Here is a 144,179-nt window from a genome sequence, read left to right as displayed (position 1 = left end):
TGTGCCACATAATTGTAATGGAATATTATTATGCTATAAGAAAATCAGGGGGTTGGTTTCAGAAAAATATGTCAAAACTCATATGAACTGATACAAAATGAAGTAAGAAAAATCAAAAGATCATTGAGCACAGAAGCAGCAATGTTGTAACTGTGAAAGACTTGACTGCTCTGATCAATAAAATGATCCAAGATGATTCCAAAGAACTCATGGTAAAAAGAAAATGCAATCCACCTCTAAAGAGAACTGATGGGGGCAGATAGATGGCTCAGTAGATAGAGCACCAGTCCTGGAGTCAGGAGGACCTGAGTTCAAATTTAACCTCAAACACTTAATAATTACCTAGCTGTATGACCTTGGGCAAGTCACTTAACCCCATTGTCTTATAAAAATCAAGAGAGAGAGAGAGAGAACTGAGTACAAATCAAAGTATAATTTCCTAGCTTTTATTTTTGCTCTATATTATTATAAGATGAAAATGTTTTGCATGATTTCATTATATAATTGATGTCATATAGTTTGCCTTCTCAGTGAATGTAGGATGGGTGGGAGGGAGAGAGAGAATCTGGAAGTCAAAATTTAAAAAGAAAAGAATATTATAAATAAATAAGGGAAATTGATCACATCTCATCCCTTCTCTATACCTTAGTTCTTGTCTGAGACCAGATGCTCTTTATTTCAATTCAATGATCACATTTAGCTATTCCCAAAAGATTCTATGTGTCCTCTTGCATCTTACACTAGACAGCTTGCCTTCTTCTAGTTATTTTTTTTAAGGTTTGGGGTTTTTTTTTTGCAAGGCAGTGGGGTTAGGTGGCTTGCCCAAGACCACACAGCTAGGTAATTATTATGTGTCTGAGGCCGGATTTGAACTCAGGTACTCCTGACTCCAGGGCCAGTGCTCTATCCACTGCGTCACCTAGCCACCCCTAGTGCACTAATTTAATAAGAAAGAAGGGAGTTTTCCAGCCCTCTCTCTGCTCCCCCATGCTGCTTCTGAACAAACAGATTGACACCTCTCAACTTCTCTTCATTTATTTACATCATGCTCTTCAGATCCTGCTGATGTTGTTTTAACAACCCCATAGACCTATTTTCACCTTCTAGTGAATCCCATTTTTAGGATCATAGATTTAAAGCTGAAAGAGACTTGGGAGGTCATCAAGACCAATATTTAACAGATGAACAAGCAACTTAGACACAGAAAGATTAGTGACTTTCCCAGGGTCACACAGAAGTATGTTTTGAACCTAGGTTCTCCTGACTTCAAATCCAGTGCCCTATGTACCACACCATGCTGTCTCTCATTGTTCCTTTTCCCTTGATCCCTGATATTATCTGCTGGCATCTTTAGATTCCTAAATCATGACTGCATAGACTTCCATTTTGGTTCTACATCAGTTTCCCACAGTCATGGTCACAACCAAAAAGGTTCTCAATAGTACTAGCAGTTGCTCTAAGACCTTGAGACATCTCATTCCTCTTCTCTGGCCATATCCTTTTTATCAGGCATTTCTCCCTGCATGATACCATGTGATGCATTTTTTTTCTCTTTAAGCTCATTGGGATGTCCAGTCATTCAACTTCTTTCACCTTTCAACTTGGCTATGGAATAGTAATTCTTACTTATTATTTATATGGAGTTTTACTTATATTTTTATTTCATATCACTTATATGGAGGCTTATTACTGTAGCAGGCATCATAGCTCCTGGAATTCAATGTTATAATTGGGAATCACATTGAAATGGGAATTATCATCAGCCATCAACAGACACTGTCATCTTAAATTTCTTAAGAAGGAATTCTGAAGAAGACTTTTCTAGTCCAGCTCCCTAATATAACAAAGAAGAAAATTAAAGTATAGAAAGAAGAAAGAATTTGTTCCAGGTCAGACAACCTATAAGAGGAAGAATATGGTAAGACTTTCCAATAAAGTGTACTTTTCACTCTAACATGATGCTTGTCTTTAGACCTTAGATCAGCTATTCTTAACCTGGAATCCATTCTCAACCATTAAAAAAGGTATGCAAAGATCCCTAGGGGCCCCAGAAAGATGGAAATGGCCCCCACTTATCTATTTCCATTGGACAGTGAATGTCCCACTGCCCTCATTCCCTCACATTCCACTCCCCCTATCCAACCCCATGTACATACAATCACTTAGGCCTCCTAAAGGCTGGTGTGATAAAGTTACCAGATGTAAACTGGGCCATTCTTCCCTGCCAAGGGAGAATTGCTGTGGCCTTTCCTTCCTATCCTCCTGCTTGCGGGGCTCTTTCTAATTGAGGGGATCTCAAAGAGCAGGCAGTCCATTGCAGATCTCTCTCAGCATCCCTGTCTCATTGCCCGTCTGTGTGTTAACCACGTTGTGTAACCAGAGATTAATATTCTGTGAAGCCACAATTTATGATAGCCCCAGATCGCACAAGTATCAGCTGACGGCACTGTGTCCCGTTGTATTTCAGCAAGGGAGTGGTAACAATGGCTGATAGTCCTCCCAGAAATACTCCTTCCCCCTCGGGGAGAGGCCCAGAATGCTATCTGGCCACATGATCTCATTTCTTTCAAACTTTGCACTAACCGCTGACATATCGCATAAATGCGCCCTTCATTACCTGCCAGAGATTGAGATTGTCTGCTGCCCTGGGAATAGACTCCGGAACCCGTGCCCACCAGCCAAGGGCCTCATTCCCCAACTCGTTCTCTCTCACTCCTTCCATCCATCCATGTGAATTTGCTTCTGTCTGGTGTTTTCTGAGCCCCCTTTCTGCACCTGACCATTCTTCCCCAGGTGGCCTCGATTACACTGTCCATGAAAGCCCTTTGTTCAGCAGCTCCAAATGAAACCAGGGCTGGGAGCTGGCACTGACCTGGACTGGGGTGTGGCTTTTGCCAAGTAAATGATTGGCTGGTATTTAGAGACGTCCAACAAGCAGCCACTCCCGCAGCTTAGCCCTAACCCCCAAATTTATGTAATTCCAAGATTAAGTGAAATGAGACCCTAGATCAGGTATTCTTAACTTTCTCGTATCATAGACTCCTTCAGCAATCTGGTGATTGGGAATCCTAGGAATCCATTCTCAGAATACTATTTCTAAATGTATTCAAATAAAATACATAGGATTGTAAAGGAAACTCATTGTTCTGGTCATCAAAATCTGCAATTACTGAAAAATATATATATTTATATTTTTTAAGTTCATTTGACCCCAGGTCAAGAAACTGCACTAAAAACAAAGTAGATGCTCATGGATTGGGAAACAGCTAAACAAATCATGGTACCTGAATGTAGCAGAATAAGACTGTTCTATAAGAAGTGATGAATATGATGAATACAGAGAAGCATGTAAAGATTTATATGAACTGATCCAGAATGAAGTAAGCAGTGAAAAAAAAACCACATGCACAATCTATATAGAAAGAATAACAACTATAAATGTTGCAAAATTATATAAAAAGCCTTACCCTGAAGAAATAGTCTTCTATCCTCCCACACAAACCCACTTTTTGCAGAGGTTGGGAGAGGTTCACAGGTGAGGATATTTTCGACATAGGAGTGCACAGGTTTGCATATTTTCAAAACATTTTCCACTGATTGATTTTTTTTCTGTGGACTGTTTCTGCTCCCCCAGTACACACACACAAACACACACACACACACACACACACACACACACACACACACACACACACTTACTTTTTTTTCTTTCAAAAAAATAATTCCTTCTTATATAGGATTTCTCTCAGGAAGAGATGGGGGAGGGGAAGGATAACAAAGGAAATTTGGGAAATGTAAAAACAAAAGCTTTCAAAATTCATTTTTAAAATATTTTAAAAGGACATTTGCCTTGGAACTATCTTATCATTAATCCCTTTATTTCATAGAGATGGAAACTGAGGTGATGACCCCAACTAGAACTTAGCTCCTCATTTTCCTAGACCCATGCTCTTTCTATTTCACCTTTGTGTATCTCTTCTACTTCCCCTCTTCTTTGAGGGCAAGGACAAACATTAGCAGCAGCAGCAGCTTCTACAAACACTTTGTTCCCCACTCCACTTTCTAGGCCTGAGAGCATAACAGACTACTATTTAGTAATTTCCTTCTTCTGGTTCCCCCTGCTTCTTCCATTTGGTGAGCCCTTAGGAACTTCCCTAAGAATTCACTGCTTCTGTGAAATCCCACAGCTTTTACTAGCTACTCCAGAGAATTATACCCATTTAATACTTACAGCAAAATACTTTGGCTAGTTTAACTTGACAATAATAATGAAACAATAATAGTATTCATGTCACTGATAACTTCAATAGATCTAACACTTTGTAGAGTTGGGAGCTTTGGCTCAATTCTCCCAGGAATTGCCACCAAAGTTCTTGGCATCATCAATATCAGGAGATGATATGGCTTTATCAGTGGAAAAGACTAAAGAAAATGTACCCCAAACCTCTTTACCTTTGCACCCTAAGGACCAGGGAAACTTTCCACCTGACTTGCAACTGAAAAATATGTGTTGTCCCATTAAAATGTGAGTATCAATGAAAACAGAGACAATATTACTTTTCTAATTGTATTTTCAGAATTAAGTTAATGTTTTGTATGTAGTAAATACTAAATACTTTTTCATTCATTCATTCATTCATTCAAGGCCAATGAAAGACGAGTCACTATCATTATCCTTCTCATCACCATCATCCCAATTAAAAATTCACAGCCCTTGATGGTCAGCAAATTTGAGTAAGGTCAGGGAAATAGATCTCAAGGTCTTTTTTCTGGGAACTCTCAGTCAAATGTTACAGATATAAAATTTTAATAGATTTTATTCATGATTTCATTTTTATGCTACTGTCATTGTCCAATAAGCAACCACCATACCAGAACCCTGCCTTGCAACAAAGAAAAATAACACATTTGACAGTGTATGCAGTATTCTGTATCTATTGTTTCCTATCTTTCTTTAGAGAAATGTTTCATCAAAACTCTAATCCCATAATTGTTATCATATTTAATACAAATGTCAATGTCTTTTACTTTACATTTCATTCATATAATTTGGTCATTGTCTGTATTATTCATTTGATTACTCTTTCTTCACTCTGTAAAATGTTCTACAAGTCTTCCTATGATTCCCTCTATTCTTGTAGTACAATAATATTCCATTACATTTATTACATACATAGTTTGTTCATTTATTCCCCAGGAAGTCAGTTCATCAGCAATCGTTGTGTCTACTATGTGAGAGACACTGTGCTAAGTCCTGGGGGTGCAAAGAAGGACAAAAGACAGTCCCTACTCTCAATGGAATCAGGGAGACAGTCTGCAAATAACTATATATAAACAAGATACAGTCTCCCTCCCACTTGATACCTACTTTGTTTAAAAGTTTTGCTGCCTCAAAGGGTTGTTATAAATATTTTGTGATATATAGGATCTTTCTTTCTTTCTTTTCCTCCTTCTTGTGATATATACTCAGTAATGGAATTTCTGAGATGAGGTTTATAAACTGTAACACAACCTTTCTTGTACAATTCCAAATTGCTCAACAGAATGTTGATATCATGCAATACTCTATCACTGCAGGTTAGGATTGGATATTTCTGTCACATATAAATATCTTCTCTATTATACTCTGAGGCCAGGCCTGATGGGATATACAGAAGGAAGACATTTATCAAGATAGTTTAGGAACAAACAGAAGGGTGAATCAAGAAGTTTCATTCTTCTCTGTAAAGGAAAGTCAGGGGTTAATTGATGAGAATTAGCGTGGAAATGACCATATTTCAATTCAATTCTTAAGTGTTTGTTGAGTCCTGAATTATAAGAAGTATTCTGAAGGTGTATCTACAAGATATATAGATAGATAGATAGATAGATAGATAGATATAGATATAGATATAGATATAGATATAGATATAGATATAGATATAGATATAGATATAGATATAGATATAGATATAGATATAGATATAGATATAGATATAGATATAGATATAGATATAGATATAGATATAGATATAGATATAGATATAGAAGACAGGTCTGCCAATATCATCTAACAAACTAAGTAGAGAAACAAGGGACCATTAGTACATAGAGAATCAATGTTTGTTGGCATTGAAACACCCTTCATGGACACTAGTGGCCCAAACCCTCAATCCTCAGAGTAGATGCCATTCATATATTGGTTATGGCTGAAAAAGTCTTCACCCTATGGCTAAACCAGTGTTTTCATCTAACAGCTAAACTGATGCTTAATGGTTTTGCTTATTTGTTTGTTCAGTAATTTTCCAGTCATGTTCTACCTTCTGTGACATGTTTTGGGGTTATAGTCTTCATTTGCTTCTCCAGCTCAGGATTAAACAGGATTAAGTGACTTGATCAGAGTTCCACAGTTAGCAAATGTTTGAGACCAGATGTAAACTCAGGAAGATGAGTGATCCTGACTCCAGACCTGGAACTCTATCCACCATGCCACCTAGCTGCTCTGATGTTCAAGTAGGAAAATGTGCCATCATTGAACCCTTGTTCAAGGCACTGCCAGCATGGTAGAACCCACTAGAGATTTATTCTAGTAGTAGAGCCTTCAAGAGCCCAGGAACCATTCCATGCTTCCATCACAGGAGGATTTTGGTGCTAGCAATAAGACATAAATCATAAGAACCTAGATTTGGAATTGGAAGAGACCTCAAGGGTCATTTCATCCAATTGCCTCATTTGGCAAATGAAGAAACTTAGAGCCCAATTGAGGTCATGTGACATGCTCAAGGTTACATAGGCAGCAAAACATTAAGCATTAGCAACAAGAGCTATCACAAAGTGTCTGCTGAGTGCCAGACTTTAAGTGATGGAGGAAGAGATCAATATGAGCTGGAGGGATCAGTAAAGGCTTCATGGAAGAAATAGGGCTTGAGCTCATCCTTATTGAATTCTCAGCTGCATCTGACATTGTTGACCATCTTCTTTTCCTGGTACTTTCTCCCCTTTGGATTTTCAAAACACTTCTTTCTCTTGGTTCTCCTGTTAAATGTCCAGTCACTCCTCTGCCTCCTTTTTTTGGATCTTCATCCAATAAACATCCAAGGGCATTGTTTAACAATCAGCTCTCCAAGAGACATTCTTTTAAATTTATCATCATTATCATTATTTTCTCTCTTACTTTCTTAAGTCTAAGCAATCAATAGGATAATAAATCAAGCCCTGATTTTTAGTGTTTGCTGATCTCCAAGATATAAATACTCACACTGAAAAATCTGACAATCATTTCTCATAATCAAATTTAGCTGATTCCAGCAATTCCCAGATGTTCCTCCTATTTTTTTGTCCTCATCAGTTCTCATGGATTCAGTCATCTTCTCTATGCAAGTGATTTCCAGATCCCTATATTTAGCTCCAACCTTTTGTCTGAATTCCACTTATGTCATTAATTGTTTTTTGAATAGCTCGAATTGTGAGGCAGACATCTTAAGATATCTCAGACTCAACATGCCCAAAACACAAATTGTTATCTTTCCCTCCAAACCAACATATCTTTTGAGTTTCCCTATTTTTGTCAAGGGCACTCTGCCCCTAAGAGGTACCCTAGGTCAATCTTGACTCCTCCCTCTCATTTGCCTTATATGGTCAATCAGCTGCCAAATCTTTTTCATTTCTATTTCCACAACATTTCTTCCACTGACTCAACCAACGACCTGGATTATGTCCTAATCATGTCTTGCCTGGGCTATTACAACAACTTCCTGATTAGTCTCCCTGATTTAACTCTCTCCCTTATCCATTCATACTCCCTACAGCTGCCCAAGTGATTTTCCTAAAGTGCAGGTTTGCCTATGTTATCCTTCCTTCACTCAATAAAATCCAATGGTTTCCTATTACATCTAAAATTTAAAAAAAAAATAAGCTTCTCTGGTATTTAAATACTTTCACATTCTTGCCTCAACTTAACCTCCATAAACTCTATGGTCAAGCCTTACTGACCTTCTTAATATACCTCCCACATAATATTCCATATCTCAGTCTTTTCACTGGCTATCTCCCATATCTCAAGTGGGCTCCTTCATATTTATTCTCAGAAACTCTGATTTTCTTCAAGATTCAGTTGAAGTTTGAGGCATCTCTTGGTTACCCCCCATCACTAGTGGTCTCCATATAGTTACTGAGTATTTTCTTTGTATGTGTTTTGTTTTCCCAATTAGAATATAAAATTCTTAAAGGGACAAGTTACTTTTCTTTTTTCTTTTGTAATACCATCCTCCAGCACACACAGTGGTTGCTTAATAAATTTTTGTTAAATATAATTGGAATGACACAAAAAAGTGTCTTGTAGGAAGATAATAGTGGCAATGCTATGCCAAATGGATTAGAGGAAAGATACCAGCTCCTAGAAGTTATTACAATAAATCAGACAAGAAGAAATGAAAGCTAAGATTTAGACAGTGGCAATGGTATAGAGAATGTGCCCACAGAAGATGAGATGTGAAACATATTGTAGAAGATGAATTTCCAAGAAATTTAATCCAAATGGTAAAGGAGAGAGGGCTTTCAGAGCTGTTTATGAGGATTTAGCTTAGATGATTGGAAAAAGGATGGTTCTGGCAAAATAATTATGAAAGATATAGAGATGAAGTGCTTGTTGAAGGGAAATGATGAGGTCAGATTTGAAGGAATTTGAACCAGAAGATATCCAAATGGGGGTGTCCTGCAAGCAAATGGAGAAGGACTAGAAACTGGAAATTAGGCAAGATTGAAGATTGAAATTTGGAAATTATTGACATAGAAGTTATTTTTAGAAAGTGTGGGAGTAGATGACATCTCCAAGGGAAAATAAAGTGGAAGAAGAGAACTGGCCCAAGGAGAGAATCCTGAGCATCATTCACAGGGGGATAGAAGGAATGAGAATAGCCAGGGGATATGAAGATGAACTGAAGTAAGTGAAGATGTGTAGCCTGAAGTGGAGAAGACCTAGAGAGAAATAATTGGACTTCTTCCAGAAATTAAAGGATTGTTGAATAAAAAAGGTTTTTTTTCTAAAAAGGAGATTGGAGACAACTACATTGGTCTCTACATTCACCACAGGGAAGAAACTTCTACCAAGTGAGTCCACTTAACAGCCCTGATTGGGTATCTAGAAAAAACTCTATTTTTTTTTCATTTTTGAGATAGGGGCAGGGATTGAGACCACAAAAATCTAGGAAATTTTCACTTGACAAGTAAAATGACATAGTCAGGATTACAAACTAGATCTATTGCCTTTTAATCCCAAGCTTTTTGAGTTATTTACCTCAGAGTGATGGGATCACTATGAGGGAATCTTATGTAGAAAGGTGGCCTATTAACTTGGTTCATAAGTCAGTCAGTCAACAAATATTTATTAACAACCTACTTATAAGGAAACCTACTTAAAGGGGAAAAAATGAAAGATCCCAGTTTTCAAGGAGGTCACAGTCTAACAAGGGATACAGAATGCAAATATCTCTATAAAAACAAGATCTTAACAGGATAAATTGCAGAAAATCTTAGAGGGAAGGCACCAGGATTAAGAACTGGGAAAGCATTCTTGCATATGGGATTTTATTTGAGACTTGTAGGAAGCCAGGGGAACTAGGAGGTGAAGATGAGGAGGGAGAGTTCTAGGCTTGGAGGACAGCCAGTGGAAGTGCTGAGTTGGGAAGTGTCATATATAGGTAATAATGAGATCAATGTCACTGGAACACAGAATATGTAGGAATGGGATGTAAGAAAACTGAAAAGGTAGGAAAGGGCCAGGTTATGAAAGACTTTAAAAACCAAAGAGGAGTTTATATTTGATCCTGGAGGTAACAGGGAGTCATTAGAGTTGATTGACTAGGAGACTGACATAGTCAAATCCAAGCTTAGGGAGGATCTCTGACAACTGAATAGTGGATGGACTGGAATCAGAGAGACTTGAAATCAGTTAGTAGATTATTGCAATAGGCAAGAGTAATGTGATGAGAGCCTGTACCAGAGGAAATAAAGTGAAACAAAAGAGAAACTATGAAGATCAAAATGACAGATTCGATAAATGGTTGGATATGGGTTATGAGAGACAGTGAGAAAAGGACAATGACACCTAGTTGTGAGCTTAGGTGATTGGGAAGATGATGGCACCTTCAATAGTATTAGGGAAGTTCAGAAAAGGGAAAAATTTTTTTAGAGGGGGAAGAAAATGAATTCATTTTGGATAAATTCAGTTGAGTTTAAGACACCCAGTTAGAGCTATCCAGTATAGTTGGAAATGAGACAGTGGAGGTCAGAAGAGAGGTCCAGCTGAATAAATAGATCTGAGAATCATCTATATAAAGGTGATAAATGAATCCATAGGAGCTGATGAGATCACCAAGAGAAATAGCATGCAGGAAGACAAGAGGAGGATCCAGGAGAGAGCCCTAATGGACACTCACATAATTGTGGGAGTGACCTGGATGAAGATCCAGCAAAGAAAACTTAGAAGGAACAGTCATACTGATATAGAGAATCAGGAGAGATCAGGGTCATGAAAAGCTAAAGGAAAGAGAGCATCAGTGATAAAGTTATAGATGCTAACAAAGGCTACAGAATGATCAAGAAAGATGAGAACTCAGAAAAGATTGTGAGCTTTGGCAATTAAAGGACCTTATAGATCTGCCAAGAGTTAAAAAGTAAGTGAGATATAAGGAAGCTGAGGCAGCTATTGTAGATGGCCTCCATGAGTTTAGTCAAGAAATAAATAAAAACTGTAAAAGATAATCAAAAGGGATGAACTGATCAAATTCAGGTCCAATCAAGTGAGGTCTTTTTTAAAAATGTATTTATTTACATACATTTGTACATGCATATTTCCAGGTTACCAAATTTCCCTCCATCCTGCCTTCCCATCCCCTTTTCCTCAGCAGAGAACAGTCGGGTTAACATTTTACATGCATATTTTGTTAAACATGTTTACAAATTAGTAATTTTGGGCATGAGGAATTAGAATGAAGGGAAATAGATAAATAAGAGATAATTTTTTAAAGTATTCATCAGATTCAGAAGGGTTGTTTTTTTCTGTGTGTTTTATTTTGTTTTTCTTCCTCTGGTTGGGGATAATATAGTCCATAACCAGTCAAATACATTTGTCCTAGTTCTCTGGACAGCTGAGACATTCCATCAAGGTTGTTCATCTCATAATGTTGTTGCTGATGTGTACATTATTCTCTTGGTTCTACTCCCTTCACTCAGCATCAGATCCTGTAAGTCATGTCATTCTTCTCTAGAGTCCAACCATTTATGCTTTCTTATAGAACAATAATATTCCATAGTATTCATGTTTAGCCATTCCCCAACTGATGGGCATCCCCCTCAATTTCTAATTCTTTGCCACTACAAAAAAGAGCTGCTATGAATATTTTGGAACAAGTAGGACTTTTTCCATTTTTTTTATAATTTTTTTCTGGATATAGACCTAAAATTGGAATTGCTGGGTCAAAGGTATAAACAGTTTTATTGTCCTTTGGGCATAGCTCCATATTGCTCTCCAGAAAGGTTGAATCTGTTCACAACTCTGCTAGCAATGTATCAATTTCCCAATCCTCTCACATTTCTCCAACATTGATCATCTTTCCTTTTTCTCATCTTGGCTAATCTAATAGGTGTGAGATGATAGCTCATTGTTGTTTTAATTTGCATTTCTCTAATCAATAGTGATTTGTAGCATTTTTCATATGAATATATAAAGTTTTTATTTCTTCATTTGAAAACTGTCTGTTCATATCCTTTGATCATTTATCAACTGGGGAATGATTTGTGATCTTATAAATTTGATGCAATTCTCTATATATTTTAGAAATAAGAACTTTATCAGAACTCCTGATTGTAAAGATTGTTTTGTTTTCCAGCTTTCTGCTTTCCTTCTAATTTGGGCAACATTGATTTTATTAGTGCAAAAACTTCTTAATTTAATATAGTCAAAATCATTCATTCTGAAGTTTATAACGTGCTCTAATTCTTGTTTGATCTCAAGTGAGGTCTTTTGTGAATAGGGGAGACATGGACATATTATGGATGCAGCCAGTGGAAAGGAAGACATTGAAGATAAGTGATAGAGTAGGAGTGTTAGAAGGGACAGTCTACTGGAGAAGACAAGATGGGATGGGATCACTTGTTAAGGGACCATCCTAAATGTTTAGATGAGAAGGGGAAATGTCCTACAGCTGAACCAAGCACTTTACACATTATCTCATAGATATTTGGAGGTCACCAAGTCTAGTCCTCTTATATTACAGATGAGGAAATTGATATCCAGAAAGATAACCTTACATAGCCCCATTTACAGTCAAAAGAGTGCACATTTAAAGTTGGACTGGATGTCAAAGACTGTCATCCTTCATATTTTTTGGAGATACACTGACATCAGAAATGAATGTATAAGATTTGAAAACTGACAAAAATCATGGCAGGAAGTTGCCTATAAGTTTAGAAATATATTGTTTTATTTGGTTAGTTTTATTAAAACTTAAAAAAACCTTTGAAGTATTAGTGGAATATGAAAAGATTTTAATGTAGTATGGACAGTCACCCCTTTGGTGCTGGCCCTCATCACCTCTCACCTAGGCAACCTCTCGCCTGGGCTATTTCTCAGTCTTCTAAATGGTCTCCATATCTCAGTTCTCTCCCCTCTCCAATCCATATAAGCATCAAAATGATTTTTCCTAAAGCACAGTTATTATACCAAGCCCCTTGTTCCATCTGGTCAAAGCTGATTGGCAGTGAAGACTTTTTACATTTTTTTCCCCTTCCTATTTTTTCAGCCTAAGTATATAAGAATCTGTTCTACATTCTCTATCATACAGTTAAACTGATCTTCTTTCTGTTCCTCACATATACAACATTTCATTTCCCTTTTGTACCTTTTCCCTGGTTGTTCTCAATTCTCTGAATACATCAACCCCACCTCCCTTCATCTCTGCCTTGTAGAATCCCAGTTTTCTTTTTATGACTTAGTTCAAGCATCACTCCCTATATTCTGCCTTTTCCTAAGCCTCCCAGGGGCTAGTGCTTCCTCTCCCAAAGTTACCTTGCTTTTTCTTTGTTTTATCTATGCCTATATATGTGTGTGTGTGGAGTGAATGCCCCATTAGAAAGGAAACACTAGAAAGTTAGAAATGTCAAAGAATTGCTTTGGATCCTCAGTATCTGATATAGTGATAAATGCTGGTTGATTGATTGATCTCATCATAGGATTAGTCATAGATTTAGAGCTGATGGGACTTTAGAAGCTATCTGATCCAAACCTTTTATTTTACATATTAGGAAACAGGCCTAGAGAAGTTAAATGACTTGCCCAAGGTGGCACAGGTTGTAAGTGGCAAAGTTTGGATTCAAAATCATTGATAGAGTCTTAGGCCTGGAGTCAGGAAGACCTGAGATCAAATCTAGCCTCAGACACTTACAGCTAGTAAGTAGTAAGTAACTGGGCAAGCTACTTAACCTTATATGCCTCAGTTTCCTCTTCTGTAAAATGAGCTGGAAAAGGAAACAACAGATCACTCCAGTAGTTTTGCCAAAAAAACCCTCAAATAAAGTCACAAAGAGTCAGACACAATTGAAATTACAACACAACACCAAATCCAATGGTTTTTCCAATGTATCTTATTGCTATTCATGAGGTTCCTAACTACTCACCTGTTAGACTGATTGCCCTTCCAGTGCTAGGTTCAGGGCCAGGAAAGTCCTTGGTTTTCTATAGCAAAGCCCCAGGTTTCCTCCAGTAGGAGAATCCTTGCTGTGAAGACCAGACCCGAGTAGAGCTTGGGGCTATGGCTGCTGACATCCAGGGCCAGGGCCGACATCCAGGGCAGGGGCTGACATCTCTGCTTCATCTCCTTGGCCACGGCTCAAGCTGTCCAAACACTGGCGGGGGAGCCCAAGAAGAATTCACAAGGAACAACCCTGGGAAAGCTTGCCGCCACCTTGGGATGTAGAGTGGAAGGAAGTGGCCTTGTTTTCTTTGCCTGGGCCACGGGAACATCCTTTCCTACACTCTGTTTGCTTTGGTTTGTAGGGGTTGCCAGCTGTAGAGAAAGTTGCTGTATCTCTAGGGCTCCAGATAGTTGTTGGAGCAAAATTCCCCCCACACCCACACTTTCTTCTCTCCATAGAAGCCACTCAGCACCCCACTTCCGCTCATCTGCATAAATTAGCACATCAGCCTCCCAACATCTGGGAACAAATAACAACACTAATTGGAAATGCATCTCATTCTCCCTAGCCAGATTTCACAAACCTTGATCCCAGGAGACTATAGAAAAACCACTGCTTTTTCCTACATAAAGAGGTCAATCTAGTTGTCCCTAACATTACCCACACACTGTCCATGAAGCTGTCCCACTCATCATTGAAGTCCCAACACGATTGGTCCCCAAAAGGAAAAAATGGGGCCATTTTTGAGCTTTCCGTTGAGTATTCCATCCACTGGGATATTTCCTGTTAGGTTAGAACTCTCCCTGGAGAATTTTTCTTGACCTCTTATTGAGGAATTTGTACAACTATGGGGTTTCCCACTATCAAAACCTTTTCTAATATAATAATCTCTCTCTAAGGATCCTAGAACATCACAGCACCTAGATTTAGAATTAAGAGGAACCTCATATACTCTATAGTTCCATCCCCTTGTTTTACAAATGAGAAAACTAAAGTCTAAAGGGATAAACAGCTTGCCCAAGTCATCTGAGTCCAAAATATATTTTTGGCTGCAATAAGACCAATTTCTTCCCTATAATTTTGCATGCTGTGCTTATTATGGATTCCATTCTTTTGCTCATACTGTTTCTCCCACCCAAGATGACTAGCACTATCATCTCAGTCAATCCAAATCTTAGTTATCCTTCAAGATATAGCTAAAATTTGCCTTCTTCCATGAAGCCTTCCCTGACTTTCCTTTCAAACTGAAGCATGCCCTGTTTCCACCTATGACTGAACTGTGAGAATGACTAGTTAAGGAAATACATCCACCATGTTTTTGTGTTCCCTGCCCTGATGATCCATCCAGCTGACTCCATCATTTTGTGTTAATTATTTGGCTTCTCCCCATTTCTCACTTTGAAATAAATCAGATGCTCTTCTACCTGCTGAGTATGTTGTGAGGATTAAGCCAACCACATTATTACAGGTCCCTAAAAGAAGTAAAGCTGGGTTTTCAAACACATCAGACTGAAGGGAAGTCTAAATGGAAAGAACTAGGGTTATTTAGCCTGGAGAGGAGAAGATTTAAAACAAGAGCTCTTAAAATTTTTTAGTGTCATGGTGCCCTTTGGCAGTCTGGTGAAGTCCTACTCAGAAAAATGTTTTTAAATACATAAAAATGCATAGGATTACAAAGGAAACAAATTATTTTGAAATGCAGGGGGTTTTGTATTACAGATTTTATTTTATTTTCAATTCAAAGAACTAAATAAGCATTTTCCTAATGGTAAAATAAAAAAGATGATTGCACATGAAACTGCACATCTATCACATCCAATTTGCTATTCATCTAAGTATACAACAAAGTTACCATGTAAATTTCTTTTTTTTTCCTTTTTTATCTCTCCCCCATACTTCTATTTATCAGAAATCCATTTATCATTTTTAAAGTAAGTCTATAGAACTCAGGTTAAGAACCCCAACCCAGTCAATAATTATCTTCAAGACTTGCTCTTCATGGTTCCAGGAACAAGAAGTAGGAGCAATGGATAGACCTTACAAACCTTGTCAGAAAGGAAAACTTCCTAACAGATCTATCCAAAAGTAGAATGGGTTGATGCAAATAATGATGGGCATCACTCTCTGTCAACTCTCTGGAGGTCTTCAGATAAAAGTCATCTAACCAATTGTCAACTACGGTTGAAGGGGAGCCATGTTCTCCATGGGCTGGATTAGATGGCCTGTTTCTGAGCTCCCTTCCAACTCTAGAATTCTAGGGTTATACATTTTAATTCATAATCACAAAGAGGTAGTACTGTGCAGTGGATAGAGTAAAGCATACTGAACTTCTTGTCTTATTTTTAATACTTACTACTTCACTTCTCGATGATCTAAACAACTCTCTAAGAAGCCCCCAAGTTGTAGAGAAGGTTCTGACCTGCCTTGGTGGGGGTAGTTTCCTCACTGGAGAGTTCCTAATATCAATGGACCTAATTGCTGGTCCAGTTCCTAGCCTTTTGTAGCACTGGCACTAGACTTTGAAACTCCTGAGGCCAGGAAGTTATTTCATAGTTGATTGAATCAATTAAATTCTGGAGCCAGAAGAGACCATAAAATTCATCTAATCTAACTTACATCTTTCCGTTTTATCAATGAGGAAACAGTTTCAGAAAAGGGAAGTGATTAAACCAAGGTCCACACTTTTAGAGTCAGGATGATCACCCAGGGCTCCTGGATTTCTACTATATAACAGCTGTCTCCCAGATGTGAAACCAACTAAGGAACAGTTTATGGTCCACACATGTTTTCAGTTTCTCTAGCAGAGGCTGGTTCATAGCTTCATCTACATTGGACTGATGCAGTTGATCACATCAATCAACCAACTGGTTGACTGAGTTGACCATGTTTCAGCCTAGACTTTGTCTACACAATACCAACTCAAAGATCAAAAATGAAGACATCATTTCAAACAACCTTTTCCTTGTCTACCTCTGACCAGCTTGGTTACTATAAGACCAAAATACAACAATGGAAGAAAAGTCACATTCAGGGGAAATAGGTATCATCCAAGGGGTTTGGGGGTGGGTGGTGATAGGAATAGTGCCTAAGGTTCAAAAGGTAGGAAAAGGATAAGAGGAACCAGGAAAGTAGAGACATTCCTCTCAGGAGTGACTCATTTATCCAGAGGCTCCTGGACATTGCAAGCAAGAGATCTAATTCACAGGGAACATTGAATTTTGAAGAGTTTGAAATTCATGGCTGTGAACCTGCTGGCCCACACATGTTCCTGAATGAGGGGTTAGAAAAACAGATGTCAGAATAGACAAATAACTGGACAGCCAAAAAGCACAAAGACAATCATGACTGCAATAAATGCACAGAAATGTTGGCTTCTGTCCTTGGATTCTTCTTTGAGAGGTAACATGGGATGGAGGGGAGAGTACTGAAGTCAGGAAGACCTGGGTTCAAATCCCAGTCCAGTGACTTAATAACTCTCCCTTTCATTGGCACTTGCTCTCTCTCTCTCTCTCTCTCTCTCTCTCTCTCTCTCTCTCTCTGTCTCTCTGTAAGATTGTGTCTCCTTTTATTTGCAATTCTAGTTTGGTATACTATACTATGAACTCCACCATACTACCAATGTGAGAAGCTATTGTTTCAGAGCTCCCAAAAAGTATTTGTGTTTAGAAGGTGCTGGAAGCCCAGGAAAGGTATCACCTACCAAAGATCCAGTAATGGACAGGAAGAAGAGGGTTGAGGTGTTCAATCCAAATTTGTGGAGAAGGGGTCAGAAGGCATTGCATTGCATTGGCATGTTCTATATTGGGAAAATTGATCTATTCAAGATGAGGGGGTGAAATGAGCCATATGACCCAGAGAAGATGAGCAGAGGGTTTGGGAATTAGTTGAGGTTTACATGGGGCTGTCCCTGATACATTTCCACATTTATGTCAGGAAGGGAGTTGCTGGAAAATGGTGATTTCAAGAAAGTCTGGTTTTTGCATGAGTAATGAATAACCTGGAAAATATTTGATTTCAACATCCATTGTTCAGAGATGTACAGTGAGAAAAGCAATAGGCATTTCAGGACTATGGAGGGACCATCGTGTCCTGCTGATCTCATCTGCTGAAATCAGTCAGTTCTGGAAATCAATATTAATGTCATATTTGAAGGTTAGAAAGTACCTTAGAAACACAGCATGAAGGGAAAGACTGATGGGGTTAGAGTTAGGAGGACTTGGATTCAAATTCTGCCCTAATAGTTATGTGACCAAAGTCAAGTCACTAAACCTCCATAAGCTTCATTTGCCTCATTGATAAAATTGGGATAATAGAACCTATCTCACAATATTGTTCTGGGGACCAAATAAGATGTAAAGGTCTTTGTAAACTCTTGAGCTAATGAGATCTTGATCGGCTTTAAATGAGGCATGATTGCCAGGAATAGGGAAGTGATGTTTTGACTTAAAAATGAAGTGTTATATTCAGTTCTAGATTCCACAGATACCACAGGACATTGATAAAGTGACTATCCAGGGGAGGGCAACTGAGATGATGAAAAAAGAGTTCATGCCCCACCTACAAGATTGGGTTGAAAGGATTGAGGATGTTTATCCTGAGGAAGACAAGACTCTGAAAAGGACAGAGAAATGTCTTCAAGTATTTGCACAGCTCTTGGGGGAAGTAGGGAATAGACCTATCTTGTTTGACCTCAGAAAACAGAATTTGGAATAATGGGTCAATATTTCAAAGAAGCTGGTTTAGGCTTGATGTTAGAAAAAGCTTCCTAACTCTTAAAGTTGTTCAAAGCTCCAAGAGATGAGGGGTTCCCCCCAAAAAAAGTCTTTGTTCAAGGGACTAACTGATATTCTAGTGGGATTCCTTTTCACATCTGGTAGGCCATTAAACTCTCAGATGCTATGATTTAGTTATTCTGTGATTTAGACATTAGCTATCAGATACTTAAATATTACTGGGGATTTTTTGCTTTTGTGTTTACTGTATTTTACTTTTCTTTGTATCCCCATTATTTAGCATAGGACCACATAATATTTAATAAATGCTTTTTGACTGATTAATTAGCCCTGTCCAACCCTTACCCTTCACTTTAAAGAGGAAAAAATTGAAAATCAAAGAAGAGAAGGAATTTTATATCCTGGATGTCTTTCAAGGATACTTCTAGAATTTCTGATTTCAGAGTCTGAGCCTTGGGTTCTGATCTCACTCCTACCCATTTAATCCCAGCAACCTGGTCTTGGGTCATTTGGGTGCCCCTTTGGGAGGGTAACAGGTTTCCCAACTAGACAGATATACAAATGGAGGAGCCACCAATCCTCAAGCCACATACCTTCAGAGTTTAAAAGTCAGGAAAAACTGGGAAATGAACAGGAAGAGAAGGCACTCAATAGCTGGGTCATAGATGATGGATGTTTAAACTGAATGTTTAAACTTCAATTAAACTCAAGTTAGAGAAAAAAGAGGTCATTGTTTCCAGTATGCTAGTCATCTCCCTCCTAGACTATGAGCTCCCCAAAATAAGGAGCATATCTTATCTCTGCTCTTATCTCCACCTTACCCCCAAACATAGGTAAGCAAAGGTCTGGTACTCAAGGAGGTTCAACAAAGACTTGATTTGAATCTTTCAATCATCTTTCCAGACCAAATTTATCGCACAATTATGCCTTCCACATCGCAACTTTCCCCATTGTGATTTAGATATGTTTCAAGATTAACAAAATAAATTAAATGGGAAACTTTTGTGACTTTTGAAAAAGCTACAGACAACACATGAAGACCAGCAGGCAACATAGAAAAAATTTAGAAACTCAGAAATGCACAAGTTTTACACAAATTTTCCATATCATTGGGCATCATACACAATGTGGAAGGGATAATTGCAGTTACTCCTATTCATTCCACATTCCTTCCAAACTGGTTTATTTGATGTTCCACATATTGGATACCCCATTTCTTATCCCTTTCCAATTCCATAAGTCTAGAATACTGTTTTCTTACCTCTACATATGAATATCCCTGACCCCCCCCAAAGTTCAGTCCACAGGCCAATACCAGCAAAAAAGTTTTTTTGAGGGGTTCTACCCATGTTAGTGCTCCCATTTCCCTTCTCAAAATGACTGTTTATTTGAATTTAATTGTCCACCTGCTTATTGTTCCCCTAACTCACTCCCACTCCAGTTGAATGTAAACTCCTTGAGGTCAGGGGCTTTTTCATTTTTATCTTTGTATTACCAGTGTCTTTGTTCATGGATCAGAAAAGTGCGGGGGCAGAGATGTGGAATTCTATCAGGGAATTGTGTAATCAAAAAAAGAAGTTAGCTTTGTCACATATCAAGATCAAGTGATATACAGCAGACAGCCCATGTACTCTACTGGTATCCTTGCAAAATCAGGAGGAAATAAAGGAAGATGCTTAGCTAGGATTGTGCTAGAGACACAGCAGTGTCTCCAACTAAATAAATGCATGAATCACACACTTTTAAGCATAATTTACATCATTAACACTTTCTCACATCTAGACGATCAACAAAACAATAAATCAAGCCCTGATTTGTAGCCATTGCCTATTTCCAAGGGATAAATGCTCACACTTAAAATTTAACAAACAGCTCTCCACCCCTGCCCTCAGCATATTGTGTGGCCAGACCCTGAAGCAAATTTATAGGCAAGAGGCATGAACCAGCGACTCCCTAGATGGGTCCATGGATGAGTTGGAATCTGTATTGCTGGAAGGAATCTGTATCTATGAGATGACAGATTCATTTGATATTTCTGAGTTCTCCAAGCATTAACACAATAGTTGGGAGAGAAGAGGTTCTTATTAAATGTTATTGGTGTCGTTGTTGTGTGGTCCCTTTGCTCTGTACTTTTCTGGGTACAGTTACACCTCCAAGGGCAAAGCCACAATTGTCTATAAATGCATATCCCACAGAGCTAGTTTCTTTGAACTCACTACTCTAATTCAAACCCTTATCACCTTTCCCCTAAATTATTTTATCCTTGTTTACCAACTCTCTCCTCTCTAATCCATCTTCCACACAGGTGCCAAAATAATATTTCTAAAAGACAGGTGTGAACATGTTATACCTCTGCTCAAAAATTATCAGTGGCTCCCTATCACCTCTAGAATGAAAGAGAAGTTCTTTGAACTGACATGTATTATTCCCCCCACTCTGGTTCTTAACCTGCTTCTTCAACCTTATTTCATATATTTTTCCTTCACAAACCCTGCATTCCAACCAAACTGACTTACTAACTGCTTCATGAACTTGACCTTGCTTCCCTCCAACAACTTAAAAAAGTAGTAGTAGTAGTAGTAGTAGTAGTAGTAGTAGTAGTTGTGTTGTTGTTGTAGTAGCAGTGTTGATGATGGTGGTAGTAATAGTGGTTCTAGAAGTAGTAGCAGTAGTAGTTGAAGTAACAGGGGTGAGTGGTGGTGGTGGTAGTAATGGTGAGAGTAGCAGTAGTTGTAGCTGTAGTGATGGGTGATGGTGGTGGTAATGATAGGAGGAGGAGGAGGAGGAGTAATAGCCATAGTGATAGATAATAGTAATAGTGGTAGTGGTGATGGTAGTAATAGTAGTAGTCAATGTTTTAAGGCTTAAGAAGTAGTATAAAAATATGATCTCATCCTAGCCTTACAACAATCCTGGAAGAGAGGTAATATTATCTCCATTTTACAGGTAAGGAAATTGAGTTTTCACTGGATCAGGGTCCCATACCTACAAAGTATCTTAGGCTAGATTTGAACTCAGGTCTTCCTCACTCAAGGTCCATTGTTGTCTCCCCTGTTCCATCTAGCTACCAACATAATAGAGGGTCTTCAAGAACAAATATGGCTGAAATTTTTATTTATCTGTGACCAACTTGATTATTCGACTTGCCAGACTTCCTTGGAGTGGACATCACAACAACCTTTCCAGCTTGGTTCACTGCATTGATAAAGGCCTCCAGACACCAAAGTCATCTCTAGGTTATGAATCACTGGAGAAGGACAGAGAAGATTGGTGCTGGAAGGGACCTTTGACCCAGTCCAACCTACTTGTCTTATACTTTAGGATACTGAGATGCAGAGAGGTCATAGGACATGGAGTGAGAAAGAATTGAGTTCAAGTCCTGCTTCTGACCTTTGTTAGTATTCTAGACCTTCGATAACAAATTATCGAAAAGATTCTGACCCGCTTTCTAGAAGGAATTTCCATGTGTAGGGATTTCCACTATCAATGAAATAACAGACCTAGTCCCAATGCCTGGAACTAAATAAAAACTGAGCTTGAGGTCAGTTTGGTCTAGAAGCGGGGTGTCTCCTGAGCCCTACCCAGGTCAGTAATCTCTCCATTTCCCCACCATTCTGCCACAAAGTTCCCCCCCCTTCCTTCAAATTCAGGCCCTTTGGGCAAATCCATCTTGCCCTGCTTCAAAGCTGCCTCAAATCCTTCCCATTGAGACAGGGGGCTTTCAGCCTGCTTGTGGTAGTCCGGAAATTACAGGCTTGGAGGCAAAGTGGGAGCCGAGGCCAAGTCTACCCGATAATGACCTTTGGCTGAGCCTGTTCAAAGAGCCGCTCCACTGATGAGCCAGGCCTCGGGGCTCCTGTTCGAACTTGTGAGCCACTCACTCAACTTGGCGTTGAACTGTGGGAGACTGGAGGCGAAGGGCACTCATCTAGCACCTTGGGGTTTCCCAGTCCTTCAGCATCTCTCATGCCATGGGGTCTAAGAGGATGGTTTTGGGGACAGAAATTGAAAAGGAATTTGAGGAATGTGAATCTTGTGTCAGCAATTGCCTCCCCCCAGTCCACACCCAGAGTCTGTCTAACCATTCCCTGCTTGGCTTATCTCTCAGCCTCTACATCAGGGATCTCCAAATTGCAGACCTATCTTTGCCTTCCTGTTGGCTCTCTCAGGTCCAATAATCTGAGAGTGCTAAGAGGTGGAACACACTCTAGTCCATATCTTCATTTTATAAAGGAGGATATTGAGTCTCAGAGAAAGGAGGTAACTCTCTCATACTCACATAGCAAGTCAGGGGTATTGTTAGGAATAGCAGAAAGACATTCTGAAGTCCCAAGAAGTAAGATGAAGTATAAGAATTGGAGCCAGAGGATCTGGGTTCAATCCCAGTTCTGTCATCTGTGTGAACTCAAATAAATCACAAAACTCCTCTTGGTCTCAGTTTCCTCTTTTGTAAATTAAAGGGGTTGAACTAGATGGTCTCTTAAGTCCCTTCCAGCTCTAAATCAAAATTAAATATTTTCAAATTTCTGCTTCTTCCTCGCCACCTCATCCTACAATCTGTCAGATTCTTATTAATTTGTAAACTAAACATTTAAATATACTAGAAATATTTTCAGAAAATCCATTTGTACAGGAAAAAAATCATTCCTGTCAATGATCACCACCAAAATACATGAGCATATAGATCAAATTATTACATATAGGAGGAGCCTTGCTCTCATTTTGAACCAACCTCTTCATTTTACACCTGGGGAAACTAAGACACAAAGATAGGAAATCACTTGTCTATTGACTCAACAGACTCAATGAAAAACTTGTGACTCAGACCATGCTAATTAAGAAGATAATGCCTTTCTGGACTGCATGGAAGAAATAATACAGGAAAGAAAAATTTCAAGAATGAAGAAATGAAACCATGTCAAGGAGAGTATAAGAGTAAAGAAAGAAGAAAAATTATTCTTTCTAGAGAATAGGAAACACAAGTTTCTTAAAAAGACAACAACATCCAGCACAATAGAAAATAAAAGAGTGCCCTATTGTCTTTTACCACTTAGGAGTCAAATCTGTTATCAACCCTAGAGAAAATTTTAAAAAAGAATTCTAATTTTTTTAGCATTTTAGTGTTTAGATTTACAAGCACTTTTCTCACAACAACCTTAAACCATACAGAATGATATTTTGCCTGAAAAGAACAGAATGACAACAGTTCATTGGAAATTGAAACTCAATCTATGAGACATCAGCTTAGCTGACCTCCTGAGTTCAAGTCACCAGGTCCAGATGAAAAACATTCTGTGAATACTAAAAAGAATTTATAACTGTGATTTCTGAGTTGTTAGCTGTGACTTTTGAAAGATCATAAAGAGGAGAGGCATCATAGAATTGGAGAAGGGCAAGAGTTGTCCACAGTTTTTAAAAAAAAGGACTATAATGAAAACTGCGTACTATAGATCAATGAATTTGACTTCAGTTCAGCACAATATTCTAGAATGTCTATTAGAGGAATAGCTAGTGATTATCAGGGGGAGAGGGGGAAGACTACCAAGAGTCAGCTAGTCATCAAGTCTTCATCAAGAGCTAGTCATATTGGGTTGGTGGTGCAGTGAATAAAACACCAGCTCTGGAGTCAGGAGAAGCTGAGTTCAAATGTGACCTCAGACACTTAATAATTGCCTAGCTGTGTGATCTTGGACAAGTCAAATTAATCCCATTACCTTATGTAAATAATTGTTTTTAAAAAAAGAGTTAGTCATATAGGAGGCATTAATAACCAAAAGACAATACAGACGTACTTGATCATATAAAAAAATTTAACTAAGAAGAAAGGACAAGGGTGGCTAGGTGGCACAGTGGATAAAGCACTGGCCCTGAAGTCAGGAGTACCTGAGTTCAAATCTGGTCTCAGACACTTAATAATTACCTGGCTGTGTGGCCTTGGGCAAGTCACTTAACCCCATTGCCTTGCAAAAAAAAAAACCCTAAAAAAAAACAAAAGAAGAAGAAGAAAGGACAAGGGACATATAAATTGATAATAACCATGGGAGAAAATGACAATGATATCTTAGAGTTAACAATAGACACAGGGAATGATAGAAACACAGTCATACCCTAAACATCAGGAAATCAGATTATGATAGGATGGATTGAAATTCTGAAAGGAAAATGACTTTAGAGGAATTAGAGGGTCTTAAACGAAAAATTCTATCAAAGCATTTGCAGGTGATCACAGGCAGGAAGAAAAGAGAATCAGCTTAATTTTGCAGACCACAGTGGGGCAGCTAGGTGGCTCAGTGGATAGAGCACCAACCCTGGAGTCAGGAATACCTGAGTTCAAATCTGACCTCAGACACTTAATAATTACCTAGCTGTGTGGCTTTGGGCAGCCACTTAACCCCATTTGCCTTGCAAAAGCCTAAGGAAAAAAATTACATATCACAATGTGACTGCAAAGGGAACTCTCTAATGAGCTCAAATTTGAAAGGCAACAAAAGAAAGAAGGAGCACGTAACAAATTACAAATACAAAATAATGGTATAGAACCAAAATAATAATGTCAAGCTGAGTGAAGTCATAGAGGTAGGAAATTCTAGGACATTACTTTTAATATAATACTTTTGTACTGTTTTAGCCATATTTAAAGCAAGACAGAGCTCAATTGGAAAAAACTATGAATTCAGAGTGAAGACACCTTGCCTTTGGTTTCAATTCCTGTTTTTACTAATTACAAGACCTTGACCAAATCATAGCCTTACTGAGTTTCAGTTTCCTCACTGTAAAATATGGTTGATAAACTTCTACAATCTATCTCATAGGTTAGAAATAGATGGGATAATATAGGTAAAGTGCCATATAAATGTGAGCCTTCATTAATTTAAGAAGGAAAATACCTTTCTTGGAGCAGAGAGAAAGCAAAACTCTTCAAATACCATTTTATTTTAACTTTGTCCATCAAGGAGAATGATCTTCAAGTGAGAAAGGGTATAACGAATAACGTAGATTCCTAGACAGATATTAAGAAATTTGTTTTTTAGGGGTTTTTTTTTGGTAAGGCAAATGGGGTTAAGTGGCTTGCCTAAGGCCACACAGCTAGGTAATTATTAAAAGTCTGAGGTCAGATTTGAACTCAGGTACTCCTGACTCCAGAGCTGGTGTTCTATCCATTGTGCCACCTAGCCACCCCCAGATATTAAGAAATTAAGAAACTTTTAAGTTAGTCTCCTTGATCAAACAAATTATACCTCAGATAAAATAGTTCCACAGATATAATATATATGCATAATATATAAAATTATATCTATATAGATAGATAATACATATAATAGTTCCTCAGATGAGTTACTTTTAATGAATTCCAAGGTATCAAAAAGAACAGGAGAGGTGTTAGGAATATTTAGTTGAACACATATTGTCTTGGTTTTCAGAAAATGAAGAAGATAAATACTCATAACTATGGAACAGTAAGTCTGACATTCAGTTATGGCAAAATTCAATAGTGAACACTCAAACAAATCATTTAAACGCATGGCAAAAAGAAAGTTGTGATCACTAGGAATTAGCATGGGTTCACTAAGATTAAATTCTATTTCTTTTTTTTTATAAAGGGTTACAAAGCTACCTGCTACCAGGGGTCAGTGAGTAATGTCAAGGTTGATATATGTCTTTGAGTTCCATAAATCTGAGTTAATCTGAGCTAAATTCAACCGAGTTTCTGCTCTGAGTGTGAGGTTTACTAAGCTGGTGCATCAAGAGAAATCAAAAAATGACAATCGTGTCAAGTACCTGAGGATCCATATAGAGCACTGTACTAAGTGCTGAGGAAGAATTGAATTTTTGATAAGTTATAATTGTTTACTTCATTTAAGTTAGCAGGCTAATAGCAAAATTTGACATATGGATTAGAAACTACAATACAAAATGGTCCATGATAGAACTTATGTAAGACCCCAGGTAAGGTATGGGAGTAAGATCTCTACCATCAGAAATGATCATAGAGATTATGGAGAAAAGGATTTTTTAAAATTTGTCTTTAAAGAATAGAAAAGATAGAAATTGACTTTTAAACAACAGACAAGATTGCAATTGATCAAAAGAGAGAATTCTCTAGATATTGTATACTTGGGTACCAGCAAGGTGTTTAATAAAATTTCCCACTCTATCCTTGTGGGAAAAGGTAGGGAATTATGGTTTGAATGGTAATGTAGTTAGTTTAAGCAATTTTGTATGCTCAAAGAATATGTTGCTTAATAGGAGACTAGGAATAGAAACGGCAGAGGCTATCATTGGCATGGTTCTATCCAATATTTTTATCAATGATTTGGCATCAGATTTGCAAACAGTATGAAGGGCAGGAGAACTAATGCATTGGGTGACTAAATCAAAATTGACCTAATTAGCTTTCAGTCTCTAGGTTCAGTCCCAACTTCTCTATATCTCATTTTTTGATACACTCACTGTCAATCTCTCCATCAACACCTGCTGGCAGCCTGAGCCTAGAGGAATCCATTTGTAACACTCACTTCTCCCAACAAAGGCAGGGAAGAAAGCTCTTCTCAGAGCTTACAATTAAACCCTTCATCTGTGCTTGTCTGGATCCTGGGGTTTTTGATCATAATCAACATCTTGAAATAACCTGAGCTTTCAGTACAAACCAATCAGTCACAGAGGGTGTCAAGCACTCACATTCACTCAACAGAATCACTTCTGTTTATATATAAAAAGCTCAACTTGGGAAGTAGATAAATTAATAATAATAGCTGCATTTAAATAGAGCTAAGCAGTTTGCCAAGTGCTTCGTAGACATTGTAACAGCCCACATTTCTGCCCTGTGAGATTGGTTGTATTAGAATGATCACCCCCATTTTATAGATGGGGAACTTGAGATTCAGAGGGGGTTAAATGTTTCCTAGGCTCAAGGATTCTCAGATCATTGGAGCCTGGAGAGAATGGAGAGGTCATCTGGTCCAACCAGCTCATCCTTCTAATGAGGTGGCCAAGGTCCAGAGAAGGGAGGGAGTTATCCAGCTATTACAAGGGGTTACCTGGTTATTAAGTGGCAGAAAAGGATAAGAACTCAGGTCTCCTGAGTTCCAGAGTCTATCTTCTAAATGTCACTAACTCATTATTATGGTTAATCCTCAGAGCTGTTCCTCTCATGTGAATAAATTAAAAGAATTGGACATGTTTAGCCTGGAAAATAGAAGACTTGGGTTTCATGCTATTCATGGAAGAAGGGTAAGATTCTTCTGTTTTTGACCCCAGAGGACAGAACAAGAGCAGAAGGGAGAAGGTTAACAGAGGCAAATTCCACTTTGATTCCAAAATGATTGGAACAACCTGGGGACTTAGGTTTCTTTCCCCTTTGTTCCAGTAAAAGTTGAATGTAGACCTATTGAGTCTCTTTTCAGGTATGGGTTAGACTAGATGGAAGGAGCCTTCTAACTCTGAAATTCACTGATTCTGCAATTCAGTAGGTAATTGGAAGGCATTTCAAGATTTCCGAACAATGCAATGGCATAACAACAGCCAGAATTTCTATTTGGTTTTAAGGTTTTGCAAAGTGCCTTGCAGTCATCACCTCATTTTATTCTCATATCAACCTTGGGATATTGGTATCATTATTATTCCCAAATTACAGATGAGAAAGCAGATAGACAAAAGGGCCTTACAGTCATCATCTCATTTTATTCTCATAACAATCATGGGACATTGGTACCATTATTATTCTCAGTTTACAGATGAGGAAACAGATAAACAGAGTTTATAGAACTTGCCTAGTTCACATAGTTAGGAAGAGTCTGAGACTGGATTTGGTCTTAGGTCTTGACTCTGGGCCCTGTTCATAATATTAACATCAATTTGAAGAAGAGATTGAAGGAGGAAAAAGAGAGGAGCTGGGAAGGACTATAAGAAGGATATTGTTAACTGCTTATTTAGTAGCTGTGGAAATTAAGTGGGGGGGGAAGGATGAAGATTGGGGAAGATAGAAGGACTAAGGAAGAAGGGAGAGAAAGATATCAGGATCGATATTGGTGCTGTGGAAAGAAAAAGAACAAGGTTATGGGTAAAGACATTGAAGTCCTCATTTGACAGAAGAGGAACCTGAGGTTAAGACTGGTTAAATGATTCTCAAGTAGTCAAATTAGGACATGAATGCAGATTTCTTGACTCCAAATTCATTGCTCTTTCCGCTACCTTACAGGTGCCAAACTATCATAGAATTATTGGATTATAGATTTTGATCTGGAAAGGGTTTGGAGTGGGAGGTGGGGGGTGTGAGTCTTCCAATTTAACTCCCTAATTTTACAGTTGGGGAAACCAAGGACCAGAAAGATTAAATGAATTACCCAAAGTCTCACAGGTAGTAAGTCACAGAAACAGGATATGATCCCAGGTCCTCTTTGCCCTCCTGTGATAGTTTAAAGCTTAAGTAACTTTTCCCCCATGTACCAAAACTCTGAAATGTCCTGACCCTCTGCCCTCAAACCAAAGGAGACCACTTTGGCCCTAACAGTAAACAAAGGGCCATTGGCTTCAAATTCTTTTTGGACCCACCAGAAACTTTCATAAATGACAGCCTCATTGAAGACAGATGGATGTCTGATCCAACCCCCAGAGCCCCTTCTCCCTTTGATCTGGGGAAACTCCGTCCTCTTGAAATTAGAGCTGAGGTCAGACCCAGGACATGGGGAAGGTGTTCCATGCAGCTGTCTTAAGGTGCCCTGAAGCTACTGTGTCATTTTTCCGGCACCCCTGGCCTTTGAAATTGAGCAATGCCCCCCCCAAAAGCCCCAAAGGTTAAGGAAGGAAAAACTTGTTGCTCCACTCTGCTAAGTTATAGAGAAAGAACCCTAGACTGGAGACCATAAGGTGTGGTTCTGGTCTTGGTTCTGTCACTTACAACTGTCAGATGGATATTCAACAAGTCATGGGCTTGTAAAATCTTAGATTTAAAGGTAAATGCAATATTTAAATGCTTTTTAGTCTATTTGATAGTTGGGGACACTGAAGCATAGAAAAGTGACATGATATTTCTGGATATCTGGATTCTGATATCTAGAAAATGTTAAGTGGTAGAAGCAGAATCTGGACTTGTACATGCTGACTCCCTAAGTCTTCCCACAGTACCAAGCAACCATCTTCTGAATCCTTTCATTTCTCTAGGTCTTGATTTCTTCTTCTGCTAAATAGATAGGATACCTATTGGGCCTATCTTCCAGGGCTAATATGAACATAATCAGACAATGCTTGTGAGAGTGTTTTGTTATAGTTACAGAGCATCATGTAAGTAGGCTATTTTTTTTGTTTTGTTTTGTTTTTAGGTTTTTGCAAGGCAAACGGGGTTTAAGTGGCTTGCCCAAGGCCACACAGCTAGGTAATTACTAAGTGTCTGAGACCGGATTTGAACCCAGGTACTCCTGACTCCAGGGCTAGTGCTTTATCCACTATGCCACCTAGCCGCCCCTGTAAGTAGGCTATTATTAAAGCTTTAACTTAGCCCCTCTTCAAATTTTCACAAGTTTTGAGGTAATGGATTTTGAATTCATGGTTTCATTCAATTCCTCTCTGAAACTGGGGAACCTGGTTCTTTGTAACCTTCTATTTTCATTGGGCCTGAGGTTCTAGAGATGTGGGAATCTGAGGAAGAAAAAAAGGCAGTTCTCAGAATTATAGTCTCAGCAAAAGAACCTTGGAACATAGAATTAACAGAGCTGGGGAAAAAAACTTGGAACATAGAATGGTAGAGTTGGAAAGGGAATGAGAACTTAGAAAGTAAAGAGCTGGAAAGAACCTTAGAACATGGATTGTCAGAACTAAAAAAAAGTCCAAAAGCAAGAAAGAGACCTGGAGAACAGAGTAAAGTGTACACCCAGTTCTGTGCCCTCATCACTTTAGAGCTGGCAGAGAATCTCAAGAAATCATTTACCCGGGGCGGCTAGGTGGCGCAGTGGATAAAGCATCATCCCTGGAGTCAAGAGTACCTGGGTTCAAATCCGGTCTCAGACACTTAATAATTACCTAGCTGTGTGGCCTTGGGCAAGCCACTTAACCCCATTTGCCTTGCAAAAACCTAAAAAAAATCATTTACCCCCAAGGTTCTTAACCTGATGGTCTATAGGTGAGATTTCAGAGGGCCTGGAACTTACATAGAAAAAAATAAAGTATATGTTTATTTTCACTATACTCTTAGCCTTCATTGACCAGACTATAAAAGGGGTCCATGACAAAATAATTTAATTTAGTCCAAATTCCTCATTTTGCAGGACACTGAGTCCCAGAGAGGGAAATGACTTGCCTCAAATCACAAGTGGATGAGAATGGAATCCTGGCCTCCTGATTCCCCTAATAGTGTCTTCTCTTTTTGTATCACACTCCTTCCACAGAAAGTTCAGAATTTCATCATCAGTGTCCCTCCATACCTATACCCTCCCACTTCCAAAGGCCAGGGGACTGACTCACTGATCTAAGTTCTTCCTTCTGCATGGGGTGGAAGGAAAAGAACTCAGATAAGTACATGTTGGAAAAGCAGTCCCAAACAAAGAGAGGAGCTAGAGGGGAAAACCCATTGAAGGATTTTAAAAGACCTGGGGAGGCTTCCCTCACAAAGTTGACTTGCATATTTTGTATTGATGAGAGTTCCTGAGGGAGGAAGGAAGGAAGGAAGGAAGGAAGGAAGGAAGGAAGGAAGGAAGGAAGGAAGGAAGGAAGGAAAGAAGAGAGGGAAGGAGGGAGGAAAGGGAAGGAGGGAGGAAAGGGAAGGAGGGAGGAAAGAGCCCTTCGATAGTAACAAATCCAGTCTTCTACCTAGTACAAGAATTTCTTGAATGGCATCCTACTCAGCCTTTCAATCAGTATTGGATGCAAAGTTGTTCAAAGGAAACGCTCTACGAAAGGGGTGATGTCACTTAACATGATGTCACACATGATGTCACAACTTAACATCTGTTAAGTGAAAGAATTTTGCCTTGAACCCAGTTCTTCTGACTGTAAGCGCAATAAACTTAAGCTTGCAATAACCTATTTATGAATAACCTTCTTATTTCCTTATGAAAATGGCCACTCTCTACAGTCTCAAGAGAAGATATCAAGGATACCAGCAACCTAGTTAACAAGTTAGTTCCTGGGGCAGCTAGGTGGCGCAGTGGATAGAGCACTGGCCTTGGAGTCAGGAGTACCTGAGTTCAAATGTGGCCTCAGTCACTTACAGACATTTTATAATTGCCTAGTTGTGTGACCTTGGGCAAGCCACTTAACCCCATTGCCTTTCAAAAAAAAACCTAAAAAAAAGTTAGTTCCTGATTCTTAGACATTCCTAAAAAAATGGAAGATGTCTTTGTCCTTAAATTCATATATCCTACCCAAGATCTTCCCTGGAACTTTTATTAAGAGTTTAGCATGTTCTAGCAATAATTTTCAGACACTAGTAACTCCTGCTAACACTGAATAGAAGCAAAGGAAGCAGATCAGAAGAGGTGACAATCAGTTTACACATAATGTGCCCTAATCCAGAGAGTATCTCCCACCCCTGAGGATCTTTTCTTGATTCTTTTCTTGGACTTAGAAAGAATCATATTCCACAATCAGGTCTCAACCTCTATCTCCATTCTGATCTTCTATTTCCTCCTTACAGGCACAATAATTCTAGATTAAACTGGATCAGTCACCATTCTATGCTTTCCCACCTCTGAGATTTTGCCTACACTAATTCCAATGTTTTCCCTGTTGTTGAAACCCTACTCATCCTTCAATGTCCAGTTCAAATGCCTCACCTTCATGAAACCTTCCCTGATCCCTTTTTTGCCCCAATAGAAAATGATCTTACAGAACATTAAAGCTGGAAGAGTTTATCTAGTCCAACACCCTCTCCCCATTTTATAGAAGAGGTCACTGAGGCTCGGAGGGTAGGATTATTATACTTCACCTATACCTTGTTTAAAACTGTTGTGTCCACAGCTTGCTACTAAACTATAAATTCCTTGGGGACAATAGCTACTCAAAAAAATATCTGATGAATGAATTCACTGTTCCCTCAGCCACACTCCCAGATTCTTGAGTGAAGTACCCAGTGATACCACTGGGGAGCCTATCTCTGGAGATGGAGGATTGAGTAGAACAGCTGAAAGTCAGAAATGCTGTTCTAGGCTGAATATGGAAGACTCTTTATCATCATCATCACCATTGCTCAGATGCCCCTTTTGGTGCATTCAGTGCCCATACTCTGGAGCAATACAGGACCCAATCCCAGATTCACATAAATAGACTAAAACAAATTCCTCATCACATCACATCTCCTGGAAGGTAAACACTACACGAGATGAGTCAGTGGGAAATTCAATGGAACCTCAAGACCACTGAAATACAAGTTAGATCAGCATTCCTCTGAATCTTCCTTGGCTCTTCATCTACACAAACTCTCAAAAACTGCACAATGACTCAACCCAAAGATTGGCCAATGGGATTTCCATCCTCCAGCACCATTCCACCTGCATGAGAGAAGGGACTTGGAAGGCTGTGTTAAGACTGCAGCTGTCCCTGGATTTGCGACATAGACATCCTCACACAAACCCATCGATACCCTCTGTAGGGCCACTGGTAGCAGCTGTTGCCCTTCAGTAGCTTACAGCTCAGCTTCCCTAAAATCCTGATTGTGCTTGTGTCCTAAATACCTTGGCTAACAACCACCTCAGGGAACTTCAACTGAACCCAGCAGTTCTCTGAAGTCCCAACATAGTAGAACAATCCCAAGAGCAGCTCTGGTATGTACTGTGCCTAATACTGCCGCCCAATCACCACCATGTTTTCTTATGTCATAAAGTTATACTAACACAGCTTTCCAATAGAACCATGAATTCCTTTACTGTATTCCTAAGGACCTATACACACTCCCTGTTTTCCCCTCTTTATTTCTTCCTTTTGATGCTTCTTTATCAAAATAATCAATATGTATTCATTGCCCTTCTAGGCATTTTGAGAAATTAAGAAAAATAAGGTGTGGACCCTACCAAGAATGAGTTATAATCAAGAATGAGTTATAATCTAAATGGGCTGTTAAGGCATAGAGGAAATAACTAAGGAACATCAACAAATCCACAACTTTTTTTTTGTTTCCCTTACAATGACAACAAAGTCTCTCTGGGACCCTAGTCCTGGCAATACAAGATGAACCTGGATTGAACCCAGGATGAACTTCAACAGATGACTTGAGATCTTAGACATGGGTGGTCACTGAAGAATTCTATAGCTTGGCCTGCCCGAAAAATGACCATCAGGAAAGAGCAGTTGAAATCCTGATAGTGTTTTCTTGTTACAAAGTCTTTATTTCCACCAGCTTGTTTACTCCTCACAACAACTCTATGAAATAATAGGACCATAGTTCTTCCCATTTTACAGAGGAGGAATACTAAGACTTAGAGAAAGGAAATGATTTATCCAAAACTATACTAGGTGGCATAGTGGATGAAGTGTGGGATCTAGAATTCAGGAAGACCTGAATTCAAATCTAGTCTCAGATTCTGACTAGCTGTTTGACTTTGGGCAAGTCACTTAACCTCTGTCTGCCTCAGTATCCCCAACTCAAATGTAAATAATAATAGCATTTGTCTCCCAGGCCTGTAGTGAGGATCAAATTTGAGATCTGTAAAATATATAGCACTGACACATAGTAGGTAATTCATAAATGTTTGTTTTCTGTCTTTCTCATGGAGAATTCTTTCCACTCCCCACAACTGGAAAAGATCAGTGGATTCTGAAGGGCCTATGTCCAATTCCCGGACCTAGTTCTCCTCCTCACCCCCTTTCTTTTTCACCCCATGGGACTCACTCACTCATACCTAGTCAATACGACCTCTTCGATAGGAACAACAGCATCCTGGGCCGGTGATGTCAGGGAAAGTATTTTGCTCAAGGAAGTAATTACATATTAAGTGAAAAAGTCAATTTAAGTGCTCAATAATTTACTTAAGTGGCTTCCTTGACTGATATGTTACCGTGACCCAGTGGGGCCAAGCAGCAGACACTCGGTGATGGCACAATTCCAACAAAAACAGACGTCGTCAAGACGTCCGCCATAAATCATCAGCCACTGTCGCATTCCAGGTGTTTGGAAGGGCTGAGAGAAGGAGGTGATAAAATTTATGTTGGTAAACATAACTCTGTCAGAACTAATCCTGCCGCTGGCAGATGAAGATGTTATCCACTTCACTCTGGGTAAGTGGATACCCATATTTTCAGGAAATAATGCCCTGGCTACAGTATATAATTAGCTCTAAATGACAAGCCCAGGGAGCCCATGGTGGGTTTGGAAATTGTTTTCGTAAGTCTCCAGTTGTCAATCCTGGGTATTCCATTGGTGTGCTGGTACAGATTTTTAAGCACCAGAACAATGTTTCCTGAAAGGTAGTCTGCCTCTGGAAAACCTGGGTTCAAATGCTGCTTCTGATGCTTACTGTTTGGCCATGGGTAAGTCATCCCTAAGTCTCAATTTTTCTCATCTATGAAAAATGGAGACAATGGTACCATTAGTATCCATCTCATAAGGTTGCTGGAAGGTTCAAATGAAATAATTTAAAATATTTTATAAACTTTAAATTACAAAAATGGCAACAGTTATTATTCCTATCAGTAGAAGCAGTAGGAACAGAAGTTCACTTATCCACAGCAGAGTTAGAGGTCCTGATGGAAAAAACAATTCTTCCACACTTGAAAGAGCTAAAATACCATTGATATTATATTGGTATATTACTAACACCATTGGTGTTAGTACTTCTCTCCTCCTACCATAAGTGATGAAGGAAGTCAGTCAACAAGTATTTATTAAAAACCTATTATGGGGGGCACCTAGGTGGTGCAGTGGATAGAGCACTGGCCCTGGAGTCAGGAGTACCTGAGTTCAAATCCGGCCTCAGATGCTTAATAATTGCCTAGTTGTGTGGCCTTGGGCAAGTCACTTAACTCCATCGCCTTAAATTAAAAACAAATTTTAAACTTATTATGAGCACTGCACTACACTAAATGATAAAGGATATAAAGAAAGGCAAAAGGCAGTCCCTATCATAGAGGAGCTTGCAGTCTAATGGTCTTCCATTATGGTTTTCCTACTGATGAACCTCTCTCCAAATGTAATGAGTCTGATCATCAAATGACAGACACAGACAGATTCCTTTTTCAACCCAGATGGACCTACTATCCTTGTGTTCTACTTGCAACTCTTTAAGAATTCAAATAAGTGTGGCATTGTAGCAACAGTGACCTAATAGGTATTAGAAGACCTCCAAGACCCAGTAAGGAAGGGGAGCCTACCTTCCCTCACAGTGACCTGATAAACTGAGAATGCAAAAGAGTCTTAAAGGCCATTGAGTCCAAATTTTTCCTTAACAGATGAGGAAACTGAGGCCCCAAAAGGAAGAATAATTCCCCCAAAGGGGAATAAGTTGCACAGGGAGTGATAGTCTGTCAATAAACATTTATTAAGTCTTACTATCTGCCAGACACTACTAAGCTCTAGAGATACAAAAAGAAGCAAAAGTTAGACTTTGTCTTCAAGGAGCTTATAATCTAATGGGGGAGAAAATATGCAAACAAATATGTACAAACAAGCTATATTCAAGAAAATAGCAATTAATTCAGAAAGAGAAGGTACTAGAATGAAGAAGAATTGGAAAAGTCTTTCTGTAAAAGGTGGTATGTTAGTATAGCAAGACTAGTTTCTCTGGCTCCAAATTCAACCTTCTTCTCATTGTGCCATATGATCATAGAAGGCATGGATCTTTGAAGTTTGCAAGAAATAATGAATTCCAAATTACTTACAGTTTTCTAAATTGAAAAAAAATATATGTACCTTAACAAAATAATAACTATAATGACATTTTTCTCCTCTCCATCTTCTAACCTCTTTTATGTCTGTAATCATCTTGTAACTCACAAGTCAATTAACTTTACAAGTCCTGGTTAGCAAGCCAAGCCCTAACTATTACCTAGTAAAGAGGTGCCTCGGGAGTGGTCACAAGTGAAAAGACCTCTCAGTGAGAGTTATTCTTGACATAATTTCTTTGTTTCTACGAATATGAGTAAAGAACTCTACACAGTTCAACTCTACTATGGTGGCCGAACAAAAGACAGATCAAAGAGGATAGGCAGAGTTTTCCAGTTGATAGGGGCTGAGCCAATAGAATAATTTCGATACCAAAATAAATCATACTCTTAGACTAAGGAAGTAAGCATTCCCAATCACAAAAGGTACAGAGTTAAGAGAAGAGATAGTTAACTCTCTGATAGAACTATAGAGCTTGATTTTTCCTTTGAGTGTATACTTTGCTGAGCAGAGATTGTTAGAAGAGTCAAGTACTGAGTCTTTATTATTGACTACGATAGCAAATGTCCTGCAGTGTCCTCTGGTGACTAAAAGTGCAAAATGAGAACAATAACCCTTGCACTACCTACCCATTAGGGCTGTCATGAGGAAAGTGCTTTGAAAAATAGTGCTTAATGCTTTGTGAAGAATTTTATTTACATTTTCTTCTTAGATCCTCACAACCCTGAACGGTAGGCATTGTCATCTACATTTTTCAGATGACCAAACGGGAGCATATAAAAGTTAAAGTGATTTGCCTGGTGTCACTTTGCTAGTTAGTGTCAAAGGTAGGACAAACATGGGTCTTCCTCATACCAATTCCAAAACTCCATACTAACTCACCTAAGGCTTTCCCTCTGACTTGGAGAACCCAGGTTCAAATGTATATCAAAGTCAGAGTAAGAATTTGATGGAAGAATAACAATGTGGGAATCTCCTGGGTTTTCAGAGTACTTTCCTAACAACAATCCTGTGAGGTCAGTAGTACTGATCTTTATTAGTAGTAGTACCAATCTTTATTTTATAGTTGGGAAAACTTCAGCCTGAGAAAAGGGAATTGGCCTGCCATGTCATATACCAAGACATCTAGTTTCTCTGTCCCTGGATCACAAGATCAACCCCATATCCCAAGAACCCCCCATCCCCCTGTCTTCATGTCTAAGTCCTCCATGTTGCTTTCTTCCCAGGTCCCTGCATAATGGTCCATTGTCTTAGGGTTGGAAATATTGTGACTGATGTTGCTACCAGAACAACAAATATTTATAAAGGGCCAGGCATGGTGTTAGGCTTTAGGATTTCTAAGACAAATATGAAAGTCAATGTTCTTAAGGCATTTATATGTGGAGAACATATATCTAATAGGTAGATAATATATACATGCATATACATATTTATATAGGAGAATATATAGAGAGACATGTGTGTGCATATGTGATGGATATATAAACCCATACATACCTATGTGGGCATATATGCATATGTGCATATGTGTTAATATATGTATTGGATAGAGTTTTAGATTCAGACTGAGGAAGTCCTGGGTTTGGATCCTGCCTTGAGTACTTTCTAACCAGGTGACCCTAAGCAAGTTGCTTAATCTTCATGGGCCCCAGTTTTCTCATCTGTAAAATGGAGAGGTTGTACTCAATTACTTCCAGGGTCTCTGTCATCTCAGAAACAATGATCTTATGCTGTTACATATATATATATATATATATATATACACACATATATAAGTGTGTGTGTGTATACATACATATATATATATATATATATATATATATACAAAATATAAAAAAATAAATGCTGAGTAATTAGAGGTGGAGAGGACATTAGAGGAGATGGTTGTTTGGTCAAAGCCTTTGGGGACTCCTTTAGAGAAAATGGTCTCCCTGCCCCCATCACTGATCCTAAGTGAGGTTCAATCATTATGGGTACAGGCAGTTCCCAACATAGTAACACCTGACATAGGAACAATCACATACTAACCTCACCTGTTTCCTGCCCCCTCCCCTCCCCTCCTCTGTTCCCCTCCCTTCCCACTGCAGGAGCTGCTACCTAGCCCCCAACTACATCTCCAGAGAGACAGTGGAACCTTTCATGCCCCTTGTGCCAAGTTTCAGGAGGTTCAGGACTTATGGCCTCATATTAATAAGAATCAATGAATCAGAACTCAGAGGACTTTGATCTGGAAGGAAATTTTGTTGTTGTTTAGTCATTTTTTCAGTCATATCCAACTCTCCTTGACCCTATTTGGGGTTTTCTTGACAAAGATACTGAAAGAGTGCACCATTTCTTTCTCCAACTCATTTTACAGATGAGGAAACTGAGGCAAAGAAGGTGGAGCGACTTGTCCAGGGTCACACAGTTAATATGAGTCTGAGGTCATATTTGAACTCAAGTCATCTTGACTACAGTTCCGGTAGCAGCACTTACAATTAATCTAATCCAACATCTTCATTTTACAAATGAGGAATTGAGGTCTAGAGATGTGAAAGGGTCTAGAGAAGTGAGAAAGCAGAGCAGGGATTTGAACCCAGATGCTCTGATTTCCAAATTCAGTGTTCTCTACAGCATCCTGACTCCAGGATGTACAAGTCTGAGGAGCTAAGAATTGGATTCAGAGGGATTCAAACCTAGGGGTACATGGAGTTTTCAGGTCCATTGAGTCAAATTAGTCTTTGTGGAATGGTCTTGGAATCTAAGCAAGGCTCCAAACACTATTGTTAGGAGAAAGTGGTCTGTGAGCTGATTTACCAACGAGTTTCTAGAAACCAGCCCCAGGTGTGTCCTCAAGGCTCCCAAGATATGCTGGGTAGGTGGATGCCTGACCCCGGATACAATCATACATGGCTAGACATGTGTGGACATGGAGGGGGATGCTTGTGAAGTGATAATGACATAGGGACTCAGGTCTGTTTCTAGGGGCTTGCAGATCTTATGCTTGCTCGGAAGTTGGTTTTCACATATGGCAATTTCTGTATTAAGTCCAGTAAATGGAGTGAAACACAGATCTAAACTGTTTAAGCAAAGAGACCTCAGTTTGAGTCCAACACTGTGGCTTACCACCTTGGGATATTTGCTCTTTCACCTCTGTGGGGTTCAGTTTCTTGATCTTAAAAATGGGGATAATAGTTTTACTATCTATTTTTTTGATCATTGTGGATCCTCCCACATGTTGTGGGGAGTGGGTGGGGGAGAAGGAGAGACAGAGAAACACATTCAGAGAGTTCATTAGATATTTGGTGAGGGAGACCTGAATTAATCTTGCCCCGAAGCTTTGCAGATTTTGTAACCTGGGGAAAAGTCATTCAACCTTTCCTTATTGGCAAAATGGGAATAATGATAATAATATTTCCCTCCTTGGACTGTGACAGAGGATTAAATGTTTTTTGGATGTGTTTGTATTTCTGAGATGGGTCTCCTTATCTTGCCTGGGCAGGAAGTACATCTGCCACTCACAGCCCAACTTCACTGCTGATCATCATGGAAGTTTTGGGATCCACATGTCCTCAGGCACATTGGTGCCAGACTTAGGAGACAGTCCTACTGAACTCAGAACTTTCAAGCCAAGTAATCCGCCAGCCTCAACCTCCCTGGGGCAGGGGTTATAGACATGTACCATCACGCCAAGCAGGAAAATTCATGTAAAGTGCTTTGCAAACCTTAAAATGATATATATGAATGTCAGCTATTACATGCACACATACAGATATGTGTATATAAGTATACATGCATTATATAGATTGTGAATATTCACATATGTACATATATGCATATGTGTACATAAATACATTATATATATACAGAGAAATGAGAAAGGTAGTATTAGCAGAGTAGACAGTCTGGAGTTAAGAAGACCTGGGTTTCAGTCCTGCCTATGACAAGTTACTGGCCAAATCACTTAAATCTCTCAATGCTCCCAGACAAATGTCTAAGAATTTAAGGTGCATTAATAGAAGCTGTTCCAAATGGTGGAAACCCCAAGATTTTCTATAGCTGTTGAAGGACAGTGATGGTCAATGGCTAAAATGACCAGCTTCAGAGTCAGGACAATTTAGATTTAAGTCATGCCTCTGATATCCCTAGCCATGTAAACTGTGCCCAAAACCACTCTCTAAGACCAAAAGGCAAAGACAAGATATCAATCTGTCTTAACAGAGTTTCTTCATGGGGGGGAGGGGTTCCCTAGGAAAATAAAATCAGAGATCTAGACTATTTTCTATGTGTGTGATATCTATGTTGCTCAATTGGCATCCAGAAAGGTATGGATTTATGTTTTTTAAATAGCATTTTATTTTTCCCCCAATTACAAATCAAGAAATTTTTTAGCCTTTATTTTTAAAAGATTTTGAATTACACCTTTTTCTCCGTCCCTCCTCTCCTCCTCCTCTCCATTCTTCTGAAAATGGTAGACATTTTGATATAGTATATACATATACTATCTTGTAAAATACATTTCCATATTAGTCTCAGCTGTGGAAAAAAGAAAATCAAAAGAAAAAAATGAGTAAGAATAAAGTATGAAGAAAGTATGCTTCAATCTGTATTCAGAGTCTACCAGTTCTCTATCTGGATATAGTTAGCATTTTCTCTCATGAGTCCACTTGTCTTGGATCACTGTCTTGCTGAAAAGGGCTGAGTTGAACATTCACAGCTGATTGTCACACAATGTTCCTGATACTGGTTCTGCTTATTTCACTTTGGATGAGTTCTTTCTGAGTTTTTTCTAAAATCTGCTTATTATTCATTTCTCATTGCACAAATAGAATTTACTATGCAGTTCATTAATGACTTATTCAATTTCTTTTTCTGAGATGGGGTTATTGCTAATTAATTAATATTAATTTATAATATTATATGATACTATAATATATAATAAATAATAGGTAATAATAAACATTACCCATTAAGCTAGGTAATTTATAGTTTCATAAATATTCATTGATTTTACTCAGATCATCATATTTATTGGCATACAATTTGGCAAAATATTTCCTAATGATCACTTTAATTTCTTGTTCATTGGTGGTGGTTTCACACTTTTCATTTTTGATTCTGAGTATTTAGCTTTCTTGTTTCTTTTTTATAGATCAATCAATGGATTATCTATCTTGTGGGGTTTTTAAAAAAGAAATCAGCTCCTAGATTTATTTATTAGTACAAGAGTATTTTTTTCTTTCAATTTTATTCTCACCCTTGAATTTTAGAATTTCCAAATTGGTGTTCAATTGGGGATTTTTAATTTGTTTTTTTAAGTTTTTTTTAGTTTCATGCCCAATTAATTCATTTATTTGATCTTTTTCCATCTTGTTGATATAAGAGTTTGGAGAAATAAAATTTCCTCTAAATACTACTTTGAAAATATCGCATAAATTTTGATATATTATCTCATTATTGTCATTTTCTTTAATGAGATTATTGATAGTTTCTATGATTTGTTCTTTGTCCCACTTATTCTTTAGGATTAGATTGTCCACTTTCCAATTAATTTTGATCCATCTTCATTGAATGTAATTTTTATTGCATTATGATCTAAAAAGAAGACATTTAACATTTGTTTTTTGAAATTTTATGCCCTAATACATGTTTTTTTGTGTGTGTGTAGGTGCAATGTGTTGCTGAGGAAAATTTAGTCTTCTACCATTTAGTTTTCTCCAAAGGTCTGTCATATCTAACTTTTCTAATATTCTATTTACCTCTTTAGTTTCTTTCTTGTGTATTGTTGGTTGGGTTTACTGAGTTCTGAGAGGGGACATTGAGGTCCCCTCTAGTACTTTCCATTTCTTCATGTAACTCACTTAATCCTTTAAGAATTTGGAAGCTGTACCACTTGATACATTTATATTTAATATGATATTGCTTCATTGTCTATGGTATCTTTTAGCAAGATGCAAATTCTTTCCTATAATAGATTCTACTCTGACCCCTTGCCTTTACTCTATGTATCTCTCTCTACACTTCAGGTGTATTTCTTGCAAATAGCATATTGTAGAATTCTGGTTTTTGATTCACTCTGCTATATACTTCCTTTTATGAGTGAGTTCATCCCATTCACATGAAGTTATAATTACTAATTATGCATTTCCCTTCATCCTATTCTTTCTCCCATTTGTCCTCTCTCCTTTTCATCCTTTCACTCCTTCCCAGTGTTTTGATTCTATCACCTCCCCTTCTGATTTGATCTGCCTTCTTTTCAATCAGTCCCCACCTCCTTTATTTAATCTCCTCCCCTCCTTTTCCTCTGATAGGAAAAATATATTTTTATATTCAAATGATTATGTATATTGTTCCCTTTTTGAGTCAGTACTGATGAGGGTGAGTTTTAAGCAATGTTTAGCACTCACCAGCACATCTTCCACTCCACTGTAATAGATTTTCATGCCTCTTCATGTGAAATCATTTACCCTATTCTACCTTTCCCTTCCTTCATTGTACTCCTCTTTCTCATCTCTTAATTTTTATAACATTTCTTCAAATTCTCCTTATTCCTATAGTCTCTGACTATAGCTATATTATTAATGATACCATTTTTAAGAATTACAAGTATCATCTTCCCATGTAGAGAGATAAACACTTTAGCTCTACTGAATACCTTATATTTTCTTTTCCCCCTTTAACCTGCTTCTCTTGAATCTTGATATTGGAGCTCAAATTTTTGGTTTGGCTCTGGTTCAAGCTTCGCCACCCACACTTAGCTATATGAACATAGGCAGCATACTTCCACACCTCTCCTCACTTTTATAGATGAGTTGTGATCTGGAATGGTGGGGAGAGCTTTTGTATCCACAACTTCATAGAACCTGATGAGTTGGCAGATGTCAAGAAGGGTTGTGTGTACATGTGCCTATGAGTGAGCACAGGAGCACATGCATCTACCACCCTGAGGAGGTATTAAGGGGATGCCTCATTTCTCCCCTCCTTCTGAGATCTGAAGTTCTTTGACTAAGCTTCATCAAGAAACTATAGCCTGACTGAGAACTCCCTAGCCTTATTTAATATTTCTTTTTCACAAATTCTTATATTCCAAAGTGGTTTACTAGCAATTCCATGAGCTTGACATTTCATTTCTATTCTCCATTCATTCACATAAACTATCCTCCATGACTAAAATGCCAAATGTCTCCCTATCAGAATCTTTTCATCCTTCTTCCTCTAATGCATAACTCAAACATCACCTCCTCTGGGAAGCCTTCCCTGATATTCCCCCACAATTTATTCCTCTTTCCTTCCTCAAATTACTTTGTTTTTATTTAGTATTCCTCAAGTAGAATGTAAGCTCTTTGAGGGCAGAGACTATTTTATTTTTGTCTTTGTACCAATAAATACACAACTCATCTATAAAAGTGAAGGCATGATTAGTTCATTTAGCTAAGTATGGTTGGTAATACCTGAAACCAGGATTCTACTTCTGGGAACCAAGATAGTGGAGTAAATAGTAAGTCACAGTAACTCTCCCATATTCACCTCCAAACAATCATAAGACACCAAGCATTGTATATGGAGCATATCCTTAAGCTCAGTAAAGTCCCTGGAAAATACAAAATGCTTAATCAATATTTGTTAAATTGGAAATCAGTGGTGACAGTGGTGACACTGATGCTCATTGTACTGGCAAATCAATTGAACAAACTTTTATCAAGCTTCCACTATGTATTGTGTCCTGGGTAAAGCACTAGAGATTTAAAAAATGGCCTGGTTCTTTATCTCAAGGAACTTATGGTTTCAAGGTAGATGTGGAGAGAGGGTGGGGAAAAGGAGGGGTATAGGGCAGGTACATAAATAATGAATGATGCAAAGCAGACAGCGGATATAGTAGAAATAGACTGCTGAACTCAAGAGTCAAAAGACCCTTGGATTCAAGTCCTAGGCTAATATCACCTGGCTGTGTGACCCTGGGTGATGGTGACAAAAGAGAAAGGAAATAGGGGGAAGGTGTGGCTGTTCTCAGTTGGGAGGATTAGGGAAGGTGGGTGAAAATGATGTTGATGACAATCCCCAAGATTCCTCCCAGCTCCAACATTCCATGAATGGAGACTGGGATCGGGTTAGAAGGAAAGTTTCCTATTGGCATTTCCATTGGGGTCTTCAATGGGAATCCTTTTCAGCATTTTCCCTTGGAGTGTGTGTGTGTGTGTGTGTGTGTGTGTGTGTGTGTGTGTGTGTGTGTGTGTGGTGTGTACACTCACGTACTCTGCATAAATAGCAGAAACAAACCAAGCCCTGTTGAGTTTCATGATGATTTTTTCTAAGGGAGGAGGAAGGTTCTGGGAGCAGTTTGACAGCATTCTCTACAGGCTGTCGACGTTGTCGTAGCAACTGGTGGCCACTGTGTCAATGGAAGGGATGTCATTGTGGCTGGAGAAGGGGAGAACAATGGATCAGGCCCAGTCTCTGTAAGGCAACATCCCTGATAGTTTGGGGGGTTGGGTCCCTACCAGTGACAGTGGCACTGTCAGCAGCCAGAGATCCAAGGAGAACCTTGCAAAGGTTTCCTGTTTGCCTTGGAGTGAATTTGGTTCCAACCCCTGTCTCCTGTAGGCCTGGGGTTCTGCTCTTCCAATTTCCAGATTGCCATCTCAGGGCTGTTTGCTGGCTGGAATTTTAACTCTCATAGGCACCCATCTGAATCCAATCCATTGAGTAGATTAGAAAAGGGCAAGTATTGTATAGTATTGGGATCAAGTCTGAGCTCCAATATTTGCAAACTCTGTGACCCCTGGGTAAAATCACTAAACCATTTTAAGGCTCAAGTTCCTCATATGCAAAATGGAACTGGATTTAATCTTGCTCTGTATGCTCCTGAGAAAGTCTCTTTAACCTCTTAATGGTCCTAGGCAATTTTTTAACACTGAAAGCTGCAGAAGATACTGCCCATGAAATCCCAGATCTAGTAATATTAGTAGTGTATAAATGGAGGTGAGGGGGCAGGTTAGTGAGATTGCACTTTGGAGAAAACTATGTTCAAATTTTAATTAGCTAAGTGTTGTTGGACAATTCAAGACCTTTCTTAGAACCTCACTTTCCTCTTCTTTAAATTGGGGACAATCACACTTATTCAGAGCTATTGTGTGGAAGGTGTTTCATCTGTCAAAAGCCCTACTACAAACATGTCACTTGTTGCTATAAGATATTTTCTAATGATCTCCAAGCATAGAATAGCTGGGGTGTGTGAGTGGTGGGTGGTAGGACTTAGTCATTGTATTGTCATTCATTTCCATCAGTCCTCCTTAGATAGGAACAATCTCCTGTGGTTGTTAGCAGGGAGGGAGAGGGAGGGAGGGAGGAAGGAAGAAAGGAAGGAAGGAAGGAAGGAAGGAAGGAAGGAAGGAAGGAAGGAAGGAAGGAAGGAAGGAAGGAAGGAAGGAAGGAAGGAAAAAAGGGAGGGAGGAAGGGAGGAAGGGAGGAAGGGAGGGAGGAAGGGAGGAAGGGAGGGAGGAAAGAAGGAAGGGAGGATGGGGAGGGAGGGAGGGAGGGAGGAATATATTAAGCATTTTGTCCATACTAAGCACTTTACAAATATTATCTCTGGTAGCTTGGGGGAACAATGAATAGTGATAGACTTCCAGTCAGGAAAACCTGCATTCAAATATAGCATCAGACACTTAGCTGTCTGACCCTGAGCAAGTCACAGAGTTGTTGAGAGGATCAAATGAGATAATATGTAAAGTACTTTGCAAACCTTAAGATGCTCTGTATATGCTGCTGTTATTATTCTATGCCATTAGCATCTGGGAGCCCTAAAACCAAGATCCCTCTACTGGGGACCTCATTTGTAAATGTTTCCTCATTTGATAAAGATAATCATAGAATTTAAAGCCAGAAGGGATCTTAAAGAGTATCTCAATCAGCCAAAAAGACTGACTTGTCCAAGGTCTAAGGAACAGAGGCAAAATTCAGACCCTTAGCTTTCTGGTCATGGATCTAGGACCAGAATAGACTATCTGGTGCAAATCCCTCATTTTTTACAGATGGGGAAACTGAGGGCAAGGAACTTGTCCAAAGTTACATGAGTAGTAAATATCAGAATTTGAATCTAGAACCTCTAACTCCAGAGTCATGCCTCTTTCCACTGTATTAATCCACCTCCCAAGTCATCTGCTTCCTGGATCTAATATACTAGATTTCCCTGATTCCTCTGAGGGTCTACCAATGGGTGTCAAGAATAGAATGGGGCTCTTGAATTCTGTTATGGAGATGACAGGCTCCTGCCTCTACTCAATCATGACTTCCTAAAGTAGAATGTGAATCTGGAATCTTGGGTTTATCTAACCCGGGAATGAAACCAAAGTTCATGAGAGGAGTTGTTGTCAATGGAGTGGTCCCACTACTTCATGTACCATTTCCCTATTGGAATTGACTTGGCAGTTTTGCCACCAAAAAGATAGGGCCTTTAACCAAGAAGGAAATGGCTTAAATAAGTCCTGCCATGGGAAAGCCTATATCAAGATTCTATTTGTCTCTTCTCATGAATGATTAGTACCTTCTCCCAAGCCCACAAAAGTACAGCAATATATCCTTCCCCCAGCACCCTTAGTCAGCTTTGATTACCCAAAGGCAGCATAATGACATGGCCATAGCAGTATGTTGCAAACTCTAGAACTGGAGGCATCATCAAAAGTCATCTAGGTCAGCCCTCTGAGTTTACAGATGAAGAAACTAGGGTCCAAGAAGAGTTAGTGGATTACCCTGTATCACACAAGTAGTGTTGGAGATGGATTAAAGGATGTGAATTTAAATTACAGCACTTTAGAGATCTTAGATACATTATTTTATTTATCTGGATCTCATTTTCTTCATCTATAAAATGATGAAGTCAGATGACTTGGTCTTCCAGCTCTCCGACTTCATTCACCAGAACTAGGCCTAATCCAAAGAAGGAGATGGCTTTCTTAGCATTTCTCCAGCTTGAATCTATACACACTCCCACAACTCTAACAAGACCTCTTTTCTCTCTTTTCAAGCTTAGAGTAGACCCAGGAGAAGGAGCCTTTCAGATTTTTTCCTTGGTTCATAGCTTGCTCATACCACCATCTTTATCTTTTATTGACATTTTCTAAATTCAACTTGGTCTGTTGAATGGAATAGGAACCACTCACATTCTAAAGTACTTTTAAAATTTGTAAAATTTTAAACAATCCTTCAAAGGAGGTTACTTTAAGTGCTCAGAATGCACATCCTCCTGGCACATGGTAAGAGCCTTTCCTTAAAATCATTCCATCTTTAATCTTTATTTTTCTAGGGTTTAGAGTTAAGTCAAATCTGGGCAGTTGAGGTATATCTAAAAGGTCATGTGAATAATTTCCTAATAAAAATTTCATAAAATGTTCAAGGTGGATGAAATCAAATTCTAATCCAACAATTTCATTTTTAAAGAAGGCGGCATAATGGAGAGAGACCCACAGATGGGAATCATCGATCAAAGTAACTCCAAAGGAGGGACAAATTAAGACTAGAACCCAGATCTTTGTATTCTTGCATTTCCCACCATACTGTGTCCTTTCAGAGGACCTTTTTGAAACCACTTCCAAATATTTATTGATGACCTTTTCAATTTTTTGTTTCGTGTTTTTGTTCTACGGTGGGGAGTCAGGGAGAAAAGAAGTCACTTTTTCAGGTAACAAAAGGAAATCGAAAACTCACTGTACAGAGATCCAAATGTTTATTACTGTGAGTAAAAGTGGTTGAAGAAGGGTGTTTTTAAGGAGCTTATAATAATACTTAGCGCCCATCATCATTTTGCAGCTTAAAAGTGCCATACAAATACTAATGAAGGAATCCTCACAACAGCCCTGTGAGGTAGGTAACTATTATTACCCCCATTTTACAGATGGGGAAACTGAAGCCCCAGGCACAAACAAGGGCCAGGATCCAAGATGACAGTCATCATCTGTGCAGAGATGGAACATCTATCTCCCTAATCCTAACTCCAAAGGAAGAAGAGATGAGCTCATTCAGGATGGGGGAGGCCATATGTGTGTTGGAGGAAGGGGAGTGTGGTGTTAGGAGGAAGGGAAGAGGCTCAAGGCTCCACTCCAAGGAGACATGCTCTGCATTTAGGGGCACAGGATGAAGCAGTCTTCCTCCTTGATGTGCTTATAGCTTCTGAGGGCAGTGTCTGCCATGTGTCTCCAAAGCCAAACCCAAAGCAAGAGCTGCCTGTGATGTTTTCCCATGAAAATAACCAAGTTGACAAGATAACAACTTTCCTATTACCAAAAATACTTTCATTCTTTTAATTATATGCTCAGCTGAGGCCCTGAGACTCCCTACTGTGAAAGTAAATGACAATTTGATAGGGGTCACCTGGGGCTGAATAGTAGGGAAGCAGGCCTACTAGGTGGGCGGAGGTGGCAGGTGTGCAGAGGAACGCCAGACTTCGGGGCTAATTACACTCTATGTGAGTGTAATTCTTGTTTCTCAAGAAGAGGTTTACCTAGAAATCCCACCTAATCATATGATCAGACCTGGAAAAGGCATGTTGTTTGGGGACCCCATGCCTCGTTCCTATTATGACCCTTCTCTAGCACCAAGAGGTACCTTGGATCAATAGGTAGTCCCAAGGAGTGAATTCGAAAGATCCCTGCAACTCCAACCACCCAATTACTCCTCCCTCCCAGAGCTTTTTTCACTCTAAGGGCAGTTCCTTCCCCATTAGGGCTTTGAAAGAGTCCCCAAATTCCAAGAGGAAAAGTCCAGTAGACAAAAAGAACAGGACACCAATGATCTCCATCAACTTGTTCATCACTAGGTAGAAAAAAAATAAGTGACAAACATACAAAAACATATGGAACACATGGACAACGGATGCAGAAAGAAACAAGATAAAATGACTATGGAGACAAATGGTTACATCAACACATACACAAACACAGATAGGGTGGGTGCTGGAAGGAGCAATGGATTTGGAATCAGTAGACTTGGTTGAAATCCTTTATCATCCTGGGCAATCATTTCTCTCTGGACTTCCATGTATCATCTTTCAAACAATGGGGTTGGGTTAGACAAAACAGAAAGAGGTAAGAGGTGAAAGTGGGGACTAAATTCTACATAAGGATACTTGTGGGAGTATATTGACTTAGAAAACCACATAACATTATCTATGTTCTACTGTATTTTTATTGATTTTGTTAAATGTCTCCCAATTACATTTGTATCTGGTTCAGGCCACTCTAGGTCCCAATCAGCTCTAAATCATATGTTCCTATACACAAACAATAAATAGAGCCATATATAGTAGTAGACCCACCTATAGAGACACATCAGTTATTTGGCACCCAATCCTCTAGGAAACACAAGATTTAAGCTATAAATAAGGGAGATGAGAGATCATCTAATCTGGGCATTCTTAACCTGGGGGTCCATGAACTTACATTTTTAAATATAGCTTGTAAAGTTTTTGAATATACTTTTCATTCTTGGTAATCTTATATTTTACTGTATGTATTTAAAAACTTTATTCTATGAAGGGGTCCAATTTTTTATCAGCTCACCAAAGGGGGCCATGATACAAAAATAGTTAAGAACAACCCCAGATGAAGAAACTGAGAACTAGTTAGGTGATTGGTTCAAGGAAGGTAACTTACACAAGAATTAAGCAGCAGAATCAGGATTCAAATCTATATCAACAAATTCAAGGTTCTTTTCATGGTACTATGTATACACTCTCCCAAATGAGAGAGGGGAGTGAGAAGCTGGAGATCTAGGCCAGGTTAGGAAGAGAAGAGTTTCCATGATTTAAAAATATTCCCTTGCTAGCTCCTGAGTGCCTCTCTCTCTGTCTGTCCCCCAAGAGTAGGAAAGGCAAAAGGGGGACAGGAGAGAATGAGAGAAGACAGAACCTACTTTTTCTCACTTTGCTCTGGGTGTTTTGCACTTGCAGTCTTGGACAGTGCATTCTACAAACCACCAGTTCACTGATCACTTTGGGGCTGCAGTTGCTTGGTAATAAATAGCCTAAGAAATGCAAAGGTGAATTGGTTGAATGTTTTATTTTTTTTGATGGGATTTTGGTGTCTTCTGGAAAAGTCCTCAAAAAAAGTGTTGGTAGAAGATGGAGGATTCAGAGGCATCTCTGCAAACCCATTTCATCATTAAAACAGGATTCTATCTGTGGGAGGCAATTGTGTGTGTGTGTGTGTGTGTGTGTGTGTGTGTGTGTGTTTCATCTGGTTGACAATGTCCAAGCCTAATAATCTTGGCTGATCCAATCTATTGTGACAGTCCCACAATGTGGGGATTTCAGGGCCAATACACCCACTGCCTTTGCTAATCACAGGACCACAGTTGACTGATCCAGGCCACAAGGGGAAGGGAGCTTAAATTTGTTGGGGTTGGCTTTTTTTCTTCCTCCAAATGGGTTCAGAGAGTATCCCGTTAATACCGATCACGCCTTTGAACCATGTGACTGAAGGATCTTTTGCATGCTTGGCAAATTGGATCCCAAGAGAAGGTTTGTGTGAAATGAGGGGAAGAGACCCAGTTGGGCCCTGAGCCCCATCTTCCTCCATTCCAAGATCTCACCAACCTTCCTCTGATAAACAGAATGTGATGGCTGCCTGGTTTGAGAAGTAGAACAGGTTATAGCATGATACAGGCAAACATAGTATAAATAAAATATTCATATAAAAATAGTCTCTTACAAAATATACTCTCTTATCCTATGGGTCATTTTCCAAAACATGGAAATTGTCTGGAATTAATTTCTGATTCTTTGTATAGGCATCTCAAACTTGATTTTCAGGATGGTGAGTCTTACCTAGCAGGTGATCGGGGGAAAGAGGGCATAGGTATGTACTGGGATCGATCTCAAGATCAATGCCAACTTGAGTTTCCAGACAATTAGCAGCAAACAGCAAAAAATATATATAATATATATGTAAAAAGATGCCTGCTTTTATACTTAAACATCTAGGACTGCAAGGAATAACTTGTGAAATCAACTAGTAGAAATATCTGCATAAAGAATAACTATATACAATTCCAATCGTTTCTTGCCCAGTTGACAAAATTATTCCACAAAGAAAGCAAGATGCCCACTTTGATTGCAGAATCTTTTCCAGTGGTGGTAGAGTTCTTTTAATTAAATAAATTAATATTATTTTTTATCTGAATAAATTGTTAAATATTGCTATTAGTAAGCCCAGGCGCCTAACGTCCCTGCTTAAAAAAAAAAAATGGCAGCTCAAAGGAAGGCCATCATTTCTAGCCAAAGTACAGCAGCAGGAGCGATAGCAAGGTTCGCTGAAGAGACTAGAGTGAGATGAAAACCAGCGGAAAGTTTCTGGAAGCATTTCCATGAGTGCTGAGGCAAAAATGGACCTGATGGATAGCACTCTGTAGGAATAATCACACTGGGGTACTGATCACCTGTGCAAAGATTTTCTCATAGTTCCAGTGCTTCTTGCCATGTTTGATTCCTGGTGAACAAACAGTCCACTGTGCAGATCGAACCATTTGTTCCCAGGGGGAGGTTGACCCCTTGAGTCATGGCAGCCTGGCCTGACCTGGTTTGGTGGTCTGCCTAAGGCCACCTGGGCCCAAAGTGATTCCAGTGACTTAGAGGCCAGAGTATACTTATGGAGAGGGTAGAATTGGCTGCTCTCTGCTCTTCTCTTGGGTCCAACAGGGAATGTCCCAGCTTCTCCAAGAGAAGCCAGGAAAATCCTCCAAGACCCAAGGTTGGTTTGTTGGAAGAGGCCCGGTAGATCATGGTGCTAGCCTGGAGAAGGTCAGGCTTGATCATGTGCAAACATCTTCCTGGGTTTTTTTTCCATCCTTTCCCTTTCTCCAAAAGGCAATGGGATGGTAAGGGGGAGAATGGAAGGATGGCCCAGTGGTTACTAATTCCCTCCCCCATTTCCATCCACATCCCTCTCACCCACCCAGTTCCCCAGCATCTCCCCAAGCCTCTCCACTCACTTACAGGTGTACACTTCTGTTCGTTCGCTACATGTGTTACACTTCACATAACAACACCAGTGAAATTTGCAGTTACACTGCCACACGCGCGCGTATTGGTGGGTGTTGTAGCCTCGGCCACAGCACATGAGGTCACAGCCACTGGCCTGGGGGGCCGTCTTGTTGCACATGCGCCCTTGGGTCCCCACGCTGCCCGTCGCTGGGTCTTCCTCACAGTAGTTGGGTGACTTCTCGATGTACACCAGGTCGGTGTCCATGGGCTTGCGGTAGGACAAGGGCTTCTTGATCTTGAGGAAGGTAGGCCTCTTGTTGCGGCTGGCCCGCACCGGCTCCACATGGACCGCCTCATTGTACTTGTCCTTCAGGATGTAGCCCAGCTCCCGGAACTTGGGCAGTGTGGTCCAGCAGGTTTTGGTGGTGCAGGAACCTGACACGCCGTGGCATTTACACTCCAGTTTCATGTTCTCTTCAAGGATCTGCAGGAAGAGAAAGGGAAAGGGGGCAGCGGGGTAAGAGAACAGGAGAGAGAGAGGAGAGAGGGAGGAAAGAAGGAAGGGAGAGAGGGAGAGAGAAAGAGGAAAGGGAGGGAGAAAGGGAGAGAGACAAGAAGAAGGGGGAAGAGAGAAGAGGATAGGGGAGAGGGGAGAGGGAGAAGAGGATAGAGAGACAGAAAGAGAGAGACAGAGAGACAAAGAAAGGGAAGACAAACAGGAGAGAGAGGAAAGAAGGGGAGAGAGGGAGAGAGAAATGAGAAAAAGGGAGAGAGAGAGATAAAGGAAAAAGGGAAGATGAAGGGAAAGAGAGAGGGGAAGAGGAAAGAAGATGATGAGGAAAGAGACAAAGAGGGAGGATAGGAAGGGAGAAGGAGGGAGAAGAGGAAGGAGGAAGGGGAAGGAAGAGTGAGAGGGGGAAAGAAGGGGAGAGAGTAGGAAGGGAAAGAAGAGAGAGACAGGAGAGAGAAAGAGGAGCAAGGAAGGAAGGTTGGAGGGAGAGAGAAAGAGAGAAAGAAGGGGGAGGTAGAGACAGAGAAAGAAACAACACAGAATCGTTCACATGAAGTGATGAGACTAGATCGTCATCCCACACATGTAATCATTCCCTCCCCTCCCACTTCATAGAGACTTTTCACCCTCTTTGAATTCTGAGTATATTCTAAGAGCACTATTTACAGGTATGAGAACTCAGAGGGATAAAGCATAGTAAACCTTGGAACAGAGACTATCAGAGTAGCAAGTACTCAAGAACTTAGAATGTTAGGGCTAGAAAGGCCCTAGGGGAGTGAGAGGTTAATGATCTATACCAATCCACAAGCAGAGAAACTAAGGCACAGAGATTTTAAAGTGAAAAGTCTGAGTTTCACAGTTAGTTGATAACAAGGTTGTGTGGGTTGGGTCTTAGAACAGATTGGGGCCAGTTGCATTCTGCTTTTGGATACTATCAGAGAAATCTTTGTCTAGAAAGAATCTGTATATGTCAGTTAATCCATTACTCTTCCTCTGGGCAGGGATGAGCTGAAACTTTCCCTTATTTTCAGACCTTTTCTGTGAAACTTTCAAAAGTATGGGATCCATGGCTGAAAAGGGCCACATTCAGTCCAGTCAGTAAATAAATATTAGATATTAAGTGCCTCCTGAATGTGAAGAGCACAAAAAAGAAACAAAGGACAGAACATGCTCTCAACAAGAGTGTAGCATTATAGAACCATAGAATTTCAAACTAAAAGACTTTTCACATCATCTAGTCCAGTTTCTTAACCTGTTTGTTAAGATTTCACCTTAACTTCTTGTTTTTTAAAAAAAAATTGATCACTATTTCAATATAATTGGTTTCCTTTATAATCCTGTATATTTTATTTTATGCATTTAAAATGTTATTCTAAAACTGTCAAAGGAATACACAAGCTGCAAAAATATGAAGACCCTCTGCTCTGGTTCAACCCTTCAACTTTACAGATAAGGAAAATGAAGCCTGGAGGGGTAAAGATATTTAATCAAGGCCACACACATAGTAAGTGGCAGAACTGAGATTTGAATCAATTTCTAAGAGCCAAATCTAGAGTTCTTTCCATTAGACCACTTGACCTTATGCCATATTCATTTTTAAACCCAAATATCTAGCATCAAATCACAGTAGTTGTTGATGAGTTGTTTCAGTCATATCCAACTCTTCATGAACCCATTTGAGGTTTTCCTGGCAAAAATTCTTGAGTTCTTTGCCATTTCCTTCTCCAGTTTATTTTACAGATGAGGAAACTGAGACAAAGATAGTTAAGTGACTGACCCAGAGTCTTATAGTTAGCAAGTGTCTGAGGCCAGATTTGAATTCAGGAAGATGTGTGTTTCTGACTCCAGGCCCAGCCTTCTATCTATTGTGCCACCTAACAGACTCTCAGATAAATGGAATGGTCAGGAAATAGCTCAGGTTAATTTAAAATTCTGATTAATTTGGATAGCCAGAGAACCCTTTTTTAAAGCTCAATCGTTGTTGAAAACTCCAAGTCCAACATCCCTAATTTCATCAGTAAAGTATGTAGATGAATTTGTAGGCTCCTAGTACCATCAATGCAAAGGTGAGTGATATAGAGAGAATATCAAAAGTAGAAAGGACCTCAGCATCCATCAAGTTCTCAACACATAACATTGAGCAATAACAGTGGGGAGCAGGGAAGGAATCCACCTTCTGCATTTCCCCATGTATAAGACATATCCTTTTTCAAAAAGTTGGGGTCTAAAAATTGGGAGCATCTTAGACATTGGTTGTAGATTTTTTTTTACTTGCATTTCTCACTTTTTCAAGCTTATTGTCTTTACAATTGTTGTTTTGCATGGTGCCAGGTTATTCAGTGACAGTTTGCCACGTTCTGCCCAGAAATGGCTCAGAAAAGATTTTCGTCCAATGTTGAATTCAAGTTCAAAGTGATCAAGTTTGCAAAAGTGAATGGAAATCGTGCTGAAGTCTTCTGGGGACAATTTGACACCAGCGGGAAGGGTGAAGAAACCAACTACAGAAGTTAGTACCTGGGTGAAAAGATCCTGGGATACTATCAAGATTGAGATCACTGTCAACTCATTTAAGAAGTATGGCATTTCAAATGCCATAGATGGAACTGAGGACGAGGCAATATATGAAGACAGTGATTCATTATCAATCACAGATGAGGACAAGTCAATGGATGGGAGTTTTGACAGTGATGAGGAGTTGTATGAATTTGATGATGAATAAAACTTGAGTTCAATAACTTTATGAAATATATTTTTTTCAAATTTCAAGCCCCCCAAATAAGGTGTGTCTTATACATAGGGAAATATGGTCATTAAAGATGATGTTACTATGAATTTGGGGGGAGCCCCAGGTCCCAAGAGAGAAACTGGGGAGAGGAAAATTGAGAAACTAGTGGTGTTTCTTCTTTGCTTTTGTTTGTGGATTTTTTTCTTCCATTATCTTTTGTTGGGGAAGGAGAGCATATATTTTTGTTCTGTTTGATATGCTCCCAGTTGTATTGATGTTGCCTGCCTGTAATGCTTAAATCAGAGAGTTTTGAACTTTATAGTTTTGAACTATTTAATGTGTGTGTGTGTGTCTATACACACAGAGGCACATATATATTCCTAACCCAGCAAAAAAGAAGAAAAATTATTGGTGAGGTGGGGAGGGTAAGTCACAATTAGGGGGAAATTGTATCTCTGCCTCAAGATGACTGGATTTTGTCTTGTTTCTCATTTTAAAAAAAGTAATTTTATACAAGTGTCAAAACACTTGGATTCTGGATTATTTGGAATTTTTAAATAATTCTAAATTTTTAAAATAGATTTTGAGAACTGTCTTATATATAATAGTAATGTAGCAATAAATGTGATATTTTATAATAATATCTCTTCCCCTCCTCTCCTCCATATCTGCCCCTCAGATGTTGTATACTTAAGAATGAAAATTATTTAAAAAGTTCTACCTTGCACTTAAAAAAAAAAGATGCTGGTCAGTTGAGTTCTGGTTAATTGGTGTTTCTTTAGTACAACATAGTGGATTTATGATTTATCTTTTACTTGATAAATCTGATCTTTTCTCAGTCCTAATCCTTCTCTATCTATTTACTCCATTTAAACTCGCCTCCCTCCTCCTGGATACTCTCTTCTCTTCTCACTCTACTCTTTCCCATCAGCTCTCATGGCTTTAACTGTTATCTTTATGGAGATGATTCCAAGATCTATACATCCAACCTTAGTTTCACCAACACCAATTAAATACATAGTAGAGTTTCAAGCCAGACATCCAACCTAAATTCAACATGTCCATAACTTTTCCTCCAATCTGGCCTATAGTCTTTTTTTTTTTTTTGCAAGGCAATGGGGTTAAGTGGCTTGCCCAAGGCCACACAGCTAGGTAATTATTAAGTGTCTGGGGTCGGATTTGAACTCAGGTACTCCTGACTCCAGGGCTGGTGCTCTGTCCACTGCGCCACCTAGCCACCCCTAATCTGGCCTATATTCTAAACTTACCTGCTTCCTTCCAGGCTCCCAGGTTCACAGTTTAGGCCTGCTCTTGTCCTCCTGACCCTCTCCCTCACCCTACATATCCAAATCAGTTGCCCAGTTTTGCCATTTTTATATCCACCTGCATCTCTCTATTCACACCTGAGTTCAAGACCTTTCATCTAGATTATTACAACATTCTCCTAATTGGTCTTTCTGCCTTAAATCTCTCCCATTCCAGTTTAGCCTACAAAATACTATGAAAATAATTTTCCATAGGCACAGATCTGACCATGTAATTCCCCTATTCAATTAATTTGAATGACTTCCTCATTGCCTCTAGGCTTAAAATGCCCTACCCAATCTAGCACCAAACTACCTTTCCAGACATTGAACTTTTCTCCCCATTCTGCTTTCTGTGAACTGGGCGAACTGACCCAGTGATCGTTTCTATGATCCATCCTCTCACATAATACTCAACCTTGCATCTTCACACCTTTGCACTAATCATCGCACATGTCTGGAATGGACCTCTTCCTAACCTCTGCTTTATCTCTCTCTTCTTTTAAGACAAACTTCAAGCCAATACCATCGACTATGTGAAACCCTAACTGCATGTACATCATAAACTTCCTTGTATTTAACAACTTTTATATGTTTGTATTTATTAATTTTCATTTGTGCTACACACACAAATATACATGTAGAAACATATAAGATATTGAACATATGATACATGTACAAACATATCTACACATACATACCTATGCATGCATATGTACATTTGCATTTTCATATACCTATGCATATGTGTTACCTCCCCATTTAGAATATAAGTCCCTTGATAGTAAGTATTATTTCATTCCTTGAGCTTGTCCCAGGGCCTGGTATAGTACTTAGTCCATAATACCAACATAGTAAATATTTAATGAATATCTATCTGCTGATTGGCTGATGGCATTATTTCAGGAAAAAAGATCTATAATTTCATCAATATGACTATTCCCTCCACTGATGCTGATCACAACTCCTTTCCCCATCAGACACTTTATGAGTTGCTGTGGCCCAAATAAATCCATCTCTTTGTGACTACCTTTCTTCTGATGATAATGATAGCATTTAGGGATGGGGGGGGCGGTCTTTAGAGATCACCAAACTCATTCATCCCATTTTGTAGATGAGAAATTATGTGAGGCAGAGAAGTAATGACTTACCCATCATCCTACAGGTGGTAAAAAGTCACTATTCCAACCAAGGTTTTCTAACTCCACTTCTTCTTTCTTTTCCACTATCTAATCCTTCCTCTTTCCAGATTTAGCTGGGCTTGATCATAGGATCATAAATTTAAAGCTGGAGGAGGCCTCCAAGGCCATCAGGTTCACCTCCCTATTTTTTACAGATGAGAAAAGTCAGGGTCAAAGTGCTGAGCAGCTGGCCCAAGGTTACAAAGGTCAGAGGCCTCCAAGAGAGGATAATCCAGGTTCTCAGACTCCTGAATCTATGCTTCCCCCCTCCACTGCACTATGGGAGTCAGTTGCTGGGTCCAAAGTCTTCTGCTCTACCTTAACAAGCTTGTATATACTGGCGCAAGAACCCAGATCATCTCCACATAGAGTGGGACTAGATTGGAGGTGTCAGGTATATTAATATTGGCACTGCCTACCTCAAGACACCATTCAACTCAACTACACAGGGAGTTATTATTAATATAATTATTAATTAATATTAATAAAATAATATAATTAATAACTGATTATCTATTATGTGAAAAGTATTGTGCTAGGTCTATCAGAGATACAAAAACACGCACAAACAAAAATCAGTCCTTGCCCTCAAGGGGTGTACATGGTCTTATTCTGGGAATCAAGCTAGATAATATTTCAAAATTACTGTAAAAACGTGAGTACTTCTTTTTACTGAATTAGAGACTTCCACAGGTTAACTTAAGATGATGTTTTCATTTCACAGAGCCCTTGCCTTGGACCCATCTTATGCCTTTATTATTTTTTTTTGGTATATATAACCTCCTTAAGAGTGCTATCTATGGCATGTCTTATCTATTTTTGCATTCCTGTACAAAGGGCTAGTAAAAGGACCTCACTGCTTCTAGGTGCCACATCTGATAAAGTGCCTGACATCAGGAAGACACCCCTTTCTGAGTTCAAATCCAATCTCAGATATTAGATATGTGCCCCTGCACAAGTCATTTAATTCAATTTGCTTCAATTGCCTCATCTATAAAAGGAGCTGGAGAAGAAAATGGCAACCACTCCAGTATCTTTGCCAAAAAAAAAAAAAACAATCTAGTGGACGTGACCAAAAAACAACCAGACAACAACAATAAAATAAATATCTGCTGAATAAGTATCTGCTGGGGGTGGCTAGGTGGCACATCAGATAGAGCACCGGCCCTGGAGTCAGGAGTGCCTGAGTTCAAATCCTACCTCAGACACTTAATAATTACCTAGCTGTGTGGCCTTGGGCAAGCCACTTAACCCCACTGCCTTGCAAAAAAAAGCTAAAGAAAAATAGGTATCTGCTGAATTAAACTGTGTCTTATTTTGTTTTAAATGAAAGATAGCAGAGCACAATCTATAAAGAGCTGACAGACAAAAACAAAAACATGGGTTCAAGTCCTCTCTGAGGCACATATAGGTTGTGGGAAACGCTAAGTGAATCATAAAACTTTCCAGTGCCCCCAGGCAACTCTCCAAGACTCTTAATTACAGAAAATGTGCCTATCTGTACTGGTAGAAGAAGTTCCTCAGGAGAATCACTACACCAAAGAAAGCAGAGGTCTGATTTTTTTAAAAAGTGTTATTATTGTGTTTATGTCATATTTCCTTATTAGATTTTAAGTTCCATGAGGGGAGGAATAATAATTTTATCAAAACTTAGGTTGCTGTTCAACTTAATGGAATCCTCTTAAAGACTGGACTCCTCCATCTTCTGAATAAGTATAAAAGTGCTTTATGTCAATGATTCTACAGACAGGAACAGGGAAGAGAGCTATTAGCTCATGAGGTCTTTAACAAGGGTCGACTCCCTCTTCATCTTCTCTGCCACATACAGTACTAGAGATGCCTGAAGAGCCAAAAGGATAAATTAGCTCCCCAGCATTTCAGAGGAAAGACTTGAACCTCCCTCTTCCTGGCTTCCAGGACATCTCTGCATCCACTGTGTCATGCTGACTCTCCAATGTCATTCTGAGTAAGGTCAGTGATTTTACTGATCCCTGTCAAAAGACAAATTGCCTATTTATTAACTGCTAATCCCTGGATCCTAATCTACTGTCATTGAACTTGGGTGGCGAACTCCATCCCCCCTCCTTTCCCCATGCCCCACTCCAGCAAAGCAGCCTCCTCCCTTTGTTGCCATGATGAACATGTAGAAGGCATTTCAGAGAAAACAGAGTGATGGGCACTATAATCACATCAGCTTCCCCAGCCCTAATCCTGCAAACTATGCTTTGGGGATCTCATTGGGATATAATCTAAGCCAGGACCAGGTCCGGTCACTCAGCAGGCTCCTCCCCAGGACCTCCTGTGGATCAAAGGAGCAGAGGAGGGAAGTGGTCCAAAAACAAATCTCATGCTAAGCCACGTTCTGTCTTCATGATTCCCCCCGCCCAAAAAAAAGCCATTGAATAGGCTCAAAAAAGTAAGTGCAGAGGCCAGCTAGGTGGTGTAGTGAATAGAGCACTGGCCCAGGAGTCAGAAGAACCTGAATTCAAATCCGGACTCAGACCCTTAATAATTGCCTAGCTGTGTGGCCTTGGCCAAGCCACTTAACCCCATTGCCTTAAATAAATAAAAAAAAATGTTTTTAAATGTGTTTCATCCACCTGGGAAATTTCTGGGCTCAGTTGCACTGGTGCCCCCATCATCTGGGACTCCTCTGCTCTGTCCACTCCATCCAAGGTGAAAGTCAGTGATGTATAGCAGAAAATCCCTCACACTTGGGAGTGGGAAGAGCTGAATTTACGTCTTGGTTCTGTGGCCAATTACTAGTGAGGAAGTATGACTTTGGTTAAGTCACTTCTGCCTGAACTCAGTTTCATCCTCCAAACAATGGGGACAATAATTCTTGTAGCTTCCTCCCTTTGAGGATGATTGTGGTCAAGTGAAAGAAAACCCATAAGAACCCTTAGGAATCATAAGCCTGTATCATGATGATGATGAACATGCTCATCCTTATCTTTTTTCACAAGATCCAGGTCAGCTACAAGGGCAACAACTCTCTCCAAAAAAGTACACCCTTTTTCTTTGCAAGGCAATGGGGTTAAGTGGCTTGCCCAAGGCCACACAACTAGGGAATTATTAAATGTCTGAGGGCGGATTTGAACTCAGGGCCTCCTGACTCCAGGGCTGGTGCTCCATCCACGGCACCGCCTAGCCTCCCCAAGTACACCCTATTTGTAAAGAATTTAAAGGAGAGGGATAACCAGGAGATCTGACTTGCTCAATGCTACCCAGAAATAAATCAGCCTTTCTATTGCTCCCCAGTGCTTAGCAAAGCCCCTGGCTCTCAGTGGGCACGGTATGGGAGGCAGGATCTGAACCAAGGCTGTGCCAACTAAAAGTGCATCGCTTCGACTTCCATACCACACTGCTTCTTCCTTTTGTAGAGAATAGTCAGGTGTCTTGGGTTCAGACAAAGGGTTGGCATAACATCAGATTATTTCTTTTTGTTCTTTTCGCACTATGGTTAAGGTAGCCCACACCTGTAGTTCAATCTTCTGGCCTCTCCTAACACTGGGTGAGGAGGAAAGAACGAAGAATTTGAACTTCGAAATCCCGGCTTCAAGTCTCAGCTCCAGTGCTTACTACTTGTAAGACCTTGGTAATAGTAACAACAACCCAAACAACAACAATGATGATGATGAGAATAATAATTAACAGCTAGCATCGATTTAGTGCTTTAAGGTTTGTTTGCAAAGTATTTTAATATAATAATTCATTTGACCCTCACAACAATACTTCATCAATAGATGAAAGAAGGGAGGAACAGAAAGGGTTCTTTGCCCCAGGTCACGTAGCTTCTAAACATCAAGTCATAGCCTCTCTGAGCCTCAGTTTCTTCATCTGTAAAATGAAGAGATTAAAATAAATTACCTCTAGGTTCCCTAGTTGCTCTATTATTCAAGTCCTTGCTCTTCCCCCTTAATTCATGTGTGGATAAGTAACTTCACTTGCTTGAGCTTCTATTGTCTCACCTGTAAATGATTCTTACCTGGGCACCTGATTTCCAACTGCCTTCTTCCCTACCTGGATTTGGGGCAAAATGCCACATTCTGATCTTTAGAAATGGGATGAGCCTCCCCTCCATGCTGACTACCAGCTTCCAGGCCTGGCCCCACAACTGGTTCACTTTTTTGCTTCCCTTCTGCTCACATGGGTCGATGTTTTGCCCCACGTCTACATCTCACCTACTACCTGAGACAAATACAGGTCTTTATCTCCTTTATCTCATCCCCACTCTCAGTTTGGTTCACTTATATGTGGTGAAGAACATACAGAAGTGTTTAGTGGTGGCCTCAGAGTCAGAGGATCAAGGTTCTCATTCCATCTCTGCTATTCACTATTTAACATTAGAAGTGTTATTACCATTCTAAGCCTCAGTTTCACCATCTGTAAAATGAAGGAGTCAGTCTAAAAACTCAAGGTTCCTTCTAGTCCTGAAAAATTCCATGACTAGGGGGCAGCTAGGTGGCATGGTGGATAGAACACTGACCTGAGTTCTAATGTGACCTCAGACACTTTAGACTTAGCTGTGTGACCTTGGGCAAGTCATTTACCCCCATTGCCTTGCAAAAAAAATTTTTTTAATTCCATGACTCTATATTTAATGGTATACCTGAACTCAACTCCCCACCTCCCTATCCACTTCTGCCCAAGCCCAGGAACAGAGGAAGTGGAAGGAGGGAGCTTTCACACCCTTGGAAGGAAGAAGGAAACTGTCCTCCCCTTGACATTTCACCTAGGGAGTACCAACAATATACCGGAGTGAGCCCCAGGCATCCTCTCCACTGAGAACTGAGGAGGGGCCTTGAGAAACACTTGGCTGCAAATTGATTTCCTGGCTCATCCCCAGAATAGATACTATCACACTTGGGTTGGTTTGCTCCTTCTTCTCAGCAGCCAGTCTTTCAGAGTCTAACCAGTGAGTTGGATGTACCAAAGCAGAGAAATAGAAGTGATCCTGAATTGGAAGGAAGGTGGGGGTGGGGGGATGACTCTACCAGTTTGAGGCGCATCCTTGGGTTAGAGTGCCCTTGGAGCCCTCACTTTCCACAATAGCCACAGGGCTATCAAGTTCTGGGGAAATCAGATTCATGCAAATTAAATTCTGCCTTACAGTACACATGCGTTTTCATTTCAGATTCAGTACCCAGGCTGGTTTAGAAATGAGCACACACTTGAGTTTTAAAATTATCTTTGCTGCTCAGCCCACCCCTATACCCAGAACCTTTGGCAAAGAGCCAGACAGTTAACAAGCATTTATTAAACGCCTACCATTTCCAAGCTCCATGTTAAGCTCTGGGGCAAAAAAGAAAGGTTAAAAAAAAAAGCCCCTACTCTCAAGAAGTTCAAAGACTAATGGGGGAGACAATTTGCAAACAACTCTGCAAAAATAAGGTATAAAGAGGATAAACTGGGGGCAGTGTATAGAGAAGGTACAAACATTAAGGAGGACTGGGAGAGGCTTCTGGTCAAAAGAAACGCAAAGATACTTTAAGATTCATAAAGCACTTTTTCTCACAGTGCTATGAATATTCTTAGCATTCTACAATTTAACAGAAGGGGAAACTGAGGCTCTGGGCAGCCAAACAACTTGTCCACACTCAGCTAATATGAGAGCCCAAATACAAACCCAGGTCTCCCAACTTAAACTCCAGTATGCATTCTACACCAGACCACTGTTGGTCCTCAAATATTTTCCCTGATTCCTCTCAGTTGTAGAACTTTCCCCCTCTTACTTCCCATTTGTTTTGTATATAACTTGCTTTGTATATATATTCCTTTGCTTGTTATTAGACTGTAAGTTCCTCAAAGGGCAGGGACTGTGTTTTGGCCCTTTTTGTATTCCCCTGCACTTAGTAGAGAGACATAAGAGGCAATTAAATGTTTACTGAATTAAACTGATTGGAATGCTTAGGAAAACCATTATTTAAAGAGATTTGAAAGAGAGGGAGATATCTGGTCTCAGAGGAACTGGGTTCAAAGTCTTGCTTCTGACACTAATTGTGAGACCTTGGACATGGCACAACCTCTCTGAGCCTCAATTTCTTCAAGATCTATAAAATGAGAGGGGTTCAATCAAACAGTGTAGCCTCTGAGGTCATCTCTAGCTCTAGGATCTCTGAGCTCATCTGGGAGATGAAGAATCATTTTATAAGGTTAATCATCTCCCCCTTAATTTATTGGTTTTGTGCCTCAGATTACATGTCAAATAGTTTTATAATTGAATGTGGTTGTGTTCCTACTTTCTGACATTGTTCACCAAGGGATTTGAGTAAGAACAGCTCAGTTCTTGTAGAGATTTTGAGTTCTTAATGGTGTTCAACCTATTTATCTCACAGATGAGAAAACTGATGCTAAGTGACTTGCCCTGGGATAACACAACTAGTAAATATCTAAGGCAGGATTTGTACTCAAAGATCTCGACTACAGGTCCAGTGATTTACCCACCACATCAGACTTTCCCCTTTGTAGCATTCCAACTTCCACTGGGTCAGGAGCAGAGCTAGGAGAATACATGTCAAATACTTCATAACAGCTCTAGCAAGAGGCTAAAAGGGATATAGTCCCATTGGGTTTGGTAATCAATAACCACAGTTTGGGAAGGTATGGGAATAAGATTCTTAAACACTGCTGAGAGATAACTCCAAACCTCAACTGTAAGCAGGAAAACTCCTCCACCAATATGAATTGACATCTTTCCTGAATCTATAATCCTAGAGAATTGCCTAGAGAACAGAGAGGTTAAGTGTCTCTCCCATAGTCATACAGCCAATTGAGACTTGAACCTAGGACTTCCTGACCCATGATATTTTGCAAATGATGATGCTGGTGATGAAGACAATGATAAATATAATGGATTGCTATTCTTTTTCTCCTAAGAGTCACTGTCTGCTATCTATACTCAGGAACATCAGAATAACATGAGATCAATTGGCTTGGCTTGTGTCACACAGGGCTGAGACTCTGATTTCTTTATTCCAAGTCATTTAATCCAGCCACCAACAATGGGGTAATAAGGAAGATAATGGTCATCACTATCCAACCATTGGACATGTTGATTGTTAGGGGCCTGATGGCAGGTCAGACAGTAAAGAAGAAAGTTGAGGAAAAGGGGAGTGAAGGGAGGAGTCCCAATTGATTGGATGACCAGATGTGGGGAGGGTAGTTCTGAGTGGATTAACTATGACCAGATTTGGCTGTATCTGAGAGAATCAGAGGATCATAGGATTCAGAGGGATCCAAACCCCTCATCTTACAGTTAAAGAAAATGAAGTCCAGAGAAGAAAGGTGGTCATCTTTAAATACTCATCTAGACCAGAACTATGATCTCACAATTTGAGTATTTGCCCCACAAAATTTCTTGAGTCTTGCAGATAACAATCTATCCCCACCTTTCCATTCTATGAAGTTCTTCCAAAAAGTCTACCTTGTGGGATCTGCCCAACTTGCCAGAGACCTGACTTTCTTGAGGGTACCAAGGGACCACTCTGGTTGTCCACTTCTTTTCCTGTTGTACAATCCCTTGATGCCATCCTGTTCTTCTGACTTCCTTGTGGGGCTATGGACCACAACCTGCTCACACCCACCACGCTCCTTGCATTGTCCTCTGTATCAGATACACTTTCATTCTTTGGAAAGTAGTAAGGCTCTAGCAAAATGGTTAAATGTTAGCATAGAAAAAAATGAACCTTTGCTTTTTATGAGAGACTTGGGATCAGTAAAAAGACTTTGTACTTTTGCCAGAAGGAAAAAAAATAACATTGGAAAAAAGACTATAGATGACCAGGCTAAACTGCAAGGATTTGGAGACCTGCAATAATCTAGGAAAGACCTAGATATTACTGCTTTGGACCATGGAAATGTCAGCCTCAAAGATGGATATGGGCCCCAAGGCAAAGTCAAGAATGCACTCAAGTCAAGAATGAACTACCAAGGCTGCAGTGGTTAGGGACCCTTGGGAAAAACCAATAGCTAAACACCTCTGCCACTTAGTTTTGGAAAATGTCCAACTTCTTCATTTTTCAGATAGGAAAACCAAGGCACTAACCCAGGAAATGGTTTGTCCTAGGATCACAGATTTTGATTTGGAAGCAACTTCAGATGATTAAAGTCTTTTGATTTTATGACTGAAGAAACTAAAGCTCTTGCCCCAACTTACAGAAGTAGTAACTAATGCAGACACAACTCAAACTTGGGAGGTTTTGTTGGTCTTTAGTACTTTTTCCACCACCCTTCCCTGCATCTAAGCAGTGATCCCCTGGGCCACAGTCCAGTGGACATGACCTTGCTCAGGTCACAAGCATGTGTCATTGGGCTGCTCTCACTTGCATGTGGGAATTGTGTGACCTTGGTCAAAGTCACTTAACCCTGATTGTCTCACATCCATGGCCATCTCCAATCATCCTGATTCATATCTGGCCACCTAGATGGCTCCTGAGAAGATAGTGAGGCTGGTGTAGTACAGCACCCCCCTCACTCAAATCCAGTTCATGTGCCAGTCATGGCATCACCTCCTGATGTCATGGTCTTCCCTGAAAATGAAGGACAAACATATTCTCAGACTTGGGGCAACCAAGTCCTGGTCAGAAGATCTGAGTGGACATTCCAAGTTTGGACAGATTGCTTTAGACCTCAGTCTTCCCGGCTCTTCCTGCTCTCTGGGGGAAAGAGTTTGTGAAGCTGGAAAATGCCCCAGAAATGGGAGTTGCTCTTATCATTATCCTACCTGTCCCAGGGCTTTGAGTGTCAATCCCTCCCCACACAGAGCTGCATCTCATTCAGATGCAGGTGTATTCCTTCTGGATAATTCAGATGAAAGAAACGTGGGGGGGGCAGAATTCTTCAGTGAATAGTTCAAGTTTTTCTTTCTAGTCACATTCTTCTAGTCGTCTTGTACTTTGTGGCTTCTGTTGAATATTCCTGTTTGGCTGATGTGGGAATGGGCGACTATCCCCAAACATGGTGGTTGGAATGCAAGAGAAATTGCCCCAAGTCACACAGCTTTGCTTCAGGTCTGTCTGTCCGGCGTCTGCAGGGAGGATGACGTTGTTGTCGGTTTCAACACCAACTAGAGAATGAAAACCTCATGGCCCAAATCTGTCCTCTTCGGAAGTTCAAGTTTCATCATGCCAGTCGCCTGCTGGAAAACATCCACTGACTCCCACCCCACCCCCCCACCACCTAGAAAGATCAAATCCTAACTAGTCTGTCTGGCATTCAAGGCCCTCCCAGGCTTGTCTCACCCCACCCATCCAAATGTGGCTCCCACAACTCCCCAGGGTGTACATTTACGGCTCCAGCCAGATCATCCGTCCTCACTAATCCCCAGACTCTCCACACTGATAGTGCCCCCCAACTCTTGCTCATATACTCTCTTCTCTGTTCCTTCTTTTTCCCTTCCTCTTCCGCCATCCAAATTCAACCCACCTCCTAAAGAAAGTCGAATTTCTCTATTCTTTCTCTCCGTCAGTAGCAACAACCACAACAGACACTATAAAAAGTACTTTACAATTATCTCATTGGATCCTCCTAACAATTCTGGGAGGTAAAAACTATTATTATTATTATTATTATTATTATTATTATTATTCCCATTTTACAAAGGTCAACAACCAGTAAACGTCTGAGGCTGAATCTGAACTCAGGTCTTCCTGACTCCAGGACCTACACTATCCACTACACCATCTAGCTGTCTGCATTGCACTTTTGATAGGATACAAGGGTTAGAAACAGAAAGAGCCTTAGACAAGGTGATTTGGGCCAATGAAGTTCTTTTACAAATGGTTCAGAGGAAGGAACTATGGACCGTTCTTTTATGGAAATGTAACTTTCGTTTATGCCCATCTTCTAGCCTCAGTGAGATTTTAAACTTCTTAAGGTCAGAGTATTTGTCTTTCAGGGTTCAAATGGTCTAGTCCAGAGGATAGTAGCTGCTTAGCAAAAATCTTAGTGAAAGGCAGTGAATTAAGTTGAATTTGAGGTAAATCTCTCAGTTATCACAGAAGTCTTAGTTGCTGGTATAGGGAAGCCAGGAAATTGTGAGGTTTTGGGTAGAGCCTCTCCTTGCCCCCAAATGATTTACAGAAGCCCAGACCAGTTCTCTTCGGGCACCAAAGGCCTGGATCATCTCCTGGGGGTACCCTAAGAGAATCCTCCAAAGGAAAATGCCATCTACAGTTGGGGAACTAAGCCATTATCTACTGAATCAATCCACACAGTGACTAGACTGGATCTTTCAGATCATGGGAGTTTGGGGGCTTTTGTCTTAATGACTGGGGATTCCCATCCATCCCCCACCCCGACCCCACTTTTGGCCCCTCAGGTCCTTTCTCTGTTGCCTCTTCTGCCGAGCTAGAGTCTTAACTCTGGTAGCAATCATAGGTTAGGTAGCCTTTTTTAGACACCTTAGTAACTAAGTTCTGGCCTTGAGATCCCATTTAGCCAAATGGCATGTCCAGCCTTAAGAATCCTTATCCCCTTGAGTTTTCACTGATCTTGGCCAATGACTGTTTCTGAAAAGCCCAAAGGAAAATAGTCCAAGAAGCATTTCTCTGTCCTTGACCAAAGTTGAATCATGGTCTATCTTTGTGGTCCCCTCAGCACCTAGCTCAAGGTTTTACATACCAAAGACATTCAATCATTATTTGTCGAATAAATGAATTAATGAATGAGTGGAGGCATTGGTAGAGCTGGCCAGTTGTAAGAGGGGAGTTTTTAATCCTCCCAGTCCTGACCCCTCATTTCTTTTCTCCTACAAAGGCCAAATGGCTCCCAAATCAGAATTCAGCCCCTCCCTCCTTCCCAAAGGATCCAAATCCTCTTTTCTATTACATATCTGGAGAAAAGAAGCTGGTATCCCAGTGACCAGTTTAGCCATCCTGGGAGCTGGGATCAGCTTCCATCCTGCCCCCACCCCCACCCTCAGCCCACCGGAGGCAGGCTCCCAGAGGCCAGTTTCCTAATATCATCTTTCCTGTTTCTGGTGGAGTCCTTTTACTTTCCAGGCCAGCTTTAGGAACCACCCTCAGTTATCTCCCTCCTTCCTCCCCATTTCCAACTAAGAATTGGGTGGGGACTGAGAGGTGGGGTAGAGAGGGGAGAATCTGGATGAACCACTAACCCCTTTACCCTGAGGTAATGATGATGTTGGGGTGGGGGGGGGGTGAGGCTGCTGAATAGTCTGTCCTTCACCCTTCTGGCTCCAAGAGGAGGCTGGAGGTCTGTGGGCCCCTCTCTTTCAGGAGACTAAAAAAAAGATTGAGTCGTGGGGGAGTCTCCATTCAGATGTGACTTTACTTTAGTTGACTACAATGGGACAATCCGAATACAGAGTTAAGTCAGGTTTCCAAACCCAGAAAGAATTGGTTCTAGGAAAGAAATTATGCTGAACAGCCTAGTAAGCCTCTCTGATCAACTAATAAATTAATAGCGGAGCAACTACAGCTAAAAACACAGCCCGAGGGTTGTTTGCAAAGAGCACTTGCAAATAATAATTTGCAAAAATAACTTGCAAAAAAATCTTGCAAATAAACCAATTATGATGAGAGGATGGCACTGCTCCCAGCAAAGGAATAATTAACTAATATAGTATAACAGAGCAAGCTCTGTATCTTGGGGCAGAAGATCTGGATTCCAAATCTTGGGGTCTCCTTTCTGTATGACCCTGAACATAGATCACTAACCTCTGTCTCAGTTTCCTTAGCTGTTCAAAGAGAGAGAGTGAGTTAGATGATTTGTAAAATTCCTTCTAAAATATAGAATCATCTTAAGGTTTTTTTAAACTTTCTGGAGTTCTTAACAAAAAAAGTTATCTCCAAAAAAAATTACTTGAAAATCCGTTCATTCTTAAAAACCCTAAAAATGTCTCTTTTTCTCTGACTCTGAGAAGTTGGCCACTGGGTTTTCAATGGCACCAAATATAGAAATGAGCACAGGAGTAAATCACTCACAGGTGCCAACATTTAGCTCAGGGCACATTTTTACGGTTGAGTTGTAAACCATTGAAAGGAGGGAGCTGTAATTAAAATGCTGACAGACTCACAACTGTGAAAAGGCAGAAAGAGCATGGCTAGAATCCCCAACAGAGGAGCCTGGGAAGAAAGGCCCAACCCCCACTCCATCCTCCTGTCCCAGTCCACCCAGCCCACCCCCCAACCATAGCAGAGTGAGCACCAGGCTGACTGGGAGACTCTGCCAAGGGCCCAGGGGTCAAGGGCAGTCAGCCTTAAGTTGGAGCTCAATCACCTGGCCTGGGACCTGAGGAATCATCTGATCCATTTTACAGATGGAGAACCTGAGGATTAGTAGAGAGAATGCTATTCACCCAAGGTCTAGCATAGCCCGCAAGCAACAAAGTCCAGAGTAGACTCCTACTGTACTGCACTGAGATGTGCAAACTCAAACTGGAAAGACTACATGTGGAGACACTGCCTGGGTGTGTCTGCCATCAAAATACAAATAGCTCAGCTGAGATACACCTGCATCCCCCATATATGCACACATACACACATTCCAACAAGAAGCTCTCCTCCTGTCATGAAAGTAGCCACTGACCATCCATCTCAGGATCATAGATTGTCTATAAACTGGCTAGTCAACTTCTGCCCTTCCCCAGCCTCAATGTTGTTGTGGTAATGAAATTAAATCAAACCCAACTTTCTGAGTCCAGCATTCAAGGTCTTCTATCATCTGGCCCTCCTTTTTTATTTTTCTCCAACCTTCACTCCTCAGTGATAATCATCAACTCTATAAAGGTTTCAGTCTCCACCACCTTCCAACTCTGTGCCTCATCATGAGGGCTCTCTTGACCTCTTTTCATATAGACAAGTTCTCTGCCTCCCCTAAAGTCCCAAAGTCAACCCCTCTTCTTCTAGAGGCAGCTGGTAATATAATTCCCCTCTTATAACTGGCCAGAACCCCCAATGCCTCCACTCTTTCATTCATTCATTCATTTATTCAACAAATAGTAATTTGAGGGCCTTTGGTTTAAAAAACCTTGAGCTAGCTGATGGTATGGATGGATCTGAATTCAAGTCTGGTTTCAGGCACTTGCTAGAGGGGATAACTCTGGGGTGAATCACTTCACTGCTGCCTGCCTCGGTTTCCCCAACTATAAAATGAAAATAATAATGGCATTTACTTCCCAAGGTTGTTGTGAGACAATATTTGTAAAGTGCATGACACATCATTATTGTTGTTCAGTCAAGTCCGACTCTTCACAGCCCCATGGATTTGAGCATGCCAATATTGTCCATGAGGTTTTCTTGGAAAAGACACTGGAGTGCTTTGCCATTTCCTTCTCCAGGTAAACAGAGTAGATATTTAATGAATACTTGTTTCCTCCCCCTTCCCTGAGGCGGCTGACTATTCCAATCCATGCAACTCTTTTCTCCTAATGAACCTCCATTCAGCACCATTCATTTTGGTACTTAATTATACCATTATGGATTGTTCTATAATTACACTGTAATAAAAAGAATAAGGAACTTTGGAGGCAAAAAAAGCTTGGTTTGAATCCTGCCTAGGATGAAGTCCAGTGTAAACTGATTAACAGCTGTCTGCCTCAGTTTCCCCATTTATCCCATAGGTTTGTTGTGAGGACCAAATGAGATGCTGTATGTAAAGAAAACCTTTCAAACATTAAAGCACAATACATCTGTCAGTTATTATTACCATTTCATTTGTACTAATCTTATCTTCCAAGATAGGTTGTATGTAGCTGTGTGATACTAGGCAAGTTGGTCACTTAACCCTGTCTGCCTCAGTAACAACAAAAGATTGTATGCCCAAACAAGGGTTCATGACATCCACATCAAGACAACAGTCTTTCCTTCTTGTGACAGTTATCACTGAGAGGCAGAGAGGGTAGCACCATGGCTAGAGACTGAGTTTTACATCCTGCTTCTGACCCTGGCTGTGTGTGATCATGAGCATGAGGTTCTCTGAGCCTCAATCTCTCCATCTGCAAAATGGACCTAAGTTATGAGTTACTGTAAGGTTCAGATAAAATTGCTTCTGTGGTTCTGTTTTAAAGTGCTACAAAAACATCAACTTTTGTTAAGTCTAGGTCCATGTGTCCAGAAAGACCTCTGGACCTGGAGTGAAACTGAAAGGAAAGCCTGTCCTGAAAAGCCCTAGCTCTAATCTGAATTTGAGAACCAGTTCTTATATTTACTAACTTATGACCCTGGGTATGTCATTGCCTTTCTGTGGGTCTCAGTTTCCACCGGTGGAAATTGGGGATAGTGATTTTTGACTTGCAATGTTAAGTAACAATGCTTTGAGTTATTATAAGCAAAGCACTGCACAAACTATCAGGCACTAAAAATTGTGAGTTGTTATTTTTCCTATAAGCCGAACATCCCAAGGCCAGTGAATTCCCCCAGTGTGGTCTCCTGAAAAGGCACTTTTGACTTGTTAGGGACTCCAAGCATTTTGGGATGATTACAGTTAAGCAGCAGTTCTCTCTCATTTACTCAAAGCAAAGGGGATAAATAGCATCTCCTTGCAGACAATGCTTTCCCTCTCTTCTATATGAAGCTCTTAATGGGAGCCAAAGGGATTCATTCCTCCTTTATCCTTTTCTGGAGCTTTTGCCCCTGAGCAGTGAAATGGTCCAGAGTTAGGTAGAGCCAACAGAAAGGCCCCAATTTGATGGATTCCTTTGGATCAAGAAAAGACTCCAAAAAATTACCTTAAAAATATAATATGGAAAACACTGTTATTTTGGCATGTCAGAAACCACCTCTGAGCCATTTCTTTTTCATTCATTCTTTTACTCCACAAATATTCTCTGGCAAGCGCTGTGCATGAGATTCAGCATTACATTTTATGGGTAACAGCAAAGAAGAAGGCATGGTCCTTCTCTCCCCAGTGCACTGCGTAAATGCTGAATAAATGTGTTTTCATTTATTCATTTATTCAGGGAATTTCATTCAAAGAAGTTAATGGTAAACTTTGCTTTCCACAAAGTTACGTTTCCCCTAAAAACTGTGATAATGAATGAAAACTATATCTTATACAGAATATGAAAGAGAGCAGGATGTCCACTCTGCTGAATTACTCCATCTATGTCTAGTAGAAACACTCAAGAGAACAGTATAGACCTCAGACTGTGTCCATGTTATCCTTCACTTTTGCCAAATAACCAACCAACCAACCAATCCAAGAATTCTTGTAGAAGCTCAGTGAATGGGAAATGGTCCTTGTACAAAGTGTGGCATGGAACGGTACGTCCACTCCATTGAGTTAGCTCATCAGAATCTAGGAGAGGCACTTGACATGAACTGTGTGTTGAATACCAAAAGTTGACTGGGATGAAAAAAGCCAACTAGATTGTATTTTGGAAGTATGTGTGCTCTTTTGAACCAAGTTCCTTTCTAACATAAAAACCCCTTGAAATAAAAGATCATTAATGTACCTCTTGGTTATTATTAAAAGCTTTGGTGGGGAAAAGGTAGAAAGTATGTCTGCATGGCAGTAGTCATGTATCCCCATTGCTTTGAGGAAGTTGAATTTTTGCAAATCAAAGGACCAGCTAATGTTATAAATTATGATATTTCCTAGATGATATCTCAGAAGCCATTTGCTCTATACAGGTCCTTATTTGAAATATTCCCTCATGGCCCACTTATAACCTCAAAGTCTTTAGAGAATGTGGTGTTCCAAGATTCACAACATCACCAGGAGAAAAAAATGATCTTTTGTTTTTAAGGATTTTTTGGTGTATTGGAAATCAGCTTAGGACCAAAAAGAGCATGCAAACTTTCCAAAATACAATCCAGATGGTTTTCTTTCTCCTAGGCAACTACCCATCTTGAGTTCTTCTACCTAGATACTGATGAACTAACTCAACAGAGCAACATTCAGCTCTGGGTCATATTCTGTACAATGGATCTCTTTCATACAAGAATTATTGGATTTTTGGGTTGGTTATTTGGTTCACAAAAGTGAGGTATAACATATGGACCCAGTCTGAGTCCTATACTGGTTCTAACAAAACCTCAAAAAGACCACAAGAAAGGTCTTCAGCATCTTGGGTAGACTCTTGGTGGAGAATCTATGAGAAACCTTAAACAAGAATCACAAAGGAGTAAGTTCTGACCAAGAGTTCTTAACTTTTTTCTTAGTTATATATTTTTCATCTATACTAGCTATATTTCCATTTAGTTGGTTTTACATGTAACCCTATATATTTTATTTTAAGCATTTAAAGTCATATTTGTGAGAAAGGATTTAAATGTTTCACCAGACACTACCCAGGGACAGTCATGAGATATCAAAAACTTAAGATTGGTTTCAATACAGACAATAGAAGTAATACCCAGATTGAGGAGATGCAGAGTTTTAAAGCTTTGAATTTGAGGTGTTTTCCCCCTCCCAGACAGTTGGGGAACTCATGGCTTGGAAGTGAAGATGTAGATTTGCAACTGGTACTGAACATAGAGTCTTAAATGTATCTAGGCAGAATAGATTCCCACATCTTCCAGATTCCAAGACCAGCTCACTGTGTACCACATCTTGCTACCGCTATAAAATACTGTTAATTATATTATTATACCACAAATAATAAAATCATATTTACACAATGCTACAGTTTTCAAGTATTTTTCACGTAATTATTTTGTTTAGTCTTCTCATTAGTTACAAGGAAATAGAAGCCCAGAGAGTTTAATGGATTTGCTCTGGGTTGTGCAAACAGCAAATACTAAGACTGGAGACTCAACCCAGGCCTTCTGACTTTTAAGTCCAAAGTTCTTTCCACTTATTTCAGCCCTGTGATGAATCTTTTTTTCTCAGTTAAATTATTAGCCCCCTAACATTAACTGGAATGTCACATATAGGGCAGAGCTATTGATGTATTCCTACTCCAACCCCTGAGTTCCCACCTCAAATACTACCTTTCTGGAAACCAATTCTTTGCTTCCTTGCCCCCTCCTTGCCCCCACTCCTTGCTCCTTCAGATTTGATAACACTCAGAGCATTGTGGGTCCCCAGCTACTGGAGGGCTCCACCACTAGGAAACAAAGGACTGATTGTCGCCAGTGAGCGGCATTTGACTCAGGGCTCACTGAAATGTAAACTGAGACCCAAGAGTTCATCTCACTTAAGACTGGACCCCTGAAACTAATGACTCTAGTCCCTCCAGGGTGGGCTGGATTTCAAATATGTCCCTGAGTTGAATGGCCATCAGCTAAACTTTCCATATCCTGGGTGAAATCGAGTGGCCAATGGTTGAGGCCTCAAGGGGAAAGGTTTCATGACTAGACACCTGAGCCTTTTGCCAGAATAGAGTCTGATGTTCCCCAGTCCCTTATGGAAATCAAACAGCAGCAGTAGCACACCGCTCCTCCCAACAATACAGCCTAGAGGAAAGGGACCTCTGATTTGCTTGCAGAGATAAGGGATGGGCTTTTCCTTTAAGTTGTGTCCAAAATCTTAATGACAGAAGACAAGTTTAAGTCACAATCTCTTAGAGACAGATAGGTTTAGGGAAGTACATAGCAAGTGATTAGACTAAAGTTGAGGTGCGAGAGTTTTAAAGATAATAAAAACTTAAGAAAATCGACCATCTGAGCTGGAAGAGACCTTAAAGCAGTGAGATCAAACTCAAATAGACATACAGGCCACTAATGCATGCATAAAGAGCCCTAAGGGTTGCATATTGATAGCTTTAAAATGTAATATTAACTATGTTTTATTATATTTTTATTTATTTTGTTAAACTTCTCCTAACTACATTTTTATCTGGTTCAGGTTTATGGGAATGTTATAAGCCACAAGTGGCAGGTCACCTCTTTGCACCTCAGCCTTAAAAAATTAAACCTCAGAGCTGGGAAGGAGCTTGGAACATCAGAGCCAAAAGGGACGTTGGTAAATAGAATTTCAGAATAGACGATCTAGAAGAGACTTTAGAACACAGAATTTTGGAACAGAGAATGTCAGAGCTAGAAGGGACCTTAGAACATGGAATATGAGAACACTGAATGCCAGATGCAAAAGATCTCAGTAAATGGAATTTTAGAACACAGAAAAGTTAGAGCTGGGGGGTGGCAGGCAGGGAGAGAACTTTAAAACAAAAAAGGTCAAAACTGGGAGGGAATTTTGAGATCAGTTCATCCGATCTCTAAGAATTTCTTTCCAGGAGTTGGTGGTTTTTGTTTAATTGAGATTCACAATGATAAATCTCCAAAGAAAAGACCTTTAAAAACACTTCTCCAGATGATTTTCTGAAAGGAAACTTACTAAACAGCAAATTATGATGATCAAACCATGATGAAGAGGAAAAGGAACTTTTTCTCCCCTTGTCACATCTATGGCAGCTTCCTCCATTCCCTTAGTCAATAATCACCTTTATCTTCAACAACCTACATTGATCCGACCATCACTCCCCTCCCCCACAATTTTAGTAAAAAAAAAAAAAGCCTAACCTTCAAGAAGGTTACAAAATACGATGTGATTGAGTATCAAGGAAGGCTTAATGGATTCAATAGGACCTGAAGTGAGACTTGAAAGATTAGCAGGATTTGGACAGGCAAAGAAGGGGGAGAAAGACATTTTTAGCAAGAAATACAAAATAAATATATGAAGGAATGAATAAACCCATGAAAAAGCATGTGATACTTACTATATGCCAACCTGGGCTGAATTTGAAAGGAAGGGGAAGATGGTAGAGATGAACAAAAATATAAAAATAGGACACCCTCTGCCCTCAAGTAGCATGCATTCTAATATAAATCACCCTCTATCCTCAAGGAGCTTAGATTCTAATAGAGGAAGACAACACATATGATAGGGAAGTGGTGAGGTGATCCCATAAGGAAGTCAACTGAGATGTCCTTTCCAAGAACAAGAGTAGTATGGTAGATACAATTCCTGAGGCTCAGAAAAAGAGTAGTAAAAGATCCGGTCTTTTGGAGTTCATTAAATAATACTGCGCTTAAAAAAATAGTTAAATAGTTAAATAAAAAATAGTTTTAAAATAGTTTAAAACTATTTTTTAAAATAGTTCACCCATTCACTAATCAGGGTAGTTCCACCCCGAGTCAGGAGTTCCAAAGCTGCAGAGATTACTGAGCAATTGGGCTGTCGGTGGCAAAGATGGCCCAGTTATCAACCATAGGCAACTCTGAGTTATTCATGTCACTGGCTGAAAGCATTCTTCCCCCCAAGTAGAGGGGCCCTGAATTTCCAATAGTTACAATTAAATCCCCAGGGGGGCGGGGCGTGGGGAGGCTAGGTGGCGAAGTGTATAGAGCACCGGCCTTGGAGTCAGGAGTACCTGAGTTCAAATCTGGCCTCAGACACTTAATAATTACCTGTGTGGCCTTGGGCAAGCCACTTAACCCCATTTGCCTTGCAAAAACCTAAAAAGATAAAATTTTTTAAAATCCCAGAGGGACAAGAAGATGGAAAAGAGGGGAGGGAGAAAGGAAGGAGGAAACGTACTCAGAGGGAATACTGGCTGGGTTTATTTTGTGGTACTGACAGTCAGAGAAGAGATAGGAGCATCATACAGAACTAGAGCAATGCCTCTCCTTGATGCCATTTTCTTTTCTCTGTGGGAAAGGGAATCCTGTGGTTCTCCCTGGCCTCTCTTTCCCTCCCAGATGTCCAGTAGCCCCTCTTATCTCAGTTCCACCCTTCCTGACTACCATCACGCCTCCCCTATCAAGGTCCCCATCACAAGCTTCTTGGACCTTGGCGATGCCTTCTTGTTGTGTCATCTCAGGAAGTTGGAAAACCCCAGTCTCCAGCTGGTGCCCATCTCCACTGCTCCAGTTGTCCCTCACACTGCTGGCTCCTCACCAGTTTCCGTTTCTAGGCGCACGAGCCCTGGGGCGTGACAGGTTTCATGGAGTTGGGCCCAGTCTCCATCTCTGGACCTGCTTTGCCCAGCCTCTCCTCCTATGCTTCCGTTACTTAATGGGAGGTCCTTCCTTCCCACTCATCCCTTCCCCTTGTCTCCCACCCTAATAGTCCCTATGAGCTATTTGGTGCAAGTCCTTGTGCTCATTCTTGGGAGTCCTTAGCTGTCCCCTAACCCATAGGCCAGCCAGTCTGGCTACCTCACCCCAGAAGTAAAGGGAAAAGAGTGACTGCCCCTCCTGGGAAAGAAGGTTTAGCCAAGCAGAGGAGACAAGAGCATGGAGGTCCACCAGAGCAGCACCCTTCTCCAGGTCCCACCCCAGAAATACCTGGGCCAGAGGCCCAGGTCTGTGGACTCACCCCCACCTCTATGGGAGGAGTTGGAAACTGCCTCACCCTCCTAGACCTGAGGGAACTTGGAGCCAACTCATGCCTCAGAGAAGGGAAATGCAGAGATCTTCCTAGTGGGGTGCTAGCTGGCTCCCAGCCTGAGCCCCTGCTGTCATCTCAGGGTGGGCGGAGAATCTTGAAACCTCAGTCACTCTTGCTAGGCCCTTGTCATGCTTCCTGGTCCTTCAGAGGGGGCAAATATGTAAGTGGCCCTTGTAGCTGAAAAGGCCGCATTGTGGGGAGATCTTTATCTCCAGCCACTCCCCTGCCTTGCTCTGTCCTGGTAGTCATGGAGATGGGTCCTTGGAAGACCTCCTGGGTCCCTGACTCACCATACAGTGAAGCAGGGGTGGGAATTCACCTCTCGCTGACGCCATGAGCACCCGGACAGGGGCAGGAAACTACACGACCCAAATCCCTCCGCCAAGGGCCTGCTGGGGTGACTCCCTCACTCTCTTGCTAGGGTGAAATTCCATCCCCCTGAGCTCACCTCCCTGGAGCTGTGCATTCCAATCAGACTGAGCCCCAGCCGCCCCTGCCCCTCCTGTCCCCCACCCTGGGGGCTGCAAGATGGAGCCAGACTTGGTCCAGCCCTCATCCACCTGGTCTAGCCCTAGTCTAGTCTAGGGCAGCACTCTGGAGAATAGGGGCATCTCTGCTTTCTCATTCACCATGGATGGTACCAAATAGAAGAAGAGATAAGCTCAGAGATCGTCTTACCTAATAGTGTTGCGGTTCGGTTTTTGGTTGGTTTTGTTTTGTTTTATTTTGGTGGGGGAAAAGAATCCTAGCAGTAGAAAAGATTTAGTTTGACTCTAAGAAAAGACCCTGATTTATGAACTATTTCACAAGGTTACTCTTAGTTTCTCCATATATGCAGATATCACAAGAGGTCCCATCGAGTTTCACTTGAAGAGATGAATTAGTCCTGAAACTCTAACACTTCATTTTGGACCCAAGATAATAAAAAAGAGTAGAAATATTGACCCAATCCTGTATTGGGGAAAAGATGTACCTAGAAGCTCAGGAAAATTACAGTTAGGAGATAGAAACATCAAAAATTAAGCCCCAGTTGAACAAGCCATCAATGAACTCCTTAAGAAAAAACTCCAGGACCAGATGGATTCACAAGTAAATTGTATCAAACATTTAAAGAACAATTAACACCAAAAATGAAGCCCAAGTCGGGAAATTTCTTGGGAATAAATTGGGTGTTCCCCCCCCCCCAAGTGCTTTGAATTAGTCTGTTGTTTCCAAGAGCTTAAAATAGTCATCTCATGCTGCCTCAGTTTCCCTATGACATCATGAGAGCACTTAGAAGGGAAGGATCCCCAAAGATCACATAATCCTACCTTTTCCTTTTAGAGATAGGGAAACTTCAGGCCATAAGGAAAATGACTTGCCCAGGGTTGAATAGAGACAAGTTTCAAACCCTGATTGCTATCTCTTCTAAATCATAGATTGAGGGTCAGATATCCCCAATACCAGGCACTCCCTAGTGGTGGGAGCAATCAGCCACAAGCACAGTGGGAAACAACCAAACCACAATACTTATGCTTATTCTGGGAGGCAGAGTGGCTCTCCTCACCACCCCCACATCCAAGCTGGGCGTGGGCACCATTCACACTGGGCTCCCAGGTTTCAAGTCTCTGAAGCAGACTGCAGGTGAGCAAGCAAATTCATCATCCCTTAATCTTCAGGATGAATCAGGAAGCCTCTTCCCCACCCCCAGAGATGGAGCAGCCATCTGGGAGTCAAGGTCCCACAGGCAGAAGGGCTAGAAGCTCCCATTTAACTGAGACTGAACCAGCAGGAGGAAGAGAGCTCCTCCTCACCCATTTGGACTCTGGTGTAGCCTGATGCCATCTCGTAATTCAGAACGACATTAATATCCCCTTTATCTCTCACTCTTGCTGCTGACAAGACACAGAGCCTGTCTGTCAGGTCGGGTCTTGCCCAAGGACGACTATCTCCGAGGCAGGAGTGCATGAACGAGTGATAAAAATACATCTTTGATCCTTCCAAATATTGTCCAACCCAAGGGTAGTGAGACAGTCAGACCCCAGGCACATTCTTTTCCTGCTCTCTGTACAAGGTGCCCACATAATTGGACTGTAGGACCAGTCTGGGCAAGAGGTGGGTGCCTACTTGGGGCAGGGGGGCTACCATGCTTTTGGAGAAATGGACAGGGGGTCACCAACACACTGGGATTGAGAGACTCCACTAATCCCTACTGGGCCAAACTCAACCCATTAGTCAGGGGATCATCACACTGAGAATTTGCAGGGTCCTAAGAGACCTGCTAGTTCAAGTGCAACTTGTTTTAAAACTGAGGAAACTGAGTCCCAGAGAAAGCAGTTGAGAATCACAGGCTTAGAGCCAGAAGGGACCTCAATGGTTATCTGCTCTAAACTCCTATCTTACAGAAGAAGAAGCAATTTATCCATGGTCAGGATTTGAACTCTAATGCCAAGTCCTTGTTCAGAGGTTGAGGGTTGGGCTATCCAACCTTCAACTTATTCCAAGGTCACCAGGGAATAAGTAGTTCAGACAGCATCTGAATCCCCTGACTCCAGCTGTGGGCTCTAACCACAATGCCACAGTGCTAGTCTCATCAGCAAAATCAGATCACAGCTATTGGAGCAGTGAAAGTTGAAGGAAGAGAAAGAAAGGAAAAGAGATGACAGAGAGGAATGGAAAGGACATTGAATCTGAAGCCAGGAAGATCCAGGTTCAAATCTACCTTGGATGCTTATGAACTACGAAGTTGTTTAAATTCCTCAATAAATTTCATCTGTAAAAAAAAATAACTGTAATCTAGACCTCATCAGGGTGGGATTTCCCCCAAAATCAAATGAAGAAATAATATTTTGCAAACTCAAGAACACTATAAATAATCATTATTCATTTTTACATAGCACTATGAGGTCTACAAAGATGCTTTGCATGCCATTTCACCTTGTGAATTTAGGTACTAAAAATGTCTGCTATTAGAGTTAAAGAGAGAAGGAGAATGAGCAGAAGCATCTGGTTCCATCAAATTTTTATCTGGAGAGTTAAAAGTCGAGTAAAGTCTGGAATCTCTCTTCCCCCTCCACTAATGTTTCTGTTGATCACCCGGACAAGGCAACTTGCTCTATGTGATCAGCTTTTCCAGGTTAATGTTGGTTTGCTTAGCAAGATACAATGATGGGTATGGCCTAGGTGAGTCAGGGAGTCCTGCCTACTCTGCCCATGGAAGACAAAATAAAAGGCTCACCTCCATAGGATTAAAGAGACATCATGAAGGAAAGAAGACTGGATGTGGGATTCTGGTACCAACCCTTGTCCTTAACCAACTGGGTGATTATGGACAAATATTTGACATCCCTGAGATTCACTCTGCTGCCACAAGTTGTAAAGTGAAGCTCAGATTTCAAGACTATGATCTCCATTCAATCCTCATAATAGGTTTATGGGTATAATTATTATAATACCTATTTTTTTAGTGAGGAGAGGCATACTCATCTGACTCTGGTCATAAAACTCAAAACTTGGGATTAAGTGATTTTTTAAAATTCTATTATATGTTGGATTCCCAAGATTAAACATATCAGAAGACCAGTGGCACCCAATGCAAAGAAAAGCATTGAAGAAATTTGGAGGTGGGAGAGGGAGTCATTGAAGCTTGGGAGAGTATGACCATGGCCCTTGATTTAAAGAGGAAATTGTTCACAAGATTCAGCTCAAACTCTAGTCCTCACTTTCAGCTTCCTTTGGTCTATTAAATGGCACCTAAAGGGCTCGAAGGGAGAGGCAAAGGACTTTTCTCTGTCTGAGCTCAGATTTGTGGTCCTTCTTTCCTCCACTAAACCAATTTAAGGTCTTTTTCTTTAACCATGAGAGTTCAGGCCAGCTCAGTTTAGGACAAGAGCAGTGAATAAGGACTTCCTTCTGTTTTCCATCCCTCCACTAGGGTCCCCCAAACATCCCTCAAGGATAACTTCATCCCTTCCTGGCCCTGCTCCCTTCCTTCTTTCCTTCCTCCTTCTTTGTCTAACTCCCCACCCCTTACTACATGAGTGTCCAAGGTAGTTGCTAAACCATACCTTTTGCATTTCTACCTTCCAAGGAAATTCTCCACCCTTCCAAGCCCTCCCCCCATTCACATAGTCATCTTCCCTGTGGTCATACTCATCTCTCCTCTAGTTATGTAAAGAGAAAGAGAGACTTTCCTCTTCTAGGGAAGAATGATTCATGAACTTTGCTGCTGTTTTCTAATTGAAAGACAGTTACCATAGAAAATAATAAATTGTACTGTAGTTGAACTTAAAGGAAAGGAGAAAACTAGTCATCATTTGAGTATGTGTGTGAGAACATAGTAGCACAAGCCTCACCAGCTGGTCATTTATGACTGATGGATCTTTTATTTATTTATTTTTTTAGATTTTGCAAGGCAATAGAGTTAAGTGGCTTGCCCAAGGCCACATGGCTAGGTGATTATTAAGTGTCTGAAGTCGGATTTGAACCCAGGTACTCCTGACTCCAAGGCCAGTGCTCTATCCACCGCACCACCTAGCCGCCCCTTTGATGGACCTTTTAAATGGAGCAATAGACTGACCTTCCTATTAAATCCTGATGCTGTGGTATAAGGATTATCTTTGGTTCTTTGGAAGAAGAATGCAAGCTTTACTAAAGCCAACCAAGCTGGAAAGACTTTGAGTAGGAACACTGTCAGGCCCTGGGTATCCTTCATATGAGAACCAGGTTATTAGCAAGTTTAGAAAAGTTCATCACTAGATCATGGGCCTACTCTGTTCTAAGGAAACCATATGGATCTGTGAATATAGGTCAGAATTCTTTGTTTGACTCAACATTGGTTCTTTTTCATTTTTAGTGAATATCAGAGCATCCCACTATCTGGTTTTGATGAGAGTTCAAGATTAATGCTACCAAGGAACAAAGAATGGCCTTTTGGGGAACCTAGGTCAACAGTAGGTTAGAGGGTTTTTCTTTATTTTTTTTTAATTTATTTAAGGCAATGGAGTTTTTTTTAGGTTTTTGCAAGGCAAATGGGATTAAGTGACTTGCCCAAGACCACACAGCTAGGCAATTATTAAGTGTCTAAGGCCAGATTTGAACTCAGGTACACCTGACTGCAGGGCTGGTGCTGTATCCACTGCGCCACTTAGCCACCCCAACTAGACAAGGGTTTTTCTAATAGTAATGACTATATTTGGATGTGAACTTGATGAAACCAAAGCTATGTAAAAACTGAGCTAAGTTTGAACCCACTCTTCCCAGAGACTAAATTGGAAGAGGGGAAGCATATTCCCCAAAGTATTGGGAAAAAATATTAATACATTTCTTGTTGTCATGTCTTTGAAATAAATATCCCTTTATAAAAACTAATTGATGCTTAGTGATTAAATGGAAGTAGAGGACCACTTGTCATTGGTACCTAACAGAGGGAGAAACATTACTGATGGAGGCCCAAGCTGATGGCATTAGAAAAAAGACATCTCCGCCCTTCATGATGTCCATAACCTTGAGAAATAGTTAGTCAGAGAGTATGCACTATTCCTCTCCCTCTCTCTTGTGTGTATGTACATTATGTGTGTGTGCATGTATACACAAATTTATGTATATTTATTTATATAGAAATATGGGAGAAGCATGTAAATGAAGAGATGCATAAAAATGCAAGTTACCTTTATAAATAAATGCACATGTCCTAAATGTTATGTGTCTCATGTCAATTATACACATTACATAACACATATAATATATTAAATTATAATGAATATGTAAATTAGATATTCTACTCCTATATGTAATACATTATATCATATAAATATACATACATGGCCTTCTTTAAATGGATCCCATCATTTACATGTTTTTCCCATTAGAAGGGGAACTCCTTGAGGAGAGAGACTTCTTTGTGTTAGGTTTGTTTTTGTTAATGTTGTTTTTTTCCTTTGTATCCTCAACACTTTGCACAGCACCTAGCTCTTGGTAAATACTGCTTACTGACTAACCAACTGGTAGGTTAGCCATGGGCAATAAATGCTTTGGCACAGCATCTCTTGAAGACCATCTACTATGTCATGAACGAATGTCCATCTATATTTAAGGGGGAGCCTCCACCAAGAAGAATTACAGAGTCATGAAGAGCTGGAGCCTGGAAAAGCAGGTGGAGAGTGGGGCCAGAGGAATTCAGAGGGTGTCAGAAGGGACCATATCAATGAAGAAGGAGTTCAAGACTAAGTTCTTGGCTTAGAGGTGATGATGATGATGATGATGATGATGATGATGATGATGATGATGATGATGATGATGATGATGATGATGGACCCAATGGACCAAGGTTGCTGACAGAGTCTGAGTCATTTTCACTTGCCAGGCAGTCATAGGAGGATGCTAGCATAAGCTAGGGGAACAATCAGGCACCAAGAGACCCAATTTCAAATCCCAACATTATGACTTACAATCTCTGTGATGTTGAGCAAGTTATTTCTTCCCTCTGAACCTCAGTAAAAAAGGAACTGGACCAAATGATTTTAAAGGCTCCATCCCACTCTCAAATTTCATGATCTTTGCATTATTTATTTGATTATTTATGAATTTAGTCTTCCCTTTTAAATACTATAAACTTTTAAAACAGATATAATTCCAAGAGATTACATGCAAAGGAGACAGGAAAGAGGGATGGGTACTAAATGAAAAACCAGAGAAATTGGCCCCAACCAACCTCTCTAGGTTAACTCTCCATAGCTATCCTGACATAGGGAAATTGCTTTTCCTTCCTCCCCCCCCACCATTTTGTTTACTCTTAAACAAGAATATTTTATTAATGTATAAAAAAACAGTTTGTACAAAATGAGAATAAATATTAAATTAAAAAATAATAATAAAAACCCTGATCCAGCCTGCCTGAATTCATCCATCAAGGACCAGCTTAAGCTCTGCCTCATTGAAGCCCTCCCTAAGCCCACCTACCCACAGGGACTTCACTCTTCTACGAGCCCCTGGAGCAGGGGTAGTCTGATACATTCTTTTCTAGTTGCTTATTTTTACTTTGAAAAGTGCTGAATTCTCTGGTCAATTTTTCACAATTTTCCTGCATGACTCTCACTTCTTTTTTCTATTTTTCATCTTCTTCTCTTCTTTGGTTTTTAACTTCTTTTTAAGCTCATCTGTGAATTTTTGGATTTTAGTCCAATTCATAGACTTTTTTTTTTAGGTTTTTGCAAGGCAATGGGGTTAAGTGATTTGCCCAAGGCCACACAGCTAGGTAATTATTAAGTGTCTGAGGCCGCATTTGAACTCAGGTCCTCCTGACTCCAGAGCCGGTGCTTTACCCATTGTGCCACCTAGCCACCCCCAGTTCATAGACTTTTTTGAGACTTCCCCTGTAGATAATTTTTCACTGTTTTCTTCTAAGGTGGCATTGTTAGCATCTTTATCAATATAGTAGCCTTCTATAGTGAGCACTCTTTTAGCTTTTTTGTCCATCTTGAAATGTCTGAGCTCTAATCCTAGAATATAAGGAGTATAGATCCAAGTTTGTTTATGCTGGGCCTGGAGTCTAATCCCTGGCTTGCTGTTGGTCAAGACGTTGCCTATGAAGTCTGGGCCTTGCCTTTGCAGAGATTTATTTCCTCCTTTAATGTCCAGGTTCTGCCTATGCAGGGGTTTGTTCCCAATTCAGTCCTGTCTTTTTCCCCAATGTTCCCATTCAGACTTTGTTTGGAGTTGGGACCCTCCCTCCTGGCTTGCTATCTAACTGCCAGGACCTATGCTGTTGACAAGTTGTCAGGACCTGGACTACACTGTGCTCCCCCTGGCTTTCCCACTCTCCCACTTCCCTGGGCTTTACTTCCCCTTTTCCCCGCCAGAGACAGATCTTCCCTGAAGATCCTCCACGATGTCTACCATTGACAACTTCTTTGTATCTTGTCTTTGGTGAGATCTGTAGCTTTAATTTCTGTGCAGAGGTTTCATTTAGCTTTGTGTAGGCTCGATCAGTCTTTTAACATATATGGAGTCCGGCCTTATATAGTTAGGAAATTTTTTGTGGGTTTGAATTTTCAATATAGTAAATGCTTACTAGCATTCCTTAAATGCCTGCTATGTAGGACTCAGGTACTGGTGAAACCAAAAAAACAAATCCCTTCCCTCAAGTAGCAGAAGCTACAATGGAAATTGTACAAGAAGGAAATAGGAAGAAAACCAAGACACACACACACACACACACACACACACACACACACACACACACACACAGACAACCTTGAGATGGAAGAAAAAACTGACCACTAGCCTTATCTCCCCAGTTAGGCTTTCAGCCGCTTTTGGCCAAACATGGGGTCTTAGGACTTCTCCACTACACCTCAGTACAGTGCTTGGTATTCATTCAGGACACAATACCTATTTACCAATTGCTTATTAGCCATAGAATTACAGACTTTCAAGCTGAAAGGCATTGATCCTAATTTACTTATTTTACAGACAAGGAAACCCAAGTCCAGAGAATGACTCACACAGTCCGAGATCACACAGGTAAAAAGGCTCAGAGTGGAATCTGAAAACAGATGTTCCTGACTCCAGGCCCAGAGCTCCAGTCACTACAACACATGCCTTCGTAGCAGTGGATTACTGTTATGTCTGGCACGCTGATTCCTTTCCTCAGCAGACTTCTTCCTAGATTGTTTTCCTACTGTTGAATCATCCTTGCATCCTTGGTAAAAATCCCACTTGGTCGCAGTGATGAATTTGAGGCTAAAGTCTTTTTTTGCAAGAGTAACAGGACTTTGATTGAGGCTGAATACTAGAAACCACTTCCTCACCTGGCCTCAGGGCAATTCTCAGCCCCATACAAGAGATTCCTGGGAGGGAAAGCATGTCTCATCCTCACACTTCCCCAGAGCTCTCCTCATTCCAGACAGTCCCAGACAAGACCCCACAGCTTAAGAAAGTATCACCCTGAGTCCTTTCTTTCCCACAAATGACTGGAACTGCTCTGTCCGTGGTCTGGGAAGTGACTGCCAATCAGAAGCCACCTTGAGGTACCCTTTCTCTCTGGTCATAGCCTCCCAGGTAATGATGGATCATGGTGACTCAGGAGACGGTATGAGGTAGCCCTAACACACAGGCTTGCTGTTCAAGGAAGGGGGATGGGGAGAGAGAGAGAGAGAGAGAGAGAGAGAGAGAGAGAGAGAGAGAGAGAGAGAGAGAGAGAGCTGCCCGAAGGGAAAAAAAAACAATTTGATCTTGTCCTCACCACCCACACAGAGCAAGCAAGTGACACAGCATGACAGGACCTAAGAACAATAGAAGTGTCCCACACTCCTTTCCCCTTCATCTCAATCCCTGACAGCCACTGATAGAGACATAGTTCTCTGAAGTGGCTCTCTTCCTCTCCTTTGAAGACTTGAAGGACACAGGCACACACTCTCACTTCTCAAACACATCCATCCCCTTGATCCTTAGAAGAACAGCAACTCTAACTCCTTGGGGATTAGGGGCTGCTGAGAGCAGTCAGAGGCAGGAGGCCAGTCAGACTGGGGTCAGTCCCCAAAGGGCTAGCCCACAGTCTTGTTCTGGTCCAGCCTGGAACAAAGAGGTCTTGAAGTACCTTAGTCCTGTTTTGGGAGCTTCTGATAAACTTATCCTCTTCCCCTTTCCGGGATACCCATAGAAAAGAAAGTAATAGTTGTATCTGTCTCTCAAACAGGTCCCCTCCCCACCACATGCACACACTCATAAATATACTCAAACTAACACAATAGACTCAAAGTCTCTGGTAGGAATTAGCAGAGAGACAAAACTCAAGGATTCTAACCTCTCTCTCTCTCTCTAAGCCTTTACTTCCTTATTTGTAAAGCGGGGACCATGATATCTGATGTGTGTAAAGGAGTGTGCATCTCTGAAGTGTGCAAATATGTAGTACATGTGCTTGTAATGGGTATAATATATATATACTTCCTCTATATAATAATATTAATCATGTTAAAAATCAGTGATAATTATTCCATAGAATTGTTGAGGCTCCAAAAAAAGCCTGTAAAGGCATCTATATAATATAATGAATATGCACATATGTATGTCTATATAATATATAAACATAAATATACACATGTGTGTATTTATATAATGTATAAACATGAGTGTACACGTATGTATGCATACATGTGTACATGTATGAATGTGATGCATATATAAATATCAGATATTATTATTGATGGAAGAAACTTAAATGTAAAGGATATGGGTTTGAATTCCTACTGCTTTTTAAATACCTGTTTAACTACAATAAGACCCTTATCCTCTATTAAAGGAGTTCTGAGCCTTAATTTCCTCATCTGTAAAATGAGAGGCACCCCAAGGTGCCTTCCAAGCTCATGACCTATGATCTTACAAGCCCAGGAAGTGGAGCTGGAGAAGCAGTAGCCAACTGGGGTTAGATCTTAAGATCATAGATTTAAATCCAGCAGGGTCCTGGAAGGTCATTGAGGCCAGATGGTGCCAAGAGGCAGGGACCCAGAAGAAAAAAAATGCACAGTTCTCTTGTGGTTGGCTTGTCAGTCTGAGGATGAACTATGGAAGAGAGAATAGAGAAATGTGGAAAAGGATGAAAGAGGGCTTGCCTTCTCACAGCTGCCCAGTTATCCCAGCAGATGGTGATATTCAGACCTCCAGCTCATCTTCCTTCCAGTTCCCTTCCAGGAAACAGAAGGACTGAATAGGATCAGTCCTACAGTGTGTAATCACATGGTATGATAGTGAGAGTCAATGTGAAAGTCTTCCCCGCCCCAGTTCCAAAATATTACCACCAGGTTCTTAAATCTACAGTTAAAAATGCATTCCTTTAGACTAAAGTATTTAAGTCTTCCAAACACTACCATTAAATGAAAATAACCCCTCAACAGAGTAACACAGTGATTAATCATTTTATTCCCTACTTCAAATAGACTCCTCAGGTGAATAAAGAGGGAAGAAGAAAGGAGAAGGCACAGGACTAATCAGTTTCTGTAGTAGGAAGAAGAAGAGAAGGTCTTAAACATGAGATACTCTAGGGAAGGTCAGTCTTGGGAGGCCCACAAATCAGGGACCATTTGGGAGAGAGTCAAGGGGATACAGGGAAGAAATGTAGAAAGACACAAAAGATAAGCTGCTCAGGTTTCACCATCTGACCAAATATTACCCCTTATTATACCCTATCATGTATGTACTTTCCCTAAAATGCACTTAGCATGTCTTAATATGGTTGGGCTCATCTTTAATATCAGTATATCTACACTGCACTCTAATTTGCCTCCTACCAGAATCGGCAAGGTGTCACAGTAGATAGAACATTGGACCTATAGTCACAAAGACCTGAATTCATATCCAGCCTCAGATATTTATTGGAGGTGGAGCACTGATCAAATCACTTAACCTATAAGCCTCTGTTTCTTCATCTGCAAAATGAAGGAAGGGTGGATTCAGTGCCCTCCAAAACCTCCTTTGAACTCTAAATCCTATGATCTTGTCTAAAGGAAATGACTTTGAGCTAGAGCTAGAAGTCTAGATTCTGAACTTTAAATTTCTTAAGCCTCAGTTTCCTCTATGGTAAAATGACTTCAAGGATTCCTTCCAGAGGTGGCATTTTGTAACTCTACTCAACAAGAGTTACTGAGTACCAATTACACCCAAGGCTCTATGCAAGTCAATAGAGGAAGATGCCAAGATGGCCAGGACCCAGTCCCTGCTCAGAAGAAGCTTACTAACATTCTAGTGTGACTGATAAGCTATATGCACAGAGAATTCTAGTAGGAGACAGAATAGGAGAAGTACCACAAGTGAAATACTAACAAAGTGGCTGTGAAGAGGGGCAATATTTGAGTTGGGCTTTGAAGGATGGTCAAAAATTAGAGCTCAAAGGGGCATTCCAAAGGGGAAGGAATAACATTAATAAGAGAATGGATGTGAGAAATATTAATATACGATGATCAGAGAGTGAAGGAAAAAAAGTAGTCCAATTGGGTGACAACACTGGATAAATGAAAGACAAATCTGGAAAGATCAGGTAGGAACTTAAATAGCTGGCAAGGGAAGGTTTTTGATCAGAATCAATCCTTTAGGAAGATTCTGTCATTCTATAATATTGCCCTGCCCCCCAATATGACTACACCCCACTCACACATATTTCCAGCCTGCTTTCACATCAGATAACCCTGGTCAGTATGTTTTCCATTCCATCAGAGGAGGGAAAGAGAAAGAGAGAGGGAGGCACTCTGGGATCTCCTGCCAACCCACTACTTCTGGATGTGTCGGGGAGCCAGCCAGCCGGGTGGAAAGTGATCCCTATAGCAATTATTGTGCTGATGAGGAGGCATGTCGGAGCCTGAAGAGAATCCAAGTCAGCTACACAGTAGCAGAGGCTGCTATCACCAGCTCCCAAGACCTCAGACAGAGGGGCCTTGCAGTCTCTTTTTCTTGAAGCTGTATAGTCTTTTCCATTTTTTCCCATTTTTTTTCATTGTTTAGGACTTTTACACACTTTTAAACATTGGATCTAGTCAACAATCTGCTTATGGGAGGCAGGCCAGCGATATGTATCCCAATTGATGAATAAGGAAATAGATGTACAAGGGCATCCAGTTTGTGAATGGTCCCAGGTTTCCTGACTCTCTACCTTTGACTCTCTCTATCAGTTCACACTTCCTTTCTTTGGGGAGAAGGATGCAAGGGTCTAAAGGCTGTGCTGTGCTCATTATGATCTCATAGACTGATAGACTGATAAGTTTTAAGAGACAGTAGAGAATTTAGAGATTGTCTAATCCAAGGGTTCTTCATCTTTTTTTGTATGTTTATAGACCCCTCTGGCAATCTGGAGAAGCCTAAGGATGATTCTAAGAATCATCTTTTTAAATGCAAAAAATAAAATGCATAAGATTACAAGAGAAACACATTATATTGAAATAGCAAAATATTAAAAAAAAACTCATGGGCCACAGGTTAAGAACTGCATCTAACCAACACCCCCAATTTTCATTTAGTTTTTGGGTTCGTAGGCCTACCACCCAGCACAGTCTAGTGTAGGTAACCACTTTGTGCTTGCTGGATTGAACTGAAACTTTCAAATGAGGAAACAGAGGCCTGGAGACATTAAATGGCTTCCAAGACTTTTAAATCTGTCTACACTAGTGGTATCAAACTCAAATAAAAATAGATGTTATTGATTGGCTGTATATTGACTTGGAAGACCACAAATTAACACAATTTATGCTGTATTATATTTTTATTTTGTTAAACATTCCCTAATTACATTTTAATCTGATTCAGCTATTCCTTGGGAACATTATGGATTGCTTAGTTTGACAACATAGCTGCCTCTCCCCCACCTCCACCCCAGTTACCTCAATCCCAGAACCTCAGAATCTCACCAATCATAAAGTTAAAAGAGACCTAAGAGGCCATCCTGTGTAATATATCAATCAATAAGCATCTATTAAGCTCAAACTATCCAAGTGCTCATGCAGTCTTTGTTGGAAGATGTTAGTGAGGGAGGGGTTGGAGGTAAGGGTTACAACCCACCACTCCCCCAAGGCTGCCCATTCTATTATGGGACAGCTCTACTTATTAAGAAATTTCTCCTTTCATCAAACCTAACCTAAATTTGCCTCTTTATAACCCTTGGGCTCATGAAAAACAAATCTAATCCCTCTTCCATGTGACAGCCGTTCAAATACCTGAAAATAGCTATCCTGCCCCACCCCTACCCAAGTCTTCTTTTTTCCCCAGGCTAAACATTCCCCACTCCCTCAGTCAACTATATGGCATGATCTCAAGGCCCTTCTCCATCTCAATCACCTTCTTCTAGATGAGCTTCCACCTACCAATGCCCTTCCTATAATATGCCACTGGTAACTGAACACAATAATCAGGATGTGATCTGACAAGGGCAGCAGACAGAAGGATTATCAATCCCCTTAGTCCTAGGTGCTATATTCCTCTCTTAATGCAGACTAAGATCATTTTATCTTTCTTGGCTGCTATATCATACTGTTTGCTCATATTATTAAGCTTCCAACCCATTAAACACCTGAGTTTTTTAGCAAACTCCTGCCTAGTCATATATCAAACTTGTAAAGTTGATTTATTGAACACAGCAATAGAACTCTACTCCTTTCCTTATTCAATTTTATCTTCTCAGATTTTCCTGGATATCCCCATGTCTCGAGATCTTTTCAGCCTCTGTGTACATTATTACTCATCAGAAACTCTGATATCCTGCCCAGACTATCACTATCTCTATTCCTCACAAATGATACTCCATCTTTAGAATATCAGAGCAATAGAATAGATTAGATACACAATACACAATAGTAAATGATCATTGTGACCTGGTGTTTGGTAAACCCAAAGAGCCAAGCTGTTGAGTAAGAAGTTACGATTTGTCAAAAATTGCTGGGAAAATTAGAAAGCAGTTTGGCAAATGCCAGACATAACACCAACATTTTACAATTTATACCAAAATAAGGTTAAACTGGGTGAATAATTTAAAACATAAAGGGTAAAATCATAAGCAAATTAGTGGAGCATGGAAAAAGACCAGTCATATCTATGGATAAGGAAAGTTTATAATCAACAAGAGACAGAGAGGATCACAAGAAGTAAAATGAACAATTTTGATTACTTGAAATTAATATCAAAATGAGAAGGAAAGGAAACTGGGGAAAATTTTTACAGTAAGTTTCTCTGAGAAGGGACTCATTCTTCATCATTTAGTAAATTATAAAACTAAGAGCCATTCTCCAGTTGACAAAGAGATTGAAGAGTTTTCAATTTTCAAAAGAAGGAATTAAAGCTATCAACTAGCCACATCAGCATGCTTTAAATTAGAGAGATGCAAATTAAAACATCTCTGAGTTACCAACTTACATCGCCAGATTGGCTAATATGACAGAAAAGAAAAATATAAATGCTAGAAGAGACATGGAAAATAGATGTATTAATGAATCATTGTTGATGGAGTTGTGAACTGGTTCAACCATTCTAGAGAATAATTTGGAACAAAGCCCCAAGAGCTATAAAGTTGTACATTCCCTTTGAACCCACAATATTACTTCTGTATCCCAAAAAGATCAAAGAAAAGGGAAAGGTTCCTATGCATATAAAAATTTTTGTGGTAGCTTTTTGGAAATTGAAGGGATACCATCAATTGGGGATAGTTGATAACATTGTAGTATATGGTTGTGATAAAATCCTATTGTGATATAAGATATGATGAGCAGGATAGTTTCAGAAAAACCTGGGGCGGGGGGAACTGATACAAAGTGAAATGAGCTAAACCAAAAGAACATCATAGATAGAAATTGCAATATTGGAAAAAATAATTAACTGTGAAAGACTTTCTGATAAACACAATGATCTAAGACAATTCCAAAGGACCCATGATGAAAAATACTACCCACCTCCAGATAAAGAACTAATAGAGTCTTGAGCGCAGATTAAAGCATACTTTGTTTAGTTTCTTTATGTTATTTGTTGTTTTCTTTTTGCAATTGGTTAATATAGAAATATGCTTTGAATGACTTCATGCATATAATTGATATATTGTTTGCATTCTCAATGTGGGAGGGGAGGGAAAAAGAAAATTTAGGACTCAATTTTTAAATGAATACTTAAAATAAATAAACTGAAATTTAAAATAGCAAAAGAAAAACCAAATGATATTCCATTTCCCACCTTCATGCTTTTGCACTGACAGTAATCCATGATTGGAATGTACTCTCTCCTCTTTATATTCACCTCTTAGCATCATTCTCCTTATGTTTCAGTTCAGACACCACCTTAGACCTGAAGCCTTTCCTCATCCCAACTGCTAAAACCTTCCCTCCCTGACTATTTAACTATTTTGTATTCATTTATTTGTCTTCCCTCCAGTCAGGACAAAAACTCCTTAAGAACAGGAATTGTGTCATTCTTTGTATTTGCGTCCACAGTGCCTACATCATGTAGGTTATAGAGTGTTTAATGAATGCTTGTTGACCTTGGATCCTATTTTGGTCTTCCAGTGTTTTGATTGTCCTTCCTAGTGTCATGGCACTGTCTTAGGTCAAATCATGTATTTATAAAAAATTAAACAGCAAAGACTCAAACAGAAATCTCTAGGATATTTTAGCAGAGACCTATCTTCCATACTTCCACTCTTGGGGTTTGGACAGTCAACCAGTTCTAAAACATAGCTGTTCATCTCTAACTTGATCTACAAATGTAGTTTGAGGGATTGTGTCAAACATTTTTTTAAATCTTGGTAAACTATGCCTACAACATTTCTCTGACTTTTCAGTATAGTAATCCTGAGCAAAAACAAAGAAATGAGGTTAAGTTGTTATAATTTGCTCCTGATTTAATTATGATGGGTCTTTGGGAGAATAGCTTCCTTTTCTAGATGTTCATTAGCCCATCCTTTATGGTGTTCTAGAATCTTGCCAGAAATCAGAAGTCAAGTTCTTTGTCCAAAAATTGGAAAAAATTTGCACCATTTCAGTTTGTTCCCCAGGATCTCTCAAAGGACACTGACAGTGATTCAGCAACTACATCCAGTCTTCATCTTCATCAGTAATAACAATCACACACACATACATACACACACACACACACACACACACTCACACAATAAGGGCCACATCATCATGGCTTAGAATCATACAATTCTAGAATTGTGAAGCACTTTAAAGAACATTCAATTTAATTTCAATCTCCAGCATGAGTTCCCTTTACAACATTCTAACACGTGTTGTCATCTGGTCCCTATTTGGAGTCTTCCACTGACCAAGAATACATGGAGCAGCCCATTTCATTTCATTGGTAATGAATTCATCTCTCAAAGCCAAATTCTGTCTCCCTGTATCTCACTCCTTGGTCCTAATCGGCCCCTCTGAAATCTAAGCAGAAGCTTCCATAGGAAAAAACCTTCAGATTTTTGAAGGCAGCAAATGGGAGCTTCCAAACTCTGCAAGACACAGTTTCCATATCTCTCACCATTCTGATCACTCTCTATCAGTTATTCTCAAGATGCAATTGCCAGAACTTAATTCCATCTTTCAGATATGGTCTGATTTCCAATCAATCAATCACCAGTTCTGACCTGACCACTAAAATTCTATGAATACTACTCAAGGTCATGTGAGCTTTTTCAGGAGCTGCCGACTCATGTTGAAGTCAATCGAAATATTTTAGGCACTTAGAGAGGTTCCAAAAAGCTCCAGAATTCTAAGAAACAAGTTGGGCTTTAATCTTGTTTTGGCTTCATTGATGAGGGGAAGAAGTGAAATAACAGCAACCTTAAATCATTGTATGTGGGTATACAGATGGGCAGCACAATGGGTATAGGGACATCAAACACTCATCTGAAACATAGGAACTGTGATCCAAGAGCAGGTCATTTACCCCATTTCAGGGCCTTCTGGCAACTCTCTAAGACAGAAAGTTAGAGACAAATGGCAGATTTGCATCAAAGGAGTTCCCCCATACTGATGAAATCATAGATTCAGACAACACAAACTCAAGAACTGTATCATTTGTATTTTTTGCAGTATTTTTTGTAATAGTGGAATGTATTTTATAAATATATGTTAAATATATATTTATAGATAAACCACATATAAACTATATAAATGTCTTATTTACACACTTTTTTATATCTAATTGATAGCTGATATCCTGCCCTCCCCAACACATCCCAGATCCCACAGACTGCCTACCTTGCGTCCAGCCTCATTATTGTGTAAGTTCATGAGGGTCCTAGCATTCTGTTTAATCTCCCTCGCATCCACGAAGACTTTGGCAAAGCCGATGCCATAGCGGATATCAGCGGAGCAGCCGCCCCACTTCCAGCCTTCGTCCCGGTGATATTGACCCTGCTTCTCCTTGTCACAGCCACAGTCACTCAGGTTACCCTGGGTACAGGCGGCTGTAATGGCATGAGCCACTCCAGCAGCAATGACTGCATAGGTGAAGGCCGCTTCTCGGCTCCCTGAAAGAAAAGACAGAGGTAGCATTGTGGTAGGGACCAGGATGCTGAGGAATAGAGTCTTGGGAACCTAGATTAGTGGCATTTCTCACCCTACACACACACACACACACACACACACACACACATATACATGTCTATATAGTAATTGGGATGGAGTGGGGAGAGCTGGGACCATGAGACAAGCTGATCATTAAATTTGTAGAAATCTATAAGCTAAAGATCAGGACTTCATTTATTGCTTCGTAGATTATCTAGACTTATGAATTTAATGGAGAAAATGCATATTAAATAGAAAAGTTTGTCAAGTTTATATCTTTTTTCCAGTAGACCCCTGGGGTTTTACATGAAGATTCCAACCTATGATTTCATTTAGTGAGGGAACTCCTGGTGGGGAAATTTCCTTCACCAATGTCTAGTCACAACTTGCCTATAAAAGAATAAATAAGTGCTAAAGCATATGAACCATTAATGACTTGTCCAAGTTTATATAAGTATTAGAACAATTTGACCCTAAATCTGTCCATCAGTGAGCCCCTAGACCATATTTTCTCTTTAATAGGAATACTCTAGAGGCATCTAGGTGGTACAGTGGATGGAGTACTGGTCCTGGAGTAAGGAGAACTTGAGTTCAAAAGCTCACTTAATAATTACCTAATTGTGTGACCTTGGGCAAGTCACTTAACCCTAGCATAAAATAAAATGAAAGCACTCTGTCTCTAAAATTTTAAGAATTCTTTTTTTAACTGAATTAAAACTAAAGGAAAGATCATTAATTTTATCTAGAGAAAAATAAGGCTAGAACTCTCCCTCCCCTATGTTTTCCTTCCAGGACACCTGTGAACTTTTGCCAGGACATCACTCATCCAGCCATCTGTCATCTATGAGCTTAGTCAATAAATCTTATAATAATAATAATTATTATAATAATTATTATATTAAATTGTGTAATAATAATAGATAATAATGGTACTAGTTGTGGTCCTTTGGAATCGAAGACCATGACATCAGGAAAGTGATGTCATGACTTGAACATAAGATTGATTAAAGTGTGGGGGCGTTGTGCAAAATCACCAGCCTCATTAACCCTTGTGAGTTCAGTGAGCATAAAGACAGTTGATGATCAATGGGAGACCTTGACCTTCTAGAGTCAGGTCTTTCCCCTATCACCTCCTAATCACCCCCACATATACTCACACATAAAGATAGTTCCCCCACTTATTAACTATATAACACCAATTATGACCTACACAGGTGGGGCTAATAGTCATACTGATGAGATCCCATATTGATTACAACATTTTCAGTAATAATGGATAGATCATTTAGTCTCTCTGGGTCTATTAGAATGGAGCTCTCTAAGGGCAGGGACTGTTTTTTGCCTTTCACTCTATCTCCAGTGACTAGGACAGTGACTGACCCATAGCACTTTGATAAATGATTGTTGGTTAACACACTCAGTCAAATATTTAATAAACACCTACTATACTGTCAGTGACATCTAGTCACTGTGGATACAAAAAAAAGGTAAAAGATAGTTCTTGTTCTCAAGGAGCTTACAATCTAATTGGGTAAACAACAAACAAATATGTACAAACTATACACAGTATAAATGTGAATAGAGAAGGAAAGTGCCAGAATTAAGAGGGATTGGGAAAGGTTTCTTAAGCAGGAACTTAAAGAGAAGTCAGTTAGGAGGAGATAGGAGGGAGAGAAGTCTAGGCTTGAGAGAAAGGGAAAATGTTCAGACCTAGAGATGGAGTACCTTGATCGTGGACCAGCTATGAGGCCAGTGTCACTAAATTGAAGAGTATGTGATGGGAAGGAAGACTGGAAAGGTAGGATGGGGCTAAATTATAAAGGGGTTTGAATGCCAAATAAAGCATGTATTTGATCCTGGAGGCAAAAGGGAGCCACTGGAATTTATGGAGAAGGTTGGGGGAAGGGGTGTTGTGACATGATCAGACCTGTGTTTCAGGAAAATCATTTTAGTGGCTGAATGGAGGATGGGTTGGAATGGGGAGAGATTTGAGGCAGGCAGAACCCCCCCCCCCCCAGCTATTGCAGTCATCCAGGTGTGAGGCGATGAGGGCTTGCACCAGGGTGGGGGCAGCTTCAGAGGAGAGAAGCGGGCAGATTTGAGAAATGGTGCAAAGGTGAAATCAACAGGTCTTGACAACAGTTTAGATATAGGGGAGAGAGAGTGAGGAGTCCTAGACTGTGAGCCTGGGAGGTCAGGAGGATGGCATTACCCTGGACTGTATAACAGGGAATGAGGGTGAGGGACTCTAGCCAGCTCTAAATCATGCCTCGTATAAATACAACCTTGTCATCAGTCTTTCCACCAGAAACCTATTTCCATCCCTTCCTCAATTAGTTTTCTACTTCTTCTCCTGGAAACAGTGAGCAAATTGATACTACCATTGCTTCTAGCAAAGGTTTATACTATATATGGATATATAATACCAAACTCCCCAAATCAAAACTCTGAGCAATGTCTCCTATTAAAATATAAGCTTAGAATGTTTCCTCTGTCTATTAAAATGAAACCTCCAGGAAAGCAGGAACATTTGTTTTTATATCCCCAGAACTTGACAGTATTTAACATACTAAGAACTTAATCAATGGTTCTCCCTCATTCATGAAAGTGCTAATCCAATGCAATTAATATGTAAACAACCCCACACATGCACCCATACTCAAACACAAACACATGACCACATAGATGTATCCATAGATGCATTTTAAGATAAATGGATAAATATGGTCAATAAAAAGAGCATGTATAGAGGACCTACTACAGTAGCATGCTAAGTGCTTTATAAATATCTCATTTGATTCTCATGCAATATTATTATCCTCATTTTACAGTTAAGGAAACTGAGGTTATATGACTTGCCCAAATAAAGTCAGATTGGAATTCAGGTCTTCTTGACCCCAAAGCAATCTATCCACTATACCACTGGCAGAGGTAAGTTCAGTGGTCTGACCACCATTTACAGAAAATGCAGGGCAGCCAATGTGAGGCAGTGAGGCACTCTTGAAGGAGAGACAGGAGGCACCATGTAATAAAAAGTCAACACCACAATCTCCCCTCAGATCCTGATGGAAACAGATAGATGCTTTGAAAATGGTTCAGGCCACCACCTTTGACCATCACTCCCAGAAGCAGCTAATTAGCAGCTAACTTCTCCAGAAGGTTCTACAACCACAAATATTGCAGATCCAGAAAAGAAAGTTCTGGGCACCCAGACCCTGGCACTATTAAATAATTCAACATCAGAAACTGATATGATCTCATCAGTCGAAATAACATGAAAGAGGTATTGTCACCTACTTTCTTGCTGCCCTCAAAAACCCTGAAACCCTTCTAATTGACTTCCAGCTAAATGCTTCTATGTGCCTTGTCTCCCCTCTCCCTATTAGAATGGGAGCTCCTTAGGGGCAAGGCCTGTCTTATTTCCTGTTCATATCTATAGCATTTTGCACTTAGTGATCACTTTATAAATGTTCTATTTAGTTATCAAAGGGAAGAAAATAAAAACATGATGATCAAGTTTGATCTCCTAAAGGAGGGAGTATTTGAAATGGGCTTTAGAACATGGATCCAACAGGCCCAGAGATGGAGGATACGTCAGATCTAGGGAACAACCAGGGTAAAGGAAAGGTGAGTGTGGTGTGTGGTTAGGAGGCATGGAATTACCCAGTTTGGAATATAGGGAGAGGAATAATGAAATTCAGGGAGAGGAATAATAAAAGAAGGCTTGAGAGGTAAAGTGCTAACAGTTTTTGGGGTGGGGTAAGATAAGTGGCACAGTAGATAGAGTGCCAGCGCTGGACTCAGGAGCACCCGAGTTCAAATGCGGCCTCAGACACTTAATAATTGCCTAGTTGTGTAACCTTGGGCAAGTCACTTAACCCCATTGTCTCAAATAAATAAAACTTTTTAAAAGTTGTTAACAGATTGTGAAGGGCCTTAAATGCCAAAGGATTATGAACTTCACTTGGGTCAAGAGGTAAGACTGAAGATTTTTAAGCAGAAGAATGACATGACTGGATCAGTCAGTAAGAGAGATTATTCTGGCAATATTATGTACCAAAAAGAAAGCTCAACTGCAGGTAAAGAACCAGTACAATAAGGCATTTTTGTTATCAAATTGTGAACTGCATTATCTGTGAACATATCAAAATATGCAAGTATTACCACAAGGGCTATCAACAATAATGATAAACTACTGAAAACCAAAGATGACAAAACAAGTATAGAGGGGATGGGTGGTAATGAGGACATGTACTAGGCAAACGACCGTGGAAATAAGGAAGAATGTATTCATACACATATTTGCATTCATGGATACAGACAGATATATACACAACATAAGCCCTGGCCTTTGTTTCCTGTAGATGTCAATAGCTCTACTTGCCTCTTCATTTGTCACATCCCCACAATGAGGCTCAGTTTCCTAATTTTTATGAGGTTTTTTTATAGAAATATGTACCTATCAAGCTAGCCCCTTCCCCCTTTCACCAAAGATTCTACCTTCCACTGGCTATTGGTCAAAAATCAGCAAAAGAAAGAATGCAAAAGCTCAGAACAAAAGTGGAATACAACTTTTTGGTGTATGAATGCATCTTAGTGCACTGATTCTGAGATTGCAACCTAGGAAATAGCAATTAGCATTCAAGTCCATTACAAAAACAGATAATAATCAGATATTCTCCTTCTCCATGAGGACTGGCCAAAGAAAATAAGATATAATTACTTCCTGCAACAGTAGGGCTTCAAGTTAGACTTAAGGAAGAATTTTTTTTGATAGTGAGCAATATTATATATGGAAATTCCTGGGGAGAGGGGCATGATTGAAGACTCAAGATGTGTAAGATGGTCAAGACAAAGGAAGCTGAGAAATCTACTTTTCAGGTGATCTTTGGAAACAAGGTCAGTTCTTAGCTATGTAAGATGATTGAGAGATAGTCCCATCTGGAAGCAGAGGGTACACCAGGTGACTTCTTAGATGTGTTCTAGTTTCAGGATTCTAATGATAAGACGAAGCCACCCCCCAAGTTAGGCACTCAACATTCCAACAGGCTCTTGGTTAAGTGCTACAGTCAACCTCCTGCAGACACACCTTCTGGCCATTGGTGAGTCTGGGCACAAGGGTTATAAAGCTCTTTGAGGAATAGCCAATAGCCACCATGGCTGAGAAGAAACCTAAGGGACATAGAGACCAATAATTCCCTTCTGTTCTAAAAGACACACTACCTACCCAAATTCTTCCCTTAGTCACTATTTCTAATTTGGGGCTCAGTCTTAATTACACTCCAACCTAAAGAAGGTTCCCCTTTGTTGTCACAGGAGAGGATGATTTCATATCTTTCTGATTCCTGGCAGGTCAGAGGTCATTATTATTGACCTCTGATCTCACAAGACTTTCTACTTCTCTATGTATTACTTGACTTAGTTTCCATTTTCTGTAAAATGAGCATTAACAGGTACCACCTACTTCACAGAGCTAGTATGAGAAAAGTTCTCAGAAGTTCCAAAGCACTATAGAATTGTGAGGCAGTTTTGTTATCAAATTGTGAACTGCATTTATCTGCGAACATATCGAAAAATACAAGTATTACCACAACGACTTTCAGTAATAACTATGAACTACTGAACACGAAGGATGGCACAACAAAAATAGAGGGGATGGGAAAGTTTACAGTTACTTAAATGCAATATTGACTCATTACTAATTCTGAACAAAGATTGCACCCTGCCCTCAAGGAGCTTACGGTTTGCTGGGGTAGGGATAGTAGTGGACTATGGTTGGCAGTAAGTGTGCTCCATGGTCATGTGAAGAAGGAGAGAGGACTTAGAGCTGGGGATGAGGCAAAGATTCTTGGAGAGGACGGCATTTGAGTTGAAGCACCCAAAAGACAGATGAGGAGAAGGAGAAAGTCCATGTCAGGCATGAGGAGCTACCAGTGTAAAGAAAGAATGCTAAATGTAGCCATTTTTAGGTCACTTTGATTAAGCTCCAAGATGAAGTGTAATTATATGAACTAAGACCAGAATGGCAGACTGGAGTCAAATTTTTTAGGGTCTTAGACAAAGAAGAGGATAGGGTCCCTTCCCATTCTATATCAAAGATCTCAAATTCCAAGTTGGAAACTTTGCATTTTAACCTGGAAGTAAAACTAAAGATTTTTGAGTAAGGAAATGATATAGCCAGTCAGAGCTATTCCTTTGGGAAATTGTTTTGGCAGCTCTTGGGAAGATGGACTATAATAGGCAGAGAATTAAGGCAAAGAGATAAATTAGGAAGCTATTATCTCCATAGCTGAAAGGGGAGGAGGACCTAAAATAGAATACTGGATGTGTGAGTATGAATGAGAAGATAGGTGGTACAGTAGATAGCACTGGAGCTGGAAAGAGAAAGACTCATGTCCTGAGTTCAAATCCAGACTCCCTACTTACTAACTGGTGACCCTGGGCAAGTCACTTAATCCTGTTTGCCTCAGTTTCCTCAACTATAGGAAATGACAAACCACTCTAGTATCTTCACCAAGAAAACCCCAAATGGTGTCCAAAGCAGTTAGACATGACTGAAAAACAGCTCAGTAAGAGTGTAAGTACAAAGAAGGGGACAGAAGCATGTGATCAAAGACTCAACAAGATATGACAATTCACTTGATAGAAGGGGAAGAATGGAAGAATTCAGTATGACTGATATTGTGAACTTGGATCGTTGGAATGTCTGTGATATCCTCAATAGAAATAAGGAAATTGAAGAAGAAGTAAACTTAAGGAAGAAGAGAAACATAATCCATCTTGAATTTGAGTAGCCAGTAGAACTTCAAGGAATTTAACAATTGATTAGTATATAGGGACAAGAATTTCAGGCTCAGAGTCATCTACTCAGAGATCATAACTAAACAAGTTGAGAGCAATCATGATACTGTGCAAAGAGTACTGGATTTAAGTCAGAGAATCTGAATTCAAATCCTTTCTGTATCATTTACTGTCTACATGACCCTGGGCAATTTATCTGACCTCTCCAGGTCTCAGTTTCCTCATCCATAAAAAAAATAGGCATTTTACCAGATGTCTTCTAAAGTACCTTCCATATCTAAAACCATGAATACATAATCTACAAACTCAAGAGAACAGTTGAGATCAACAGGAGAGACAAGAGAAGCCAGGAGGGAGCCCTGGGGGACACCCACTCTTGGGGGTAAGGAGATGATGCTGATCCAACAAAGTAGGAAGGGTCAGACACATAAAAGAAGAACACTGGACAACAATGTTCACAAAAATCAAGAAAAGAGAAAAATTATCAGAGAGAAGAAAATATGGTAGACAATGTCAAAAACTGCATAAAAGGGTTAAAGATAGCGGGGGTGGGTGGGTAATCCAAATACAATATGGAATGTTTACTTCTCTGCCACTGGTCAAGTTATTTCTAAGTTGAGGCCAGTCTACCTGAAAGGAAGGGAGTGGGGGGGGGGGGATGTCTCTTCACTCCCGATGTTACCAGGGAAAATTAAAAAAATCAAAAAAGAAACTTTAAAATATGCATATACATATGGATGAATGTTGAAAAACTTTCATAACAAGAACTGGAAAAATAAAATATCAATTAAAAAACCAAAAAGATCTTTACTGGATAAAACACTGAGCCAAATTCATGAAGATGAAATTAAACAGAGATACATATAAAGTTAAAAAATTCAACATCACAAGTAAAAGAGAAGTCAAGGCTATCAAGCAAATTCATCCAAAAGAGACCCAAGGGTTTTAGTAGGTTGTCAACTAATGAGTCCACAATGTAATATGGAAGCCAAAAATATGAATGAGCTCTTTACCCTCCTTAAGAAAGGAGCGGAATGTAGAAAGTGACAATCCAAACTGTACTTTTTCCTGATAAGATTACATTTGGAATATTGTCTTCAGTTGAATGTGTGATTATTATCATCATTAATAATAATAATAATTCCATTAAATATTCTATATATCCAACACATCATTCTAGGAAGGAAATTGATAAGGTAGAAAGTCTACTTACTGGCCTGATATAATGCCATGAGAGTACAGGTTCAGGGACTAAGGATGTTTAGCCTTGAAAAGATGAGGTTTCAGAGGAACATGATAAATGTGTTCAAGGATTTGAAGTATTCTTAGATAGAATAAAGATTTGATTTCTTCTACTTCTTAGCCCCAAGGGGCAAAACTGGGAGCAGCGGGCAGAAGCCCAAAGGCAGATTGAGGCTTGATCTAAAAAAAAACTTCCCAAGTTTCACTCTCCCAAAGTAAAATGGGCTGCCTTGGGAGAGAATGGGTGCCTTCCTCATAAGAGTCTTCAATGAGGGATGAATGAGGGCCTGTAGGAGATTTAGTAGAGGAGATTCTCAACCTGGTACAGGTTGGACTGGGCAGCCTCAATGTTCCTTCCAACTCTGAGGTTCCTTGATCCTAGACTATAAGCTGCATGAGAACAGAAATTGGGTCTTATTCCAGTCTATATTGTCCTACAGCATAGAACTCTCTATAGAGCAGATATCCTACAAATGTTTCCTGAATCTCTGTAATAAGAATAATGGTGATTATTGTCAATAAAAACAATCATTGCTCAGTTGTGCCTGACTTTTCATGACCTCATTTGGGGTTTTCTTAGCAAAGGTCCACTTGGAGTGGTTTGCCATTTCCTTCTCCAGTTCATTTTACAGATAAGGAAATTGAGGCAAACAGGGTTAAGTGACTTGTCCAAGGTTATACAACTAATAAGTACCTGAGGTCTAATCTGAACTCAGATCTTCCTGTCTCCAGGATCAGTGCTCTAAACACTGTGCCACTTTTTTCCCTAATAAAAACAATAATCCAAATAATCAAAGATTCCTCAGAGCTTTAGATATTCATAGCCTACACTTGCATCCCTGGCTGGCTGAGAAGACTACTGAAAGAAACCATTGTTAAAATCAGCATGGCTTCCATGTATATTCCAGATATGAAGTGAGCAGTGAGTAGGTGGACCCTCTGAGGGGAAAGGATGGAGAAAGTTGCCCCCTTGTTCCAGAAAGTACCACCTCTGGACAACCAAGACTCAAAAGCCTCCTCAAGCACTGGCCAATAACTATGCCTGATTCCTATAAAAAGAAAACAAAGTATCTGGAGTCTTTTGAGATGGCGGTTATAAAATCTTGCCGCTCAGGTTGCCTTTTAAAAATTGCACTTTTTGTTATTTTGTGAATAGAGTTTAATAAGTGGCTTTTGAACTGAGTTTCCCCTGAATGGCTAAGTGAGGAGTCAGAAGAGGTCTCAGGTTTCCAGTTATTGTCAGAGATACAGAGGACTTTTCCAGTCCCCAGGCAGGTTCCAGAGCACTTGCTGGGACATGGACCATAAAGAATATTGGTCTTAAAAATAGGAAACAAGGGGCAGCTAGGTGGCGTAGTGGATAAAGCACCGGCCTTGGAGTCAGGAGGACCTGGGTTCAAATCCAATCTCAGACACTTAATAATTACCTAGCTGTGTGGCCCCGGGCAAGCCACTTTACCCCATTTGCCTTGCAAAAACCTAAAAAAAAAAATAGGAAACAGGCCTGAGTCCCAGCTTTGCTTGTTGTTAGCCTTGTGCCTTTGGGCAAGACATCTTACCTATCCCCAGGCTTCAGTTTCCTCATCTGAAAAATCGAGAAGTTGGACTAGACCGTCTCTCAAGCTTCTTCTAGTTCTAAGATTCTATAAATTGTGCCAGACCCAAGAGAGAGTGAGAAGTAGTGAATAACAGGCAGCCAGGAATTGCCCTCAAGTCATTGTTGATCTCTAGGGGATGGAGAGATCCTGATAAGCAGGACCCACGGACATTATTGGAACACAATGTCAACAACGGACTTAGGGAGTTGCCTGGGAACACAGAGGTTACAGGAATTGCCCAGAGGCAGACAGTACATATATGTCAGAGACAGGACCTGAATCCAAGACTCCAAGAGGCAGGTTCTCTTTCTGGTATGCCAAACTGACTCTCAAAACCTTAAGATATCAAGAAGATGCCCTTGTGGCAAGTGAAGCTCCTCACCAAGAACTCTCTAAATCACTAAATCAAATCCACATCCTTTGTCCACATCCACCAAAACCCTGGAGCCCATGATCTGTAGAGGCAAAGGCTCCCTTGACCCCCCTGAAGTTGTATCCAGTGGTCTCCCCCTGGAGATCCTTTCCAGCTCAAAATTCATGAGAATAACAAGACAATTTATCCTGTTTATCTTTTTTTCCTACAAAATCATTTGAATGCTTTCTATTAGACTGATGAGTTCCTTGAGAGCAGATCGTTTTTGTCTTTCTTTTTATCTCTAGGACTTAGCACAGAGCCTGTTACATAGTAGGTGCTTCATAAATGCTCAATGATTTGGCCTGGTTAGGGAAGTCCTTTTTGAACTTCCAGGAATGTGGCAATATGAGGATGGAGTCCCAAAACATTACTTCAAATTCTGTGGAACAGTGGGTCCAATGTGGAAGAAGGATTCTTAACTTTTATTTTTCATTTGCAAATACTTTTACTTAAATTTTTCAATCCTTCCCATTTCCCCATTTGAGAAAGCAAGAAAGACAAAACTCCTGTGACAAATATGTGAGTAATCAAACAGACAAATTTTGACTTTGATAATGTCCCCCCAAAAATGTATCTTAAATCTGAGTCCTTCGCCTCCCTATCAGAAGGTGAGCAGCATATTTCTTCATGAGTCCCCAGTAAAGTATGGTTGGGCACAATGTTCATCAGCGTTCCTAAGTCTTTCAACATTTACTTAACTGCTTGACATTTTTCATTTATCATGGGTCCACTTTCACCATCAGGTGAAACCTATAGATCCCGTTTCAGAATAATGTTTTAAATGAAAAAAAAGAGTGTATAGAATAACAAAAGAGACCAATAATATTGAAAAAGTGATCAAAATATTTTTAAAACAATTTTTAAAAACAAATTCAGATACTCCAAGTTAACCCTATGTACAGGATCTTTGTTCCAGGGATCTGGAGCAAGAGAACATTAATTTAATTACAGTCAGGCCAAATCATCTTTCTGAGTCTCTACCTTCCTTTGCACTCAAACCCCTGCAAAGTACTATGGGAGAAACAAGAGAAATAGAAGCTGATTTCTGTCGTGCTAGCATTTATGGCTTATCACTTTGAAGCCAAGATTAACTGGTGTGAACTAATTAAGAATTCAAGAAAACCCAAGCAGATGCTGCAATCTCCCCATCCTCCAAGTGCCACGACTCTATCAACCAATCAAATGTATATGTGAGGGGCAGCCAGGTGGCACAGTGGATAGAGCACTGACCTTGGAGTCAGGAGGACCTGAGTTCAAATTTGACTTCAGACACTTAATAATTGCCTGGCTGTGTGGCCTTGGGCAAGTCACTTAACTCCACTTCCATAAATAAAAAAAAAATTAAGTATATGTGCATCTAGTACTTCAACAGCATGGACCGTGCCCCTGGAAAGGCAGAGTGACTTCAGGGGATAGGCACAGGATCTGGGTAGGCAACTAGGTGGCACAACGGATAGAGCACTAGGTCTAGAATCTGAGAAAATTCAGCTTCCTAAGTTCAAATCCAGTCTTGGACATTTACTAACTGTGTGTCCCTAGGCAAGTTACTTCACCCTGTTTGCCTCAGTTTTCTCATCTGTAAAATGAACTAAAGAAGAAAATACCAAATTATTCCAGTATCCCTGCTAAGAAAATCCTAAATGTGGGGTCACAAAAAGTCAGACTTGATTGGAAAATTGAAGTTGAAATTATCAATTGAAAAACTGAAAAATGACAACAAACAATAATGCAGGATCTGGGTTCAAAATCCATCTCTGCTATTTACTGGTGGAATGGTCTTGGACAATCTACTTAACATTAGTTTCCACATCTGCAAAATGAGTCATGATGATATTTAATATATAACATTTTAAGGTTCGCAATGTATTTAAATGCATTACCTCTCTTGGGTCTGTCTCACAATTCTGTGAAATTGATGCAATTATTTTCCCCAGTTTTTTGGATGAAGAAACTGAGGCTCAGTGTGTCTTGCCTAAGGTCACACTTCTAGGAAGTGTTAGAGGTGAAGTTATGTCTCATGTAGCTCACAAAGCTGTTGGGAGGAAACTACTTTATCAATCTTAGCTAGAAAAATGTAAGTTATTGTCATCATTGAGAGAACTTTTGTAAAGAATCTGCAAACCTTAAAGCTATATACAAATGCTAGCTATTATTAATAATAATAATAATAATTATCTCTCTTTGTTCCATTACCTTGCTGTCAACTGGCATTATTTGTTCTCAGGCCCCTCATGCTACTTGATTTCTTCTCTTTTATGTCCTTGTATCTCCTGATTTACCTAAAAGTCATTTGTTGGAGAAGCAGAATGTGCTGGTAGACTAAGGTGGCCTCAGACTTAGAAAACCTGACTGGTCTCTAATTCCTCCAGGCTTCATGACACAAAGCAAGTCCTTTAGCTTTCCAGCGCCCTAAACCACTCTGAAGACTAGAAACTGCAGAGCAGGTGCCAACCTGCATTGATAGACGGAGTTCAAACAAAAGTTCTGGACAAAAAAGAAAAAAATGGCATTTCTCTAGAAAACTCCTCCTTCTAGACTACAGATTCTCAAACTTCTTTGTCACAGAACCCTTTGGTAGTTTGGTAGGACCTAATACCACCTCTATTTGTTGCCTATGCTCCTAATAGTCAGTTATTTTCAGTTGTGTCCAATTCTTTCTGACCTTTTGGGAGGGGGTTCTTTTTTTTAATTTTTTTTTAGGTTTCTGCTAGGCAATGGTGTTGAGTGGCTTGCCCAAGGCCACACAGCTAGGTAATTATTAAGTGTCTGAGACCGGATTTGAACCTAGGTACTCCTGACTCCAGGGCCAGTTCTCTATCCACTGTGCCACCTAGCCGCCCCTGGGGGGTTTTCTTGGCAAAAAAAAAAAAAAGCCATTGGAGTGGTTTGCCTTTTCCTTCTCCAAAATTACAGTTAAAAATTAGTGAAAATTAGATATAATTTTCCCCATACATTTTCACAAGCCCCTAAAATCTATGGACCACAGCCTCATTCCCAGTCCTAGACCATAAACTCCTTGAGGCCAGGGCTATATCTTATTTAATCTTCCTTCATCACCCATCTCCGCTATCTATATAATAAGACCTAACTCAATGTTCATTGGAGTGAAATAAATGTGTTATACACACTCATACACATATACATAAATACAAGATATTATATATATATATATACATATACATATATATATATATGTATATGGGGAGATGGAGAATGAGGGAAAAGGAGAGAAAATTTAGCTATCAAAGCAGACCACAGTGGTTATGTCCTCAGGGACATTAAGGAAATTCGTTTCCAAAGCATCAATATAGTGCCTTTCACATAGTAGGCCCTCCATAAATATTTGCTAACTGATGTTCCCAAGTGGTAACTGATAAGAAAATCCAGACACTCTGAGTCATTTGTTGACATTCCTCCCAAGGTGTGGAGTGCTATTATAAAATATGGTATGGGGCTGGCCCCTGCAAACCTTATTCAGCAGGAAGGAGAAGGAATCTGAAAGAAAAAAATGGTGAAGGAAAGAGCTGAATCTCCAAAGGAATGAAGAAAAACATCTTTTTCCAATGAAGGGTTAGATACTTGAACAATAAAGGGATTGAGGGGGGTAAAAGCATTAACAAGAAGAGAGGCCAGTCTGGCCCAGAGAGTTGGGGAACAAATTGGAAAGCATCTTTATTTTCCTAGGCTACAGGAGAGATTTGAAAAGGGAAAAGAGCATGTGCTTATTAACACATATCTGTTGGTGGATCGATAGCATCTGACTGAGTGTAAAGTGATCAGATGGGAAAGGAGGGAGGGTTTCTGCCAGGATATGAAAGAAGAATGAAGAAACTATGACCTTCTCCCCCTCCAAAACTGAATTTATAGAAGAAACATGATAGAACAGAATGAACACTAAATTATGACTGAGTCAGGAGACCCAACTTCAAATCCTGATTCTATCACAAACTGGTTGTACAACCTTGAACGAGTCATTTAAACTCTTCCAAGTTGCAGTTTTCTCCTTTGGAAGAAAGGGAAGAAAAGAGGAACAGAGAAAGAACAGATTAAGTATTTATAAAGTACCTATGTGATATGGGTTTAGGGCAGCTAAGTGACAAAAGACAAAGAGAGTCAGGCCAGGAGTTAGGAAGACTCATTGTCCTGGGTTCAAATCTCAGGCTTTTCTAGCTGTGTGACTCTGAACAAGTCATTTTTCCATGTTTGCCTCAGTTTCCTCATCTGTAAAATGAGCTGAAGAAGCAAATGGTCAACCACTCCAGTGTCTTTGCCAAGAAAACCCCAAATGGAGTCACAATGAGTGGGATGGACAAGACAAACATGATCTAACAATAAACAACAAAAATGTGCTAGTTGCTGTGCTAAACACCTTACAAATATAATTTCATTTAATCCTCATCACAACCCTGCGAGGCAGATGTTTTTTTATCCTCATTTTACAGGAGAGGAAACTGAGATAAGCAGAGGTTTAAATGACTTGCCTAGGGTCATGAAACTAATTAGTATCTGAGATCACATTTGAACCCAGGTCTTCCTTACTCCAAGTCCAGTGCTCTATTCACTGAGCCACCTTGTTCCAGAATCAGAGCCAAAAGAATTGGAAGAGTCCTAGATGTCACAGGACCCTTGAACTTAAATCTAGAAGGGACCATAGATGCCATCCTCTTTACCAAATTAATGCAGAAGACTACTTCTTGGGAACTCCCTTAGTGATTCTCTAGACATCATCCTTCACAGGTCTGTCTGCTTCACCTCTACTAGAGAAAGAAAAGTCACTGCCTTACAAAGCAGATTATTCTATTATTGGACATCTTTAAATATTTAGAAAGATAACCTGTGTAACTTTTACCTAAATGTTCTACTTCTAGTTTCTGGAATCAGTGTCTGAGTCTTCTTCTTCCTTGCCTTTCAGAAATTTTCAGGTGGTTATTAAATCTGCTAAGCTTTCTCTTCCTAGTTTGAATAGTTTATGACCTTTTCCTTATAAATAGCATTGTTTCCAGAGCCTTTTCATTTGGTTAATGTGTTTCTCGACATGAGGGACCAAAATAAATCCAGTGAAACTATTCATTACTTCTCTTTTTGGGGAGGGGGGTAAAGAGTAGAGATCAAGACTGTTGATTTCATTGGTATAAGAAACTCCCTCGACCAAAGCAGATCCACAACTTAACCATCCTAACAAATTACCAAGAACATTAAAAGATTAAATAGCTTGTTCAGAAAGACTTCAGATGGATCTATGTCTTCCTGACTGAATAAAACCTAAACTAAGGATTTTTTTACATACAAAAGGTCGTATTGAGATGGAATTTAAGCCCCCTTAAAAGTTCCCTATGTATTTTTTCACAAACCCTGAGGTCAAGTCCAATCCTCCATTTGGGCAGTTGACTTTCTGAGTTCAAGGATAAATATTACATTGATCTCATGAAGTTTCCTCTTTATTTCAGCCCATCCCTTTAGTTTGTCAAATAGCATTCTAAATAAATCTTCATTGTTTTTATCCTTCCCAGCTCTGTGCAATCTGCAAATGTGACAAGAACAAAAGCTAAACTATCATGTAATTCATCATTATCATTAATAATAATAATATATCTATAGATGGGGAGAAATTTATGATCAATCAAGAAATAAAGAACATTATAAATTGCAAAATGGATGGTTTTGACTATATTAAATCAAAAACAGTTTTGCAAAATAAAACCAGTGCAGTCAAGAGTAGAAGGAATGCAGAAAGCTAGGAAACAATTTTCACAGCTAATGTTTCTGATAAAGGACTCATTTCTAAAATATATAGAGAGAGAGAGCCAAAACAAATTTTTAAGATTACAAGTCATTCCCCATGGTCAAAAGATATGAACAGACAATTTTCAGATGAAGAAATTAAAGCTATTTGTAGCCATATGAAAAAATGTTCCAAATTATTATTGGTTAGAGAAATGCAAATTAAAACAATTATGAGGAACCATCTCACACCTATCAGATTGGCTAAGATGACAAAAAAGGGAAATGATCAATACTAGAGAGGATGTGGGAAAATTGGGACATTAAAGCCTAGTTGGTGGAGTTGTGAATTGATCCATTCTGGAGAGTAATCTGGAACTATGCTCAGAGAGCCATAAAACTGTTCTAGCAAAACCAGTACCTTTGATCCAGCAAAATCAATACTAAGTCTATATTCCAAAGAGATCATTAAAAACATGAAAAGTCTCATGTGATCCAAAATATTTATAGCAACTCTTTTTGTAGTGACAAAGAATTAGAAATTGAGGAGATGTTTATCAATTGCGGAACGGCTGAATAAGTTATGGTATGTAAATATTATGGAGTTCTATTGTTCTATAAGAAATCATGAGCAGTCAGACTTTAGAGAAACATGGAAAGATTTGCATGAACTGATGCTGAATGAAGTGAGCAGAACCAAGAGAACACTGAACACAATGATAACATGGTGAGATGATCAGTTATGATAGATGGCAGCTCCTCTCAACAGTTCAGAGATGAAAGATAATCCTCAAAGATATGCTATGGACAACGCCATCTACATGCAGAGAAATGGAGTCTGAATGTAATGCAAAGTATGCTATGTTCACTTTTTAAAAACTTCTTTTAGGTTTTTTCTTTCTTTCTCATGGTATTTTTTCCCCCTTAGTTCTAATTCCCCTTTCACAACCTAACTAATATGGAAATATGCTAAACACAGCTGTTCATATACAACTTTCAGGGAAGGGAAGAGAGAGCAATAAAAAAAATGTGAAACTCATAAGTTTGCAAATGGATGAATGTTGAAAAACACTTTGCAGCAATTGGAAAAATAAAATTTCAATTGAAAAAATATATAAATCATTACAACATTGAAGCATTCTTCTCTTTTAAATGTCAAAAGTTGGGACTTTTTTCTCAGTGGGACTCAGTTTTCACATTCTGCCAGTCTCATTTCTATGATTCTGGATGGGACTTAGTGAATGAAGTACTAGACTTAGAACTAAAAAGACCTGAGGTGCTTCCTAGCTGGGGTGGGGGGAGAGTTTGGGCAATGGAATCTTCTGCACCTCGGTTGCCTCCTCTATTAAAAAGAAGGTGATAATAGCACCCATCTCATAGGGTTGTTGGCAAGATCAAATGAGTTCAAGGATATAAAAGCTCATGAAAACCTTAAGGACCCTATAAATGTCAGCTGTCATTTTTATAGTGTGGTATAATTGTTTCCAATAGCAATTTGGGGAGGGGAGGGATGGAGTGAATACAGTGTGAATATTCTATGAGCCAGAAGGGAATTCTCTTGAAATATTCTATGAAAAGTGTCTAGAATTCATAGAAAGAAAAAAATAATTCTAGGTATGGCATCACCTTTGCCCACACTGGGCAGTCACAGCTCATTGGTTGGTATCCCACTTTCCAACTCTGACTTTTCAAACCTCTGCTCTGGGCCAGGGGGCAGGAAGGTGTCCTTGTAAAGCAGGATGCAGTACCTGGTCTCTAACATGACTAATAAATGTTTGCTGACTGACTGCCTAAAGTGTCTATAGGAAGATATTAAATTATGGATAAGGGAGGGATGAAGGTTAGGGAATGGACCTATAATTCCATTGGTCTAGGGTGGTTGTTCCCAACCTTTTTGGTATCAGGACTCCTTAAATTTTTGAGAGCCCCGAAAAAGCCTTTGTGCAAATTGTGTCTATTGATAATTACTGTATTTGAAATTAAAATATCTTAGCATTATTATAAAATCAGCTTTGACCTTATGGGTCCCCTAAAAGGTCTGAAGGACAACTAGGGGTCCTTGGAGCACATTTTGAGAACCACTAGTTGAAGGTGTGATAAAACTCCCTTTACCAATGCAAGTTGGCACCTTCTATCTTATAAAATTACTTTATATAAGAGACTTGCTCAGGGTCACCCAGCAATGTATGTTTCAAGCCCTTCTCTCTACCCCCTGCCTTTTTAAATCTCCAAACTGGAAATGAAGACAAGATGTTCAATCCTCATGTGGAAGATAAAGGGAGCCAACTGAGGACTGTGAATGTGTCAGGGAGAAAGGGAGACAGGAAGACAGTTTCGACTGTGGCCTGTGGTCCGGCTACCCAAAATAAGCACAAGAAAAGGTAATTCCATAGCCAAGAACCCAAGGTCTCGCTGACCTTGGCAACAACGCATCAGCTACAGCCTGGGCAGAAAAAGAATTATTCTTGGACAGTTCCTTCTGCAATTTCAGACTGCACTTCCACACTGGGCAGATGCTTCTCATACTAAAAAGGGAGAATAGGTGGAAATCCACACCCCCTTTTCATCAGTCTTTCCAATTACTCTTTCCTTCATCTCTACCTTATACATTTTTCAAATGACTAAAATTTCTCCTTTTAGAAAAAACCTTCAGGGGCATCTAGGTGGCAGTGGATAGAGTATCAGCCCAGGAGTCAGAAGTACCTGAGTTCAAATACAGCCTCAGACAATAATTACCTAGCTGTGTAGCCTTGGGCAAGCCACTTAACCCCATTGCCTTAAATAAATAAAAAAAAAATTTAAAAAGAATCACTGGTGAAAGATTAAAAAAAAATAGAAAATATCTTCCAATGCCTTCCTATGGCCTGGACTTGAGAGAATCTTTTTTTTTTTACTTTGTGAAAATACAGAAGTACTTGGCAAAAGATCCATTAACGATTTTTGGTGGATTCACCTGTCAGATCCTGTTCCAAGTCATAGCTATTGGAATAGGATTTCCTAAGGATAAGAGCGGGCAAAGGGTCTAGTACCCAATTCTATATGCAACTCAGGTGGGACATCCCAGACAGCCAGGAATCAGTCTGAGGGGCCCCTAGCACCCAACATTAGAATGGTTTTTTTTAATCTAGGTCTAAAAACTTGTGCTTGTTTGTTCCTTTAATATTTTGATAGCTGTATTTCAATATAATTGTTTTCTTCTGTAACCCTACATATTTTACTTTATGCATTTACATGCATTTTTCTGGAAAGAGGTCTATAGTTTCTCCAGATTGCCAAAAGGGCCCAAGTTCCTTGTAGCATTTGAAGGAATGTCAAAGGTAAGACTCTAAATTGCGATTTTGCCTTGGTCTTTGTTCCGAAAAATCTCAATGACTGATCCAGCCAGCTTAAGATCATAAATCTAGTGCTTGAAGAGGCCTCAGAAGACAACCAGACAAGATTATCACAGATCTGGAGCTGAGGAATCTGACCCCCTTATTTTACAAAAGAGGAAACTGGAGTCCCCAGCGTCTTATATATCAAAAGTGAAATTTGAATACAAGTCCATTAAATCTTTTTCTACTATAAAGTGCTTTTCCCATAAGGTTGGATAGAAGAGGACCAAAGAGAAATAAAGCAAAGATTTGAACATCAGTCCTCTAACACCAAATTTAGTTGCTTTCTACGCTATCAAATTGCTTCCTAACTTTTTATATTTCTGAGTGTACCAGCAAAAGAAGGAATTTAAGGTCCTGAAACCAAAAAAAAAGGGTCTAAAGGATACCATTGCTCTCTGTGAGTTGCAAAGTGTTCACCTCTCTGCCATATTGCGGGGGGGGGGGGGGGGGGGGGGGGGCGGTGTTTGGATGGTTTTCCTATCCACTGAAAGAGGGATACTGAAATACCCTGTCTCTATATTAGCCTTCTCTTATTGATGATCAAGTAGGGACTTCTATGAACTTCTGCATGCTGTTCTATGAATATTCTTTGAAATGGGATGCAAAAAAGTTCTCAGCAAGTTCAAATGATGGGCTTCAGAGTACAGAATGATAGAACTAGAAGAAATCTTAGAAAGAAGGATTCCACGTACTGGAAGAGATCTTAGAGTCTCCAAATCCATCTGCCTAGTTTAATAGATGACAAAATTGAGGCAAGGATCTTGCTGCAGCCTGCCCAGAAAAGTTGAGCCCAGGATCTAATGTTGCTAACTCGGGGTTCAGCATGGCTGCTCCCCACTGAGGATGATGGAAGCACCATTTCGGTTATTCTTCTCCTAAGGTCTACCATCCACAGATAGGAAGTGGCTACACCTTGAGAAGGGAGCCCTTCCCTTCACCAACATCCCCTCTCTAGCCGAAGGTTGGACTGGCCAGAACCACCAGAGAGGCATTCAGGCTTGAAGCAGAAATTTCTTTCTCAAACCCTGGGTTTCTGTGACCAGCTCATGCCCCAGAGGTTGGGGGGGCAGACGGAGCAAGCCCCGGGGTAAACAGGAAGGTTCCTGTCTCTAGAGCCCCAGGATGATGACAGGCCCAGTCATCATCCAGAGTAAAAACACCAGCTTGAAGATGAGGTCTTGCCATGGGGGGAAAAGACAGATTGACTTCAAAGTCATTTTGTTTTAAAACTGACTCTGAATATTGAACACCTGTGTTGACAACTTGTGAATTCTCAAAACAGGCTTTTTTCTCTGTTAGTGGAGGCCAGAGCCTGTCACTTCTAGTTCATTTAAATGAAAACAGGGAGGATGGTTAAACTCCCACTTTGCATTTCAGCAAGATAATAATCCAGGACAGCTTGCTGTGACAGAGGAAATAAAGTTATATCCAAACCTGCCTAATAGATTCCATTCCACCACCCTGTAGGCTTGCTATAAATGGTCTGCACCGGAATATTATCAGGGTGTATTTACAGTATCTTACTGGAAACCACAAAGTGCATTGTATCTTTTTTTTTTTTTGGCTATTTAAAGGCAATGGGTCAGAAAGGGAGTTATCTGCAGTGACATGAGCTGAAATATATGATGATTAGGAAAATATACAGATGGAAAACACAGTCCATCTTGCCAGTCCTGTGGGATGGTTAGTTTTCGTTCAAGGCTCCTCTGAGCTTATGATTCCCACTGTAAATGGCCCAATGAAGACAAACTCATTCCTGGCCAACTTCCTGGGATCTGGTTCTTCCTGCCTAGGTATATGGCTACAAATCAAACTGAAATGAAAAGCAGAAACTCAAGGGCACCCGGATACATTGATGGAGTAATACTGAAGTTTTTAGGAAGCCAATGTTAGAAGGCAGAATGGATTAAGCCTTTATATGAAAATAGGAATTCTATATATATGTACAAAAAATGGAAGGAACAGGCAGTTGTCAAACATAGAAATTAAATTTTTATATAATCAAATGAAAAATACTCCAAATAATTATTGATTAGAAAAATTCAGATTAAAACAACTGCCTTACACCTATCAGATTGACTAAGAAGACAAAAAAGGGAAAACGATCATTGTTGGCAAGGTTGTGGGAGGATTGGGACATTAATGCACTTTTGGAGGAGTTGTGAACTAATCTAACCATTCTGGAAAATAATATGGAACTATGTCTATAGTGCAATAAAATTGATCATACCCTTTGACCAAGCAATACCAACACACCATCCAGAAAATATCATAGAAAATTGGGAAAATAGAAAAAATATTTATAGCAGCTTTTTTGTAAAGTGACAAAGAATTGGAAATTGAAGGAATGCCCATCAATTGGGGAATGGCTGAACAAGCTATGGCAAATGAATGTTATGGAGTTCTATTTTTCTATGAGAAACCATAAATGGTCAGATTCTAGAGAAGTATGGAAAGAATTACAAGAACTGAGGCTAAGCGAAGGGAGCAGAACCAAGAGAATATTGTACACATTAACAACCCTAGGTATGGTTCAGATAGGAAGGAAGGAAGGAAGGAAGGAAGGAAGGAAGGAAGGAAGGAAGGAAGGAAGGAAGGAAGGAAGGAAGGAAGGAAGGAAGGGAGGGAGGGAAGAAGGAAGGAAGGAAGGAAGGAAGGAAGGAAGGAAGGAAGGAAGGAAGGAAGGAAGGAAGGAAGGAAGGGAGGGAGGGAGGGAGGGAGGGAAGAAGGAAGGAAGGAAGGAAGGAAGGAAGGAAGGAAAGAAGGAAAGAAGGGAGGGAGAGAGGGGAGGAAGGAGGAAGGGAGGGAAGAAGAAGCTAAGTGTACATTAATAGAAATATGGCATCCATTCCAGAACATAAGAAATAATAGTATCTCTGTATCCTTAACTAGTCAGACCACATCTGGAGTTATGTCTTCATTTGTGAAGGCAGGATGACCAGGGTAGTGATGGGTTTGGAATTCAAATAACATGAAGAAAGGTTGAAAGCATAAATTATGCTTAATTTATAGAAGAGAAGACTTTCATGGAGGAGTATTCCATCTTCAAATAATTTACAGAATCTGAGATTTAAAAGGGACAATAGGGCAACCTTTATAACATTCTTCACAGTCTCAAGGATGGGGAACTCACTCAAAAGACAGCCCATTAGATCATTTTCATCACTAGGAAGTTATTGAGTCAGTGTTCCTCCCTGGAATCTCTGCCAATTATTACTTGCTAGACCCTTTAGAGCAACAATAATGCTCTACATGGCATTCTTACACGTGTTTTCTCTCCCAAATTAGCTCACATGGCACAAGGTTAAACACCTACATCTAAAAAGCCAAGATTCTCTCACCAAATCCAGACTAACACCAGTCAACCTGTTCCTACTATATCAGGCCACTGGACTGAGATTGCTATAGAAGATATAGTAAGAATGGTGTCTTTGCACAACAAACTTTAATCCAAATTACATACACTTCATTTACTTGATGTCATGGTCTTCTTTGAGATTGAAGAACAATTTTATTATCGTTATCATTATTATTATTATTATTATTATTATTATTATTATTATTATCTAACCATTAAAAGAGAAAGTGATAGGAGGATCATAGATTTAGAACTGAAAGGGACTTTATAAGTCCCTTTCCCACATCTACAGATCCCAGGGTATCACAGATAGGTGCCATCACACACACACACCCAAAACCTCTACCTAGCCTCACCACCAATGACACCAATACATACTCCCTTAACTAGATTATAATCATACAGATGCAACCACTAGTATATCCTTACATACTATATATATATATATATATATATCTCCATATATATGTACATATATGGAGATATATGTATATATGTAACTATATATACATATATACACCCTCCACAGACAACTTCATAGGTATTCCTTCACATAAACATAAATGAGTTCAACCAGCTTATTTGACAATTGAGGAAACTGAGGCTCAGAGAGTAGAATAATAACTTGTATAGTCATAGCTAATAAATGTCTGAGGTGGGATTTAAACCAAGGTCTCCCAGACTCCTAAGTCCAAGGAATGAACAGATCCCCCCAAAGCTAGTTTTGCTGGGTCACCCACTCTGGGACAAGGCCACTAGGCTGTAACTCACAAAACTGACCTCTGGGGAAACATGTGACCTGTGTCATCACAGGATGACAGAAACAGAGCACCGAAACATCCTATCCAGGTAATTCAGACCAAAAGATTGCTCTAAAGAAAAAAATTTAATTGAAGGGGATCTAATTAAATGTGCAGTTTGTTGACACAGATCATATTCACTGAAGAACTGTGCAGTGTTCCATTTTATTTTTCCTTTGTGGTCAGAAAGCTTAGAGTATTAACATCAGAGAGACATGCTTAGAATCAAAGATTCACAGAATGTTAGAGCTAGAAGAGTTCAAAATCAGGCCCAGCTTCATCATCCCCATTTGGAAGATGGGGAAACTTGACCCTTTAATGTGTAGACCAGAAAAATATCGTACAAACCCATAGACACACTCCCTGGACAAATCCTGATGGATCTCCTAATAGTCACAAGATCTCAGAAAAGTTTCCCATAGAGTACCTCAAACAAATCCACAGATCCAGAAGACCATGGATATGTGCCTTCACACAAACACCCATAAGCCCCCAACTAGCCTCACCACCAATGACACCTCTATCAGTATATACTCTCACAGATAGATTACAATCACTCAGATGCAAAGACCAGGATGTCCTTACACACACAGACCTTCCAGAGACAATCTCATAGGTATACCTTCACATAAACACACATTCCCATAGAAAAATTCCTCAGATGTACCCTCTCATATCTCTCCCAAAACATCCAGCTGTACTCCAATAGAAATACTACAATATATAAGCACACCTCATTGATTATCTCTGAGATGCAGCCACATACACCCAGGTGTCAATCAATCAATCAATCACCAAGCATTTATTAAATGACTAATATGCATCAGGCACTGTGCTAAGCAATGAAAAATTAAGAAAAATTAAACAGACCCTGCCTACAGACTCCCACAGACTTATTCCCACTGGCCATGTCCATAATTTGTGGACAAACAAACCCACGTATATACCCCCTTACGGATACTGCCTATAAATAGCTCATAAATACCCCCTCCACAAATACCTCATAGATAATCCCCAACGTATTTCCCCCCAAAATCCTGATATGCATATATTCACAAAGATACCCCCCCAAGATTCATAATCTCAGAGACATTTCTTTTCATAGGTCCAAGCTGTTATCTCTCCAATCTCAGTTTCATGAGAAAGTTATTTTTCTCCAATTCAAAAAGCCTTCAATAGTGTAATGCATTTGTTTTGAGAAAGCAAGCCTATAAATCCTCCCAACTTCTGTCACCTCTAAATATTACCCAATTCTATTTTGTGAATTTAATTTGATTTCATGAACCCATTGATTACTCAACATTCTAATCAGAGAAGGAAATGACTCTGCCAAGGAGAGGAAGAGATTCCAAAAGCAGAAACTATTTTGCCAAGTCCCTCTAGGAATGTGTGACTCATCCTTATCACTTGTTATTGGTCACCCCCTTGATGTGATAGTCTATGACAAAGGTCCACTAACTTGGGAAGAAATCTATCTCTTATCCCAGGTGGGGGACAGTATGTGCTGGAGTCAAACTGCTCCATTATCAGATTAGGCAATCTTTTTGGTTGTTTTCAGCTATGTACCTGCAGAGGATTATATTCCAAAGCTGTCATTAAAAGGGAGTTGAGGAGAGGAATCTATCTATACGAAAATATTCATAACTGCCTTCTTTAGGTGGGAAAAATTGAAAACAATTTACATATTCAATGGGAATGACTTAAAAGTATCTGATAGTAGGAAGTAGGAACATAGTGGAAATATCCCCATAAAATGATAAATAAAAACACTATAAGGAGATGGGAAAATATACATCCAAAGTGATAGTTTCACAGAATAGGAAACAAAATGTGAATGTTTGACTATATCCTTATAAAAATAAAGTTATCAAAGGCAATAGAACTTTATGAATACACAGATAGTCAAATGTGGACATAGAGTTGCATTACCACTCCAATACTACAGATAGCTCAAAACATTTTTGGAAGAGCTATCTGACCATACACAAGAAAGCAGAAAAAATACCTTCTGACCTTTGATCCTATGATTCTATTATCAATTAATTACTTGGAATCATCATAAATGAAAATGGGAAAAGACTATAGCATATTTTTAAAGAGAGTAATATTCCTTGCAATTTCAAAGAAATGGAAAACAACCTAAATATGTCCTACCATTAGCAGATGGATGAATGGAAAATGATGATATGTCAATTTAAGCTGTAGTATGACAAAATTTTAGACTATAGTAAGCCTTGAAGACTATCAACCAAGTTAGAGAAGGGTTATTATGTTCTGTGTCAAAAGACCGAGCTCCCACACCAATAAAATCACATACTTATCAACTAAGAATACAAATAAAATATGATAGACATGAAGTTCATGAAGAAATAGAGAGAGAGAGAGAGAGAGAGAGAGAGAGAGAGAGAGAGAGAATAATGGGAATTAGAGTTAGCAAAATGAAAAATGTCACTTAATCTCTCTGGGCCTCGGTTTCTTCACCTGTAAAATGAGAGGGCTGGATTAGACAACCATTAAGGTCCCTTCTAGCTCTAAATCATATGGTCTTCTGAACAGTAGAAATACCGACAACCACTATGGCTCTCTCATTTTTTTTTGTTTGTCCTCCCCTTTGTTTTTAAAACCTTAAATGTTCTCCAGAAGGAGAACATGAATATGAATGAGGCCAAGTTTGAAAGTTCCCTTCTTGATTCCAAGTCAAATATCTTGACTATGCCTATTCCCCAACTAGAGCTGGCCCTCCTAAAGTCATTTCAAAAACACATGTTGACAGGATAAATTATGTAAAGCACTGTTTTTAATCCTTAGAGGGTGATATAAATGTCAACTATTATTATTGCAAGCAAAGGCTCCATGGCTATTTGTTGCTCATTTCCTAGACTGGATTCATTCATTGGGCAGGGAATTGATGAACAAATTTGTCCTTTGAATGCTAAGTGTCTGATTCTAGTCATCTTACAGTGTTTCTTTATTAGTTTAAGGGTCTGTGATTTCATTTATTTGGATTTTCCCTCCATTTCCAGGCTTTTGAAACAATGTGGCATACTGAATTTAAAGTCAAAAACCTGAGCACTACACATGTGACTTTGAACAAGTCATTTCTACTCCATGAGCCTCATTTTCTCATCTGTGAAAAGAAGGAACTGGAATGGATGGTCTTTTTTTTTTGACAAAGCAATGGGGTTAAGTGACTTGCCCAAGGTCACACAGTTAGGTAATTATTATATGTCTGAAGTCAAATCTGAACTTAGATCTTCCTGTTTCCAGGGCAGTATTCTATCCACTGTGACACCTAGCTGTCCTTTGGATGACCTTTAAAGTCTCCTTTAATTCTTAAAAATTGATGTTCCTATGAGCATAAGCAGGATCACGTAATTGCCCACAGACAATTCAAAAACGATCCTGTTGAACTTTTAAAGAAAGTGTCTATTCTTAAGTCCTGAAAATAAAAAAGTAAAATTGAACAAGTTCCTTCCTTGAAAGACATTCTACTGGATAGGACTGATCTTAACATTAGAAGGCTTGAATTCAAATTCAGACACTGAGTCCACATCCTGGCATCCACAGACATGCTATTTCCACTCAACTCCATTTGGACCATCCCGCAGGAAAACTGGACTCTGCCAACAGGGAACCACCCTAGACTTTGATAGGCCAACTTTGAGCATTATCTTGCTCCATTTCAGACCATAGCACTCCCCGAACATCTCTAGTCAACCTACTCAGCACATTCAAGAACCCCTTCCCAGTTCCCCTTTATTTATTGACTTCCCTTATTAGATTTGAAGCTCCCTGAGGGCACACATGGGCTTACTTGATTTGAATATTTGCCACAGTTCCTAGAAGACAATAAGCACTTAATCATTGCTTTGTCTCTCTATTTGTGTGATATTGGGAAAGTCACTGAACCTCTCTCTGATTCAGGTTCCTCATTTCTAAAAGAGAATAAGAACATCTGTATCATATTCCAGGGAAGGCATTTAGTAAATGTCAAAATCCTAGAAGAAGCTGGGCTGTTGCGATTATTGTGACTTAGAATAACACCAGATTCCACTAGTGGGAAAAACTCTGGTTTCATGTCCTCTTAATCATGAACATAAATATTACTATAGTCAGTATTTAGAACAACAAGGCTACTGGTTCTAAATAGGATGAGAGTCCAGAATTTGAGATATCAGAAACAACATGGGGAGAATAAAATAAACCTTCTGAACAGTCAATAGAGTTGAAGCTCTTGGAGGGCAGAGTTTCTAGATTTTTATTTTTGTATCCCAAAACTGGCACAATGCCTTACATAGAATAGGCACTAAGTTGAACTTAAATTAGATTGGCAAAAGAAACTAACGCAATGAATAAACATGGCTTCAAAGAAGAGCAGAAAAAAATGTACCTCCCTCCTTTCATACTGGCAAGGTGGGGACCGTGGGTATGGACTGTTTGAAATGTGACCAATGGATCCAATGATTTTGCTGAATTTTTCTTTTTAATCTTTCTTATTAGGGAAATTCATTGAAAGCCCCTTCTCAGTTCCAGTCTATCCTATTCTTTCCCTGTGGCTGTAAGAAGAAAATGGGTAGTAGGTGCAATGCAATCTACCCAGCATCATCTTATCCAGTATCTGCCAGCAAATTAGGGCCTGTTGAGTTCCAGAACTCTGCCCCACTGACCCTCCCCCTACCAACCCTCCAGACCTGAGTCTCTGGAGACTAATCCCCTGCCAAGAGGAGGGGAGTGACTGTGATGTAGAGGAAGCCCTCTTTGATCATAAGGAATCATAACATTCTCCTCTGTAGATTCACCAGGAAACTCTTACCATGATGGCTCAGGCCCTTATCACTTCATGTGTAGACAATCACAGAATCCCCCTCTCCACCCTGGTCCCCTTATCTCCTGTCTCTCTGACCTTCATTCCTTCCCTTCCCTTGTTACCAGAGACAGTAATCTTCCTGAAATGCCTCTATCACTTAGATCATTCCTTGTTTCAAAGCCCACAGGGATTCCAAATGCTCTATAAGGTAAAGTTATGGGTCCCTAGGACAACATTCAAGAATTTCCATCTTCTGGCCCAACTCTATCATTTCCAGACTCTTTTCCCCCACTACCCTACAAGAAGTCATCCCTCCAGGAAAATTAGGACCTGAACATTACCTGTGTTTTCCCACCTCCTTCTGATCATGCCATTTCTTTTTTTTTATTTTTTTTTATTTTTTTTAAGGCAATGGGGTTAAGTGACCTGCCCAAAGTCACATAGCTAGCAATTATTAAGAGTCTGAGGCCAGATTTGAACTCAGATCCTCCTGACTCCAGGGCCAGTGATCCAACAACTACATCACCTAACTGCCCCCATGCCATTTCTTTAAAAATAAAAACAAAAATAAGTATTAGGCACCTATTTCACTGGATCTGGAAGAACTCCAAAGACTAGATCTCCTGCCTTCAAGAAACTTACAATCTAGTTGAGGTTAAGGCACAAACATAGATATATGATACATAATAATACAAATCCATTAAAGGGTTACAAAACAGCGCTATGAGGTCAGAGGGGATCTCATCTACCAGTGAGATCATTTCCAAACATCCTTGAAGCCTTGCCTAAACTTCATAAGACTTACTATCTACCCATAACACTCATGTACACAGCCTTGGCCATATACTGTATCTCTCTAGCTAGAGTATAAGCTGCCCTAGGGCAGGATCCATCTCATAATCTTTCATATTTCATAATATATCAGAGTAGAATCTTAACCATAAAAGATACTCATTAAATATTTGTTGATTGAGTAATTAATTCCATTTTTTTTTCCTAAGTCCTGGTCTCTAATTTGAATGGGGTCCAAGAGAGTCCTTCACTGCAAAGACCGCAGAAGAAGCCCTGGGAAGCCCCGAGTTCAAGGTCATGCTAATTTGACAGCTTTTCCTTTTAAGCTGGTAGGTGTACTTGGAGGATTACTTAGGCAAATTTATTTTTAATTTACAGTAAATAAGGAATCACTGATCACAGAAGAGGGGAAAAACAGCAGCTTAACCACATCTTGGGAGGGATTCTGAGCTGTTTTTGCTCTCTGTTCCAAGCCTTAGGGGGGTTAGGATGAGAGAGAAAACACAAGCTGGCCAGGATTACAGCGAGAGCTTGATTTCCCAGACCCCAGGGAGGCTGTTACTAAAGGAGATCTCAAAGACCAATGTCCTGTCTGAGGGGTCCTGAATTGAGACAATGCATGGTCAGTGTAACCCAACCTTCCCCTGAAATCTCACCTCCCCCCAGCACTTTCTCTGTTTCCTCAAAGCCCTGTAGATTTACAGGTTGATGGGAGGGATCACTAGTCCAAAATGTAAAAGACTCATAGGAAACAAACCCCTGTGAGTCCTGGATGAGCATGACTGACTTTGTTTTTTTGTTAAGGTTATAGACGTGTAATGATGCAAAACATATTTCCATATTAGTTATGTCATAAAAGAAAACCCAAGAAAAATAAAGTTTAAAAGTATGCTTCCTTCTGTATTCAAATCCATGCAATTCTTTCTCTTGGGATGGATAGCATTTTTCACAATCAGTCTTTTGGAGGTGTCTTGGATGATTGTTTGACTTAAAATAACCAAGTCATTCACAGTTGATCATCTTACAAAATTGCTGTTTCTATGTACAATAATCTCCTGGTTCTACTCTTTTCATTTTGAGTCAGTTCTTGTAAATCTCTCCGAGCTTTTCTGAGAGCATTTAACTCATCATGTCATATTATCACAATAGTATTCCATCACAATCATATCCCAGAAATTGTTCAGTTTTTCCCAATATATGGGCATCCCCTCAATTTGTAATTCTTTTTTACCAGAAAAGAACTGTTATAAGTATTTGAACATATTTCCAAATTGCTCTACATACTTGTTGAATCAGTTCAAAATGCCACCAATGGTGGAATTGTGCAGGACTGACTTTCTAAAACTCCTAAGGCCTCCTCCCACTTGGCCCTGCCTCCTGCCTCCTTGGGAGGCTAACTCCCATTGAGTACAGGAAAGAAGAGCCCACAAACATTATCCTTTTCAGGGACTCCTTTCCACTTAGACCTGGTTCTAGGTCTTCTGCCATCTCTGGTATCTCATCAGTAGCCAGGTAAGAGAATGTAGAGTATTGAACTTAAAGTCAGGAAGACCTCTGGGCAAGTCACTTAATATCTCAGTCTCAGTTTTCTCAGTTATCAAATGGGGACAAAATTGTATAGGGAGCTAGCCCTCGCTGTATGTAAAGTGCTCTGCAAACCTCAAAGCACCAGATAGCTATTACTGACTCCTTTAAATCCTCTTTACGTAAGTTTACCATAAAAATCACAGGACACAGAATCAGAGTCAGAAAGGACTTCAGAGATCATATAAGATCATAAGCTTATTGCCTCAAGGGATCTCATTTTACAGATGAGGAGATTAAGACAAACAGAGGTTCAGTGACTTGCTCAGAGTCATACACAATTAGTCAGGATCTGTCAATTAGTCAGTTAGGCAAGATACAGTCTATTTTTTCCAGTGTTCTATCCACCTCTTAGTTTTCTACATAGCTTGTGAATCAGGGTAGCTAGGATAGCACAGTGGATAGAGCACTGGCCCGGAGTCAGGAGGATCTGAGTTCAAATCTGCCCTCAGAAACTTAATAATTACCTAGCTGTGTGACCTTGGGCAAGTCACTTTAACCCCATTGACTTAAAAAGAAATAAGCTTGTGAATCTTTTCTAATTAGCTAGTCATCTACTTCTTGTACCTGAATTGCTCAAACTCCATCATGCTCCTTCACAAAGCAGCTCATTCCTTGAGCACAAGAATATAGATTTAGAGTTGAAAGATCATCGAATCCAACTGCCTTGCTTCACAGAAGAAGAGTGAGGCTCCGAGAGGTAAAGGAATATGTCACAGGATTGAGTCTATACAAGCTCTGACCCTATACAAAAGTCCTAATACCCTGATTTCAAATCCAATGCTCTTTCCATGGTACCAAGAACCCCTCCTTCTGTTATTTTGTTGGAAAAATAAGCCAAAATTTGTCTCCTGCTAATGTTCCCCCCACACTAGGTATGTCCTTTGAAACCATGTGAAAGAAGTTTAAACCCTCTTCCAGATGCTCTACAGATATCCAAAGACTCAGTCCTAATTCTGCCTCATGCCTGGCCCTATTTAAGACTTCGTTTTGCCGGGCAAAGCCTCCATCTCCAGTTCCTTTGCCTCTTCTTCAGATGGTCTGCTTTCTTGAACTCTCACTACCCTGCTTTACACCTCTGGAAAATATCCAGCTGGTAAGTATTCCTTTTAAAATAGGGCACCCAAAACACTCCAGATGTGGTCTGACCTTCTTCTGGACACCACACTTCTCTCAGAATGACCTCAGATTGCATTAGCTGTATTGGCAGCCACATCACAATGTTGACTCATACTGAGCTTTCAGACAATGAAAACCTGTTGTCTTTTTCATATAAACTGCTGTGAAGCCGAGGCTTCTACATCCTATACTTATGTGGTTGATTTGTTTAACTTACATACAGGATAATTTTCCTAATTTGATTGACTCATTGGTGAAAAGCAGTGTGGCATGGTATACATGGGTTAGTCTTAGATTCAGAAAGACATAGATTCCAGCTCTGCCTTAGGGTTCCGATCTGAGTCCTAATCTGTATGACTATGGGAAAGGACCCCAGGCTTCTCTGGAATCAGACCAGCCATTCTAAATCATTAACTGACCTAATCAGCAAAGGGATCTTCCCCACTGGGAGCTCCCCCCATACTAATGAAATCATAGATTTGGGACCAAATTATGGAGGTTTAACCTCATATTCCAGATGGGGTTTTTTTCTTGGGGTTTTTTTTAGGTTTTTTTGCAAGGCAATGGGGTTAAGTGGCTTGCCCAAGGCCACACAGCTAGGTAATTATTAAGTGTCTGAGATCGGATTTGAACCCAGGTACTCCTGACTCCAGGACCGGTGCTTTATCCACTGCGCCACCTAGCTGCCCCCAGATGGTTTTTTAAGTCCTGACTCTGGTAGTTTCATAAAGAAGCTCTCTCTCTTTCTTAGTTTATATCTTCATATCTAAGGAACATTTCTTCTAAAGGAGCAAGGCAGGATGATAGCAATGAAAAAGCATAGATTTAATTTGATAAAAATAAGATGCATTCCCCAATTGATAAAGGGTCAAGGATATGAACAGGGAGTTTTCAGGAGAAAAAATTAAAGTGTCTATAGTTATATAAAAAAAGACTCTAAATCACAATTGATTACTGAAAACCAAACTAAAATAACTCTGAAATAACACCTCACACCCAACAGAAATGACAAATGCTGGAGGGGATAAGAGAAAATAGAAATACAAATGTACTGTTAGTGGAGTTGTGAATTGGTCCAACAATTCTGAAGGATAATTTGGAACTAAACTCAAAGAACTATAAAATTGTGCATATTCTTTGACCTAGCAACCACTAATAGGTCTGTACCCCAAAAAATCAAAGAAAAAGGAAAAAGACCAATATGCACAAAGATATTTATCATGAAACTTTTTTGGTGACAAAGAATTAAAAATTGAAGGAATGTTCATAAAATGGAGGATGACTGAACAAGTTGTAGCATATGATTATGATGGCATTCTATTGTGCTATAAGAAATGATAAAGGGGGTAGAGCCAAGATGGCAACGAGGGCGGATCTTGTCTTGGTCACTCTCTCATAAAACTTATAAACTAAGGACTCTAACTAAATTTTGGAGAGACAGAACCCATAGATGGATGCAGGGAGGCAGTTCTGCTACTCAAGGTAACCTGGAGAAGAGCAGAAAGGCTCTGCTCCTCAGGGTTGGAGGGGCGGCCAGCCAGAGGGGTGGCCTGCCAGAGCAAAAGAACTTCAGCCTCCCAGAGGCAGTCCCAGGGCACTAGGAGCAGCGGCTCACAGCAGCAGGGGAGTTTCCTAACCTATGCCCTGGGGAGCACCAAGCACGAATTGGGGAAACAGTGGGAGGGGGACCTCTACCAGAGCCAGCAAATGAAGCCCAGACCTCAGGGCACACAGCGAGCAGCGTGCAGCCCAGATCCAGGAACCAGAAGCAGGCAGAGAGGGTAAGCAGGAGACCCCAGGGCATGAGCCCATTGAACCTAAGGACAGGAGTGAAGAGAGAGAGACTGTCGAGCTCTGCCCCTAGAACAAGACTCTGGGGTTCTGAGCATACTCAGATCCTAATCACAGTCTAGGTTCCCCCCCCCATAGAACAACAGAGCCCCCCCATCTCAGCCCCATGGCAAAGGTGGGGGTGCATATGGTCATTCACAGACCAGGAGGTAGGACAGAGCTTTACACGCTGAGACCCTTGTGGGAGTGTCCCAAAAGCTCAGGAAGCACCCCAAAAACAGGCATAGGCTGGGAAAATGAGCAAGCAGAGAAACAAGAGGAAGACCATCGAGAAATATTTTGTCTGTGAGCCCAAGAAGGATCAAAACACTCAGTCCGAAGATGAGGAAGCACAAGTTCCTGCATCTAAAAGCTCCAAGAAAAACAGAAATTAGGCTCAGGCTATGACAGAGCTCAAAAAAGACTTTGAAAATCAAATGAGGGAGTTAGAAGAAAAACTGGGAAAAGAAATGAGAGAGATGCAGGAAAAACATGAAAATGAAGTCAGCAGCTTAGTCAAGGAAATCCAAAAAAAATGCTTAAGAAAATAGCATGCTAAAAACCAGCTTAGGTCAAATGGATAAAACAGTGCAAAAAGTTGTTGAGGAGAAGAATGCTTTAAAAAGCAGAATGGGCCAGATGGAAAAAGAGATAAGGAGGAAAACTATGAGGAAAACAAATCCTTCAGACAAAGAATAGAACTCAGGGAGATTGATGAATTTACAAGAAACCAGAATTCGTTACTTCAAAAACAAAAGAATGAAAAATTAGAAGAAAATGTGAAACATCTCATTGAAAAAAACTACTGATATGGAAAACAGATTTAGGAAAGATAATTTTAGAATTATTGGAATGCCTGAAAGTCATGATCAGGAAAAGAGCCTTGACATCATTTTCAAAGAATTACTACAGGAAAATTTCCCTGATATCCTAGAAGCAAAGGGCAAAATAGAAATGGAGAGAATCCACAGATCCCACTGAGAAAGAGATCCCAAAAAAACAACCCCCAGGAATATTATATCCAAGTTCCAGAACTCCCAAGTCAAAGAGAAAATATTACAAACAGCCAGAAGGACACAATTCAAATACCATGGAGCTGCAATCAGGATCTCACAGGACTTAGCAGCAACTATATTAAAAGCTCCTAGGGCTTGGAATATAATATACCGGAAGGCAAAAGAGCTTAGAATGCAACTGAGAATCAACTACCCAGCAAAACTGAATGTCCTATTCCAGGGGAAAAGATGGACTTTCAATGAACCAGGGGAATTTAAATGTTCCTGTTGGAATGGCCAGAGCTGAACAGAAGGTTTGATCTTCAAATACAGGACTCAGATGAAGCATGGAGATTGGAGGAGAGGGGGAAAATATAAGGGACTTAATGAGGATGAACTGCATGTATTCCTGCATAGAAAAATGACATTGATAATACTCATATGAACCTTCTCAATTAACAGAGCAGGTAGAAGGAGCTTTTATAGATGAAGCTCAGGAGAAAGCTGAATTTGAAGATAAAATATGGTGTAAAAATGGAGTCAATAGAAGAAAGGGAAATGTAATGGGAGAAAGAAAAAGGAGTCAGGGAAATAGGCCAAGATATTTCATATAATAAGATTTTTCTTTATTCCAATGAGCTATTGCAGTGATATGGAAGGGGGGAAGGCAAGGGGGAATGAGGGAATCTTCACTCTCATCAGAGGTGGTTAGGAGAGGAAACAACATATATACTCAATGGGGTATAGACATCTGGAGTAAGAAGGAGAGGGGAGGGATAGGGGGAAGGGGGTTATGTGAGTGATGGAGGAGAGGATGGACTATGGGGGGAGAGTGGTCAGATATAACACATTTTCTTTTTTACTTCTTGCAAGGGGCTGGGATTGGAAGGCCTGCCCGGGACCATAGGACCAGGTGGATGCCTAAGGGGTGGTATGGGGCCTTGGGGCCTCTTGGCCCCAGGGCCAGGAATCTGTCTGCTGCACCACTCAGCTACCCTACAGCAGAGTCAGTGAAAGGAGAGAGAAAATATAGTACATGGTAGTGGAGAAATATGAAAGGAGGGAGTTGAGATCAGCAATGGCAATGGTGGAAAAATATGGAAGTAACTTTTGTGATGGACTTATCATAAAGAATGTGATCCACCCACAACAGAGTTGGTGGTGTTGGAACATAGACTGAAGCACATTTTTATTATTATTATTATTATTATTATTTTTGGGGGGGGGTGCAGGGCAAATGGGGCTGGGTGGCCTGCCTGGGGCCGCATAGCAGGGTGATCATTGGGTGTCTGAGGCCGGCTCGGACCTGGGTGCTCCTGGCTCAAGGGCCAGTGCTCTATCTGCCACCCAGCTGCCCCTACTATTATTATTATTATTTTATTTTATTTCAGGTCTTTCTTTCCTTTTTTTGGTTTATGCAGGACAGTGGGGTTGGGGTGGCTTGCATGTCACACAGCTGGGTGATTGTTGGGTGTACAGGGCCGGATATGGGCTCAGGTACTCCTGGCTCCAGGGCTGGTGCTCTGTCCACTGTGCCACCTGGCCATACCTACAATTATTACTATTATTTTTTTATTTTAATTTCAATTTTTTTCTCTCCCCTTTATCACTCAAGTGAGTCTATATTTTTGGGGGGGAGGGGGTATTTTGTTTACTCTTAAACAAGAATATTTTATTAATGTATTAAAAAAATTGTATAAAATGAAACTAAATAAATATTAAACCAAAAAAAAGAAAGAAATGACAGCGGGGTAATTTCAGAAAACAATCAAAACAAACAAACCAAAAAGAAAAAAAAGCCATGCAAGACTCAAATGAACTGATGCAAAGTGAATTGAGAAGAACCAGGAGATCATTGTGCACATTATCAGCAATGTTGTAATGAGGTCCAACTGTGAAAAACTTTGCTGCTCTGATCAATTCAATGATACAAGATAATTCTAAAGGACTCAGGATGAAAAAAATGCTATTCACCTACACAGAGAGAACTGTTGAACTCTGAGCACAAAGTGAAGTAGAATTTTCTCTCACTTTTGTTTTTCTTTTGTGATCTGGCTAAAATGGAAATACATTTTGCATAATTTTACATATATTGTTATCACATTGTGTTGCTTTCTCACTGTATGGAGAAAGGATGCAAGGGAAGGAGAAAATTTGGAACTCAATATTTTAAAAGAAAAGAATGTTAAAAATAAATAATTTTCTTCCAAATACTTGGCTGAAAACTCAGGATTAACAACATCTACAACACTGCCCTGATCTACCAATATAGTAAACCTACCAAGAAAGTCAATTCAATCAATAGGCATTTGTTAAACAGATACTAATCACATTCTCCTAGATGCTGGGAACTCAAAAACAGCCCCTGCCTTCAAGATACTTACATTTCATGAGGGATGGGAGGGGGGAGAAATGGGGGGTAAGGTCCAATATGATGTGATATGATGTATAGATCAATAAATATATAACAACTAGTCAGATGAAAAAAGGTGTCTTGGAGTAGAGGACATCTAAGCTGAACCTTAGGTAAACCCAGGACAGAACACTCAGTCAAACTTTTCACTGGGGATGGCTACATCCTTTATTCCTTATTTCTCAATCTCACTGGGGAATAGGGAATGTAAGAGGATCTAACAAAGAAGACCAAGGCAGAAGAATTAGGAGAGAATAGTTTCAAGAAAACCAAAAGCAGGGAAAAAAAGAAAAAGGAAATAAATAAATGAAGGAAGGAATGAATGAAAATTTAAAATTAAAAAAAAGAAAAAGAAAATCAAAAGAGAAAAGAGTACCAAAAAAAGAGAAGTTATAAAAAGTAATCAATTGGCAACAAGTCAGTTCAGATGAATACTAAGAAAGGACAAATAAGATGTATAGATTAATAACAGCTAATTTTTATATTTCCCTCTGAGGTTTGCCAAGAGCTTCACATATGTTATCTCATTTGATCCTCAACACAATCCTGTGAAGGAAGTGTTATTATTATTCCCAGTTTAAAGATGCTGAGCATGTTTAAGCAACTTAGCCAAGGATATACAGCTAGAGAGTACCAGGACTAGAACTATTTTCAAACCATCCCGGACCCCCCAAGAGGTTACATTTTATCAGTAACCACATGTTCATAGGTTCATAAATTTAGAGGTAGAAAGGATCTTTAAAACAGACTATCTAATCCAATATTTTCATTTTACAGATGAGGAAACTAAGGCCCAGAAAGGCTGAGTGATTTGCTGAGGGTTTACCCAGCTAAGAAGTACAAAAGGTAAGATTTAAACTCACATCTTCATGACTCCAGATCCAACACTCTACCCACTATACCACACTGGCTTTATTATCAATCATCCTAAGACATAAGAAGGAGGATAAAGAGCAGGGAAAAATGTAAAAAGGAAGCAGAGAAAACAGAGAGCAAACTCTAAGAGAAGTACTTGTGCTTGAAAGAAAGCCAACAAATTCTCAGGTAACTGAGGGTAACCCAGATGGCAAAGGGACCCGAAATCATGCCACATGTCACCTGAACAAATGGAGGAACTTGGGGTGTTTAAACTGGAAAAGTACTAGGGAAACATCTTTGAAATCTGCCTGCCCTTTGGAAGAGGAATTAGACCCAGTATGTGCAGCCTCAGAGCACCAATGGGCTCAATTTACAGTAGAATAGAATTGAGCTGGGTAGAAAAAAAAACTTTCTAACAACTGGCTCTATTCATAATAGAATGCCCCACTTCTGGAGGTAGTGAGCTTTCTGTCATTAACAGTGTTCAAGAATGTGACCTTGAGGATGTCAAAAGGTCAGGCTCTTCATTTCATATAGGGGTTGAGCTGCCTGACACACTAAGTTCCTTCTAATAGAGATTCTCTGATTCCTTGAACCTGCTCTACATGGCTCCAGTCTCTGGAAAGGAAACTACCAAATTGTCTTGTGATATGAGAGACCATTCTCCTGCCCTCTGCAGTTACTTCTTATCATGCCTCTGTGTGATTTCTATGGAGCCACTCTACCTCCAACAGATTTCCATTTCACGAGGGCTACATCCTCTGTCCCTTACCCCTCAATCTCACTCCTTATCCAAGAAGACCTCTCTGATGGGGCAAGAACCACCCTTCTTCAGTCTCCTCAAAACACCAAGTTGTCAGCAATAGGCACCTAAGGCTATCTGATCCACCAAAGAGGTTTAAAGATGAAGACACCAGAAAGGATTGATTCCTTGGAATGAAATCTAGATTCATCTCAAGTAGAAGTGATAAACTACAAGATATTTAATTAGGGATATCATGGCAGAAGACCACTGGCAAAAATGCAACTTGCCAGAAGCATTCTGTTGTGGGAATATCACTGCTACTAAGAGTTAGGAATTCTATGTGATCACAGTAGCCTTGGAAAGTCCTTTGTTTCTTCATTTGTCAGGTTGCCACAATTTTCTAAAGGGATGACTCTATTTGATGCCCAAGGGGCAAGTGTCTCATGTCTGTGTTCCCTCTAGGAGGTGACCCTTAGGAAAGTTTTTCTATCTAGGGTCATAGAAACAAGAAGCATAGGAGACCAAGACAGTAAAATCACCAAGGTTATTATCACCACTGATAATAATCACTTGTGTGCCATATTTCTAATGTTACTCTCAACTCTAATGGTTTTCCCCTTTGTCCTGAGAGTATTTCTGTTCCAGAAATATTGGCTTCTGACATAAAAACAAAAAACTCCTCTAAGTAGTCCATTGACTTCCCCCCAGAAAATGCAATGAGACTTTAAAATTAGGAGAGCACTAGAATAAAAGAAGACCTTAATTCCAGTCCCAGCAATGCTATTGTCTAAACCTGGTCACAGGTGGCTGAATCTCAGTTTCCCTATCAATAAAATGAATAATAATCCCTGTCCTGTCTAAGGTTGTTATGAGGATCCAATAAGATAAGAGAAGTGAAAAACTTTGGACATATTATGTGCTATCCTAAGTAAAGCACTCTATCAGTGGTTAGCTAAGAAACTGTGTACATGTAATCAAAAAAAACAAAAATCTGAATGAGGGTCAAAAGAAAAAATATCCCAGCTTTCATTGATTGCTGAAGAAACAAACATCTGAACAAGGAGAGAGAGAGAGAGAGAGAGAGAGAGAGAGAGAGAGAGAGAGAGAGAGAGAGAGAGAGAGAGATCTCCATTAAAGGACAGAAGACAGGTGAATAGGACTCTTTAAAACATTTTCAAAATTAAGGACATCTGGGATGACATAGAGTGCTGGGAGTTACTCATCTTTGTGAGTTCAAATCTGGAATCAGACATTTATTAGTTGTGTGATCCTGTGTAAGTCAATTAACCTTGTTTGCCTCAGTTTCTTCATATGTAAAATTAGCTTGGGAAGGAAATGACAAACCACTCCAGTATCTTAGTCAAGAAAACCCCAGATGGGGTCATGAAGAGTTACATGTGGCTAAAACAAATGAACGAATTTTCAAACTTGTATGTCTACAGAGGGAGGGAGGGAGGGAGGGAGGGGCATGAAGTAAGTGAGTGGGGTGGATAGCATAAGGGGAAGCACTGTAACCCACCAGCAGTCCACTCATGAATCAGGCTCAGAGTCCTGCCCTTCATGATCCGTGGCCCCGAGATTCCTTCTAGCTTGGGAGTAAAAAAGGAAGAGGTCACCTACCCACTTTCAGCTCTTTCCCAAAGACCGTCCGCTCTCCCAGGGCCGAGCAGTTCCAACGACCATTTCGGAACTGAAACTGACACTCGTTGATTCCCATTTGAGACCCTTCTCCGATCACGATGATAGCGTCGGGGCGGCTCTGACAGATTGCCCTCTGTCTGGGAGCCAGCCCTGGGATCTTGTTACAGATGATGCTGGCCCCAAGAGCCACCACAGAGGAGAAGCCCCTGCAAAGGAAGACAGAGACAGGCTGGCCATCAAGGCAGGGAGCAGTTTGTGGGGTCAGGGTCAGCCCAGCCCCCCCCCCCCCGGGGCAAACACTGACTCCAAGCTTTCTTTTTTAACGACAGAGGCCACAACTTTATCTCAGCCAAATATCTCCCTCACTCATTTCAAGTGCCTAGTTTAGGAAGATAACAACTCAGAATAGTCTGTTCTCTGAACCTGAAGCTTTAAAGGATCCTAGACTGGTTGTAAAACTGATAATGAGAATATGTACAATAACAGTAAAAACAATTATACATGAGTATATGGGCAGGCAAACCTCATTTTGTACAGTGAATGTATTTCTATGAATTCATGTAATTTACTTTTTTCTATATGGAATCATTTTTAAATGCACTCCAAGATATCACTTCTAATTCAAAAATCACTACCTTCAATTATAAGCCTTGTACATTTGAATTTTTATATAATGAATTTGCTTGGACTTGGATATAACTGAAATAATAACCTATGGAATGAGTAGATTGTTTAAAGTAATTAGCTAATAAACCCATAACTATTGTTAGTCTGAACCCAAGTTGTCTCAGTTAAAAAAAGCGATAATAGAAACAGTATGAATTGGAAATCACAAGACATTGTGGTTGAATAATCAAGTGACTGTGCATGGCACTTAACCTCTCTCAACTCAGTTTCTTCATCTGTAAAAAGCAAAGGTTGGTCTAATCTAAATAATCTTTGAGCTCCCTTCAAGCTCTCTTACATACCATGACCTCAGAATGGCATTTTGACCAAAATTCCATAGGAAAAGTTGAGACAGATTTTATCTCTGGGAAATTTCTACATCAACAATGCACTTTATGATTTAAAAAAAAAAAGTTCCTAAGGAAAAAAGCTAGGACTCCCATAACAACTTAACAAATGGCTTAGTTGGGGCTTTTAAAAAATTCATAATGATAGTGCACAAGGAACCCAGACATTTCCAAAAAGAAATTGATTGTTGAAGAAACAAACATGTGAACAAGGAGTTTTTGTGTGTGTGTGTGTGTGTCTGTCTGTCTGTGGGGGGGGGGGGGTAACCCATTGGAAATGGGAAAACCTGAGTGTAACATCCTCTCTCTGGACCTTACTACCTGGGTAATTTGGGGCAAATCACCTAACATTCCCAAGTCCTTTGGTGTTCTCATCATGAAAAGGAGTTGGAATAGAAAGGCTATATGGTCCCAACTCAAGAAACTGAGGCCCAGAGTCTGTTCAGTGATTTGCCCTGGGTCAAAGAGTTAGCCAGAGACACGGTAAGGACACAAATCTCCTAATTTTCGCTGGAGTCAGTGTCCTTTCCACAGTGGCATCAGAGGATGGGAGAGCAGCTGAAGCAGCTCACCCCTGCAAGTGGGGGGAACACAAACTCCCGGCAAGCTCAAAGTGCTGCTCAGTGAGCCCACCCCACTTTCAGTCTGCCCCTCCGGCAGGATAGCACCTGAGGTTCCCGGAGTCTGAGAAAACTTTTTTTCCCTGATCACAGAAAGCAAGGGTTAGGATCGATGAGGATGGTCTTGGGGGGATGGGGGGGTTGACCCCCCATTTCAAATGAAAAGAAAGAGCCAGTTCCTCAAAGTGCCCCTGCTTCCTGATTGCAAAATGAGGGCCAGAGGCTGGCATGGGTGAAGGAGAAACTGGAGATAGGGGGTGGAGAGGGGAAGCAGAAAAATAAATCAATAAGGTAATTTTTTTTTTTAAGGATCGGAAAAACAAACGGCAGCGGCCTAGCTAGCCCGCCCGCCCGCCCCAGCCCCCACCCCAGCTGCGCTGAGCCCTACAGCCGGGGGTTGGTGCTGAAAGTGAGGGGGGGAGAACTCCCCGGGTGGGAGGGGGGAGGGAACTAGTAGAAGGGGGATGTGCTGAGCTCCAAGTCGGCCAGCCCAGAACGACACCTGCACAGGATCCTGGGGTCCCGCAGGGCCTGGGGGGCTACTTTGGAAGGTGGTTGGGGCGTGGGTGCTGGTGCTGGGGAAGGGAGGGGAAGACTTCTACACAGTTCAATAAAAGACACGCCCCGCAGGGAGAAGAGAGAGGATTCCCCGGGTCTGATGGCCGCACCCTCCCAGATTCTGGGCTCTGCCTCCTCCAGGTGGAGAGGCGATTTGAGGTGCCACAGGGATGCCAGCAGGGATGGCTGGCTGGATCGTAAAGGAGGAGGATCGGGCAGAGGCTGGAGGGAGGCTGGGGCTGGGCATCTGTCTGATCTGGTATGAATAAGAGTAAGGAGGGGTGTGTGTGTGTGTGTGTGTGTGTGTGTGTGTGTGTGTGCGCGTGTGTGTTTGTGTGTCTGTGTGTGTGCGCGTGTGAACATGAGTGGGTGTGCGTAGGTGTGTGAGTGTGTGTCTGAGTGTGCCTGTGTGAGTGGGTGAGTGAATGTGTGTGTGTGTGAAGTGGGGGAGTGGGTGATGTCTGTGGGACCACCTGGGTGGGTGAGCTTGTAGCGCGTGTCTCTCTAGGCTGAGCGGGCAGCAGGCCGGCCGGCGTGCGGGTGGCTCCGGGGCGAGCTCCGCTGCGGGGGGGGGGGGGGGGGGGGTGCCTGCCTGCCCGGCGGTCTCCGGCTGGCTGGGGCCCGGCGTGTCCGGGGCCCCGGGGGCTCGCTTTGTGTCGGAGTGTGTCCACGCGTGTCTGCGAGGGCGGCTCTGGTGACGTGGTCCCTACGCCTCCCCCGGCCGCCGCTCCGGGCTCCGCCGCCCGATCCCGGCCCCGCAAGTTTGCGGGCCCCGGCCCGGTCTCCCCATCGCCACCTCAGTCTCCTTCGTCCGCCCCGCAAACTTTCCCGAGGGAGGCCGGAGCGGGCGCGGGCCGGAGCAGGGACAAAGGGCTCCGGAGGGCGCCCGAGCCCCGCGCCCCCCACGCCGGCGGCCCCGTCCCGCCCTCCCAAGCGCCTTACCCAATTTTGATGTAGACGATGCCCAGGCTCAGGAAGATGGGGCAGACCCAGCGCCGTGCTTTCCGGTTCATATTCCCCGCTGGCCGGCGGCGCTCGGCTCCACACGCACCGGGTGGGAAGGGGGCTGGGCTCTGGGGCTCAGTCTCGGGCCAGGGTCGCCCCCCACGGGGCTGAGCCCCCCCTGGTGCCGCGGGGGTCGGGGCCCCGGGGGCCGAGGGCAGCAACCGGAGCAGGAGCTCGGCGCAGGCGGAGCTGCCTTTGTAGATCCCGAGAGGCAGAGGAGACAATCACCATATCCCGCTCTGGGGTCTCCGGGGTGCGGGAGGGGGGCTGGGGTCAGGGGGGCGTCTCGGGGCGTCGGTCCGTCTGGCTGGAGACCGTTCTCCTCTCCCGCGCTGGCTGGCTGAGGGTCCGCGCGTGTGTGCGCGCGCGCGCGTGTAAATGAGCGTCTGAGCCCCGGGGGGTGGGTGTCCGGCTCCCGGGCTCCGGGGCCCCCTCCTCCTCTCCTCGCCTCTCTCCGGGCTCCGCGCTCGGGCCGGGCTGGGGGCCGGCGCTGGGCGCTTGGGCGCGCGGCGGGTCTGCGCCCAGCCGGAGCCCCTCGGGTTCAACGCTGCCGCTGCTGCCGGCCTCGGCTCCTCCAAATACTCGGGGCGTGTTCTCCGGGAAGGTGGGGGGGTGGGTGGGGGCAGGGTGCTGCTTAAAAAGAAGAAGAAGAAGGGGGCGGGAGTGGGGGGAGGAGGAGGGGGAGTGCTGGCTCTGTGTGTGTGTGTGTGTGTGTGCGTACGCGCGTGTGTGTCTGTGTGCGCAGGGGAGGAGGAGGAGGGGGCGTGAGAACTCGCTCACTGTCACCTGCCGGGGCCGCACGGGCCGCCTCCCGATCCCGCCGCCTTCTGGGCTCCCCTCCCCAGCGCGGGGCGGCCAAGGGGTCTTGGCCTCGCGTGGGGGGGGGGCAGGCTGGGGGGGACCAGGGGGAGGGGGATCCAGGCTTCCCGCGCGCGCGCGCAAGCTCGCACCCTCCCCTCGCCAGCCAGCGCAAACCCCACGCCGGAGCCGACTCCGCGCTGCGCCCGGGCGCGAGCTCCTCCCCGAGCACTCCCGCACCTCCGGCCCGCTCCCGGCCGGGAAGCGCCCAGGGCCAGAGGGTTCTGCCCGGACCCCAAGCTACTCCTATTCGGGGTGGTGGAGCCCCAGGTCCGCTGTCAGCGCAGGGCGGGAGGGGGCCTCACCTGGCGCAGGGGCCCTCCCCGGCAGAGGGGTCTCCCTTGGCACAAGGGTTCTCCCCGGCAGAGGGGTCTCACCTGGTGCGGGGGCCCTCCCCTGGCACAGGGCGGGTTTTACCCGCTCAGCGGGGGTCTGGAGCCCAGGTAGCCAGGCAGACGTGCCCGGGCCGCTTCCCGAGACTCTGACTCGCTAGCTCCCCTGCCCGTCCCCCCACCCCAAGTTGGAGAGTCCAGTGGCCCGGGGCAAGGTGTGAGAGCGTGCCAGCCGCGCTGCCGACCCGACGCGGGGCGGGGGAGGGGGGCAGCACCAGCTGCTCCGGTCTGAGCCGGACCCTCCCCGGCCGTCGGACCAGAGCCGCGGTCTTTGGCACTGCCTGCGGCACTCCACGGACCCGGGGCCGGTGCCCAGCATCCCGGCCGCGCCCGGCCTTTTATCCGCCCCCGCCCTGAGGCTCGTGGCCCCGCGGGGGACCGGGGAGGGAGCTGCCGTGATAACGGGGGTGGGGTCCGGAATCAGCACTCTGCTCTCGGTGTTATTCCTCAAAAAAGGAAATAATACTTTTTTTTCAGCTAAAAAATAAATCCGTAGCCATCCTCCTCCCCCACAGTGCCAGGCTCTAACCACTGGGATCCGGGAGCAGCCTGGAGGCTTGGATGGGGGGCCCTGGCTCCCCACATCCTCTGCACAAGTTGGGGAGTCCCCATGCTCCTGCGGAGGACGCGGTGCAGGCCGGTCCGGCCCCGGCCACTCCGGGAGCCCGCCTGGACTCGGGCCCCTGGGCAGCTGCGAGGCCAGGTTTGGGACGGGGACTTGGCGGGCTGGGACCAGAGTGGGTCCACCTGGAGAGTCCGGGCTAGACCCTGCTAGCTAGCAGTCGCTGCGCCACCTGGCGGCGGTGGAGGAGCGGCGCAAAGCCTCCGTCCTAAGGAAAAGTCCCTGCTGTTCTGGGGTGCAGACAGGTGGGGGCCCGGCCGTCTAAGGTTGCAGGTGCAGAGAGGCCTCCCGGCCAGAGACCAGAGCAGGACGGGAGAAATCACTCTCTCTGGCTGCAGTTTCTGAGTTGAGGGAAACTGGGTCTAGCAGCCAAGATACCTCAGTTCTGTTTCTGGCTCTGACCTGAACTAGCTGTTTTACTGTAGGCAAGTCAACTGGGTCCTCAGTTTCTTCATCTGTAAGATGGAGCTAATACTTTCACTGTTGACCATATAGAGCTAATGTGAGGAGACATTTTGTGAAACGTAAGCCTTGAGAATTATGAGTTATAGTAGTGAACCCTAAAAAGGGGATAGCAAATGCAGTGGAATAGATGGTCCCTATAAGACCAAAAGATTTGAGTTCAAATCCTACCTCTTCTCCCTTACTGCCTATAAAATGACCTCAGAAGGTCCCTTCCACCTTTGATCCAATGGCCTTGGAGATTATTCTTACCCCTTCATTTTAAAGATGAAGAAACTGAGGTTTTAAAAAAATAAAAAGACAATAAAATATTTCTTTATTTGAATAATGTTTACTTGAATTCCAGCTAGCATCAAGCAACATTAGTCAGAAAATGAAATAACTTGAGAAATAGTAACCAATTGACAGTGACTAGAAAATCATTTCAATTTTACAGCATCATCAATAAAATTGATATCTTAAATAGGTAACATAAAGACCTAATGTATAGATTTTTCATTTGCCCAAATTACCCAGTTATTTAGTGGTGGATGCTGGACTAAAACCTACATCTTTCCTAAATCTTCAAGCTGCCAGGGTCTTAATTCTCTTCAAAAAAAATATTTTGGGGGCAGCTAGGTGGCGCAGTGGATAGAGCACTGGCCTTGGAGTCAGGAGTACCAGAGTTCAAATCCAGCCTCAGACACTTAATAATTACCTAGCTGTGTGGCCTTGGGCAAGCCACTTAACTCCATTGCCTTGCAAAAACTAAATATATAGTATTTATTTTGTATATAGTATTAATTTTATATATATATATACATATATATATATAATACACACACACACACACACACACACACACACACACACACACACACATATACCTGCCAGCTTATTGGATAGAATGAAAGCACTCTGAAAATGATTGTTCATTTAACATTATAACCTCAGGGTCTAACATAGCACCTGGCCCACAGTAAGGGCTCAATAAATTCTTATTGATTGATTACCTCATCAGAAAATATGAGGAAAGAAAAATAAAAGAAGAAGCCTACCTTCCACAAGCTCTGGTCTTGTGGTTGTTTTTTTTTTTTTGACAAGTAGTTACAAAATCCATAAATGATCTCTATGTAAACTCTGTCACTCCTTGAGCATGTTACCCCAAAGACCTATTTGATAGCTAGATCAGACAAAGGAACTAAGGTCAAATAAGTTAAATTTAGCAGTTCCATTTTAGAGTGAAATTCTATTACAAAAAAAAATGGGGGGAAGAGACCCAAGAAGATTTCAAAGAACTCCCCCTCTTCCATTTCCAAAAAATGAAAATCTGTGAATCTTTCTGGACAAATTTCATCCTAGAAACAATAGAGAAAACTGAAGGATTTTGAGTGTGGAAGTTAGGCTTTAGAAATTGTGTCCAGAAACTCTGGACAGAATGACCTGTAGTAGATGGAGTTAGAGAAACCAGTTTAAAAGGGTGGGTTTTTTTTTTTCAATAAATAGATGATGAGAGTCTGTGAGTGATGGCAGGGAATGGAAGGAAAGGGACAGATGTGGGAAAAGATGTGAAAATGAACAGCACTTGCTGAAGATGTGGAAGGTGAGGAAGAAATGGGGGGAATTAAAGCTATCTAAACATTGGAAGCTGGAGAAAAATACAATTTTATCCAATAAATGTTATTAAGGGATATCAGTGTTCAAGATTCTGGGCTTATAAGCAGAAAAACAAAAAAGAGCCACTGATTTCAAAAAGTTTACAGGCTACTGGAGGATATAACATGGGAAAATATAGCTAATTCCTGATGATTTGAGAAAGGAGAATAAGACTAAGGAGGGGAGAGGGGGTACTGTCAGAAAAGCCTTTCTATAGAAGGTACCATGAGAGATGGAATTGCTAGGAGGCCAGGAAAAGATAGTCAGGTGTAGCAGATAGAGGACTAGTCTTAAAATCAGGTAGATTTGAATCTGCTTCTGATGCATATTAGCTGTCTGATCTTAAATAAATCTGCAAGACAATAGGTTATAGATTAATTGCCTCCAAATCCCTGGTGATTCATGCTCTGAAGATATCACAGATCCAGTTTAAAACCAAAAAAGGCAGCATTTAAGATGGAAATTAGGGGTTCTAGAATACAGAAAATGCAGATTAGAGCATTATAGATATTTTTTAAGAGGAGATAGAATAGAACAGCAAAATCCACCAGTTTTGATGGACTGTAATGCAAGCAAGTTGTCAGTGAAAGACCACCCCACCATGAGTCAGGAGACTTGGGTTCTGGACTCAGACCCTGGATTTTACTCTGACCCCTCCTTCAGTCTCCTCCATGTGTTTTATGATCCAGAAACACTGGCCTTCATGCTATACATCTTAGACTATCCTGTGTA

The 144,179-nt window shown here is 40.7% G+C and overlaps 1 protein-coding gene across 2 annotated transcripts; it reads right to left on the bottom strand.

The window, feature by feature from the left end:
• Positions 1–47,766: 47,766 nt before the first annotated feature.
• WNT7A (Wnt family member 7A) lies at positions 47,767–139,911 on the bottom strand. 2 transcript variants are annotated; one of them, XM_074198364.1, is made up of 4 exons: positions 139,416–139,911; positions 136,262–136,488; positions 95,878–96,149; positions 47,767–52,646 (listed from the first exon to the last, which is right to left on the bottom strand). In XM_074198364.1, exons 1-4 carry the CDS (start codon positions 139,484–139,486, stop codon positions 52,167–52,169), a joined length of 1,050 nt encoding a protein of 349 aa, XP_074054465.1. In that variant the 5' UTR covers positions 139,487–139,911; the 3' UTR covers positions 47,767–52,166. The 2 variants fall into 2 exon arrangements, with proteins under 2 accessions (XP_074054465.1, XP_074054466.1); XM_074198365.1 differs by lacking the exon at positions 139,416–139,911 and adding an exon at positions 138,947–139,043.
• Between the last annotated feature and the right edge of the window lie 4,268 nt (positions 139,912–144,179).

The sequence above is a fragment of the Macrotis lagotis genome, chromosome 8 (assembly GCF_037893015.1).
Source record: "Macrotis lagotis isolate mMagLag1 chromosome 8, bilby.v1.9.chrom.fasta, whole genome shotgun sequence".
Lineage (NCBI taxonomy): Eukaryota > Metazoa > Chordata > Mammalia > Peramelemorphia > Peramelidae > Macrotis > Macrotis lagotis.
The sequence above is the reverse complement of the archived record's forward strand: the minus strand, read 5'-3'. Positions and strand labels throughout refer to the sequence as shown.

What these genes read in the sequence shown, in the direction of transcription:
- WNT7A (XM_074198364.1), bottom strand. Translation starts at nt 139,486, where the DNA reads ATGAACCGGAAAGCACGGCGCTGGGTCTGCCCCATCTTCCTGAGCCTG. An exon ending in ATCGTCTACATCAAAATTGG is followed by an intron (nt 136,489 to 139,415) that starts GTAAGGCGCTTG and finishes CTTCCTTTGCAG; the next exon opens with GGGCTTCTCCTCTGTGGTGG. An exon ending in ATAATGAGGCTGGACGCAAG is followed by an intron (nt 52,647 to 95,877) that starts GTAGGCAGTCTG and finishes CTCTTCCTGCAG; the next exon opens with ATCCTTGAAGAGAACATGAA.